The 121,896-nt window shown below is 44.2% G+C and overlaps 2 protein-coding genes across 4 annotated transcripts in view; one reads left to right on the top strand and one right to left on the bottom strand.

Annotated features, from left to right (window-relative positions):
- The first annotated feature begins 227 nt into the window (after positions 1–227).
- Positions 228–107,797, top strand: LOC137350616 (sorting nexin-27-like). 2 transcript variants are annotated; one of them, XM_068015356.1, is made up of 13 exons: positions 228–529; positions 48,737–48,968; positions 50,173–50,365; positions 83,956–84,020; positions 89,274–89,378; positions 91,855–91,933; positions 92,903–93,066; positions 94,989–95,078; positions 96,154–96,303; positions 98,887–99,015; positions 100,086–100,145; positions 102,306–102,356; positions 104,689–107,797. In XM_068015356.1, the coding sequence occupies exons 1-13, from the start codon at positions 258–260 to the stop codon at positions 104,737–104,739; spliced, it is 1,641 nt and encodes a 546-aa protein (XP_067871457.1). In that variant the 5' UTR covers positions 228–257; the 3' UTR covers positions 104,740–107,797. The 2 variants fall into 2 exon arrangements, with proteins under 2 accessions (XP_067871457.1, XP_067871458.1); XM_068015357.1 differs by having other exon boundaries at positions 102,306–102,406.
- A 6,633-nt stretch (positions 107,798–114,430) lies between these two features.
- man2c1 (mannosidase, alpha, class 2C, member 1) overlaps positions 114,431–121,896 on the bottom strand; it is an 83,489-nt gene continuing 76,023 nt past the window's right edge. Inside the window, exons 20-24 of one of the 2 annotated variants that reach the window (XM_068015354.1) lie at positions 121,562–121,671; positions 119,261–119,340; positions 117,276–117,427; positions 116,726–116,829; positions 114,431–115,625 (exon numbers count right to left, since the gene is read on the bottom strand). In XM_068015354.1, coding sequence (XP_067871455.1) covers positions 115,514–115,625; positions 116,726–116,829; positions 117,276–117,427; positions 119,261–119,340; positions 121,562–121,671 — 558 coding nt within the window. In that variant the 3' untranslated portion in view covers positions 114,431–115,513. Of the gene's footprint in view, positions 115,626–116,725; positions 116,830–117,275; positions 117,428–119,260; positions 119,341–121,561; positions 121,672–121,896 lie in introns of those variants that run through there. The other variant, XM_068015355.1, reaches the window with a different exon arrangement.

Genomic DNA, 121,896 nt, shown 5'->3' with positions numbered 1-121,896 from the left:
CTACAATTTATTTCTCTTAACTGGTGAAAGTTCATCAGATCAGTCTGCCTTTGAGTTGCCTGGTTGCCTTAATCAAAGATGGCCGCCGACCCAGCATGGCAAAGGCAGGGTGTGAAGATTTGTGCGTCACAGCAAGGCGTCCGGCGGGAGCCGAGGCCTGTCTCTTGGGTTCCGCCGTTGGTGATTTTTTTTAAAAAAATAACCGTTCACGTGATGATGTGAGCGTGTGCAACAGTGTGTGATGTCCGTGCTGGAAGATGGCGGACGAGGTCGGCGGCAGGCAGCTGGGCTCCGGCTCCGACTCTGAGGCGCCGACGCCCACTAACCCGAGCCGGGGCCCGCGGCTGGTCAAGATCATCAAGTCGGAAACCGGTTACGGTTTCAACGTGCGGGGCCAGGTGAGCGAAGGCGGGCAGCTGAGGAGCATCAACGGCGAGCTGTACGCGCCGCTCCAGCACGTCAGCGCCGTCTTACCGGGCGGAGCGGCTGAGCGAGCCGGCGTCCGCAAAGGAGATCGTATTCTGGAAGTGTAAGTAACCCGGCGGCGGCCCCCGGCCCCGCTAACCGGCCTGGCAGCTAGGGGAAGGGGAAAAAACAGCAACCCCGTCCGGGAACGAAGCGGGCCACGGCCGGTTAACCGGCAAATATTAAAGTGGGGTCTGAGTGTAGCCTCTCCCCGGGGGGGGGGGCGGGGTGGTTTCTGTTTTTCTTTCTTCCACACCCCCTCCCCTGGAATGAGGAGATGGGGAGCTGGATTACGGCTCCAGGCTGGGGAGTATTTGTTTGAGGGAGCCGACATCTCACCCCAACCCTTCTCATACCTTCCCTACTCCTCACACGCCCCCTCACCACCACCTCTTCCCCTGGCACAACCCTGTATCATCTCTTTTTTTTTTCTCCCTCTCACACCTCCCCACATCCGTTCCTCACCACCCCATTCCCTCAGATAAACCCGTCCATTCCTTTTCCCTCACATACTTCCCCCATATCCCCTACCCCCCCCTCATGCCCTCTCTCCCAGCTTGCTCCTGTGTGCGCCCTGCCTGCTTGCCACTGCATGTGCCTGTCCCTGTGTGTGCCCCTCCCTGCACGCGTGCCCCTTCCTGCTTGCGCCCACACGTGCCCCTCCCTACTTGCCCCGTGCGTGCCCCGCCCCTCCCTTCCACTCCCCCCTTTTCCCAATCCCCCTCCACTCTGGGTCTTTCCCTTTTAATGGCTGCCCTCTTGCCCCAATTCTCTTTACCAGCTCCCTCACCCCTCTCTTACTGGCTCCCTTGGACCTGCCCCGACTGTCCTAATGAAGGGGCTTGATGGTGTGCGTCCTGTCTCAGCCATGTTACTTTCATGTAACAAACCTAATAATCAGACTATGAAGGCACTGTATAATTTTACATTGTTTCTGTAATCTGATACATGAGGTTCTCTCTGTATCGTGTTATGGAAACTTCCCCTCCGGGTATCCGTGCTTTACTCTCTCCCTCTTGTGGTTTGTTAATTGTGGGAACAAAATTGTCTGTTGGGAGCTTGTTCTCTAACATTGACTGCTGTTTTACTGATTTTAGCCACCAACTGTACGTTTGTATGATTTTAGAAGTTTTATTTGACATATTTCTCAGACCTTGACGTTTTTGTTTTGACTTAATTGTGATCTATTGCTGTAGCTTCCTGAACTGTGACTGCCCTGCTACTGGTGTACTGCCATTTACCTCTTACAGAAGCAGCATCCTTCTCTGTTGTAGGCAGGGTGGGGGCAGACGCGGGAGCCCCTTCCGGTACATTGTTTTCCCTCCTAGGCATGTCCAAGGCATTTGGATGTTTTGGAGGGAAATTGCAAGAAAAAAGGGATGAATACAGCAGTCAGTTCATTAAAAGCGGAAGCTGAACCTGGCTGGTAAAAGGAGTGGGGCATTTTTAAAAACTCAGATCTTGGTGTGTGGCTCCTCCTTTAATTGATTTAATTGATAAAATTAATATTGCCCAACTGAAATATACATTGATGGTTTGAGGTTTATAAGGAAATAACTTCTTTGAGGATCTCTAATTAAATGACCAGAACAGAGTTGAACAGGTTGCCATTGGAAACCAAATTAGTTGCAGTTTCACCTGCTTAGCCAGAGATATCATGTATAATAATTATACAGTTGGTTCTGAGACATCAAAGATTGGTTACATGAGAAGGCTGCAATATTAGGCTATTCTGCTGATCTTCACATTATCAATTTATGAAAAGCTATCATGAAATAATAGAACAGTGCAGTGCAGGAGGTGTCTGGTCAGTCACCTCTGAAAGAGCTCTCTGCTTGTTCATGCCCCTGCCCTTTCCTCTTCCGTTTACAGATTTTTTCTTTTTTTTTTGAGTTGTGGTCACTTCCCTTCTATAAGCTATTGTGGATAGTGCGTCTATCCTGGCAGGGCATTCCATACTTGAACAATCTTTGTACAAAAATAATTAGTTCTCCTAATTCCCTTGTTAGCTTGACACTCCCTAGTTACTGACTCATTCACCAGCGGGAAATAGTTTTTCACAATTTTCGTTATTAAAAATCCCTCATAATATCTCTTGGATCTTCTCTTGCCCTTCTCCGTTCGAGTATAGAGTTCCAGTTTCTCGCGTCTCGCTGTTACTATTTGATATTTGCTATTTTTTCTGCAGCAACAGCACCTTTAGCTAGCGCAACGCGCTTCACAGCACCAGCAAACAAAAATTGACATGCCACATAAGGGGGCTTTAGGACACATGACCAAAAGCTTGGTCAAATATGTGGGTTTTAAGGGGCATCTTGAAGGAGAGAGCGGTGGAGGGGTTTAGGGGAGGGAATTCCCGAGCTTGGATCTTGGGCAGTTGAAGGCACGGTCGCGAGTGCTGGGGAAAAGGAAATCAGGAATGCACAAGAAGCCAGAACTGGAGGAATGCATTATTCTCGGAGAGTTATAGGGTTGGCGGAGGTTACAGAGATAGTGAGGGATGAGGCCATGGAGGAATTTGATCGCAAGGGTGAGAAGTTAAATTGGCAATGTTGCTGGACTGGGAGACAATGCAGGTCAGTGAGCACTGGGTGGAACAGAACTTGGTGCCAGTTGGGATCTGAGTAGCAGAGTTTTGCATGAACTGAAGTTCATGGAGTCTTCTCAATCCAAAGTGTTCAAACTGCTGCCTTTTTGACTCGTGAGTCTGCATCATTTGTGTTCTGTTCGGATTTTGCAACTCAGGAGTGTTGGAGATCATTTAAGTCACTGCCTCATTGGAAGATGAATTGTAAATCAGAACACCAGTACCAGTCCATGTCAACATCTGAGATGTCTGCACATTAGTGACAGTGTAGCTTTGAACTTTGCATTAACTGCAGAGGCTCACTGACATGCACCTATGCAGCCTACAAAGACAAATAACTTGGATGCTCCTGCTCTGTTATAGTATGAATGGTTTAACCCATTTTGTAGTTGTGAAGTATAAGGGCGAGATCAATTGAATAATTCAAATTCCATCCCACGTGGGTGCCCCTCTTGTTTTAATACGTTTTTGGGATGGAAGTGATATGGAAGTTGGGCAGCTAAGTGTGATAGGCTATGGGGAAACTGAGTAGTAGCTTTAACTGGATAGCTCTTTGAAGGAGATAGCACAAGCCCAATGGGTCAAATGGCTGTCTCCTGTAGGATTCTGCAACTATTTACTTGTGTGGAGTGAAAACACTGATGGCGATCGGTTGGGTCAAATGACCTTTTTCGAGGGTTCTAAGCTCTTGTGTATACAGGTAGGGCAATGGGCAGTATGTTCCCCATTACTGCTGGTCCCTATTTCTCAGGCAGGATGTGCTAGTGACAGAAGCAAGCCAGTCCCTAAAGTGCTGAAGTGGTTTGGCCATTTGTTAACACACAACCATTAAAAAAAAAAGCCTTGGCATAGGGGCCTTTGGAAAAAGCGCACCAATTTAAAAGTTGTTTTGGGAACTATAGAAGTTCACAGTTTCAGTCCGCCACATTTGGTCGTCTTTTTCGCACAGGCCCTCATCCCGCTCCCTTGAGCTCGGCACACTGGGGTTAAGGTGGCCAATAACTTGCCCCACAGGCCTCTGCTCTTTGAAATTGGCCACTAGCAGTTGCCCAAGAGCCATTTGTTGTCCAGGGATTAATGCCCATCCCTTCCTGTGAGTAGCCCCTCCTTCATAGTGGTAACAGGGCTGAGATCAGGAATTCAGCTCTGTGGGTACTGCTCCCTGTCCCTGTGTCCATGCTCCATCAGTGGATTGGTCTCATGTGCCATCAGCCCATTAAAATAACAGCGCCGTCTTGTTTCGTTCGTGAGGCTTCAGCCTCATTCAGATCTGATAGATGGAAATAATTCTTGTGCTGGCACTGATTAAGGGGAAGGCTTGGTTCCAGTCTTCGACAACACTGCACTGTGTATAATTGGAAAATGAGGCAAGTCTGCCACTTGCCAGATTACTTTGCAGACTCTTCTTGCATTTATAACTTGTTTCTTAAAATGCCTGCCACCTTCTGGAATTGCATGTGTTGCAGAGAATACTGAAAGAAAGAAAGGTTGCATTTATTGAAGTGCCCTTGCTGGTTTCAGGGTGTTGGGGTCAGCTTGCTACATGTTCAGCAGTGATTTCCTTTCACCTTGTGAGTGCAGGAACCCCAGGTTCAGGAAGAGGCCTCTTTAAAAAGCCTTTCGTAACCAAGAAAGTACTTTTGAAGTGTGGTCTCTGTTGTAATGCAGGGAAATGCAGCAGTTAATTTGCACACAGCAAGCTCCCACAAACAGCAATGTGATAATTACCAGATTATCTGTCTGTTTCTGGTGGTTGAAGGATAAGTATAGGTCAGGACACCGAGGAGAACATCCCTCTCCTCCTTCGAAATAGTGCCATGGGATCTTTTAGAGATCTAAGACGGGACCTCAGTTTAACATTTCTTCCAAAAGGCTGCACTTTTGACAGCGTAGCACTCACTCAGCACTGCACTGGTGTCGGCCTAGATTGTATTCAAGTCTCTGAAGTGGGGCTTGAACCCATGACTTTGTGACTCATGAGATTGTGATCCGCATCTAAATCTCAAACCTTACTGATCGATAACGAGCTGATTCGTCCTTTCTGCTTCCTATGGAGAAGAGGCTGAGATTAGGATTTCAGTATCGTTTGGACCAGGCGGGACGGGGTAGCTAAGGTTGAAGAAGCAGTGCTGGGACCTCTGTTGACAGAAGCACAACTGCCCGATAGTGAAGTCCATGTGATTTGTTAAAAGGTGTTTCTTAAAAAAAAAAACAGCAGTGTTTAGTTGTGGTAGTGACCTACAAAATGTGTAGCTTGTGACCATAGGCACTGCAAACCCACAGTATCCTCCCCTGCAGCCTTCCTCCTTTCAGCTTTAGAGCTGCTGAGTACTTCAAGAACTAAACTAACTAAAGTGCACTAAAACTGTGCTCACCTGAACCCTGAAACCTGCCTGACGTAACTCCCTCATTCTTAACCTTCACATGTCCTCAGACTGACCTTTCAACCCTCTGAGTGCAAGTACTGAATCTATACATTTGTTTAAATTTTCCTACTTGTCACTGCTATTTTGAAGTTGAGCGTGGTGACAGTATCGAGGAAGGGTAGTGATCCTGCACCCATCGGTCCTGTTATGTCGACATGTCTGCACTATAGTTGCATTCGATACCCGTCAGGAGGCAGTCATACTGTATTGCACAGCTGTTTTTTTTATTTCATGGGATGTGGGTGTTGCTCACAAGGCTGGCATTTGTTGTCCATCCCTAATTGCCTTTGAGAAGATTAGCAGCAAGGATCAAAGTAGAAAAATAATTTGGAATAATCAATGGCATTCCCTGCATGTTAATGCATATTTAAACCTGAGCTGTAATTTGAAGGTGATGGTTTTGTTTTTGGAAAGGAGAATAATCCTTCCCCTATTTTTCTGTGGAATAAAGTGAATGTTCTCCGATTGGCAGGATATGATCAGTGGGTATTCCTGTACCTGGGGCTCAGCTTTCCACTATATCTGCAACAATGATTTGGATGAAGGAATAGAGAGCAATACAGTAGTGAGGCACAGTAAGCCATGTAGATTGGCACTGCAAGTTTAAAAAGGGGCAGAGACCAAGTGAGTGAGCAGAATTACAGCAGGTGGAGCCCAATAAGTATAAGAACATCCACTTTGGATTTGAGAAAGACAAATTGGAGTATTTTCTTAATGAGACACGTAACCACTGTTACTGGGGGTAGCATTTTTTAAAAAATTCATTCATGGGATGTGGGTGACGCTGGCCAGGCCAGCATTTATTGCCCATCCCTAATTGCCCTTGAGAAGGTGGTGGTGAGCTGCCTTCCTGAACTGCTGCAGTCCATTTGGGGTAGGTACACCCATAGTGCTGTTAGGAAGGGAGTTCCAGGATTTTGACCCAGTGACAGTGAAGGTACGGCGATATAGTTCCAAGTCAGGATGGTGTGTGACTTGGAGGGCAATTTGCAGGTGGTGGTGTTCCTATGTATTTGCTGCCCTTGTCCTTCTAGTTGGTAGAGGTCGCGGGCTTGGAAGGTGAAGGATTTGTCAAGGTGTTAGAAACGTGTGAAAATTTGCTGGGGGAGAAACTTGTATTTTGTGTGATCTCTCCACATCTACCTGCAGTGTCTCTGTTCCCACCTGAACCACTCAGTAAGAATGCCTGCCTTTCTCTGCCTGCACTGACCCTGATTCATTCTTCAGGAATGAGAACACGCTTATTCGGGGAAGGTTGGTTTGGCTGTAATATGTACTCTTGTGACCAGGGTTATTTATCACCATGGTCTGTGACTAGTCTACAGGTGAAATGTATTTACAGTTAGTACATGTTCATGTACAGCACTTGAGGTTATGATGTTACTCTTGTATTTTTCCTTCACGCTGTACAGTTCATCCAACCTTGGCAGTGTGAACTTGTTTTCCACTTCTGTGCCTGCGATTACAAATGTTACCTATCTAAATCCGAGCAACAGGGATATAGACTTGACACAATCCCTCTACAAAGAGCCAGCATGGACTTGATGGGCTGAATGGCCTCCTGTGCCATAATGACTCCATGACTCTAAAACGCTTCCCAATTCAATATTTAGAATTGTCAGGATCCAGTCACCTGCTGAGAGCAGGGGTTAAAGGTGATGAGATCCAGATTTCTCCAAGCCAGCCTGATTGTTGACTGCTGAGTGGTTATTTGGTTGCCTGTTGTCCTGGCAACAGGTTCAAACCATTTCATGGTGCAGGGGATCCTCAAGCTGATCGAAGAACTCAACTCAGCCAGTGTTTTTTTAAAAAGCACCCTTGCCTTTGGGTCAGGAACATTCATTACCTCCATATCTGTCTGATTAAACCAGAAGTGTATTTAATTGCAGCGGTGCAGATATATTTCTGCAATCTTAAATAGAATGAACTCAAAGGGACTGGCATTGGTGTATTGTGTAGGTTTGGGAGGAAGGGTTGTGCTCAGTGGAAGGATTGACCGGGCTGTGCTGTGTGAAGTGATCAAGACGTCACAAACTGTACGTGGCCTTCCTTTGGGTGATGCAGGCAGTTCTACTTGCACCTAGCACTGCCTCTGAGAAATCTTCAGTAGAGCTGGAAAAAAAAATCCTCATTTGCCTAAAACATCAGCATTTCGGAGTTTGTCTGTGTTTCTAACTCTACTTTTGCCATTTAAGAGAAGAGAGTTGCACTTTCAGTGCTTGAGTGAACTTTTGCCTTTTTAGTAAATTGTTCATGAAGATAAGTAAATGACACCACTGCTGTTTTGTATGCATTAAATTAACTACAGCCATATTGAATAATCTGTAATTATCCAGTTTGAATTTGAAAAACAAAGTAGACTACAGGAAATCTATGACAATTGGTGCCTTGATGCCGCAGGAGATAGCAGATCATGGACTAAATTATCATCTTGGAATTGAGTTGAGATGAAGTATCTTGTGAATTTAGCTGGAAGGATATGTTCTCTATCAGTTTGGTCTGGTCCGCTTGGCACTTGCCATCTCAATGTGATCTCATGTGGTAAAATACCTTTCTACATGTAGTACATTGACAGTGTATGTACATCTGGTCTACAAAACCATACTTCCTGTTATATTTTTGCCACATTTTGTGTTATCCTATTTGCATTTATAATGGAAAATATCCATGTAAACTCAATCCTCAATCTTCATTCTATTTTGGCTGCCATATCTGTTTGGCTCCAAATGAAAGCGTTACAGCTGAACTATCCCCACCGTCGTTCTTTAGTGCCTACTGTTTATGCGCCTCTTTAAAAATACAGTATCACCCGCAGTTTCAGTAATTCCAGTCAAACAAATGCATTTTCCAGTCAAATTCCAGTTGTGCACAAAAGTGCTTTTGTACAATTCTAATTCAATTGCTTAATTAAAATTCTTGCATAATTCAATTTTTTTGTTGACAAAGTGCCTTTGAATTATCGGAAGTGGACTGTGTCTTCAAATGATTTTATTGTTTCAGGTCATGAGGTTTTTCTTTTAATTAACTGTTTGAACTGTGATCTGTCATAGGCAATTCGGCCCTTCAAGCCTGCACCACCATTCAATACAATCACGGCTGCTCTTCCAAACTCAGTACCGTGTTCCTGCTTTCTCCCCGTATCCCTTGATTCGTTTAGCCCTAAGAACTATATCTAACTCTTTCTTGAATGTATTTATTTAACTGCTTTCTGTGGTAGAGAATTCCAAAGGTTCACCACTCTCTGTGTGAAGAAATCCCTCCTCATCTCTCCTAAATGGCTTACCCCTTATCCTTAGATTGTGACCCCTGGTCCTGGACTCCCTGCCATCGGGAACATCCTTCCTGCATCTAGTCTGTCCAGTCCTGTTAGAATTTTGTAGGTTTCTATGAGATCCCTTCTCATTCTTCTAAACTCTAGTGAATACAAGCCTAATCGACCCAGTCTCTCTCCATACGTCAGTCCTGTCATCCTAGGAATCGGTCTGGTGAACCTTTGCTGCACTCCCTCCATAGCAAGAACATCCTTCCTCAGATAAGGAGACCAAAACTGCACACCATACTCCAGATGTGGTCGCACCAAGGCCTTGTATAATTGCAGCTAGATATCCTTGCTCCTGTACTCAAATCCTCTCGCAATGAAGGCCAACATACCATTTGCCTTCTTAACTGCCTGCTGCACCTGCATGCTTACTTTCAGCCACTGGTTCACAAGGACACCCAGGTCTTAGTGCACTTCCCAATCTATCACCGTTCAGATAATCTGCCTTTCTGTTTTTGCCGCCAAAGTGGATAACCTCACATTTTTCCACATTATACTGCATCTGCCATGTATATGCCCACTCACTCAGCCTGTCCAAATCACACTGGAGTCTATTTGCATCCTCCTCACAGCTCTCACTTCCACCCAGCTTTGTGTAATCTGCAAACTTGGATATATTACATTTAATTACCTCATCTGTATTAATATATATTGTGAATAGCTGGGGTCCTAGCACTGATCCCTGCAGTACCCCACTAGTCACTGCCTGCAGTTGGTCCTTGTATATATCACAGCAGATTGACTAGTACATTATGATGTATATTTCATATGTGCCACCTCCTGAGCAGTAGTTCTGTGTACTTTGAATATTCTCTTTAGATCATTTAGATGTCAGTCATTTACGGCACAGAAGGAGACCATTGGGCCCATGGAGTCGATGCTGGCTGTCCAAGGAGCTATCCAGTTAGTCCCACTCCCCCGCTTGATTCTCCTAGTCCTGCAAATTTATTTCCTTCAAGTGGCCATCCAATTTCCTTTTGAAGTCATTGTCTCCGCTTCCACCACCCTTGTGGGCAACGAGTTTCAGGTCATTACCATTTGCTGCGTAAAAATGTTTTTCCTCACAATCCCTTGCATCTCTTGCCCAAAATCTTCAATCTGTGTCCCCTAGTCCTTGTACCATAAGTCAATGGGAACAGTTTTTCCTTGTTTAACTTAGCTAACTAAGCCTGTCATAATCTTGTATACTTCTATTAAATTTCTCCTCAATCTCCTTTGCTCCAAGGAGAGCATCCCAGCTTTTCTCACCTAACCCTGTAACTAAAATCCCCCCATCCCTGGAATCATTCTAGTAAATCTCCTCTGAACCGCCTCAAGGACCCTTGTATCCTTCCTAAAGTGTGGTGATGCAATACTCTAGTTGTGGCCTAAACAGAGCTTTATAAAGGTTCAGCATATCAATAGCCAGATCTTTCCAAATTTGTACATGAAACGCCTCTATTGAAAGGATATACTTGCCTACGAGGTGGTGCAACGAAGGTTCATTAGACTGTTCCTGGGATGAGAGTAGAGATTGGGCGTATACTCTCTCGAGTTTAGAATGAAAAGTGATCTCATTGAAATATATTTTGAGGGTTTGACAGGTTGGATGCTGATTGTCCAGAGCTAGGTCTCAATCAGTATTCTCAAGGGTGCGACCGATCGATTTTTGGACTCTAGGGGATGGATCGGTCGGGGAAGTGGAGTTGAGGTTGAAGATCAGCCATGGTCTTGAATGGTGAATCAGTTTTGCAGGGCCGCATGGCCTACTCCCATTCCTTACGGTCATATGTAATTGGATTTTCTTTTCTAAAAATTAAATTTCTGTGTATGACTATGACTTTTAGTTTTCACTGGGTAAAAAAGGAAAAGAAACCTTAGTTCATAGAATCCTTCAGCACGGAAGGAGGCCATTTGGCCTATCACGCCTGTATAAGACCTATCTAAATAGTCCCACTCCCTGCTCTTTCCCCATAACTCTGCAAACTTCCCCTTTTTAAGTGCATATATCCATTTCCCTTTTTGAAATCACTGTTGGAACTGCTTTCACTAACCTTTCAAACAGTGCATTCTAGATTACCATGAATGTGTGTCCTCTGGTTACCAACCCTCTTGACATTGAGTAAAGAAGAAATTGTTTCCAATCAAAACTCCTCAAAAAATTTGATCATGTTTTGATGGTTAAATGTTTCAAAAGATGTGCATCAGAGTGTGACCAGGAAGTTACTTGGGCAATTGATGGGTGTCAGATTTCTTGAGTTCATCCTGCTTCAATCCAGTTTGTGCCATTTTGGTTAAATAAGACTTATTTCTAACCAAGTGCACTAGCTTGGAGTACATAATGGTTGTGGTGGCTCAGATTGCTGCTGTTAGACCTAAGTATTTGGTTTTACATTCAGCTTAGACTGATGGGATGAGTGCCATCTCTGTTGTAAGGGTCCTGCAGTAAAATTGTTTTGATTGGTCTCTTAATTGGCACAGATCTATCTGTGAATAGTGATGCCACTATTCCTGACCACAATGGAGATATTTGGGTAATTTCCCCCTGTCAATCACTGCTGTAAGTGATTTGGTTTTATGCACATAACTTGTATGTAACTTGCCTTCACTCAGCATTTTGCTGAAAAATAATCCGTTTGTTATTATATAACTGTCCTCCACTAACAGCATTTTGTTTTAGAAATTGCTCTGCTTTTAGATGTTGCTGCAGTTTTGGGCATGAGTTCTGTTTACTACAGTTCACAAGAGGCTCTTAATAGATTCTGAAGACGGTTTCCTGTAGCGGGTTGTTTAAACACACCCTATTTGCTGATTAACTTGACCTTTCTGTCAAGTACACTGCTGCAAGTCTGCTTAAGGCCTGCCTCCAACTCATTGGCTGGCATAGTAGTACTGATAGATACTATATGAAGCTACAGCACAAAGCTGCCCATAACTTGGCAGTGACTTAACGTTGAGAGAGGCCACAAGAAGGGACTTTGAGGAAACGAACTTCCCTCCTGTAACCTGCGATGGGGTAGTGCAGGGGGAAGCTCCTTACTTTGTATCTACACCTGATCTTGATGCTGCCACAGGCTGCAAGGACTTCCCTCAGCTTGACATCGCAAAATATTCCCGGTGGTTGAATGTTTCAGTGCCTTTCCAGTGAATTTTATTTGGATGAGAATTTACACGTGTCGGGATAATCCCACAACAGGGTGGCGCAGTGGTTAGCACCGCAGCCTCACAGCTCCAGCGACTCGGGTTCAATTCCGGGTAGTGCCTGTGCGGAGTTTGCAAGTTCTCCCTGTGTCTGCGTGGGTTTTCTCCGGGTGCTCCGGTTTCCTCCCACCACCAAAGACTTGCAGGTTGATAGGTTAATTGGCCATTATAAATTGCCCCTAGTATAGGTAGGTGGTATGGGAATATCGGGACAGGTGGGGATATGGTAGGAATATGGGATTAGTGTAGGATTAGTATAAATGGGTGGTTGATGGTTGGCACAGACTCGGTAGGCTGAAGGGCCAGTTTCAGTGCTGTATCTAAATAAAAAAAAAAATTTTTTAATTGTAAATATTTGAAGGATTTTATAGTGCATCAAAGAGCCCCATACTATGCTAGACAGCAAATAAATTGTTTTGTAAAATGCAGATTATTTTACTTCAAATGTGTTTTTGAAGAAAATCTGAAAAATTGATAGATTTTGGTGTCGAAGTTACTTGTATAAGAAGCTGTGGAACACAATAAAGTCCAAGGGTCGTCTTGGCCAGCTGCCTGACACAATCTTGTGTCATGATATAACTGCAAGAAAAACTTTCATTCTTACAGCTCCTTTTGTGATCTCAGGACGTCCCAAAGTGCTTTACAGCCAATCAAGTGCTTTTGAAGTGACCTTTGTAATGTAGGAAACGTGACAGCCAATTTGCAGATAGCGAGCTCCCACAAAACGCAATGTGCTAATTGTCCAGGATGTTGGGGATCACTCCCCTGCTCTTCTTTGAGTACCATGTGATCTTTTATGTCCATCTGCGAGTTTGGACAAGACCATGTTTTAACTGCGTCTGCATCTCCGACAGTGCTGCACTCCCTCAGTACTGCGCTAGGAGTGTCAGTCTGGAGTGGGACTTGAACCCACAACCTTCTATCTCAGAGGCGAGAGTGTTATCAACTGAGCCACGGCTGACAGTTTTATTCTGCCTTTTTGCATCTCTAATATTCCAGGGTTTTTTGCGTACGTTGAATTACTGTGTGCAAATTATGTAGGAAAGCACAGTGGCCAGTTTGCGCACAGATTCCACAAACTGAAACTACCAGTTCTTCTGTTTTAAGAACCGGAGATCATGAGCAACAACTGAAGAAGCCAGAAGGTTAACCTAACTGGGAGTATAGCTCCCTAATATTGGAAATAATTGAGCTCAGTTTAATGCTGGGTTCAGCAATGAAAATTCTTGTCGTGAGAATTTGTTTACTGAAGTCTGGCTTAAAGTCAAGCTTTTCTATTTGCAAATCTGAAGCTTGTATTTATTAAAACTGTACTTTACTTTATTCTTAAAGAAAATGACTGGAGGTTCAGGTCTGCATATTGCTGACGTACAGTAAAGCTGAGTTCTGTTGCCACACTGAAGGTACGAGGAGTCCTTCATTGGTTGCTCTGGTAAGTTACAAGTGTGTTGTGATGGGAAAATTAGGACTACGCGGAGAGATGGGCAATCTTCAGTTTTTTCCCTTTCTGGCGTGCTCTTGCTCTCACTCATCCACACCGTCTGGACCCAGACCTCTCCTGCTGTCAGGGCCACCAAATTTAAGGAGTAACATGTGGGAGCAGGCTGCTGTCTGGAACAATGTAAGATTTTCGATGTTCTGTGGATTGCTGTTGTAATTACTTATGGCTACCAAGGGGCGTTTAGTGAGAAACCATCAGGTGGAATGCACTGATAAAATAACGCATTTTTCTCTAGCTATCCTTTGGTCAGGAATTCCAGATCAGTAAATGCGAAGTTCCTGGTTTGTGGGATGAAATGAAAGTGAATGGGATGTGGTTTGGAAAGTCAGAATTCAGAGATTTTTAATCTATCTTCATTGTGCTGCTTTAAGAAAGGAGAGAATGACTGACTTGCATTTAAACAGTGCCTTTCACAATCTCAGGCCCCAACCTCTACAGCCAATGCAGTACTTTTGATGTGTAGTCACTGTTGTGATGAGGAAACGTGGCAGCTGATTTGTGCACAGCAAGTTTCCGCAAACAGCAATGTGATAATCACCAGATAATGGTTTTTTTAGTGACTTTGGTTGAAGAATAAATATTAGCCAGGATGCTGCTGCTTTTCTTTGCCCCGGGATCTTTTATGTCCACCTGAGAGGGTAGCTGGGGCCTAGATTTAGTGTCTCATCTGAAATATGGCACCTCAGTGCTACACTGCCTCAGTGTTGCGTTATGTTGTCCTGAGATTAACTAAAGTTGTTCCGTTTGAATTTGGTGACGAACTGCATTAGACACTGACCACTGGGATCTTGGCCCAAATTAGCCCTGATATTTGGGGAGTGAAGTTTCTCCCATCTGCTGGGCATTCTCCATGTAGTCGTTCGATTCTCCTATCCCTACACACTTGTAAGTTACCAGAGCAATCGGTGAAGAAAGGATTCCTCGTAACTTCAATCTGGCAACAGAACTCCGTTTTACTGTAGGTCAGCAATATGCAGATCTGAACCTCCAGTCGTTTTCTTTCCTAAGGATCCAGTCCTCGGGCACAAACCTGCCCCTTATTGGGTGCAAAATTGATGAAACTGTAAGGAAGTTGCGGGATTTATAAAATGTTGCACTAGTACAATATGGTGGTCCCTGAGTCTCGTCGTGCTAGCAGACCTGAGGGGTGTGTGTTGTTAGTGTTATGGTTATTGCATTGGCCTAAGCAGTCCAGATGTTGAGAGTTCAAATCTCGCCATGACAAGTTGTCAAGTTGAGTTTGTGAAATTGGGTGATTGTGGGCTGACCAGGGAAAAATAACCATATAAGTATTGTCATAAGAACCCACCCAGCTCATGCATGTCTTTCAAGGAAGGGAACCTGGCTCTTTGACCTGCATGCGACCACACTATATGGTTGACTCTTTGCCTTTAGGGCAATGAAGGATGAGCAGCCTTGCCAGTGACGTACATACATGCACCCACGCCCTTCCCCTCTCTGAAATATAAGTAGAATATCGCAAATAATATAAAAAAGACTTTGAAGGAGCTTTACTCCAGAGAAAACCTGAGTTTGGCTGCACTTGGGAGTGTTCGATGGGGCAGAGTAGAGGAAATGTTTCATCATTTAATGCTGGTCCTAATCTGGGAGTGCTTAAACATTATTTCCTCTTCACCCATGTCCCTTGCCCTGATGAGCACAACAACTGCGCATGTAGGAGATGTAATACATGCCAGGCTTTCGAACTTTACACCTATTACAAGCTAAACTGTACCCTGTGCCAGAGACTAAAGTTACCCAAGAAAAATGATTCAGATAGAAGAATATTGAAGTAATATCTGTCTGTATTAGTAAACAAGTTGGTCCTTAAAGGGACTGTGCTGATGCACATCAATCACTTGAGGCTGCAGAGTAATTTTTCCAGTTTTTGTCTCAGCCCCTCCCCCTGGCCTCTGCTACCTTTTCGGTCCTGGGTTTTTGTCTCGCAGGAGGTTACGTGGCTGCGCGTGGAGGGGAAAGTGAGTGGTGGGGAGTTGGGTAAGATGTGTCTAATCACAATGCTTCTGACATTGTGTGGGACAGGCTTGGTGATATTTTCCTGCCCGTCATTTTGATATGTTGATGATTAACTTTCAACGTCCGGAAACATAGGAAATTGTAGAAACAAGAAAGGGCCATTTGAGCTAGCAAACCTGTCCCCTTTTAATCTCAATCCTCCTTCCTAGCCTTCGACTCTTAACACCTCCAATGGATCCATCTTATCCTGAATTAAATCTTTCTTGCCTGTCACCCCTGCCCTTTCCCACCACTGGCTCCCTGCTCCCCACAATGCATTGAAGCCAGTAGCTCATCTTTGTTTGCAAGTCCCTATTCTGTTTCCCCCTTGTGTGATTCCATGTGCGAGAACTTGCAGCAACATTTGCTAGCTGTGGTTGGTGCAACAAAGATTCTGCCCCTAGTGATATCCAAGCCTCACCAGCTTGTTCTGAGCCTTTAGGATGCTCAATTAAGCTGCAACTTAAACATTTTCAAAGATTCACAGGCACCTCATATCAGTCTGTGTTTTGTCTAACTGTGCGCAGCTGGGAATGTGGTGTCAGTTGAATTTTAGCTTAGGTTGACACACACTACTGATAAAGAAGTCACTTCCCTGTCATCAGTAAAACACAGAATGTGCCTCATGCATTTGTGGATTGAGTTGTGACGCTCCCAGAAATCTAACTCTTGACGCGAGTTGATTTTGACACTATATTGGCAGCTGTAGAGTTATGGGGAGGATTGAACCTTCAATAAGAGCTGGCATTTCTAGAGCAGTACTATGGGCTTGTTGGAACGCACTGAAAAAGGACCAGTGAAGACCAGCTAGTTCATATACCCTGCTAGCATAGGACAGAATGAATGTTCAGCATAGTATAATCCCAATCTTGTTGCATCTCTCCCTAGCCATGCACACAGTCTCTTGGATTAGGTGCAGAAACGTGTTGGGGTGGAAGAAAAGTTGGGCCAATTTAGGGCTAAAACTGGGGAGATAGTTCACTGACCTCTGAAGGTGATCGAACAAGCTCCAGGAGACCATGGCCATTGCGTGTCGCATTGCCCCTACCTACCTTCCATACGAGGTTATGTTGGTCGTTCACAGGAACTTGTCTAGCTCACTCAGTCTCGTGTCCTCTCATAAACCTTTTCCAGTGTATCTACAAGACCCACCATGTGAGGGGACCAGAATGGACACTGTAGTCTAGATGTGACCTGAGAAAGGCCTTGTATAGAGGAAGGATAATATTTCCAAGTAATAAAAACAGGAAATGTTATAAATACTCAGGTCTGGCAGCATCTATGGAGAGAGAAACTGAGTTTGAAAGCTCATTGATGTGAAACTTTAACTGTTTCTCTCCACAGATGCTGCCTGAGCTGCTGAGTATTTCCAGCACTTTGTTATTTTAGATTTCCAGCATCCGCAATATTTTGCTTTTGTTATATTTCCAAGGGTAGCTCTGAGTCAGAAGCCAAGTCCCACTCCAGAGATTTGAGCACAAAATCTAGGCTGACACTCCAATGCAGCGCTGAGGGAGTGCAGCGCTGTCTGAGGTGCCGTCTTTCAGATGAGATGCTAAACTGAGGCGCTGTCTGCTGTCTTGGGTGAATGTGAAAAATCCCATGGCATTATTTCTAGGAACAGGAGTGTTCTTCCTGGTAATCTGCCTAATATTTATCCCTCAGTCAACGCAGCCTGCCAACACGAGAATGACCCATTTATTCCTTATCTCTGCTTTCTGCCTGTTAACCAATCCTTAATCCATGTCACAATATTGCCTCCTATTCCATCTGCTTTAATTTTGCTAACCATCCTCCTGTGGGGATCTTTATCAATAGCCTTCTGAAAATCCAAGTATAATATGTCCACCAACTCCCCATTATCAATTCTGTTAGTAACATCCTCAAAAAAAAACTGCAACAGGTTCGTCACGCATGATTTCCCATTCATAAATCCATGTTGACTATGCCCAATCAGATCATTATTATTGAAGTGTTCATTTATCATAACCTTTAGAATAGATTCTAACATTTTCACTACTATTGATGTAAGGCTGACAGGTCTGTAGTTTTCTGTTTTTCTCTCTCCCTTCCTTCTTAAATAGTGGGGTGTCATTTGCTACCTTCTGCAGGAACTGTTCCAGAATCTATAGAATTTTGGAAGATGAGCTTGTGCGAGCAGTGAGCCCACATCCATGGAAGGAAAAGCTAGTAAAATGTATCTTTTTCTCAGTGACATCTGTTTTTGTGAAATAGTTCTGACAGCAGACAGTTTAGTTCACTAGAGACCTACTTATTTCCTCACATCCTAAGATACACTCATTAGAATTCATACTCTTGGAGACGGAGCAGAGAATGATTGAATTACCTGTGATCCTATAACAGCTGGTAAACCAGCAAGGTGAGATAAAGTATACATATTTATTGCATTATCCAACAAATTGACTTTTCCCAGCTTGTCAATATGTAGTTCATGTGAAATGTGCATTGTGCTGCTCAGCAACAGTCGAAAGATAGAGTCAGAGTTATGCAGCACAGAAACAAGCCATGTGTGCTGTGTGCCATGAGGTACTTGCTGTGTTCTTGTTCAGCTGCTGGGTAGCATTAACTTGCCGATCCATTTTTGGCAATCAAATCCTTCCATGCCCTCTTTCTCCCCCTCTCCTCCCTTTGTGTGAAGGATTTTTCAATAGCTGTGCTTTCCTTGTAAGTTTCTTGCTTCCCATGTTATTTAGGTACTGCTTGTCTCTCCTGAATAGCTCCTTCTGTCCTGAAAATGGTCTTGGCACTTGCCGAAGTGACATTGTTATTTTTACACCAGTTCAACAGCCATTTATTTATATGCTTGGTTTCCATGGTAAGCTCCTTTCCCAAGTGCCAAATGTACTTGTATTTAGCTTCCTGTTGTTGAGATTTGAGACAATTTTCAATTGCGTGTCTCAAGCCCCTCTGGGACTGCTCCACATGGCCTATCCACTATAGGGTCATTGCCAGTGGCTCTATTTCTGTTCCCTTCTGTAGCTCTTCCAATCTCTGCTCAATACGTGCAGCTACAGCTCTAAATACCTAGCCATGTATGCATGTTGCCCATGTCACATGGCTATCTTGTATATTGCAATCTGCTTCCATGTGTTGAGTTTATTTAGAATGTTGTACCCCTTTTGTGGGGTATTAGATATGATTGGATAGCCCTATTACCCTTACATTGTGGCATTATAGGATATTGCTAAACATCCTTTACCCCTAATGCAAGTTTAAGGACTAGGAAGCATTGAAGCTCTGGTTAATAGTCTTTATCTCATAGGCTTGATTTAATACTAAAACAGAACCCTTTGCATGCTGTGTCTGAGGAATAGGTATCCATTACAACATTACAACTCACATTCCAAGGACTCCTTCAGGAACATTGGAACAGGAGGAGGCCCTTCAGTCCTTCCAGCCTGTTCTGGCATTCAGTTAGATTGTAGCTGATGTGTATCTTAACCCCATTTACCCACCTTGGTTCTGTAACCCTAAATACCCTTGCTTATCAATAATCTATCTCCTTTTTGAAATCTTCAATTGAGCCCAGCCTCAGCAGTTTTTGAGTTGTTTGAAAGCTTGTTGTCTTGGCTACTTACACTACCCTCAGCAAGACGAGATCAAAGCATCCCAGGGAGCTCCTATGTCTATATCTGTTTAATTACATCCTCCTAACATGCCATTATGTCAGTGTATTCTAACTATGTCTGGTTAACCCCTCTCCAACGCTTCTGCCCAATAACATCTGTTATTAAATCTGACTCTTGTGCCTAAACATCTGAAAGCCATGGGTTCTGGTGATCTCCAAGGTTTTATCGGTAGGGATTCAGTGATAATGGGGTCATTGAAGATCGTGGGGAGATGGCTGAGTTTTGTCTTGTTCAAAATGATCATGACCTGACAATTATTTTGCACAATTACTAGGATGGAATTGTGCAGCTCAGAAGTAAGCCATTCAGCCCATAATGCCTGTGCTGGTTCTTTGAAGCAGCTCTCAAATTAGTCATACCCCCAAGTGCACTTTGCCCACAGTACAGCAACAATATAAGTAAATTGAGTGTTCCCATTAACAAATGGTGCAAGGACTAGAGGACACAGATTGAAAGTTTTGGGCAAAAGATGCAGGGGGTGTACACAGTGGGTGGTAATGACCTGGAACTCGCTGCCCACAAGGGTGGTGGAAGCAGAGACAATCAATGACGTCAAGAGGAAGTTGGATGGCCACCTGAGAAACTTGGAGGACTACGTGGATCGAACTGGGGAGTGGGACTGACGGTGTGGCTTTGTGGAGAGCTGGCATGGATTTGATGGGCTGAATGGCCTCCTTCTGTGCCATAAATGACTCTGACTCTATACACTGCCAGTTGGAGTGCAAGTTGAGGATGCTGTACTGAAACCTCTATCCTGTTGTCTGACTATACCTTGCTTCTAAATACATTGTTACTCATTGAGACACAAGTGATAAGTTCAATTCCTGAAGGTGATGTAGAGGATTGTTATGTATGAAAGAGTAGTTACTTGCTCTCTGCTGCCCTAAATGGATCTGTTTGAAAACCTCAAAGGGGATTGGGTGCACTAATTCAAGATAATCCATGACAAGGTGACAAAAAGGCCCAGGTTCATGCAGTTGAAAGAGAGGCTTAGGACTGACTGAGTCCTTCACACCCAGGCAGTTGTGTTCTATTTCCAATTTGACTGTTGTTTTTGTGAACCTGGAGGTTTGGAAAGGACCTTTCTTAGCATTGTTGCCTTGTTGCCTTGTTGGTGTATAACTCCTAAATCAGAACATCAGCATCTCGGTATCAAAAGTTTGAGATAAAACTCAATGAGATATTGCATTAATCTTTGAGGTCTCCAGGGTTCCATGTTTTTCATCTAAACTGCCTACAACAGTAAAATGCTTGATACCCTCATTGTATACAGAGGGGCTAGGTTGGGCTGAATGGCTGCCTATATTTATCTTTTAATCATTGGATAAGCTAAACTGTGTGGGATTATTTCAGAATCAAATGCATGTCCCATGAGATTTGTTACGGGATTACATCAGCTGTTAATTTTTATTGTATGTGTGGATTGTCATTGGCTGTCAGTGACTGGTATGATCAGATTCACACCCTAGGGTTGTCATTCAACTCTGCTGATGCTAGATTATCAGTCTTTAAGGTATTTAGCTGTCATGATGTATAAATAAATGAGTTGTCTGACAAGAGTAGTTCCCAAAAAGATTAATTACCCTTTGCTTGCATCAGTTCAGGCATAATTCTATTCTTTATGTCAAAGCTGTCTTGGCAAAGATGCCATGTATGGAAAATACGCAACAGGCCATGAGCATAAAGCTGTTGATATGTTGAGTAATGCATGTCTTGGGAATGTCTCATTACAAATTGATGGCAGCTGTTGTCCTAAATTAGGTCTACTGTACACTGAGACCCTTGTGTTTGATCACTAATGCACTGACACCCTGGAAAAATATATTCTTGGCATTGTGAAAGTTGCTTTCCCCTCAGATCCTACATTATTCAAATAGTTACACAACGGCCTTGTGCTGAGCTGGCAGGAGGTGACTCATCAGAAACCCCACTAACACGAGGTTCGCAATCCATGGAATACTTCTCCTTTCTAATTTCGAGCACCATTGTACATCCCTGGGTTAGGTGCAAGATGAAGCTTCCACCAACAATATGCTGTATTCCCAACTACCAACAGTGTCCTGTTAGTAATACTGTGACAGCATGATTTCTCATTGCCATCATTCTTGGGACTTCTGAGGGAGACCTGAGTTCAGTTTGAGCTAAATTGTAGAGAGTTTTGTGAGGTGTTTAAAGTAGAATTTTTGGGGGGCATTCATCAACCCCTCTGCCTTTTCCTAACCTTTGACCCCAGCCTTTGCTGATTTTATTCTTTTGTCTGTTCGTGTTAGATTGTCTCAGTGATTAACATTTAACATTCTTGCGCAAGGTCCTATTCACTTTAGTTAGCACAGACTAAACTAAGGAAGGACATTAATGTCCAGGGAGTAAATAGTTATGGAACATGAATGTAAAAAGATGGTTAAAAATAAAGTGAGCGGAGTTGCTATTAAAAATGGATTAAACTGCACAGTACACAAAGCGTCTAATAAAATGGGAACTGGAGGTAATACATTATGAGGAACCATCTGGCTGCAAGACAAAGTAAAAAGTAGGAATAAAGGGTAGCAATTCAGAGTGGAAGTAGGGATCAATACTGGAACCACTTTAAAAGTCATATAAATGGTTTAGTTGTTGGAATCGAACACAATTTCTAATGGCACTAAATTGTGGGCGGAAAATAATACTGAGGATGACTGCAACAAATTACAAGACAAATTGACCAATGAACTTCAACACATAAGTGTGAGATATTTTATTTGGGTTTAAAAAAAAGTCACATCTTACTTGGAAAACAGGAATCTAAACAGGAAGAAAGGAATCGAGGAGTATAAATACACAAATTGCTAAATGTAGTGACACAGATTAATAAACAAAACAAACAAAAGCAAGCCAAACACGCGTGTTTATTTCTGCAGGGATGGAATTGAAAAGTAGCGAAGTTGTACAAAATTTGTATCAAACCTTGGTTAGATAACATTTGGAGTACTGTGTACAGTTCTGGTTGCAATATTATAAACCGAGGCACTGGAGAGGGTGCAAATAAAAATTGAAAGGATGGTCCCAGAAATGTGAGGTTATACCCACTAGGAAAGGATGAAGAGACTGGGTCTTTTTTCTCTTGAAAAGAGTAAGCTGAGGAATGACCTAATACAGGTTTTTAAAATTATGAAGGGTTTTGATAGAGTAGATGAAGAGAATGTTTTCACTTGTGGGGAGGAGCATGACTAGAGGCCATCAATATAAAATAATCACCAAGAAATCCAATAGGGAATTCAGAAGAAACTTTTTTTTACCCAGAGAGTGATGAGCATGTGAAACTTGCTACCACAGGGAGTGTTTGAGGCAAATGTCCTTTTAGGGGAGGAAATCTGCTGTCCTTACCTGGTCTGGCATACATGTAACCCACAGCAATGTGGTTGACTCTTACCTGCCGTCTGAAAAAGCCTAGCAGGCCACTCAGATGTCCAGGGCAGTTGGGGATAGGCAACGAATGCTGTCCTTGCCAGTGATGCCCACATCCCATGAAAGAATCTTAAGAAAATAGTTTGCATTTAGATACACATAGATGCATTTAAGGCGAATGTAGATAAACATGCGGGAGAAGGGAATAGAAGGTTACATGGTTATATGAGGAAGGATGGGAGGAGACCGAGTGGAACATAAACACCGGCATGGACTGGTGAGCCGAATGGCCTATTACTGTGATGTAAATTCTATCTAATTCAATTTGGCACAAATGTTCGAAAGCTCGTCGTTTCTTTCTGTCTGACTCATTGAGACATCAGTTACAAGACTTTCCAAATCGACCTGCTGAGAAATCCATGCAAGTAATGTTTGTTTGCCTGATGTGGAGTGTGCACATGCTTCCTGTAGAGAACTAAATGAAATTCAGGGAGAAAATAAGCAAAAGGCAAGGCTTGGGGGCCCCCAAACACGGGCAGAGGTACTACTGGAGTTTAATCAGCTACAACCACGCAGCCTACAAAGACAGCATTGATGAGTTACCACTGCTGGTCCAGCTGGGACCATCTAATCTGTTAGGGCATTAGCTTTCATGATCATCTGGGGCTGAGTCGGCAGATTCCCAGCCTTAATCAACTGTTCGGTCCCTCGGATGCACTATTAAATCTGGCTGGTCTGCCTGGCTCAAATATTGTCAGATCTACCCCGGGAACTTTGCTAATGTTAGGTAAATAAGCATATAGATTTTGATGAAATAGTTCATAATCTGATTAACACCATTGGGGCAAGTCATTGGACAATGATGACTGTTTGCCCCCCCCCCCCCCACTTTAAACATCTCCTCCATTTCATAACTTCTTCAGTCTCCTCTCTTCATCCCCCTACCCCTTTTTTTTCAACACCTTGAGATTCTTGATCTATCTTGTCACCCATTCTAATCTCTCTTCCTAACTGTCTTGTTTGCCTTGTATACTTGTGAACTGCCTTGTTATTTTTCTTTACATAAAAGGCACAGTATAAATGCAAATTATTGATGTGACTTGCTGCACAATGCAACCTAGAGGTGAGAAAATTAGCGTTAACCAATGATTTAATAATCGATGTGAGTTCAGATGCTGCTTCTTCGTAATTAGCGTGCATCATAACTGGTAAGTAGAAAGTATTATAGGATGCAACTATTTCCAGCTTTCTTGCATGCTGTTAATTTCCCTTCCGCTCTCAGCTCTTTGTGCTATGGACATGGGCCACATGCCACAGCTTGTCATTATCTTTGGTTTTTCATGTGACGTTCTTATAATCTAGTTAAGAAATCTGACCATTTGTGGGATTGAGCTTTCTCTACCGTTGTGCCTCAGTTACTCACTTTACTCCCACCATTGTTCTTGCATTGCAGCCAACACAATGTAAATTGGCGACGTATATTGGCAGTCTAAACCACTTCAACTGTAGATTTGCACCAGTTGATCCAGCCTCCACCTTGTGGTGTTTTTACCTGGTGCTGCCATTGCCTTTTATACAGACAGAGCACTTAACAATCATTTGTAGATTCAACTGAAAATCAATAGCCATCTGCTTGTTAGGTAATTTGACTGTCAACCCTGGAGAAGGCATTCAGAGGCTATTTGGGCGACTGCAGGTAAATCTGCTCCTTTGGAGCTGAAACAAATAGACTACTAACTGTTAACACAGCATTGCCTCAACAGTTGGGACAAAGCAGGTAGAGGTTGCTTTGTGATTTGAAGTAGGTTAGGTGCGATGGAATTGATTGCACCATTCACTTGGGAGGCAGCAGTCTTGCAGAGTAGGTTTATTTATATCAATGCTTGTCTTTAACAGGTCAGGATGTATTTTAATGTGTGCAGTAACTGAGATTAGTCAGGTTGCTGTGCGCTGACGAGCATCACAGTTGGGGCAGTTTCCCTTTGGAATTTTTTGAAAAGTTCCTGGTCCCACAACTTAGATTGCTGATGACAAGCTTATAATTAGTAATCTATTCTGTAATTACAGTGAGTACTGTCAAAGGTTTTGTGTACTTTGTATTGTCCAACTTGCAGTACTGTCCCGGTTTTTCAGTGAATTGATTGAGATGGGTTGAAATCGTATTTGGTGACCTTTATGTGTATTTTAAGAGTCATTGTCGGGTGGGACTGTTGTAATCTTGAGTAAATTTAGGGTAGGTTTATTTAGAAGTTTTGATCACTGGTTTCAATCCAAGGAATTGCATTCTTCTGTACCTCAAGGGGCAGCACAGTGGCGCAATAGTTAGCACCGCAGCCTCACAGCTCCAGCGACCCGGGTTCGATTCTGGGTGCTGCCTGTGTGGAGTTTGCAAGTTCTCCCTGTGACCACGTGGGTTTCTGCCGAATGCTCTAGCTTCCTCCCACAGCCAATAACTTGCAGGTTGATAGGTAAATTGGCCGTTGTAAATTGCCCCCAGTGTAGGTAGGTGGTAGGAGAATTGGGGGAAGGTGGGAATGTTTTTTTTTATTGATTCATGGGATGTGGGTGTCACTGGCATTTAGTCCATGTGAGGTAGGTACACCCACAGTGCTGTTGGGAAGGGAGTTCCAGGATTTTGACCCAGCGACACTGAAGGAACGGCAGTATAGTTCCAAGTCAGGATGATGTGTGACTTGGAGGGGAACTTGCAGGTGGTGATATTCCCATGCATCTGCTGCTCTTGTCCTTCGAGGTGGTAGAGGTCGCAGGTTTAGGAGGTGCTGTCGAAGGAGCCTTGGTGCGTTGCTGCAGTGCATCTTGTGGTACACACTGCTGCCACTGTGTGTCGGCGGTGGAGGGAGTGAATGGCACCCCATCTACAAACAATCAAGCAGGCTGCTTTGTTCTGGATGGTTGAGCTTCTTGAGTGTTGTAGGAGTTGCACCCATCCAGGCAAGTGGAGAGTATTCCATCACACTCCTGACTTGTGCCTTGCAGATGGTGGACAGGCTTTGGGGAGTCAGGAAGTAAGTTACTCGCCACAGGATTCCTAGCCTCTGACCTGCTTTTGTAGCCATGGTATGTATATGGCTACTCCAGTTCAGTTTCTGGTCAATGGTAGCCCCTAGGATGTTGATAGTGGGGGATTCAGCGATGGTAATGCCAGTGAATGTCATGGGGAGATGGTTAGATTCTCTCTTGTTGGAGATGGTCATTGCCTGGCACTTCTGTGGCGCGAATGTTACTTGCCGCTTATCAGCCCAAGCCTGGATATTGTCCAGGTCTTGCTGCATTTCTACACATACTGCTTCAGTATTTGTGGAGTTGTGAATGGTGTGGAACACTGTGCAATCATCAGCGAACATCCCCACTTCTGACTTTATGATTGAAGGAAGGTCATTGATGAAGCAGCTGAAGATGGTTGGGCCTAGGACACTACCCTGAGGAACTCCTGCAGTGATGTCCTGGAGCTCAGATGATTGACCTCCAACAACCACAACCATCTTCCTTTGCACTAGGTATGACTCCAACCAGCAGAGAGTTTTCCCCCTGATTCCCATTGACCTCAGTTTTGCTAGGGCTCCTTGATGTCAAGGGCAGTCACTGTCACCTCACCTCGAGTTCAGCTCTTTTGTCCATGTTTGAACCAAGGCTGTAATGAGGTCAGGAGCTGAGTGGCCCTGGCGGAACCCAAACTGAGCATCACTGAGCAGGTTATTGCGAAGCAAGTGCTGCTTGATGGCACTGTTGATAACACCTTCATGACTTTACTGATGGTTGAGAGTAGACTGATGGGGTGGTAATTGGCCAGGTTGGACTTGTCCTGTTTTTTGTGTACAGGACATACCTGGGCAATTTTCCACATTGCAGGGTAGATGCCAGTGTTGTAGCTGTACTGGAACAGCTTGGCTAGGGGTGCGGCTGGTTCTGGAGCACAAGTCTTCAGTACTATTGCTGCAATATTGTCAGGACCCATATCTTCTCTTCTCTTTGGCCTCCTTATCTTGAGAGACAATGGGTAAGTGCCTGGAGGTGGTCAGTGATTTGTGAAGCAGCACCTGGAGTAGCTATAAAGGCCAATTCTAGAGTGACAGGCTCTTCCACAAGTGCTGCAGAGAAATTTGTTTGTCGGGGCTGTTGCACAGTTGGCTCTCCCCTTGCGTCTCTGTCTTTCTCCCTGCCAACTACTAAGTCTCTTCGACTTGCCACATTTTAGCCCCGTCTTTATGGCTGCCCGCCAGCTCTGGCGAACGCTGGCAACTGACTCCCATAACTTGTGATCAATGTCACAGGATTTCATGTCGCGTTTGCAGACGTCTTTAAAGCGGAGACATGGGCGGCCGGTGGGTCTGATACCAGTGGCGAGCTCGCTGTACAATGTGTCTTTGGAGATCCTGCCATCTTCCGTGCGGCTCACATGGCCAAGCCATCTCAAGCGCCGCTGACTCAGTAGTGTGTACAAGCTGGGGATGTTGGCCGCCTCGAGGACTTCTGTGTTGGAGATACGGTCCTGTCACCTGATGCCAAGTATTCTCCGGAGGCAGCGAAGATGGAATGAATTGACACGTCGCTCTTGGCTGACATAGGTTGTCCAGGCCTCGCTGCCATAGAGCAAGGTACTGAGGACACAGGCCTGATACACTCGGACTTTTGTGTTCTGTGTCAGTGCGCCATTTTCCCACACTCTCTTGGCCAGTCTGGACATAGCAGTGGAAGCCTTTCCCATGCGCTTGTTTAATTCTGCATCTAGAGACAGGTTACTGGTGATAGTTGAGCCTAGGTAGGTGAACTCTTGAACCACTTCCAGAGCGTGGTCGCCAGTATTGATGGATGGAGCATTTCTGACGTCCTGCCCCATGATGTTCGTTTTCTTGAGGCTAATGGTTAGGCCAAATTCATTGCAGGCAGCTGCAAACCTGTCGATGAGACTCTGCAGGCACTCTTCAGTGTGCGATGTTAAAGCAGCATCATCAGCAAAGAGCAGTTCCCTGATGAGGACTTTCCGTACTTTGGACTTCGCTCTTAGACGGGCAAGGTTAAACAACCTGCCCCCTGATCTTGTGTGGAGGAAAATTCCTTCTTCAGAGGACTTGAACGCATGTGAAAGCAGCAGGGAGAAGAAAATCCCAAAAAGTGTGGGTGCGAGAACACAGCCCTGTTTCACACCACTCAGGATAGGAAAGGGCTCTGATGAGGAGCCACCATGTTGAATTGTGCCTTTCATATTGTCATGGAATGAGGTGATGATACTTAGTAGCTTTGGTGGACATCCGATCTTTTCTAGTAGTCTGAAGAGACCACATCTGCTGACGAGGTCAAAGGCTTTGGTGAGATCAATGAAAACAATGTAGAGGGGCATCTGTTGTTCACAGCATTTCTCCTGTATCTGATGAAGGGTGAACAGCATGTCAACGGTCGATCTCTCTGCACAAAAGCCACACTGCCTCAGGGTAGACTCGCTCGGCCAGCTTCTGGAGCCTGTTCAGAGCGACTCGAGCAAAGACTTTCCCCACTATGCTGAGCAGGGAGATTCCACGGTAGTTGTTGCAGTCACCGCGGTCACCTTTGTTTTTATAGAGGGTGATGATATTGGCATCGCGCATGTCCTGGGGTACTGCTCCCTCGTCCCAGTACAGGCATAGCAGTTCATGTAGTGCTGAGAGTATAGCAGGCTTGGCACTCTTGATTATTTCAGGGGTAATGCTGTCCTTCCCAGGGGCTTTTCAGCTGGCTAGAGAATCAATGGTCTCACTGTGTTCCGATTTGGTTGGCTGTATGTCCAGCTCATCTATGACTGGTAGAGGCTGGGCTGCATTGAGGGCAGTCTCAGTGACAGCATTCTCCCTGGAGTACAGTTCTAGGTAGTGCTCAATCCAGCAGTCTATTTGTTTGCGTTGGTCAGTGATTATGTCCCCTGATTTAGATTTGAGGGGGGCGATCTTCTTGACGGTTGGCCCAAGAGCTCTCTTCATGCCATCATACATTCCTCTGATGTTTCCGGTGTCTGAGGCCAGCTGAATATGACTGCATAGGTGTTGCCAGTAGTCGTTTGGGCAGCGCCTGGCTGTTCTTTGTGCAGTGCTTCTGGCTGCTTTAAGTTAAGACCCATAGCCTTTGCAGTATCCAGTGCCTTCAGTTGTTTCTTGATATCACGCGGAGTGAATCGAATTGGCTGAAGTCTGGCATCTGTAATGCTGGGGACTTCAGGAAGGAGCAGAGATGGATCATCAATTCGGCACTTCTGGCTGAAGATTGTTGCAAATGCTTCAGCCTTATCTTTCGCACTGATGTTCTGGGCTTCCCCATCATTGAGGATGGGGATATTTGTGGAGCCACCTCCTCCAGTTAGTTGTTTAATTGTCCACCACCATTCACGACTGGATGTGGCAGGACTGCAGAGCTTAGATCTGATCTGTTGCTTATGGGATCGCTTAGCTCTGTCTATTGCTTGCTGCTTATGCAGTTTGGCATGCAAGTAATCCTGGGTTGTAGATTCACCAGGTTGACACCTCATTTTGAAGTATGCCTGGTGCTGCTCCTGGCATGCCCTCTGCACTCTTCATTGAACCAGGGTTGGTCTCCTAGCTTGATGATAATGGTAGAGTGGGGGATATGATAAGCCATGAGGATACAGATTGTGGTTGAGTACAATTCTGCTGCTGCTGATGGCCCACAGCGTCTCATGAATGCTCAGTTTTGCATTGCTAGATCTGTTCGAAATCTATCCCATTTAGCACGGTGATAATTTACTTCAGTTTAGTTTAGCGATACAGCACTGAAACAGGCCCTTCGGCCCACCGAGTCTGTGCGGACCATCAACCACCCATTTTATATGAATCCTGCACGAATTCCATATTCCTAACACATCCCCACCTGTCCCTATATTTCCCTACCACCTACCTATACTAGGGGCAATTTATAATGGCCAATTTACCTATCAACCTGCAAGTCTTTTGGCTGTGGGAGGAAACCGGAGCACCCGGAGGAAACCCACACAGACACAGGGAGAACTTGCAAACTCCACACAGGCAGTACCCAGAATTGAACTCGGGTCGCTGGAGCTGTGAGGCTGCAGTGCTAATCACTGCGCTGCACAACACGATGGACGGTATCCTCAATGTGAAGGCAGGACTTCGTCTCCACAAGGACTGTGCGGTGGTCACTCCTACCAATGCAGTCATGGACAGAAGCATCTGTGGCAGGCAGATTGGTGAGGTCAAGGTCAAGTATGTTTTGCCCTTGTGTTGGTTCCCCCCACCTGCCACAGACCCAGTCTAGCAGCTATTTCCTTGAGTGCTCGGTCAGTAGTGGTGCTACTGAGCCACTCTTGGTGATGGACATTGAAGTCCCCAACCCAGAGTACATTTTGTGCCCTTGCCACCCTCCGTGCTTCCTCCATGGTGTTCAACATGGAGTACTGACTCATCAGCTGAGGAGGGCAGTAAGTGGTAATCAGTAGGAAGTTACCTTGCCCATGTTTGATCTGATGCCATGAGACTTCATGGGGTCCAGAGTCAATGTTGGCGACTCCCAGGGCAACTCACTCCCAACTGTAGACCACCATCCTGCCACCTCTGCTGGGTCTGTCCTGCCAGTGGGACAGGACATACCCAGGGATAGTGATTACAGCGTCTGGGACCTTGTCTGTAAGGTATGATTCCATGAGTATGACTGTCAGGCTGTTGCTTGACTAGTCTGTGGGACAGCTCTCCTAACTTTGGCACAAGCCCCCAGATGTTCGTAAGGAGGACTTTGCAGGGTCCACCAGGCTGGGTTTGCCATTGTCGTTTCCGGTGCCTAGGTCGATGCCGGATGGTCTCTGGTTTCATTTTGTATTGACTTTGTAGAGCTTAGGTACAACTGAGTGGCTTGCTAGGCCATTTCAGAGGGCATGCAAGAGTTAACCACATTGCTGTGGGTCTGGAGTCACATGTAGGCCAGACCAGGTAAGGACAGCAGATTTCCTTCCCTAAAGGACATTAGTGAACCAGATGGGGTTTTACAACAATCGACAATGGTTTCATGGCCATCATTAGACTAGCTTTTAATTCCAGATTTATTAATTAAATTCAACTTCCACCTTCTGCTGTGGTGGGATTTGAACCCATGTCTCCAGATCAATACCCTGGGTCTCTGGGTTACCCGTCCAGCGATGATACCACTACGCCACCGCCTCCCCTGTTGTAGGGAATATGGGATTAATGTAGAATTAATATAAATGGGTGGTTGATGGTCAGCGCAGACTCGGTGGGCCGAAGGGCCTGTTTCAGTGCTGTATCTCTGACTCTGTGATTCAATACAGGGAAACACATGCTTTTACCTTGGGCAATCTATAGTAGGACTTCAGGATCTTGAATATTGTATCCCTGATCCATTAATTTCCTTGTGTCTCAGTATCAGAAACTTGTCTGATCATGATCAATTGTGGCTCAGAAGGTTGTGGGTTCAAGTCTCACTTCAAAGACTCGAGCACAAAAATCTAGGCTGGCACTCCAGTGTGGTACAGAGGGAGTGCTGCACTGTAGCACGCTGCCGTCTTTAAGTTGAGATGTTAAGCGAAGGTCCTGTCGGAAATTATAGGTGGATGCAAACCGTCCCACAGCTCTATTCAACGAAGAGCAGGGGAGTTGTCCTGGTCAATATTTGTCCCTCAACCATTCCTAAAACAGATTATCTGGTAATTATCTCATTGCTCTTTATGGGAATTTGCTATGTGCAAATTTCATGGCTGGCCTGTTTCCTGCATTACAACAGTTGACTATGCAACAAAAACACTTAATTGGTTGTGAAGTGCTTTGGAATATCAGGTCGTGAAAAGCGTGATATAAATGCAAATTTGTTCATTCTTTCTGATTTTAGATTCATCTACCAATGAAGCAACAGTGTGAAGAACAGCTCCCTCCCATATCTCCAGGCTTACAAATCTCTCAGAACGAACCTCTGAATAAAATATACAAATGTCTTTAGATATGATTAGCCTAAGGGCTGTATTGCCTGGACTGAGGGGTCACAGTCTGGGTCCCCTGCATTAGTTGAGGCTATTTGACTGAACAGGTTGGTACTGGACTCCACGGCTTTGTCCCAGTGATCTGCTGCAGCCTTGCATTACTTCTCTTTAATACTGAAATACTCCCAGCCCTCAGCTACATCATTGGTAGTCACTCACTCGCCGTATATTCCTGTCCTGTGGAACTGCTGACCCACTACCCTCCCATCTATAAATTAATTGGCTTTGTTGTTTTTGAAAATCTGAACTGTAAAAATGATGTATTGCAAAATTATTTCAACACTTGACTGGATGTGACGCAAAACTGAAATAAGTGATTTGGTTTCATACTAAATTTGTAACTTTGGTTTGTGGTCTGCTTAACATTTTGCTGCACATTATACTGTTTAAAAGAGATGTGATAGCAAGAGAGCATATCCGTATAAAGTTTTGTAACTATAAATAGTGAGTTTTTTGCACCGGGAGCTTAACGTGTTTGCAGAGCTGCATGTCCACTTTTCGACGAATTTTCTAGATTCAAAGAATTGTGAACTCTAATATTTTGAGGTCTTGGGTAGAAGTATTTTTTAATGTGGTGAATACACCCATACTTAATATTACCTACCAAATATTTACGGCATTTAAAATCGCACGATGCTGCCTTGACTCAGTGTTCACAGTCTCGCCTGAGTCGGAAAGTCAAAAGTTCAAGTCCCATTCCAGAGACCTGAGCCTGTGAACCAGGCTGATACTCCATTGTCGTACTGAGGGAGTGCTGCACTATCAAAGGTACTGTCTTTTCGATGAGATGTTAAAGATGCTGTGACAGTATTTCCAAGACGAGTTGGGGTTTTCTGTATCCTGGACAATATTTATCATACTATCAACATCACTAAAAAAGGTTATTTGATCATTTATCTCATTGTTGTTTGTGGGACGAAGGTGTGCACAAGTTCGATGCTTTGTTTCCTACATTTTAACAGTGACAACACTTCAAAAATAAATTGCTTTGTGGCATACTGATGTCATGGAAAGCACTATATAAATGTAAGTTATTTCTATCTAAATGTTTTGTACAAACCAACCCAAAGTATTGAGTACTGTTGGAGAAGGAAACATAACTAAGACAATACTAGAATGGAGAGGAGGCTTGGGTTTGGACAGGACTCAAAACTTAATATTCCAATTTATAATCTGAGTTATAGGGAGAAAAGAAAGGAGGTGGGCAGTATTAATAACGGATTCTATCACTGTCCTGGAGCATAAGGATGTTCTTGGGGATTGCGTTAATACATCTATGTAGATGGAGTTAAGGAATGGAAAGGTAAATGGTACAATTCTTGGTCTGCATTACTACCCACTGAACAGTGACGATGAGATAAAGGGGAAATTTTTAGACTGTTCCGAGAGGCAATAATACCGGGTGATTTTTAATGATCCCAAGTTAGAATGGGGGAAAGGTAATATATGTGGTGGAAGTGGACAATCCATTTTTGAATGCATCGAAGATTGCTTCCTAGCTCAGTGTGTTTATAGTCCAACAAGGTAAGAAGTTTTCTTTTATCCAGCTTCAGGAAATTGAAGTGAGGCAAATGGCTGTAGAGCAAAACAGAAACAGTGACCTACAGCATAATTAAGTTAGTTGTGAAAATAAAGAAGGGTGGTGGAAGAGAGCGTGACCAGATAAAGGCCAAGTTCATTGAACTAAGAGGAATATAACTTGAATTAACTGGGCAGAAAAAGTATCAAAGCAAGTTGACAGATAAGTCAGGGGCAGCCTTAATATGAAATGCATGAAGTACAGAATAGACATATAATGAAGCAAAAAAGGATTGCATTAAAGCATGAAACTCTTCAAATAAATGAAAACTTAGCTAATATAAGGAAGGCAGGTGATAACCCTGGGATTAACAACAGAAAATCATGAGGAATAAAGTGCGTATTGGGGAGGTGAAAGGGAGATTAGAATAAGACGACTAACGGGTACTTGGAAAGAATTGGGATAGAATGGCTTAGGGAAATAAGATGTAATAAATATTTTGTGTTTTAACTTTTACAATTGCTGGAGATGAGTATTAATTTACTAGAGGAAGATGGAAAACAATTGTTAGAGATAGCTGTAGGAAGGGAAATGGTCTTGACAGCGCCAGAGGCTGTTGAAAGAAATTGGAGGGGAGTCAACAGAGGCTGTGGCCTTTATTTTTTAATCAACCTTGGGTCGTAGAACTGGAGAGCTCAATGCAAAATGCTTGCTGAGGAAGGGAGGGAAGGTTAGCTGTTAACTACAATTAGTTCGACTAATGTCAGCTGTAGGCAGACACTTAAACCATAATTTCAACATCCAATTTAATAAGTATTTAGGAGTACAATGGTTAATTGGGGACAGCCAGCATGGAATAAGTGCAAAAGTAATTTTGAGATATGCTTAAATCTCATTTAAAATAATTTATTGTGACAGTAATTTTTAATTGAGGTTGCTATAATGTACCAGGATGAGTGAAAATGTTTAACATCAGTAGAGGTAATAAAACAGAAGAATTAATATTGTGTAGCAGCACATTGCACAGCATTATCTGCTAATGCATGAGGAAGGGAGATTATAGTTAAAAGAGACAATTAGTGTTTGCAGTTCTTTTGAATTATTGTGATGGATTTTTCTGTGGAAATAAGGATAAGACTAATGGCGCTCAGTTATGTGCAAATCAGAAAGCAGTTTTTTACTTTTGTTTGTTTCAAGTCTGAATACAATCTATCTTTTTCCCCCCTGTCTGCACCTCATATGACATTGAGTTCAGATTGTAACTTGCACTTCTTAGTTCAGACTGTACTGCTCATTAACAATTCTTCAATCTGTTTAAGGAGATGCAGTTGTTTGTCCTGTTCACACAGGTCCCAGATACCCTGTAGAGGGTGCTGACAGCAACTTGCCCTACAAAAACTCATAGAAAGTTTACAGACAAGTACCACTCACAACAAAATCTGGCCCAATGTGTATAAAATCTTAGAGTCAAATTAATTGGTTTGTAAATTATTTTTTTGAAATTTGAATTAATTTCTAGAAATGGCTGATGTATTTTTGCTTAGCCGTTTTGTGTGAGCTGTACTGAATGCAGGTTTACAAGTTTGTGGTCGAGCTGCACGGAATACGTACGTACAGGTGTTTTGGCTGCACTGAGATTTGTGACTTCTGGTGTAGTTTAGTCAGATTTTTGTGTCCGAAACTCAAATACTATGGTTGAAAGGTCACAGTCCTGAAACGTTGACTGTGTCTCCACAGATGCTGCCAGACCTGCTGAGTATTTCCAGCATTTTCTTGTTTTATTTCAGATTTTACGTGTTTTATAAGACTAGGATTACTTATACCATCTGATATGGCATAGTTTTGAGTTTGTAGTTCTGTCCGACAGAGGCCACAGAGTCTCATTGTTAAGTGCGCGGACGCTCAGGTGATTCACGGTTTAAATGTCTGGTCGGGAAATGTAGGAAATTGAATCTGGAGCTTGTGGTTGATGAGGGATCAGTGAATCAGAATAGCCTGCATATGTGACTATAGCAGAGAAGCACACATTGTTGCACTCTTTTCTATTTTTGAAGTGTGATGAGTGTGCATGTAGAAATGCAGTTTTTAATACTTTATCGTAATGTTAAAGCAGGAGCGTTCTTCCCCAATGTTCTGGTGAATATTTATCCCTCAACCTGATCATTACCCCATTACTGTTTGTGGGAGTTTGCTGCACGCAAATTAGCTGCCACATTTCCCACACAACACCAGTGACAGCACTTCAAAAAGTAATTTATTGGCTGTAAAGTGATTTGGATGTCCTGAGATTGTGAAAGGTGCAATATCAAGGAAAGTTTGTTTCCCACTTCAAGATTTAGGGTGATGTTGTTCTGCGGTAAAAGAAAGAAGGTTTTGCATTTATATAGCACTTTTCACAACCTTGGCTTGTCCCAAAGTGGTTTGTAACTGAAATGTCGATTTAGATTACATGAAGTCTCTATCATGGGATTTAAGGACTTTAAACGTGCTGCAGGAACAACTAGCTGGCATCTTCAGTGCAGTGCTGCATTGTCGGAAAGCTATTACTGAGGGAGTGCTGCAATGTTGGAATGTCTTTGTTCAGATGAACAGAAAAGATCCCACAGCACTATTTGTACACTGTTGAGTCTTCCTGTGTCCAGGCCAACACTTCTCCCTCAGCCCCTGCCATTGCTATCAGTGAGACCCTAAAGTGTGAAAATTGGCATTTGCCCAGTAACGTTGATTGTACCTCAAAAGTAGTTCATTGGATGAGAGCTTTGAGACATCCTGAGGATGATACAGGATTTATATAAATGAAACATTCTTCCCTTTAAATATAGATAATGCACAGCAATGGTTATAGACGTGCCTATGTTGTAAATCGTGAGGTCTGATGCTCCTCGTTGCTGAATTTTGTCGTCAGAATATTTGATTGGAGATGTCATCATGAAGGCAAAATGTATTAAGCTGCTTTCCTTAAAATATCTCAAATGAATTGTCAATAATAGTCGATTAACTAACTGAATTAGATTTGAACTGGATATTTCCTAAAGTAGCAAAACACAAAAATTAATGTTTTTTTTCCACGTCAGTAAGCGTCTAATTCTACTTGTACACTCAGTTCATCGACTGCACTATACTACAAATCCAGTTTCTATGGCATCCACAATGGCAAAAGGTGGCAGTCTGTTTTTCTCAATTCCATTCTTAAGTCAGCCACAGCATGTGGGGTAACAAACCCGAGTTGATTATCCGCTAGTTTTTCTTCCTTTGGAGTAATGTCTAGTCTTTACGCTGGATACCTACCTCACTGGATGGGTCAGTTCAGAAAGCGGACATGCAGTGTTGTTGGCATAACAGTATTTTACCCCATCAGGGCTGATCTATATGGCAGGTGGTCCAAGAGCCCCTTTGACTTGGTCCTTGGAGCTCTTTTTTAAACTTCCCAGGTCTGGAAAAAGCAGTTTTCTCTTGATGGATTTTGATCAGGTAGCAGCCTTTACCAATTTCCCAGGCCTGGGAACTTGAAAGGCTTAAAAGGGAGGAGCAGAATGATTGATTGCAATGGAGAGGTTCTTGCTTTTTTTTTGTGCATCTAATTTTAGTGTGTACATCCTTTCTGAGGATGACTGATGATCGTGTACTGTCCACTTGCATGTTTTGACGTGTATCTGACCCTTGCCTCTAAAAGGTTGGATGTCCCTGCCGTATTGTTACCCTACTCGTTCTAACTTCTGATGGTTTTGCGGGATTAGCGCTAGTTCTGTTGTAGTCACTGATTGAACTGGGTCAGTTATCCCTGTGGGCATTATCTGCTTGAACCCTTTAGAGTCCCAGATATTCCTTTATAACTTGATGTAAACAAAGAATTGTAAAGGAGTTGAGCTGTATGTAATTATTTTGAAGAAGTATTTTTATAGCTGTTGGAAGTTAGGTCTGTAATGTCATTTTTAATCCCTTGTTCTGAGAGATGCAGTGGGAATTGCTTTTAGGACCAGGTTGGCTGCTTGCCAAGTCTACAGCATCAATAACAAAGAATTTTAGACTTACTTCAGCTTTTCATTTTTCCTTTTCCAGTACAGTGGTCCTAATGAATTTGTGGACCAGTCCTGTGCTCATGACAGAAGGCCAGATTTACGTAACAAAATATTAACAGGCACGTTGCTTTGCTTTGAACAGTGCTTCCGATACAGCAGCAGTCTCATCGTTAATTCAGTATGCTGTACTGAGGTAGTGTTGCACCGTCTGAAATGTTGTCTTTTGGATGAGACGTTGGCTAAGGTTCCCATCTGCCCTTTCAGGTGGTTGTAAAAAATGCCATGGTACTATTTCAAAGAACAGCAGGGGAAGTTCTCTCTGGTGCCCTGGCCAATATTTCTCAACTAATATCACTAAAACAGATTATTTGGTCATTATTTTATTTGTGGAGTTTGCTGTGCGTAAATTGGCTGCTGTGTTTCTTGCATTACAACTGTGACTAAACTTCAAAAGTACTTCATTGGCTGTAAAGCATTTTGGGACATTGAGATTGTGCAAGGTGCTATATAAATGCAAATCTGAGCAATCTCAAATAGTTATTCCAAGAGATGGGAGATTTGCCAGGAGTGAGTGTTTACCACTTCAAACTTACAAGCTGAAGAGTTCCCGAGTCCTTTCTGGAATCCTGGATAAGTAATGAGATGTAGGACTTTCTGGGCAGATATGCCCTGCATACAGTGTGGATTGTGGAAATACTGAGGCGGTAAAATGAAGCCGGGAGTGGGACTGAAGGGATAGCATGATATTAATGGGCCGAATGGCCACCTTCAGTGCCATAAGTGGCTCTGATTCTGTGACTAGTGTTTCTTTTTTGTCTCTTTTTTTTCTCCTCTTTTCTTTCTCTCCTCTCTGTGGCCTGTGTTGCCCTGCCAGTTTCTGCCTTAACTGTGTGAGAAGGTGACTGTAAATCTGTGCTAAGCCTTTGTATTTTAGCTTTTTGGTGAGCTGTGAATAAGAGAGTTTGTCACTCCTGGTTTGTGTGTAATATCCAGCCATTTAACGAAAGTTTGGAAACCCATTTTGAGTCTACATTAAGGGCTGAAAGTATGTTTCTATGAGTAGAGTATCGTCAATCCTTAGGTTTGCTCCTGTGTTACGAACAGTGTATAAAAAAGGAACAGCTTTCAGAACATAACGGACATCAGTTGCTGTCAGATTATTGGGGAAGTGGAATGTTGTTTATAAACATTGACATGATCTTGGCCATTTTCCGATGCACAATCTTTTGGTCCCATTAAAAATGCTCAACAAAACGCCTGCCATAAAATAACCTTGGCAGGTGAAGAAAGAAAGACTTGCATTTATATAGCACCTTTCACCGCCATCAGCCGTTTCTAAGCGTTTAAAGCCAATGAAGTACTTTTTGAAGTGTAGTCACTGTTGTATTGCAGGTAATTTACTTCCCTTAAGGTCTCGCGTCTAAACAATGCCCATCGGTAACTCTGCCCTGCCACTACTGTTGGTGAAATTTGCAGGGTACACCATGATACCTCATCCAGAGGGATATCCTTCACAATGTATGCTAATTAGATCCAATTGCCAACTTTAAGCTGCTTTTGTACAGTTGGATTTTGGGGAAACTGGTGTCCACAAGCTTGCTGCCAGTGTTAGCCTTGCAAAATACTATGGCTGATTCATATCTGTGATAAACTAGTGGTACCAGTCTTCCACTAAGAGTAAGGAGCTGGATTTAACCCAACCATTGGTGGACATGCCATCAACCACCTAGTCTCAACGCTTTGGAATTCCCATCCTAAAGCCTCTCCTTTTAAGAACCTTTTTAAAGCCAACCTTTTGGACCGACCTTTCTGTCACTCAACTTAATATCTCCTCCTTTGGCTCAGCATAACCTGATTATGCTCCTGTGGAGTGCCTTGGCTCAGTGGTTGCACTGTTCCCTCTGAGTCAGAAGGTGGTAGATTCAAAGCCTTTTGCAGATACTTGAGCACAAAAATCTAGGTTGACCCTCCAGTTCAGAACTGAGGTATTGCTGCAGCGCAAGTGGTGCAGTCTTTCGGATAAGTAGTTAAACTGAGGCCCTATTTGCCCCTTGTGTGGATGTAAATACCCTTGGGCAGTAATTCGAAGAACAGAGAAGTTTTCCCCAGTATCCTGGATATTTTTACCCCTCAACCAACATCAATAAAACATTATCTGGTCATTATGGCATTGCTGTTTGTGGGCAAATTGGCTGTTGCATTTCCTACATTACAACGGTAACTATATTTGAAAAAAATAGTTCATTGACTGTAAAGCGCTTTGGGCTATCCAGAAGCAGAACTTGAACCCACATCCTTCTGACTCATGAGTGAGTGACCACAGCTCTCGTGAGTATGCTTCACCAGTTCCCTGTCCTGCAACTAAGTGATATTTCCAGACCTCTCTGCTCCCCCCACTACCCTGGCCAATTGGTCCTCACCACCCCGCTTTCTCGACGCTCGCTTCCTGCTTCCCTACCCCCAGCTCCATGCCGCGCCGCTTCCCTCTCCTCGGCCGCTCGCTCCTATGTAGCCCCGTCTCCCCTCGTGGCCCTTGCTTCTTCAGGCGACGGACGGAGAACGATCAAATGTGGGAGCGAGTGGCTGAGAGGAGGGAAGTGGCACGGCCTACAGCTGCGGGAAGTGGTGGTGGGGGAGGGGGTGGAGAGTGGGGAACCATCAGCCAGGGGTGTGGGGGGAGCAGCAACGTCTGGATTTGCCCGATTTTCTTCTCTATCGATCAGGGTGGCAATTCACTATCTGCCAAAAGTATCAGGACATGGAAATTCAGTCATAAAATACCTTTTGTATTTAATAGGATTGCTGGAATATTAAATGGATCTGAGGATTACAGTTAGTATCCTATACTACATACTAGTGTATTACTGGGCTTCCATCCAACTTAATGTAAGGCGAGTTTGCTGGAACAAACTAGCCATAAGCATTTCTTGTGATAAATTGAGCAGTGCCATCTTTAATTCTGATAGTGACGTTTCAGTGGAAGAGGCTGCATTTGCGCAAGTGCTCATACTGCACCACCTAGTGTTTGCATTGTCAGCAAATTCAGCCATTCATTAAATGCTTTGCTGAAGTACTTTGTGTCTTAACAGTGTCCCTCTTGTACTCTTGAAGAATTTTTACCCCTCCCCTATTGGCAAGAATCTTGGAGGTACACAAAACACTTGAACAAACAAAACGGTGTGCGCTTTGAAAGCGCTTCAGTGTCCCATACATGTACAGAATGACTGCTGCCCAGGCAACTATTATACTGCCCTCTCTCTAGCTACCCTGCTAACCATTATTATCTCATCTAGGCACAAAGAGCATCCCCAGTTACAATGCTACTGTTGCTGTAGTTGCATAGATAACCAAGACGGACATCTTTGAATACAAGCTCTTTCTGCAGAGAGATGGGGAGAGGGCTATTTGGTGATTAATTTCCTAAGTGTCAGATCATTAACCCCACAAGTATTTCTCTAGATTGAGGTGTCCAAGCTTTGTGCTAATTAACTTTAGGGGGCCTTAGATAAAGTTTAAAGCCCTCAGCCCATTAATCTTTCAGAACCTCAAGTTGCTGACACTAACTGATCTTGGTTTAGGATTTATCTGCCGATGAGGGAACAAAATGAAGAGCAGTCCTTTACAAACCTCTCAGGCCCACAAGTTCAAATAGGACAAATAAGAAAAAAACAAATATAGGAGAGTATCACTTGGACTTCAAGGGCTGGATTAGTGGGGCTGCGAGTGGTTGACTGTCCGGAGACCCTTGTTCTATATTTTTTGTCTTACAATCCCCATGCAGATGCTTTTGGCAAATTTCAGCCACCAGAAGGTTTACATTTTTTTGATTAGCTTCAAACCCTAAACTATGCTTTAATCTGATCTCTCAGTAACATGGTAGCAGGAGAAAACTTTACCATTGCGAGTCATTGTTTCAGCACGTCACGCACATACTGCATGACTAATTATGCAGAGACCAAACTGGCTGGAAGAAGGGTGTTTTCCATGAGCTTATCCCCATTGCATGAATGGGAGGAAAAGCACTCGCTTATCTCCATGGAGGTGGGAGTCTTTTTAAACTCATTGTTTGGTATTGGCAAGGCCGACATTTTTTAACCCGTAAATAAAGCAAAATGCTGCGGATGCTGGAAATCTGGAATATAAACAAGAAGTGCTGGAACCACTCAGCAGGTCTGGCTTCTCTTTCCACAGATGCTGCCAGACCTGCTGAGTGGTTCCAGCATTTCTTGTTTTTATTTTTTAACCCGTCCCTAGTTGCCATTAAGGACGTGGTGGACTTCTTGAACCGCTATAGTCTACGTGGTGAAGGTGCTTCCCCAGTGTTAGGGCGGGAGTTCCAGGAATTTGATCCAGTGACATTCTAGGCAAGGCGATCTATACCCACATCAGGAAGCTGAGCGACTTGGAGGGGATGGTGTTCCATGCACCTGCTGCCCTTTTCCTTCTAGGTGGCAGAGGTCATGGGTTTGGGAGGCGCTGCCGAAGAAACCTTAACATGCTGTAGTGCGTGTTGTGGATGGTATTAGTGCAGCTGCGGTGCACCAGTGGTGAAGGGAGTTGATATTTAAGCTGGTGGATGGGTTGCAAGTAGATGCTTCCTAATTAAATGCGCAGTTGAAGTGCAAATATTCCAATCCCCTGAATTCATGTTTTCACAGCTCAGCGTACTATGTGTTGCTCTGTTGTTTAATCCCCACCAAATACAACACATCCTTTTATATGGAATGCAGCCCTGATTTGCGTGAGGTTTTTGTTAATGTTGGTTCAGTAATATTCTTCTGGGTTTCTGTTCAGGGTTGAAGTTGGCTGTGGCTCCCACCGAGCTGTTGAACTGGGCGATAGTACAAGTGTGGTAAATTGGGCATCTGTTCTCAGCAGCATAAAGAACTCCTGACCCAAGCAGAATATCTCTTGGCAAGCAAGTGCAGCGTTTGCTAGGACTGAAGTGAAGCAGCCAATCCGTTGAAAGCCTGGCGTTCAGAAAGAACTCATGATGTTTTTAACCCTTTCTCAATGGAGCGCTTGTGAAGAAACGTCTTGCAGTTCGGGACAATGAAATTCACATGAAATTAGGACACTGTCCTTTCACCGCTCGGATCCGGGTTTGAATTCAGTGCAGGATAAGTCTCTGGCTCTGGTTGTAACAACGAATATGTGTGAGAATTTTGTGAAGCCTCATCTCACTTTGTAACAGGTTTGGGTACACAGCATAGTCTAATTGCCGATCACACATCTCACAAGTGGCTTGCACTGGAAACTGAAATTTACACTGGTATAATGGAAAATATTAGTGAGAAATATTCTCGCGATCGGAGCGAGGGCACATTAGGGCCGTGAAGGGTGAGCTTTGCATTGCATTTAATCTGTATCGCTAAGGCTTCTTGTTGAGGCAATGTGGTCCAGACCATTATTCATCCAATCTCTACTGTATCTGATGTAGAAAGGCTTATTACTGACACATAGGAACAGAGGTGGCCATTCAGCCCGTCCAGCCTGTTCTGCCATTCACAAGTTTTGGCTGATCTGTTTCTTAGTCATTTAGTAAATTCTTCTGGAAAACTGGATTCTTGAACCTGGAAAATATCCAGGCATTCCTCACTTTGAGCATGAAAATTAAAGAACAGGAGCACAGTCTTGTATTTCTATAGAGCCTTTCACAACCTGAGGACATCCCAAAGTGCTTTTCAGCCAGTCAAGTACTTTTTTGAAGTCAGTCTTGTGATATAGGAAATGCAGCAGCCTATTTGCACACAGCAAGCTCCCACAAACAGCAATGTAATGGTGACCAGATAATCTCTTTTTTTAGTGATTTTGATTGAGGGATAAATATTGACGCCATCAGAGATAACTTCCCTGCTGCTCTTTGAATTGTGCTTTGGGATTTGTTGCATCCACCTGAGAGGGCGGATGGGGCCTCGGATTAACGTCCGTTCAAAAGAAGGCATCTCTGGTGCGGCACTCCTTCAGTACTGCACAGGAGTGCCAGCCTAGATTTTTGTGCTTGGGTTTCTGGCATGGGACTTGAACCCATAACCTAGTTATTCAGAGGCAAGAATGCTATCAAACAACAGAAACAAATTCCCTCTAAGTGGACAGAATTATTCTTATAGATAGCAACTAGAACCATTCTAGGTGCATTACAGAGGCCACAGTGAGTCTGGTAGGTGGGGAGGGAAAAAACAAACAAACGTGAGCATATAATCCAAGCTGACATCTCTGCAGCACTGAGTTATTCAGGGTCATATGTGCTGTCCTTTGGTTGAGATTTTAAACTGAGGCCATTTATTCCCTGTTCAGGTGGATGTGAAAGATCCCATGGAGCTGTTTGAAGAAGAGTAAAGGAGCTCTCCAGGTATCCTGGCCTTCATTTATCCCTCTGAACAACAGGACAATCATATTAACTGGTTTTATATCATTATTGTTTCTCTGACCTTGCTGAGCACAAATTAATTGTGGGCTTGGCCTACAAATGAGTTACTACATTTCAGACGTACATCATTGGCTGTGAAACTCTTGGGAGTCCTGAGGACTGGAGAAGCATTAACAAAAAGCAGTTTTGCTCCTGCATTCGTCCGAAGCTAGTGAAATAATATCGGCCAAGTTATTGGCGATCACAACAGAGCAATGCACCTTATCTGACTGAGAATTGTGTTAATAGTATATTGCACAGTTGATGGGCTTTACGTGAGATTTTCTTTGTGCTGGTGACATGCTGGATTAAGGGTACCGATGCACTGTGCCTGAATCGTAAGGCGCTGTTTTTTGCCACACCGTCCTTTCCCCATGCACAGGGATCCTGAATTTGGAGGTATTTGCTTAGATCGGCGAGGCCAAGATAATTACCCGAAAGAAAAGACCAGGGTGAGTTTCAGGTCGCTGCCCAAATAAAAGATCCTACCAGACTGTTTGAGCAGCTGATAACAGCCTGAGAGCAGTTCTCATTCCATGCGTTATGTTGCTACGTCACCTGTCATGGTGCTGAGACCGAAAGAGGGGCAGAAATGGGGCTGGCTTTTTTTTTTCATTACTTTTCTTCCCACCCCCCCCCCCCCCCCATTTTTGATGCTGCTCTGAAAATGTTTCTATTTAGTCAATCTCAATTCTTAACATTCTAACTGACCCGTTGCTGCAAGTATTAGAGAAATTGCTGAAAATAGAGCCATATTGTCGAAGCTTTTAGTCTTGCACTCATCAGGACAATCGCAAGAATAACCTATGTAAAGGAAAACAACAATTTATACTGCATGAGAAGAGAGTGCTGATTGGTTGACGAGAACTCTGATTGGTAGAGGCGTTGCCATAGCGAATGCACCAGTTTACGGTGACTGACAGTTAACTGCCAAGCTTTGTTTGAAATTTAAACCAGGCAGCTTGACTCTGGTCAAGGCATTGCCCTGAGGAATGAACCAGCAAATGGCTGTCACTTGTTCAGCTGAAACAGGCATAATGTTTGTACATATTCTTTCTGTCTGTAAAGAACAGGGCCCTGTGTATTAATATATACAGCTTCCATGCGCAAATGTGCCACACAGCGAGCCCTACTGACTATCTTAAATTGGTTGTCAGCGTAATTCTTAGCACACTGTGGATTATTTAACAAATGTTGTCCAATCACGAATCACATCTAATGTTGGACACTGTTGTGAATTTCGCAAGCACGGGCTGGTTGGGTACGTCCCCTACCTTGCCCATTGCGAACAGCGGAAGGGACATTTTGTTTGATATAAACATTGCGCTTGTTCCTCAGGGCAATGCATTAACCAATCAGAGTCAAGCTGCCTGGTTTAAATTTTAAACAAAGCTTGGGAGTTAACTGTCAGTCACCGTAAACTGGTGCATTCTCCATGCAGAATCCGAGAGCACTTGCCAACCAATCAGCACTTTTCTCGTGCAGTATAAATTATTGTTTTCCCTTGCATTGGTTGTTATTGCGATTGTCCTGATGAGTGCAAGACAAAATTCAGTTTGGGCAGTCTCAGCAAAGCCTCAGAGCTTGGCATGTGGTTGTAGGATGATTGTTGCATTGAAAGTATGTAATTGTTTAGAGAATCCCATGCCACAAGTCACAAATAGAGCTTCTGTTGAGAAAATGTCACCATCTTTTCTGTAGGAGTCTTTGCTTTGAGTTCATTTGATAGTTTTATGGTCTTGCCTCACCTCTCTATCTCTGCAACCTCTTCGAGCCCTCCACAATCTCTGCTTTCTTCCAATTCAGGCCTCTTGTGCATTCCCATGCCCTTACTCAACTCCACCATCAGCTACTGAGGCCCTAAGCCCTAGAATTCCCTCCTTTAACCCCTATACCTCTCTTTCCTCCTTTTCAGACACTCCTTAAAATCTACCTCTTTGATCAAGCTTTTGGTCACTTGTGCTAATATCTCTTCCTTTGGCTTGGTGTCGGTCTTTGTCTGAGAACGTTCCTGTGAAGCATCCTGAGACGTTTTACTCTGTTAAAGTTATGGTTGTTGCTGTGTGACTTCTAATTAGAAAGATCAGCAAATGGCTCTGACCATAAACTCCCTTCAGTCCTGCCTGCTTTTCCAGTGATGGGTTTTAGCACTTCCCTAAATGGCATCTTTGGCCACAAGTTGTTGCAGTTGCCTCTCCATCAAGAAGAGGCGTAACTATGCATGATAACATAAGGTGTAAGTGCTGTGAAACTATTTATGTAGAGGGATATCTGGTAACCATACCTATGTCGTGGACCTACCCCAAAAATGGCCATCAAACCTCAGCAATGGAAAATGGGGCCAGTGCATTTCTGTTACTTGTCATGATTAGAAGTCTAATGGGTAAGGTATACATTTTTTTTTTGAGTCAAGGGAGTGCTGTGCTTCACTGGCAGCTGACTGTGTCTGCAGTGTGTGAGCTTGGCATACTAAGGCATTTTTAAAAAGAAAACTGAAATAAATTAAAACACTGACAAATAAGCAGTCAGTTCTTCAGTAAGATCTCCTGTGGGATGAGGCCCCTTCATCTCCTGTAAACTCTGAGCTGTGCAAATATTGGCTACAGATCTTGGGGCTGTTGGGAAGTTTAAAGTATGAACTTTAAGGTACGCTTTGCATTTCTTTGACTTGGGGGAGGTGCCTCCCTTGGGATTGGCTCTAACACTGAAGTATAGGAGGTTCAGTTTCAGACCCCCAACTTTGACTCCTAATTTGTAGTGTTTATAGTCAAGGGAGTGGAGACCTCGTTGGACTTGCCCATCAGTTCTATTAGCTTGTGATGAGTCCAGAATTAGAGGCCATGAACATGATCGTCACCAATAAATCCAAGGAATTCAGGCCAAACTTCGTTACTGAGTGGTTACAATGTACAACTCCTTACCACGTGAAGTGGTTGAGGTGAATATTTGATGCCTTTAAGTGGAAGCTATATAAATATGATGAAGAAAGGAATAGAAGGATATGTTAGTGAGATGAAATAGAGTGAGAGGAGACTCGTGTGGAGCATAAACGCCAGTATAAATGGGTTGGGCCACATGGGCTGCTTCAGTGCTGTAATATTCTATAAGTAACAAGTCGGTCAATGTGTGTTGTTAAATCCAAGGCCCATTGATTTACAGACATGCAATGACAGACTGGAAATGACCCTTTGGTCCATCCAGTCTTTCACACGTAATTACATTGCCTTTTGGCTCACAGTATAAATAACTCCACACACCACCTGAAAGCCATGTGGTGTTCTGGGAAAGGCTAAAAAACAGATTTTATGCTGCAGGCTCTGATTTAATAATGAAGGGAAAGTGACGTGTTGCACAGTCTGTTGTCCGGATCACACCTGAACCCATTCACGATGTGTATTTCTGGCTTGGACTCCAATCCTACAAGCCTCTTCAAAATGGGTGCAGTGAACTGGTATGGTTTCTACAGTTAATAACTGCAAACACTTTAACACAGCGAGAAGTTGTCCAGAGTTTCACAACAAGGGGCTGCAGACATGAAGCTCGAAGGAGCAAGAAATAACCTAGTTTCTCCTCTTCATATGTTTACCTACATGGTAGGTGATGCACTCGATTCTCAGCCCGACAAGTGTGTGCCTTGGGACATGTTTGAACCCTTCAGTTCTGTCTGCACCTCAACTGAAAAGCTAAAGCTGGAATAATAGTGTGTGCAGTTTTCATTTTTTAAGCTTTTTCTTTGTTCTAAGAGGGCAAAGGAAGGATTGGGTAGCATAGTTCACCTTCATTTGCCTTTCCTGTTGGCTGCGAATTGGGTAGCAGTCACGACCTGGGTGCCCTGGTCCCCTGCTGAGGGGAGTACTGTGGGTGACTGACTGCAGTGGAGAAGAAATTAAGAATAAAATAACTGAAGCACAGTGTTATCTTTTTCCTTTTTTTTGTGCATTCAACAGTAATGAGGGCGATGCTAAAATAAGTGGAGGTCACTGATTTCTTTCACAAGCTTTCACAGTAGTTTAAGCTATTTTGCAGATCTGGTAACTGTAGAGGGGATTCTGGTGAATAGACGAATCCAGAACTTCCCAAATTTGTGCTTTAAAATTGGGACAATTTTGCAGTTCGCTGCAAGGTGAATGTCACATCCCAGCTACACGTGCCTCATGTTACCATTCTTCTAAAGTGATGAACGGTATTTAAAATATCTGATCATGCGGAGATTTCCTGAAGCACTTTTTTTTTCGCAGACTGGAGAATTTCTGCCATCTGTCTTGATACAAAAGGTGTTAATTTTAGAGCATGAGCTTGCTTTTTATGGAATGCTATTGGGCTGGTAAATTCTGAAAGCTGGGTTTCAACCCATCACAATTGAGGGCTGTGTGCTTAGCATAACCCCCCTAGACTGGATATTTTCCCGCAATTAAACCTATCAGTAGAACCCGTAGACAGCAAGATGACATATTGAACAGCCAGATAATGTCTTGTTGTTTTCCAAGAGCATCTGTAATACATCATCCAACATCCAGAAGAGTTTGACGACTGATCTGGTTCTGGGTTTTATTGCGGTGTTCAATTTGTGCAGACTGGAGCTGCTATTTGTTTTCATGTTAATTGTCGAGTAAACCTGTTTGTGGTACCAGATCACTTAAACACAAGATTCATTGGAAGAAGGCCAACAAGCATTTTTCTATAATTAAAAAAACAGCCAACTGGGTTCAAAATATTTGCTGTTTACTAGACTGATAAAGACTGGCAGACAACTGATATCAAACTTGTATGAATTAAGTCCTACAGAAAGAAAAGAGAAGACCTGCATTTATGTAGCGCATTACACACTATATCAAAACACTTCACAGCCACTTAATTACTTTTGTTGTAGTCGTTTTTATAGGTAAGTGCAACAGCAAGTTTCAAAAAACCAAAATCCATGAACAACAAATGGTTCTGTTTTTAATAGCGTTACTTGAGGGATGTGTGTTGGTTACGACACCAGGTGAATTCCCAAACGCTTTGTTGAATGGTGCAGTGGAATCTCTTGCAGCTACCTAAGTAGGCCTGGATTTAGCATCTCGTACAGAAGATATCGCCTATGATAATGCGGCACTCCTTCTGTACTCCACTGTTGTATATGCTGAAAACCTGATTGTAACCTTGAATCCACAACCTTCTGACAGTTGCCTGCATGCCCACAATGTATTGCAATTCCTCAGTGCTTTTTAAAAAAAAAAAAAATTTCTGATAACGCTGTTCGTTGTTTCTCCAGGAATGGCGTTAATGTCGAGGGAGCAACGCATAAACAGGTTGTGGACCTGATTCGAGCAGGAGATCGGGAGTTGATTCTGACGGTGCTGTCGGTTCCACAGCAAGAAGCTGATCGGCTTGATCCTGGTGATGACTCCTCTGGGAACATCTACTATGACTACAGTGAGAAACGGGCAGTGCCGATCTCGATCCCTGGCTACAAACATGTTGAGAGGAATGGGGAGAAGTTTGTGGTGAGTAATTGATTGTTACACCTGGTTTGCCATTCCTTGTTGAAAAGCCCAGCACTAGATCTACATATTTGGTCTCCGTGTACATTAAACACAGGATGCGAGCCGGGCATTTGATACTTGATGGGATATTTGTACAGCCAATAATTTTTGCAGTGTAATTTTGCAATGTAGTAGGAAACATTTACTGCCAATTTGTGTACAAGAAACTTCCACTATTGTGTGGCAACCCAGCAGCTTTCACAGTCGTTTTATTCTGGTCTTTTTTACTTGATTTATTATGTTCAGTTTTGCAACTCATGACGGAAGTTGAAGTCATGACATTAGTTGTTAACCTGCAGCTTCAAGAATGTTGTCTTAGCAACCGTGTGCTGAGTGAGCTTTTGTGGGTTATTATTCATCAGCACCCAGCTGCCTGGTGTTTGTTGAACACGTACTGCCCGATAGACTTGTATTTCTATCCTGCTCGTGTGCAGAGAGATACCTTAGTCACTACACAGAATGGAAGAAAAATTGGCAGCAGAAGCATAACCGGGAAAGAGCAGGGTTTTCGGGAGCCTTTTAAAAGTGGGAAGGGATTTTTGCTAAGCGTACAAGAGTTTGGGAGAACTTGCTGAACTAATTGAGTTTCCTTATGACTGGGGGGAAAAAAAAGTACTTTCATGTAGTGACTTTCATGATTGCCTGAGGTGCTTCACAATACAATGAAGTACTTTTGAAGTGTAGTCACTGTTGTAATGTAGGAAAATGTGGCAGTCATTTTGCACACTGCAAGGTCCTAGGTCCTACAAACAGCAATTAAATATTTTACCAGACAATCCATTTTTTTTTTCATGATGCTTGAGGAATAAACAGGAGAGATTCCCTGCCCCACCTTGAATTGCGTCATGGGATCTTTTGCAAGAGGGCAGACATGGCCTCGGTTTAGTGTCTCTAAGACTGTACCTCCAACTGTGCAGCACTCCTCCAGTACTGCACTGGAGTGTCAGCTTGGATTATGTAATCAAGTGACTAGAGTAGAATTTGAACCCATGACCTTCTGACTTAGAGGCAAGTGTGCTACTCTCTGAGCCATATTTAAAATAAATATACATTAAAATAATAGAAATATTGATATTTAAAAATTGTTGACTATTCTTTAAAAAAAAAAAATCTACTTTTGAACTGTTGCAGTAATCTCTGACTTGCTCTGCTGCTTTTGTTTTAGGTATTCAACATTTACATGGCTGGGCGCCAGCTCTGCTCTCGACGCTTCCGCGAGTTTACTATCCTTCACCAGAATCTGAAGAGGGAATTTTCCGACTTCCATTTCCCGAAACTCCCGAGGAAATGGCCGTTTACACTCTCTGAGCAGCAGTTGGACGCCAGGCGGCGAGGCCTGGAAGAGTATCTCGAGAAAGGTGAGCTTGGCACTCTATGCCTATTACAGCTACTCCTGGCATTTATATAGCACCTTTAATGTAGTAATACATGCCATGGAGCTGCAGAACTCACAAGGACCGTACAGCAGGGGTTGTAATTGGAAAAGGTGAGTGCATACATGGCCGAGGCAAGCGGAATGGTGGTAGATGTGTAAATCAGGTAATTGTGTGGGAGGAGATGCACCACAGGTGAAGAGGGAATAGCATTCTGCTTATAGTACAGGCGTGATGAAAAGCAAAATCTTCACTCCTTACGGGAGTAACTCTGTCATCTGTTTCTTTATTCATCTCAGTGCTGCCTGCTATCACTTGCCAGATTCTGGAACAAACCAGCACCGTTATAGTTAGTAAAAGCAAAAAACTGCGGATGCTCGAAATCTGAAACAAAAACAAGAAATGCTGGAATCACTCAGCAGGTTTGGCAGCATCTGTGGAAAGAGAAGCAGAGTTAACGTTTCGGGTCAGTGACCCTTCATCGGAACTGTTCTGAAGCCCCACTCCAGATACTTGAGGACAAAATCTAGGCTGACACTTGATTGTAGTACTGAGGGAGTGCTGCACTGACTCCTGGCTAATACCTGTCTCTTAACCAACAACACTAAAAACAGATTATCCAGTCATTGTTTGTGGGCCCTTGCTATGTGCAAATTGCATTACAATAATAACTACACTTCAAAAAGTACTTTGCTGTAAAACACTTTGGGATGTCCTGAGGTTATCAAAGGCACGATTTAAATGCAGTCTTCCTTTATTTTCACAGATGTTACAGTGAGGTAAGTGATATGCAACACACTTCACTCCAATTAGTAATTCAAGTCTTGCTCTGCTAAGAATGTTCATGCAATGTTGATAATTTGACTACTTGGGCTGATAATTTTGAAAGCTGATGATTTTAGTGATTGTGTGCTAATGGGTGTTAGACTAGCAGCTGGACCTCACAGTCTCTCTCCTTGGCTTTCTCGTTGACACCAATGATTACACTTTTACCTGATAGTTAAATTCTTAAATATTTATTAGTGGAGCCTGCCCACTGCTTCAGTTTTTAATAACCCAGCAAAGGGCTATTACTTTATCCATGCCATTAGACAAGAGTGCCAAGCCTGCTATACTCTCAGCACTCCATGAACTGCTTTGTCTGTGCTGGGATGAGGGAGCAGTACCACAGGACATGCGTGATGTCAATATCACCACCCTTTATAAGAACAAGGGTGACCGCGGTGACTGCAACAACTACCGTGGAATCTCCCTGCTCAGCATAGTGGGGAAAGTCTTCGCTCGAGTCCGTTCTAAACAGACTCCAGAGGCTGGCTGAGTTTTTCTACCCTGAGGTACAGTGCGGCTTTCGAGCAGAGAGATCCACCATTGACATGCTGTTCTCCCTTCGTCAGCTACAGGAGAAAGGCTGCAAACAACAGATGCCCCTCTACGTTGCTTTCATAGATCTCACCAAAGCCTTTGACCTCGTCAGCAGATGTGGTCTCTTCAGACTACTAGCAAAGATCGGATGTCCACCAAAGCTATTAAGTATCATCACCTCATTCCATGACCATATGAAAGGCACAATTCAGCATAGTGGTGCCTCATCAGACCCCTTTCCCATCCTGAGTGGCTTGAAACAGGGCTGTGTTCTCGCACCTACACTGTTTGGGATCATCATCTCATTGCTGCTCTCACATGCGTTTAAGTCTTAAGAAGGAATTTTCCTGCACACAAGATCGATGGCAGGTTGTTCAGTCTTGCCTGTCTTAGAGCGAAGACCAAAGTATGGAAAGTCCTCCTCGGGGAACTCCTCTTTGCTGACGATGCTGCATTAACATCCCACACTGAAGAGTGTCTGCAGAGACTCTTCGACAGGATTGCGGCTGCCTGCAACGAATTTGGCCTAACCATCAGCCTCAAGAAAACTAACATCATGGACAGGACGTCAGAAATGCTCCATCGGTCGATATCGGCGACCACGCTCTGGAAGTAGTTCAAGAGTTCACCTACTTAGGCTCAACTATCACCAGTAACCTGTCTCTTGATGCAGAAATCAACAAGCTTATGGGAAAGGCGTCCGCTGCTATGTCCAGACTGGCCAAGAGGGTGTGGGAAAATGGCGCACTGACACGGAACACAGAAGTCCAGTTGTTTCAAGCCTGTGTCCTCAGTACCTTGCTCTACGGCAGCGAGGCCTGGACAACATATGTCAGCCAGGACCGACGTCTCAACTCATTCCATCTTCGTGCCTCCGGAAAATGCTTGGCATCAGGTGGCAGGTCCGTATCTCCAACGCAGAAGTGCTTGAGGCGGCCAACATCCCCAGCATATACACCCTACTGAGCCAGTGGCACTTGAGATGGCTTGGCCATGTGAGCCGCATGGAAGATGGCAGGATCCCCAAGGACACATTGTACAACGAGTTCGTCACTGGTATCAGACCCACCGGCAGTCCGTATCTCCGCTTTAAAGACGTCTGCAAACGCGACATGAAGCCCTGTGACATTGACCACAAGTCGTGGGAGTCAGTTGCCAGTGACCGCCAGAGCTGGCGGACAGCCATAAAGGCGGGGCTAAAGAGTGGCGAGTCGAAGAGACTTCGCAGTTGGCAGAAAAAAAGACAGAAGTGGAAGGAGCGAGCCACCTGTGTAACAGCCCCGACAACCAATTTTATCTGCAGCACCGGTGGAAGAGTCTGTCACTCTAGAATTGGCCTTTATAACCACTCCAGGCGCTGCTTCACAAACCACTGACCACCTCTAGGCGCTTACCCATTGTCTTGCAAGACAAGGAGGCCAAAGAAGAAAGAAGAGACATCTGCCTTGACGGAGCCTTCATTTGATAAAGTAACTTGCTAAGTCTGTGGTGTGCCTCTCAAAGTGCTGCTGTTTGAGTTTTAACATCTGTAGCGCTGATTGAAAAATATTTGAATAAAGCAGACAAGCTTGTGTATGTGTAGCTTTTCTAACAGGTGGTGTATATTTTTGGGATTAATTATACCCTTTTGAAAGATCTTTTTCCTGTAAAGACTATTTACGGATGGTTCATGCTTCCTTTCACTTCTCCACTCTCAAATACTCTGCCTTCCCAATTCCCTACTCCGACCCTTCAGTACTCCTCTACCTTCCTGCTGTTCTGTCCGTGGCTTGACTCCGGATCCCATGAAGTCTCATGGCATCAGGTCAAACATGGGCAAGGTAACCACCTGATTTCCACCTACCGTCCCCCGCCTCGGCTGATGAATCAGTCGTTCTCCATGTTGAACACCACTTGGAAGAAGCACTGAGGTTAGCAAGGGCACTCTGGGTGCGTGACTTCATCACCATGAGTGGCTCGGTAACACCACTACTGGCAGAGCTGGCCGAGTCCTAAAGGACATAGCTGCTTGATTGGGCCTGCGGCAGGTGGTGAGGGAACCAACTAGACGGAAAAACCTACTTGACCTCGTCTTCACCAATCTACCAGTTGCAGAGGCATCTGTCCATGACAGTTTTTGGTGGAGTGACCACCTCACAGTCCTTGAGGAGACGACGTCCCGTCTTCACATTGGGGATACTCACCATTGTGTTGTATGGCTCTACCACAGTGCTAAATGGGATAGATTTTGCACAGATCTAGCAACTCAAAACTAAGCATCCATGAGGCGGTGTGGGCAATCAGCAGTGGCAGAATTGTATTCAACCAGCATCTGTACCCTCATGGCCTGGCATATCCCGTACTCTACCATTGCCATCAAGCCGGGGAACCAACCCTGGTTCAATGGAATGTGTAGGAGGGCATGCCAGGAGCAGCCTCAGACATTCCTAAAAATTAGGTGACAGCCTGGTGAAGCTGCATCAGAGGACTACTTGCATGCCAAACAGCGTAAGCAGCATCATAAAGTGATCCCACAACCAATGGATCAGATCTAAGCTCTACAGTCATGCCATATCCAGTCGCGCATGGACAATTAAACAACTAACAGGAGGAGGAGGCTCCACGAATATCCCCATTCTCAATGATGGGGGAGCCCAGCACGTCAGTGCAAAAGACGAGGCTGAAGCATCTGCATCCATCTTCAGCCAAAAGTGCCAAGTGGGTGAGCCATCTCAGCCTCCTCCTGAGGTCCCAGCATCACACATGCCATTTTTCAGCCAATTCGATTCCCTTCAGGTGATATCAGGAAACTGCTGTAAGCACCAGATACTGCAAAGGCTATGGGCCTGACAATATTCCAGCAATTGTATTGAAAACTTGTGCTCCAGAACTAGCTGCGCTCCTAGCCAAGCTGTTCCAGTGCAACTACAACACTGGCAATGTGGAAAATTGCCCCGATATGTCCTGTACACAAAGTAGGACAAATCCAACGCAGCCAGTTACTGCCCTAGACTGCCGTCTACTCTTGATCATCAGCAAAGTGATAGCACTGTCGACGATACCTTCTACCAAGTGGCACTTGCTCAGCAATAACCTGCTGAGTGATGCTCAGCTTGGGTTCTGCCAGGGTTATTCTGCTCCTGACTTCATTACAGCTTTGGTCCAAAGATGGATAAAAAAGCTGAACTCCAGAGGTGAGAGTGATTGCCCTTGACATCAAGGCAGCATTTGACCGCGTTTGGCCACAAATAGCCTGAGCAAAATTGGAATCATTGGGAATCGGAGAAAACTCTGCTGGTTGGAGTCATACCTACCACAAAGGAAGATGGTTGTGGGTGTTGGAAGTCACTCTCAGTCCCAGGACATGACTGTATGAGTTCCTCAGGGCAGTGTACTGGACCCAACCATCTTCAGCTGCTTCATCAATGACCTTCCCTCCATCATAAGGTCAGAAGTGGGGATGTTGGCTGATTGTGCAATGTTCACCATTCGTGACTCTTCAGATACTGAAGCAGCCCACATCCAGATGCAGCAAGACCTGGACAACATCCAGGCTTGAGCTGTTGTGAGGCGTGGATGTTACTTGCCACTTAATGGCAATGACCATCTCCAACAAGAGTGAATCTAACCATCATTCAGTGGCATTACCATCACTGAATCCCCCACGATCAACATCCTGGGGGGGATCACCATTGACAAGAAACTGAACGGGAACAGCCGCATAAATGCTGTGGCTACAAGAGCAGGTCAGAGGCTGGGAATCCTGTGGCAAGTAACTCACTTCCTGACTCCCCAAAGCCTGTCCTCCATCTACAAGGCACAAGTCAGGAGTGTGATGGAATACTCTCCACTTGCCTGGATGGGTGCAGCTCCAACAACACTCAAGAAGCTCGACACCATCCAGGACAAAGCAGCCCGCTTTATTGATATCCCATCCGCTCCCTTCACCACTCATGCACTATGGCGGTAGTGTGTACCATATACAAGATGCACTGCAGCAATTCACCAAGGCTCCTTCGACAGCACCTTCCAAACCCACGACTTTTACTAACTAAAAGGACAAGGGCAGCAGACGCATGGAAACACCACCACTGCAATTTCCCCTCCAAGCCACACACCATCCTGATTTGGAACTATATCGCCGTTTCTTCACTGTCGCTGGGTCAAAATCCTGGAACTCCCTTCTAACAGCACTGTAGATGTACCTACACCCCAAGGACTGCAGTGATTCAAGGCGGCAGCTCACCACCACCTTCTCGAGGGCAATTAGGGATGGGCAATAAATGCTGGCCTAGCCAGAGACCCCCACATCCCATGAACAAATATTTAAAAGCTGCCTGTTAGACAAACCTACAACTTCCCTCTGTCCCTATTTCAAACGGCTTATCGAGGCACTTAGCGCTGGCTCATTATAAGCAACAACCTCAATTGCCCCATCCTGCCCAGTGTGCCCAATGGTGGCTAATCTTGGCAATTTGCATGTCCAACTTGCCCTCCCAGTACTGACACTGGACTCTGCCAACGGATCAACTCTCGCTTCCCCTCTACTCATCTCCCTCCCAGAATGTCTGTCTCTCTGTTGTGGACAAGGCCCTTACCATCGGTGAACTTATTGTGGATGATTTCATCGACATCATGGCCTTCACGGAAACCTGGCTGAGGGGTGCCTGGCTACGTTTTCCGCCACTTGCCTTGTCAAGACCATCATGATGTTGGTATGGCGCTTATAACCAGGTTACACCTTGGCCTGACCCGTTACTTGTCTGGCATTTTCTCCTCTGAGCATTTTACCTTGTTTCAACCCCTCACCTGTCTTTCAAAATCACCATTCTCTAATGCTTTCCCAAGTACGATACATTTTCTCTCCGAGATATCTTCACTGTTTTCCTCCCTTAGCCTCTACACTGATTTCAACCGCCATCTCAACTCCTATTCTGTCTCCTCTGAATTCACTGACCTCTTGTCCTCCCTAAGTCTCTCCCTGTGGGTAAACTTTTCATCCCATATTCATGACCACCTATGCTTGACTAATATAATTGAATTTTTTGATGAAGTAACAGAGAAGGTTGATAAAGGGAATTCGGTGGATCTTTATATGGATTTTAAGAAGGTATTTGATAAAGTACCACATAAAAGGCTGGCTAACAAAATTGAGGGTCATGGACTATGAGGGTCAGTGTCCAGTTGGATAAAACATTGGCTGAGGGGAGTAAACAGCTTGACATGATAACTGGTTGTTTTTCCGACTGGAGGATAGTAGACAGTGGTGTTCCCCAAGGATCAGTGCTGGGACCACTGCTTTTTTTGCTATATATAAATGACTTGGATCTTGGAATACAGAGTAGAATTTCAAAATTTGCTGATGACTCCAAACTTGGAGGTGTGGCAAACAGTGAGGATGATCTGAATGGCCTACAACAGGACATAGGCTAGCAGAATGGGCAGACAAGTGGCAGATGGAATTTAATGCAGACAAGTGTGAGGTGATGCATTTTGGCAGAAGGCATAGGGAGAGGCAATAAATACTTCATGGCACAGTTCTAAAGAGTGTTCAGGGACTTGAGGGTGCACGTGCCTCAATCTTTGAAGGTGGCAGGACATATTGAGAGAGTGATTAGCAAAGAATATGGAAGCATAGAGTATAAAAGCAGGGAAGTTGTGCTGAGCCTTTGTCAAACTCTGGTTAGGCCACAACTGGATTATTGTGTCCAGTTCTGGTCACCACACTTAGAAACAATGTGAAGGTTCTTGAGAGGGTGCAGAGGAGATTTATCAGAATGATTTCAGGGATGGGGGATTTTAGTTACAAGGTTAGGTTGGAAAAGCTATGTTTGTTCTGAGTAAAGGAGAGAGAGAGGAGAATTAATAGTATACAAGATTATGACAGGCCCAGATAAGTTAGACATTAACTAATGGTACAAGGACTAGAAGACACATTGAAGGTTTTGGGTAAAAGATGCAGGTGTCGGTACATCCACAATGCTGCAAGGAAGGGAATTCCAGGCTTTGGGTGACAGTGAAGGAATGACTGTGTAGTTCCAAGTCGAGGTGGTGTGTGGCTTAGGGAACTTGCAGGTGGTGATACCATGTGCCTGCTGCCCTCCTTCTAAGCGGTAGAGGTTGTGGGTTTGGAAGGTGCTGTCGAAGGAACCTTGGCGAGTTCCTGCAGTGCATCTTTTAGATATGGTGTGCCTCTTGTGAATGCGGTACCAATCAAGTGGCCTGCTTTGTCCTGGATGGTGTTGAGCTTGAGTATTGTTAGAGCTGCACTCATCCAGGCAAGTGGAGAATATTCCATCGCACTCCTGACTTGTGCCTTGTAGATGGTGAAAAGTGTTGAAACAGAAGAGCTGAGGGGAGCCTGAAACCAGTGCAGTCGGACAGTGATGTATTGAACAGTGTGCCACAGCTTAACCAAGAAAGAGGATTAAAAGAGGGGTTAAAAAGTGAAAGGGAAATGAGCAGAAAGACAGTTGCTGTGAGAATTTTTTTTGTATTTTCCCAAACTCCTTAGGACGACATCTGTGTTCTCCATTGTTAGCAGATAATGCATTCCTCAGTGAATAGTGCCACAGGATATTACTGGGATGTTACTGTAACAGTTCTGTAAAAATGCAATGAGAGATCTTTTGGCCTCTGACACCTTCTGTTAAGTTGCTAACCGGCTGACCCTGGTGTTGCTGGGGAAATGACCATTAAAAAGCCTCTTTATACCAACTGTGGTGCTGTGCCAAAGAGAGCATGTGAAAGTCCTGTGATCGGTATTCGTTGTGAAATATATAGGTTTCCTTGCAGTTAATGTGTGTGTGTGTGTGTGTGTGAGAGAGCTTGTGTCGATTGTTATCAGGGTATACAAGGAGTGCTGTTGTTATTGGGGTACTGGTTGGGAGGGAAGGCAAAGATAAATTGTGATGAGATTTGAGTGAAGTAACTATATTCATCGCTAATGATTGTACATAATCATTCCTCGACTTCCTTAAGAATATACCCTAATTTATAAAGTGCTCTATTTTATGTTGTAATACAAAGTGCATCGTGCAGTGTGCTTGGATCTAATAATAATTTCTTATCAATTTAGCATTGATGAAGCTGTTCTTTATCAGAGTTTCCTCTTAGTGAGGTTTGAGCTCCTCCGCTGATTATAACAAACCTTCAGCCAGGGCTAGTGTATTTAAAGGATTTGTGATAAGCTTGTTATAATGCGGTCTGTCTTTCCGGTTTTAGTTTTCCTCTTGATTTTGGGTCATTTCATGCCGCATGTTGTAGGTATACTCTCCAAGCTGCTGGAGTTGCTTTCAAACTAGAGTCATTGTCCTTGCGGCACAGAAGGAAGCCATTCGGCCCATCATGTTCGTGCTGGCTCCCTGTTGTGTAGTCCCATTCCCCTGCTCGAGCTCCATAGCCCTGAAAATTTCTCTTCCTCGTGTCCATCCAAATTCCTTTTGAAGTTGTTGATCATCTCAGTTTCCACACCCTCCTAGACAGACTTCCAGGTTATTACCACTTGCTGTGTTTTAAAAAAAAAAAAAATTGTTCTTCACAACCCCTTGCACCTCTGGCCCAAAATCTTAAATCTGTGTCCTCCATCTGTGTGTACCATCAGCTACTGGGAGAAACTTTTCTTTGTCTACATTACCTAAACCTGTGATGATTTTGTACACCTTTATCAAATCTCCCCTCTATCTCTTTTGCTCCAGAGCAAACAACCCCAGCTTCTCCTCCAACCTAACCTTGTGACTAAAATCCCTCATCCCTGGAACCATTCTGATAAATCTCCTCTGCACCTTCTCGAGGACTTTCATATCCTTCCTAAAGTGTGGTAAACAGACCTGGATGCAATACTCCAGTTGTGGCTTAACCAGAGCTTTATAAAGGTTCAGCATTACTTCCCTGCTTTAGTGCTGATACCTCTATTTTTGAAGCCCAAGATCCAATATGCTTTGCTAACTACTCTCAATATATTCTGCCACCTTCAAAGATTGATGTGCATTCACCCCCAAGACCCTCTGTTCCTGCACATTCTTTAGAACTGTGCCATCAAGTCTATATTGCTTCTCCCTATCCCTTCTGCCAAAATAAGTCACCTCACACTTGTCAGTATTGAATTCCATCTGCCACTTGTCTGTCCATTCTGCTAGCCTATCTATGTCCAATCTGATTATTTTTTTCCCCTGTTTTGCTGTGCAGAAAACTGGCTGCCTGGAGAGTGAGGCCTGAAACTTAACATTCTGTGGCAGAGTGCGCAAAGCCAATGTTGCAGATTTATCTGCAAAGAAAGTTCAGAATACCTGGACACGCTGCAACAGCAGTGAGTCATCCCACCCATGTCTAAGTCTGAGGTGGGGGACAGAAGTGGGGAAGCAGCTGCAGGGAGGATGGGCTCCAGCCAGTTCCATCCTGTCATTGTGAATCATGGAGGGGGAGCTGACTTTATAGCAGGTCTTTGTCTAAACCCATTATGTGAGGATTTGGATTAAGCAAAGAGTGACTTGGTATGTGGCAGTTCAACATCCAAGATCAAGTTGTCTCTGACACTATGCAGGCTACCTTGTTTCAGTTGCTTTACCATCTCGAGGCAGTTATCCATTGTGCAACTAATAAGAAAACTCTGGGGCTTGGTACTACAGCTCCTGGACAGTGTTAGCTGGAATCCAGGTATAATTTTTTGCATTCATGTATCCACGGCTTAAGTGATTGGGATGAGCAGAGTCAAACCAAAAAGCCCTGTAACTACAATGTTTAGGAAATTAATACTTTTAACAAAGAAAAATAGTCTAATCTGCTGAAAATAACCTTAATTGATCACTTAGGATCTTTCAAAACTGAACTGGGAGAATGCACTACAGACCAGACTCTCAATGTGTAGATGATCAAAAAGGAACCAAACACATAGGGTTAACAAACCTGTCTGTGCCTTGCCAGACCTCGAGGATTGGGAACGTGCAACACTTGGGGGCCATGGTCATCATATCAACCAGGGACCAAAAGTGACAGGATGTCAGAACGAGCCACCGTTTGCTTTGAGTGAGTGTGGATTGGAGCTGAAGCTGTCCTTTCGCAGCACATCAAGAACTTGGGTTCCATGGAATGTTGCTGCAGGGCACTGTCCTGTTTCACACTAGTAAACTTTTGTACAAATATCCAGGCCATTAGTCTAGCTAATTATTAGCAGAGAAAGCTTGAAAAACAAGTGCCATGTTGCTGCTGCCTGGGGCCAAACACAGTGGTTTGTTTTTTTGCAATCCTGTTCTTGTTGAATTGAGGTATTTCCATTCTGTGCAAGTGAACACTACTTTTACTTCCTGTACCCAGTGTATCAGTCACTGCCAGAACATATCTTGCCACGTGGGGGCTTGTCCATCATAAATATAAACATAAGTTCATACAGAGCATCTTATTATTCATTCTTGGTAAGGTCAACATTTATTGCCCATACCCACTTGGCCTGGAAGGTCACTTTGGAGAGAAAAAGTGGTGTGGGATTGTTACATTTCCAAAATATACTTTATTCATAAAAATCTGTAAAAATTACATTCCCAAACAGTTTAAAATAGCATCAAGTCAAAAAATACAAACAGTGCAAAGATGATCAGTTTCCTTCAATACAATCATGAGTTGCCTCACAACCCTTCCATTTCATTGTCATGCCATATACATTTTTACATTTACAGCACACAAAATTTTCCCGATACAGTTCGAGGGGTTTCCCATGGATCCAGCCCCTCAGTTCAGCTTGGTGGGGGGACCTTACACTGTGGTCTTTCCCCATTGAGCCTTTGCTGCGGCTGCCCCAAGCTTTAGTGCGTCCCTCAGCACATAGTCCTGGACCTTGGAATGTGCCAGTCTGCAACATTCGGTGGTGGACAACTCTTTGCGCTGGAAGACCAGCAAGTTTCAGGCAGACCAAAGGGCGTCTTTCACCGAATTGATAGCCCTCCAGCATCAGTTGATGTTTGTCTCAGTGTGTGTCCCTGGGAACAGCCCGTAGAGCACAGACTCCTGTGTTACAGAGCTGCTTGGGATGAACCTCGACAAAAACGACTGCATCTCTTTCCACACCTGCTTTGCGAAGACACATTCCAGGAGGAGGTGGGCAACCGCAGCCACCGTGGGGGCATTGTGCGGAGGGGGCGAGACTTCGGGTGTGCATGAAGGATCTGACTGGGAGGGCCCTTCTCACCACCAGCCAAGCTACGTCTTGGTGCTTGTTTGAAAGTTCTGGTGATGAGGCATTCCGCCAAATGACTTTGACGGTCTGCTCGGGGAACCATCCGCCAGGATCCACCATCTCCTTTTCCCATAGGGCCTTGAGGACATTCCGTGCAGACCACTGCCTGATGGACCGGTGGTCAAAGGTGTTTTCCCGCAGAAACTGCTCCACGAATGATAGGTGGTACGGCACGGCCCAACTGCATGGAGTGTTCCACGGCAATGTGACAACGCCCATCCTTCGCAACACCGGGGACAGATAGGACCTCAGCACGTAGTGACACTTGGAGTTTGCGTACTGGAGGTCTACACACAGCTTGATGCAGCCGCACACGAAGGTGGTCATCAGGATGTGGGCCACGTTGGGTGCATTTTTCCTGCCCTTGTCCAGAGATTTGAACATTGTGTCCCTCCGGACCCGGTCCATTTTAGATCCCCAGATGAAGCGGAAAATGGCTCGGGTGACCGCCACATCGAAGGAGTGGGGTATGGGCCAGACCTGCGCCATGTACAGCAACAACGTGAGCACCTCGCACCTGATGACCAGATTCTTACCCACAATGGAGAGAGATCGCTGTCCCCACATGCTCAACTTTTGTTGTACGTTGGCTACTCGCTCCTCCCAGGTTTTGGTGCAAGCCCTGGCCCTTCCGAACCATATCCCCAGCACCTTCAGGTAGTCTGACCTGACTGTGAAGGGTTCAAAGGATCGGTCAGCCCAGTTCCCAAAGAACATGGCCTCGCTCTTGCCGTGGTTAACTTTGGCTCCCGAGGCCAGTTCGAACTGGTCGCAGATGCTGATCAGTCTGCGCATGGACAGCGGATCCGAGCAGAAGACGGCGACGTCATCCATGTACAGGGAGGTTTTAACCTGAGTGCCTCCGCTGCCTGGGATTGTCACCCCTCTTATGCTCGCATCCTTCCTAATAGACTCAGCAAAGGGTTCAATACAGCAAACAAACAAGACCGGGGAGAGAGGACAGCCCTGTCTGACTCCAGATTTGATCGGGAAACTTTCCGATTCCCACCCGTTGATTGAGACTGTGCTACTGATATTTGTGTGGAGCAGTTGGATCCAATTGCAGATTCCCTCCCCAAACCCCATTTTGGAAAGCACGTCCGTCATGTAGGTGTGCGATATCCTGTCAAAAGCCTTCTCCTGGTCCAGGCTGATGAGGCAGGTGTCCACCCTCCTGTCCCGTACGTAGGCGATAGTCTCGCGCTACTCAGGGATACGATCAGAGATCTTCCTGCCGGGTACAGTACAGATCTGATCGGGGTGGATCACCAACTCCAGAGCAGACTTGACTTGACTGGCTATGACTTTGGACAGAATCTTGTAGTCAACATTAAGCAATGAGATGGGCTGCCAATTTCTGATTTCTGCCCTTTCCCCCTTCCACTTGAAAATGAGGGTGATGATGCCTTTCCTCATGGAGTCTGACATGCTGCCGGCCAGGCGCATGCTCTCTTATACTTCCAGCAGGTCTGGGCTGACCCAGTCCCACAGGGCCGTGTACAACTCGACCGGTAAGCTTTCGCTTCCGGGAGTTTTACTCATCTCGAAGGACTCGACGGCCTTTGTCAGCTCGTCCAGAGTTAGCGGCTTGTCCAGTCTCTCCCTCCTGCTGTCATCTAAGACCTCTGATAGATGACAGGAAGGACTGGGAGGCTCTGCTGTCTGTGTGCTTCGCGTCATACAGCCCAGCATAAAAGGATTTGCTGATCCTTAGTATGTTGGACTGCGAAGACATTACCGAGCCATCTTCTTCCTTCAGGCTGCTGATCACAGAGCTCTCTCTGTGTACCTTTTGGAAGAAGTAACGCGAACACGTCTCATCCCGCTCGATGGAGCGGACTCTGGACCGGAAGATGATCTTGGAGGCCTCCTTGGCAAAGAGCGAGGCCTGCTGGCTCTTCGCTTCTTGGAGGTCCTCCTTGACCTCGACCCCCATTGACTGCAACTGGAGCAGATTTTGCATACTTTTCTGGAGTCGGGACATTTCCCTCTGTCTCTCTCTCGCCCTCTGAACACCTTTGTGGATGAAGAACCTCTTGATCTCCTTAATCGCTTCCCACCAGTGAACTGGAGACTCAGAGGGGTTTCACGGTTTTCCAACCTTTTGTAATCCCTTTTGAGTTCCTCAACGTTTTCTGGGGTCAGCAGTGTAGCATTGAGCTTCCACGTCCCTCTGCCAACCCGCTGGTCGTCCTGTAAGTGACAGTCGGCCAGTAAGAGGCAGTGGTCGGAGAAGAACACCGGCTTGACGTCGGTGGATCCGACCGGGACGGGACACAAACAGGAAGTCAATCCTGGAATGAGCAGACCCGTCCAATCTTGACCATGTGTATCTGCGCTGCGCTCCGTCTGCAGGTTTGCTGAAGACGTCGTGCAGTTTGGCATCTTTAACTGTTTCTATTAGGAATCTGGACGTAGCGTCCAGTTTGCTGTCGTCACTGCCGGATCGTCCAGCCGCATCGATGATGCAGTTGAAGTCACTGCCTAGGATGACCGGCCTGGACGTCGCCAGCAGCAGTGGGAGCTGCTGGAAGACGGTCAGCCGCTCGCTGCGTTGTACCGGGGCGTACACGTTGATCAACCGGAGCGGAGCGTCGTTGTACATTATGTCTGCTACGAGGAGGCGACCGCCCACCACCTCCTTAACTTCGGAGATGGTGAAGTTACCTCCCCGCAGCAGAATACCCAGGCCGGAGGAATGGCAATCATTACCCCCCGACCAGATCGATGGCCCGTGGGACCACCATCGCGACCACTGCCTGTAGGTGCTGAGGTGTGGTATTCCACACTCCTGCAGAAACAGTAGGTCGGCTTTGACCTTGGCGAGGTAATCCAAGGTTGAAACACATCGCATAGTAGATTTAATGTCAATCTCAGATTTAAAATTGACAATTGACCTCACATCAATTACGTTTGAGGAAGAGAGTTTCAAAATTCTACCATCCTTTGTGTGTAGTAGTGTTTTCTAATTTCGCTCCTGAAAGGTCTGACTTTAATTTTTAGACTATGCCCCCATGTTCCTAGATTCCCCAATCAATGGAAATAGTTTCTCTCTGTCTTCTCTATCAGCTGCCCCCTTGAAAACTTTGATCAGGTTGGTAGGTAAATTGGCCATTATAAATTGCCCCTAGTATAGGTATGTGGTAGGGAAATATAGGGACAGATGGGAATGTGGTAGGAATATGGGATTAGTGTAGGATTAGTATAAATGGGTGGTTGATGGTCGGCACAGACTCGGTGGGCCGAAGGGCCTGTTTCAGTGCTGTATCTCTAAACTAAACTAATGCTACGCACATTAATGGAAGCAATCTTTACACCCTTTTTTTTAAAGTTAGTTGTTGCTTCCCATACCATTTGTCCTTGCTAGTCCCAGTCCTTCGGGATGTTCCTGCATACCCATCGTGTGAGCAAGCTGTTTCACAATAGTTAGGCTCAGAAACCCCTCCTGGTTTTTCATGCAGTGGTTGTTCCGCTGGGGTGACATCGGTGGGGGGGGGGGGGGGGGGTCTTGTAGGCAGCAAAGATTGGGTTATCCTCTGCTGATTCCATCTGTTCCTCCTCGAAAACATCACTGCCCGCGGCTTTCCGGAGCTGAGCTGTGCCAGACGTGTCTTTGCTCTCGGTGTCCCGGAGCTGAGATGCGTTGGCCACGTTGTTACGTGTGGCGCTTTGGGGTTGGGGCACGCCGGGCCCATCACAGCTTCCAGTGCCCGGGGGCTGGGATGCTTCATCTTCCATCTCCTTGGAGATCTGCTGCCTCTTTTGAAGGGGCTGTCGTTCCAGCATTCCCCCGTCCAGTGAAGAGGAGCTGTTGCAGTCTGATTCAGAAGGTAGCCTCCTCTTGCCACTGGTTTGGGTGGTGGCCTGTACCGCTTTTGGATGTTTTTGCTTTGTGGTTTTCCTCTGGACCGACTGTGTCACATAGACCAGACCAGGTAAGGAAGGCAGGCTTCATCCCCTGAAGGACACTAATGAGCTGGTTGGGTTTTTATGACAATCCTACAGCTTCATGGTCACTTTTACTGATCTTTTTATTTCCAATTGGTATTTGAATTTTGCTCAAGTAGTGCTGAATTCCACCCCCCAACTCTGAGTACCCCCTGTTTTTAATCCTTTCACCAGAGGGACGCCTTACTCTATGTTATGGGTTTAAGCTCAATACAAACAGGATGCGACTGCTCCCAGCTTCATCCACTTCAGGTACCCTGCAGCTGTTGGACACCATGCCTTTGCTTCCATCAATCTGGGCTGAATTTGAGTTGAAAATAATAATTCCATGCTTATAATTAATTAGCTCTTAGGTAGATGTTAGAACATGGGAAGAGTTTCTCGTCCACTAGTTCCTATATTGGTGTTCATTTTCCACACATGCAGCAGTCCTAGTTGCATATTACCCAGGTCTCTCTTTTTGCTCTTCAACCACCCATCCAGCATATTCTTAAAAGTTGAAATGGACTCTGCTTCAATCCCCTAACTCTGGTCCTGCATCTACAGCCTCACCACCCTCTGTTTTTAAAGGAAAAACCAGGCTTTCTCCTGCTGGAGGAATAATGGGGTTGCTACCCTTTTCATTCCTAATCCAAGACTTAAACTCTGAACTCCTTTTGTGGGACTTGAATTTTTTTCTTTCCTATGTTGTCAGCTGCCACGTGCCCATGATGAGTTGCTGCTGTCCCTCCCCTTCCATAATCTCTTCCACCCTTTTTGAAATGACCCCTCGTGCCTGTGAAGCAACAGATCATCAGAATTTTTGATCTAGACTGCAAAAGATAATAGTCACTCCCTAACTTTCAAGTCTCCTATTACTCCTGCATTCGAAATGAAATGCTAATCCCTTCCCCTCCCTCCCTCCCTGAGCCATCTCCTGTTTCTTGGTGCCATTATAATCCTGTGAATTTTCTTGATCTGAGTCCTTACCACCTTTTTGCTCTACACATTCCTGCTTTAACCTGCCGCTCCTTGCTTTCCCTGACCTGTACATAGTCATCGCTGCTTCCTCCCCTTCTACCAAGTCCCAACTCTCTCTGGCGTGACTACCCTCTGAAAATCTTGCTCGAAGAATTCCTTTCTTCCCTTGGGGTTTCAAATTGTCTCCAATTCCTCCAAGTTTTGAGCTCAAATCATTTCATTGGAGACACTTTCCAATTCCCCTTTTTCTCTTGTTATCTCATCTTGGTGGCAATACTTGTGAACCTTTGTGAGCATCTCTGGGCTATTTAGTGGAAGATGTCACGGCCATTTTGGCCTTGTCTAACTTGTAGAAATGCCAGAGGTCGTTGGATAGCAGTCCAAGAGCAAGGACCCCCTCTGGTATTTATTTGTATTTGTTCCAGCCTCAGACCACATCAGCGTTCACTGCTGAATGATGTGTTAGATTTCAGAGGGGAGGGTGCACTAGCTTTCTGCTGCAGTCATGGGCTGCCTGAGTGCCGGGTCCCCAATATTCATCAGGCCCCGGTGCACAGTAAGCGGAAGTAGACCCCTGATCTGCAAATGGAGCCAGAGTATGAAGTGGGCCACGTCTGGAAGGGAGACTCTGCAGCCTGTAATTGCTGGAAAGTAGGGATTGATTAGAAGTTACTAGTTTGGGAGCAGAATAACGAAAAATGACCATAGTAGGAAATCTTGAGCTCCTGTTGCAGCTTATGATAGAGCTGAGCTGGGAGATCAGGGTAAGAGTACAACATGCAGCCTGATGCTGAGTTGTGGGAGAGAACTGAGTCATGTTACGTTGAGCCAGTGAGGTTGAGGAAGGAATGGAGTTTAAACTGATGCATCAGGGCAGCCACCCATTACAGGAAGGAAAGAAATGTTGAGTCGTCGTCATCTTATGGTCCCCACTCCCCCTCTCCCCAATAGGCCACATGATTCTCATTGACAAATCAAATAGCTGGATAAGTAATCGAACCACAGACCACTTGAAATTACAATACAGACTAATTGAGAGACTCTCGCACTTTAATAGCAATATTCTTTGGCGAAGATTGCATTCTGTAGGTACAAGAATTAGCAATCTTGGAATAGATTCCATAGGATTAGAGGGTAGTCAGTATAATTCAGTTATTAAAACTTAGTTCTGAAATGTCTGGAAACTGTTGACCAATAAATTATGACATTAGTTCAAGGAGTAATCTTCAAAATGGTTTTTGAAGGACCTGTTGGGTGAAGATTGTGTAGAGTGTAACTTGAAGAGTTGGCATACATTGATGTAGGGTCTATCAAACTTGTATTATAACAGTGATTGCACTCAAGGTGTTTCATTGGCTATAAAGCACTTTGCGATATCCTGAGGTGGTGAAAGTTGATGCATCAATCAGTTTTCTTTTACAATAATCCAGCAGTTTAGCTATGAAATATACTATCTTTAGTCATTTCTCTTTACCTCATTTTGTCTGTGTGGAGCTATATTTTGTATATATTCACTCTCCCGCATAATGTTATGAGCAAGTGTGTTCCTTGCACAGATTGTTTTGAGAAACAGCCTGCTTATAGTAACAGTAACTGAGCCAGCTGTTGCTCACATCTATCATGAGTTCTGTGCAGAGTTCTGGTCATTAAAGCATTAAAATGTTGTTGCGCTTGAGATGGTGTAGGAAACGGCGATCGGGAGTCAAGTTATAAGGAAATTGTTTTATGGTGACCTGATTTTAAAGACTTTGAGAGGAATTGACAAAATGAATCTAGGTTTGTATAGTTCAAATGAGTAGTCAGAAGTTTAAAAATTAGTATATTGGGAGTTTTAAAAAAGTCAGTCAGTTGGAACCGTAAGGAAATAATTATGTAGAATATTATAGAAAAATGGTTACTCTGGTTAAGATTATAAATGGGTTCAAGGGTTGAGATCTAAGAAATTAACTGTTTCCCCCTCATCCAGCCCAGTCCATTATTTGTCTTTTTTTTTAATGCAGTAAGCACTGGGATGTCATGGATCTATCTGCCGTAACAGATCATTGAACACATATTACTACTTCTGGACCAAATAACCTTTCCCCATTGGTGTGTCTCTAACTTGAATTCCCTGTTATTATCAGAATTCATCATCCATATTATAAATGATTTGTACTATTTGAATAGTAGCACTGGAAATGCTGAAGTCAAAAGCTCCCTATTTCAGACCAATGGTTTTTGTGCTGCCGTAACCCTATAATGAACAGGGAGGTTGCTGTTCTTCTTGTATCTTCAAGTGCTTCCCTTGGAGAATAGTGTGAATCAGTGTAAGGATTTGCAGGCTGATGGCCCACATTGAGTACTCCTTCGAAGCAGCGATCACGTTTTACCCACTATTAGGGTAATTAGTCATATACAGTGGGAGGGTTTTATGTGCTGCTGCAACCTATAAGTGGGGGGGAAGATGGGTGAAGGTGATGGGGTCACCCATACCAACTTTAAGGGTCTCGCTGGATGTCAAGCCAGAATTCAGAGCTGGAGCTCTCATCTCGCTGGGACTGCCTGGAGTGGGATTCAGACCTGCAACTCCTGATATAGAGGAGAGAATGCTGTCATTGAGCCAGGAGGGTGGGGAAAGTACCATTGTTTGGTTTACTTAATTTGAGATACTGCCACGGTAGATTGTCTACTCAATAGTCAGCGAGTCACTGAGCTTCACTTTTGTTTTTGCTGCTCCATAGTCCAGGCCAGAATGGACACGATTGGGTAATTCCCTCCACAGTTGCATCTGGAGACTGCACTGCTGAGTGATCGGGGTTGATTTTAGACATGTAATTTATATTCTGGAACTATGCTCCACTTGATGCATTATCGAGTACTGCTGCACTTGGGAGACTGCTGTATAGCTCATGAATTAAAGCCACACGTCCAACCCTACCTCCAATTAAATGGCTGACACAGCAGTGTCAATATGCACTCCAATTAAAGCTTCCATTCTTTGAATCTGGAATAGATGCTTTCGCAGATCAAGTTGTTTTTGTCAGGCGGTGCTGAAAGCAGCTTGGACACTGAGGTAGTCTATTTTGAGAGGAGATGAGACTGCTTTGCTGAAGTCTGGCCAATCCTTTGGTGAAGGCAGATTTTGTAGAGCTGAGGTAGATTCAGATCAAGGCAGATTTTATTTTGTTGACATTGCGCCTCTCCAGGGGTAATGAAACTTGAAAATTGCAGTTTGTACGCGATTCTCTGAGCAGAAGTGAAATGAATGCTTTCACTCTGCATAGAAAATCACCCATTCTGTACTAGCTCTGATTTGGAAATGCAATGTGACGGGGAACTGTGTGCATGAATACATCTGACATTATTGCACATCGTTACTATTTCCTGGAGCATGGCATCAAATCTCTCAGACTATCTGGCTAGTGCAGCAGATTAAATTAAGTGTACCATTTGAAATTAGCAGAAATGTGTATTGAGGAAGGAAAATTCACCCCATATAAGGGCACAGCAGAAAAGGCCTTTGAGCTCATCTTGCTCGCCTTATTTTGATTCCTGCACAAGGATTCTGCCTTTGTGTCACCAAGCCTGCACTCCACTACGCTCTGAATTTGAAATTGTCCGTTGTTTCAAACAAGCCAACATTCACATTAAATTTTCAGTTTGAATTGGTTGTTGCTTAAATTGCATTTAATATGTAGCTAAGAACACATACCATAGATTTAGAACCCATGAATCTCTCCACTTCTGTGTATGATCTATGCCAGCTTTTTCTTGATCCTACCCATTTATTCTCATCATGGAAACTTTCTAAAGTATTTTGACCCCCATTAAATGTCGAGTAAAACTTCAAAATATTCTTGCAGCCTGATATTATACATGTGTATATGTATCTGTATATGAAGAACCTGAGGTTTTTTTGCCCTTCTGCTGCTGTTCTTGCGTGAATGATCTTATCCAGTGTCATTCAGCCTTCTGACTTTTTTAGCTGCTGATTCCATTCTTTGCTCATCTACTTTTTAAATTTCCCTTGGTGCTTAAAACTTCCATGTATTTTATAGCGTGACTGCTTAACCATACAGCTTAACCTCCTCTCTGATCTTCAGGTGGGGGGAATGAAAATCCCATTGAAAGTGACTTCTTAGTGTCTTTCTCTAGTCTAAATCTCATCTGACTTATTGCTGATTTTGCCGTCGGCTTTTCTAAGTCTATCGGCGTTCTTGGCACTACCATTGTTCACTATTTTCCTTTTATTGTCAGATAAGTTGGTGAGTTAAAGTCTAAGCCAGAGCCTAGTGTAGCAATAACTATGTTCTGAAGTCACTGAAGATCACATGAGGGCATGTCGCAAAACTATTAAGCTGAAATGGAGTGAAGTAGATTTTCTTTGCTGGCATATTATAAAGCATGGGGAGTGTCAGCTTAGGGAGTGGTCTGAGGTGCTGAACCCAAAAATAGCTAACGTTAATCCCCCCGAAAAAACTAACGGAGTGGTTATGTCTATGAAGGGGGAAGCTAGAGCTTTTTGACTAGAGTTGAGCTTGAAGGGAAGAGCTGATCAAGGTCTTCAAATGTCAGGAAGATTGTTCCAGATTACATAGTGATGTGTGATGTTTCCACTGGTTAGTGAGATTTTAACTAGAACATAAATTAAGATGCTCCAGAGTTAGTGGTGTGAGGAAAACCATACCTGCCAAGAATGAGGCATATTAATTTCATCATGTGGAACATTAATTTTAAACTCTTACTGCACTGAAAACATGGCTGCACTTGCATTCTAAAAGGACAGTGGCTGGAAACATTCACATTCTAAAAGACAGTTGCCTGGAGAAGACAATGGAACTACCGCCTGATTCAATTAACGAAATGGATTTTGATCAAAAGACGTTGAATATGTGAAAATATTCCCTTACCGAGGATGTCTACTAAGATCGAAAGAATCCACAAAATTTTGCTGGGCAGGTTATTCCAAAAAAAAAAAGAGCTAATCACATGACTGGCCTGCTGGCCCAGGTTTGGTTTGAATTGTGTTCACAGAACAGTTTGAAAAGAGACCAACTGGATTTCAAGAAGACAGCATCTCCCTGTCTGTCTCCCTCTCACGCAAAGACAGGAACCTATGGAAGAAACTAAGCCTCAAGACAGAAAAGCATCGAAACAAGTTTGAGTGTGCGCACTGGGCCCCAACGAGATGGCAAGATTTAACTGAACTCAAAGACTTTACATCGAACTCAAAAGACAGTAAATGAACTCCAGCTGCTGCTTCAAACCTTTCCCCTTTTCTGTGTCTATCTGCGTGTGTGTTTATCGCGCATGCATGCTGGTATGGTCACGTTGTGTATTTTTAGTAGTTTTAACTGATTAAGAGTTTTAAGGTGGATAAACTTGTGCCTTTCTTGTTTAAATGTAAGAAAACCTGTCTGGTTGATTTCTTTGCCGTTACAATTGGAGAGCATTGAACAAGGATTCACTGAGGGGAAGCTAAAAACCCGGTGTTTTAAAAATTAAACCCTGTAATGGCCAAACCAGGAAAAGGCTGAGAGGGAACCCCTAGACCCCTTTCCCACCTAGTTGGAACAGTGGAGATTAGAAAAAAATGTATTTACAGTGAGGTTCGTTAGAATTTGGAGTTCTCCAGCACAAACTACTTTTAGGAGTCCATAAATTCATTTGAAAGGTAATTAGTTGTGTAAATGAGAAGAATGTTAAAGGCTTATAGGGAATGATCAGAAGAGTGGAATTAGACCAAGTGGTTGATGGAGGAAAAACTCCATCACGGATTTGATGGGCTGAATGGCCTGTTCCAGTGCAGTAACTCCAAGCACCCTCGAAGTCTTTCACTACTTTTGAATTGAAAATATTTTTTCAGTGACCCCCGCCCCCCCACCCAACCCACACGCGCCTCTTGGGTAATCTTAGAAGTTAACAGAAATGTGAATTGTCTTTTATGCACAGGACATTCAGATGCTTTCTCTCCAGTGTGGATTATCTGATGTAACAGGTGGCTTCAGTTTAAGAAATGATTATTCCAATCAAAAGCTTCTCGGCAGCATGAATTGCTGATACTTCTCTATACATGATGGATGTCTCAAACTCTTTCCACACGCAGAGGACCGATGTCTTGGCAAGCCATGAAGAACAGAAACCATTGGATTGGCCCTGGAATACTTGGGCACTACAACTTGCATGAGTCCATCACTGTCCAAAGTCCGTTTCCATGATTTCCCACTGAGTCAACAGGATGTTTGGACAGACCCCATTTGTTGCTGGAAATGTAGTGGGCTCTGCATCTCCTCAATTAAAGCTGGCAATTGTGAAGAGATGTGTACAGCACTATGTAACAGCCTCTTCAACTTTCTCTAAACAAGCTTCAGACATGGTTGTACTGTGTACAGAGCAGTGTTTAATACACAACTGCATAGTTTCTTAACTCCTCTTGTGTGTGTCTCCCTCATTTTCTCCCTGGCTCTGTTGCCCCGTATCCACCTTCCCCCAAGAAGATCTGACTTTTGCATTATTTTCTCCCTCCCTTGGTTGAGGTTGGGCAGTCACAACTCCAAATTTCCTCCAGCAACCCCAGCTCAGTGTGAAATGGAGAAATCATCTGACTTGTGTGTTCATGTGTCCTCGCATCCACAACCTCGATGGCCATTGACATGGTCGACGACATCGATACCTGTTTTGTCCCACTCCTTGGGGCTGCCCTCCGTTGGTTCCGCTCTTGTCCATCTCCTTATAGCTAAAGCATCTCTAGTAATGGCTTTTTGCCTCACCTCCAAAGATTTACCTCTGGTTTCCGCTCTCTTTTTCCCCCACACCCCCCACCTTCTGCATCTACATGCTGCCTCTTTTATGACATCAGCAGACACAGTCACTTTCCACATGTATGTTCATGACACCCAGCTCTCAACCCCAGTACCCCTCTCAACAACTCCACAGGATCTATGCTTTTATGTTGCTTGTCCAATGTCCATTCCTGGATTTTTCTCCAGGTAATCATTGAGAAGTCTACATCTGCCAATCTAGACTTCCACCTCAAACTGTGTAGCTATTCAACTCCATCCTTTTCTCTGTCTCCTGTCAGACTGTTTTCAGTCTTGCCATTCTGTTTGATCCCGAGCTGATCTTCCCAATCCATATATTCTCAATTGTAAAATCGCCTACTTGCACCTCAGCATCGCTTCCTTCTTCCCCTATGTCGGCTCACCTGATGCTGAAACCCTGGTAGATGAACTTTGTCCACTGCAGACTCAATTGTTCTGGTGTTTCGCTGGTTGACTGCATCCTCCACCCTCCATAAAGTTCAGCTCATTCAAAATTCTGCTTCCCTTATCCAATCCCGCACCACCACCTCTGCCATCGCCTCCTAATTGCTGACCTGCATTGGCTCCGGGTTTCTCCATCTGCTTCGACTATAAAGTCTGTAGAGGCGTCTAAATTCCTGATGCTCCCTTTCAGTTCTGTTTTCGGGATCATGTTTTTTAAAAAAAATGGGAATCTTGGTGCTGTTGAAGTTGAGAATGTTGGTACCTGAGACTTTGTACAAAGTTTTTTTTTTCTCCTTGCTAATTTTCTCCCCTCCCTCCACTCATCCCTCCCCAACTCTCCCTCTCTTCTTTCTCCCCCCCTCTCTTCTTTCTCTTCCCCCCCCCCCCTCCCTCTCTTCTTTCTCTCCCCCCCCCACTCCCTCTCTTCTTTCTCCCCCCCCTCCTCTTTCTCTTCTTTCTCCCCCCCTCCTCTTTCTCTTCTTTCTCCCCCCCTCCTCTTTCTCTTCTTTCTCCCCCCCTCCTCTTTCTCTTCTTTCTCCCCCCCTCCTCTTTCTCTTCTTTCTCCCCCCCTCCTCTTTCTCTTCTTTCTCCCCCCCTCCTCTTTCTCTTCTTTCTCCCCCCTCCTCTTTCTCTTCTTTCTCCCCCCCCTCTCTTCTTTCTCCCCCCCCCCTCTCTTCTTTCTCCCCCCACCTCTCTTCTTTCTCCCCCCCTCTCTTCTTTCTCCCCCCCCTCTCTTCTTTCTCCCCCCCTCTCTTCTTTCTCCCCCCCTCTCTTCTTTCTCCCCCCCTCTCTTCTTTCTCCCCCCCCTCTCTTCTTTCTCGCCCCCCTCTCTTCTTTCTCCCCCCCCTCTCTTCTTTCTCCCCCCCCTCTCTTCTTTCTCCCCCCCCTCTCTTCTTTCTCCCCCCCCCCCTCTCTTCTTTCTCCCCCCCCCCTCTCTTCTTTCTCCCCCCCCCCTCTCTTCTTTCTCCCCCCCCCCTCTCTTCTTTCTCCCCCCCTCTTCTTTCTCCCCCCCCTCTCTTCTTTCTCCCCCCCCTCTCTTCTTTCTCCCCCCCCTCTCTTCTTTCTCCCCCCCCTCTCTTCTTTCTCCCCCCCCTCTCTTCTTTCTCCCCCCCCTCTCTTCTTTCTCCCCCCCCTCTCTTCTATCTCCCTCCCCCTCTCTTCTATCTCTCCTTCCCTCTCTTCTATCTCTCCTCCCCCTCTCTTCTATCTCTCCTCCCCCTCTCTTCTATCTCTCCTCCCCCTCTCTTCTATCTCTCCTCCCCCTCTCTTCTTTCTCCCCCCCTCTCTTCTTTCTCCCCCCCCCTCTCTTCTTTCTCCCCCCCCCTCTCTTCTTTCTTCCCCCCCCCCTCTCTTCTTTCTCCCCCCCCTCTCTTCTTTCTCCCCCCCCTCTCTTCTTTCTCCCCCCCCTCTCTTCTTTCTCCCCCCCCTCTCTTCTTTCTCCCCCCCCTCTCTTCTTTCTCCCCCCCCTCTCTTCTTTCTCCCCCCCCTCTCTTCTTTCTCCCCCCCCTCTCTTCTTTCTCCCCCCCTCTCTTCTTTCTCCCCCCCCTCTCTTCTTTCTCCCCCCCCTCTCTTCTTTCTCCCCCCCCTCTCTTCTTTCTCCCCCCCCTCTCTTCTTTCTCCCCCCCCTCTCTTCTTTCTCCCCCCCCCTCTCTTCTTTCTCCCCCCCTCTCTTCTTTCTCCCCCCCCTCTCTTCTTTCTCCCCCCCCTCTCTTCTTTCTCCCCCCCCTCTCTTCTTTCTCCCCCCCTCTCTTCTTTCTCCCCCCCCTCTCTTCTTTCTCCCCCCCCTCTCTTCTTTCTCCCCCCCCTCTCTTCTTTCTCCCCCCCCTCTCTTCTTTCTCCCCCCCCTCTCTTCTTTCTCCCCCCCCCTCTTCTTTCTCCCCCCCTCTCTTCTTTCTCCCCCCCTCTCTTCTTTCTCCCCCCCTCTCTTCTTTCTCCCCCCCTCTCTTCTTTCTCCCCCCCTCTCTTCTTTCTCCCCCCCTCTCTTCTTTCTCTCCCCCCCTCTCTTCTTTCTCTCCCCCCCTCTCTTCTTTCTCTCCCCCCCCTCTCTTCTTTCTCTCCCCCCCCTCTCTTCTTTCTCCCCCCCCTCTCTTCTTTCTCCCCCCCCTCTCTTCTTTCTCCCCCCCCTCTCTTCTTTCTCCCCCCCCTCTCTTCTATCTCCCTCCCCCTCTCTTCTATCTCCCTCCCCCTCTCTTCTATCTCCCTCCCCCTCTCTTCTATCTCCCTCCCCCTCTCTTCTATCTCTCCTCCCCCTCTCTTCTATCTCTCCTCCCCCTCTCTTCTATCTCTCCTCCCCCTCTCTTCTATCTCTCCTCCCCCTCTCTTCTATCTCTCCTCCCCCTCTCTTCTATCTCTCCTCCCCCTCTCTTCTATCTCTCCTCCCCCTCTCTTCTATCTCTCCTCCCCCTCTCTTCTATCTCTCCTCCCCCTCTCTTCTATCTCTCCTCCCCCTCTCTTCTATCTCTCCTCCCCCTCTCTTCTATCTCTCCTCCCCCTCTCTTCTATCTCTCCTCCCCCTCTCTTCTATCTCTCCTCCCCCTCTCTTCTATCTCTCCTCCCCCTCTCTTCTATCTCTCCTCCCCCTCTCTTCTATCTCTCCTCCCCCTCTCTTCTATCTCTCCTCCCCCTCTCTTCTATCTCTCCTCCCCCTCCTCCCTCTTTCTTTCTCTCCTTCCCCCCCCCCCCCTCTCTCCCCGACCCACATGACCATGGTGGTGATGCATGTAAGCCGGCTGTTTGACTGCAGGGGCCATCTTGGCTAGTGTGGCACTGTCCTCATCCAAGGCACATACTATCTTGTTCTTTCTGTCCCACCTGCCATCCATCCCCTGCAGGCAATCATTCGTAGATATCTATACATGTCACTAAAAATGCATATGATTGGGCTGTTCCATTTAAAGGCTGGCTAGGGTCTGCAAATGAAAACTGACCCAGCCGGAGTCCTTTCATTTTTACCTGCCCCTGACCTGACCCGACCACTGGGATGTTCAGTTAACCTAGTTTCCGTTTTTCACTTTTTAAGCTTGTACAGATAAGCAACAAAAACTGTAACTGGACTTGAAAGGTTGTTTAAAAGGCACATTAAAATTGGAGCTACGTACCGAAGGTGATAGTGCGTGTCCAACCCGACCTGAGCCCGAATGCTGGACCCGGAAGAGCGACCTGACCCCGAGACACGTTGTCTGTGTCGGGTAGCCATGCTGTGGTTCCATTTGGCCGTATTCATGTGGTTTCATGTACCTTTATTCTGAAAAGTCAACGAAAGAGTGGTGGGAATTGGAAACATATAGAAATGCTCAACACGCAGAGCTTAAATGCTCAGCATTGAGGGTTTTGGCTGTGGCCTCGCCCGGCAATCTGTGGCTTGTTTCTGTAGCACGTTCGGCCGCTTATGGCAGGGCAAGAACTTTTGACACCAAAACTGATGCCAAGAGTGTCCAATCTCAGCAGGAATGTGGTGTCAATCAAACCCAACCAGGGTAGCCTATTGGTTGCAATAGTTCCTGACCAACCTGGTGTTTTTGAATAGCTTTTTATTGACTACTTTGCAGCAATTCAGCTTTGCTCACTTGATGTCCTCGTTCATCTTTTGTTCCATCAGTGAATTGCATAATTAACTGTTCACAGTTTGCTTTTCTTACAGGCTTTTCCAAATTATGTAAGACATGGTATGTTGAGTGGCCTTGATTTGTGTACCAGCAAGTACTCATCTTGTCAGTTTGTTGAGATCTGACTCCTCTAGAATATCTACCTCCATTGGAGTATTGTGTCCTATTCTGGTCACCACTTGAGGGAAAAGGTCAAGGCCTTAGAGAGGTTGCAGAGGAGATTTGCTAGAATGGTACTTGAGTTACGTGATGAGACTGGAGAAGCTGTGATTGGTCTTCAAGCAGAGCAGGTTAATGGAAGATTTAAGGCATTGAAGTGGATGATCAGCCATGATAATATTGAATGGCAGGGCAGGTTTGATAGGCTGATTGACCTACGTTCTCCAATGTTCTATTTTCCTATGTTATTAGAGCATTCAAAATGCGGAAGGACTTTGGTAGAATAAGTAAGGGGAAACTGTTGCCACTAGCGGGAGGGTCAGTAACGAGAGGAGACACATTTAAATTCATTGGCAAAACACTTAGGCAATTAGTTTTGTTTTTAAAGACAGCAGAAGGGTGGTAGTAGCAGATTCAGTAGTAATGTTGAAAAAAGAATTGGATAAACACTTGAAAAGAAAAAAACAATGGCAGGGCTATGCGGAAGGAGCAGAGGATTGGGACTATTTGGACAGCTTTCAAAGAGGCGACACAGACATGATGGGCTGCGTGGTCGCCTATGGGATGTAAGTTGGGGAGAGAAGGAACAAACACATTGGCTGTAGAGGACTTATTTTTCTGACTGTGCTGGAAGATGCTGTCTTTTCCCTCAGTTACTTACTCAAAAGGAACAGCTGAGATTGGCAAACCTTCCCCACCCCCACCCCCCTCACCCCCACCCCTCAGATAGAATGACCGAGTGCAATCTGTGCCACATTGCGCATCCAATAGACATCACAACGACCCTTTCACCCTTGCCGTCCCATTGTGAAAATCCGATACCTGCAAAGAATTAGTGAACCATTTTGTCAATGCTGAGTGCTGGTGGCCTTGAGGGTGGGGGGACCTGCGGAGTGGGTGGGGGAACATGTTGCTTATCCTGCATGCTCATGGCATAGAAAGACAATATGACCATCCCCAGTGACTATGAACACAGTCTGACCCGGTGGTTAATTCAGCTCCCTTGTGCTGTTATATTGACAGGACCACTGAAGTAGTCTAAGTTAATTATTATGTCGCTACTGCTGCTTATAATCTTCCATCAGACTCTGCAACTTCTTGAAGTCACTTACTCTTCCTTTGTTGAGTGCTATCGCCAATCAAAAAGACAATTTGAATAACTCTGTAGAAAGAGATGGCTTGCCCACTTTTCAACTGTCCATTTGAACACATCAGGATGATGGTAAAAGTGCATTTTTGGCAGATCAAATTTTAAGATTACTGCATGAATTTATTTCTCTTTATTTGTCATGGTTTATTGGAAGAAAATATTACTTTTGTTCTTCACATGCCGTCCGTTCTTGGTGCATGTTCGAATGTCTGCGTGCCGGAATGTATTTGTCCTCCTGTCAGGTTTTGGCCCTGAGTGGTGGCCCCAAGCTCTGGAATTCCCTCCCTCAACCTTCCACTACCTCAACTCTAAATGTCACTCCTTAAAAACCTACTTCTGACCAACCTTTTGGTCACCTGTCCTGATATCTCTATGTGGCTCTGTGTTGAACTCTGTCTGATGATGCTTCTGTGAAGTGCCTTGGAATGTTTTATTATGTTAAAGGCGATATACAAGTGGAAGTTGCTGTTAGCCTCCAGACTGAAATAAAGCCAGGATCGATGTGTCAAACTTTCTGTAGTCCAGTAACGCTGCTGATGCTGGCCAGCTTTTAATGACCGATGCTATTTGAGAGAAATCAAGTCAAAGGGGGTTATCCATTCGGTCTGTGGCCTACAATCAAGAAAGTATCATGTCAATCTGAGGTGGTGTCTGTGTTGCACTGCCTCGTGTTGGATGATCCACTATTTGTGATGGTGAGGGGAAAATCTCAATGAATTGGAACTTGACCATAATATGAAATTTTTAGTTGTTGATGAAAGGACCTCACTCTTTACTTTGAGCTGATCTGATTTCCTCATCAATAGTCATTCCTTGAATAGTAAAGCATTAAAATTGCTCCTAGCCTTTTCTAGGCTCAATTTCTAGATTGCAGTAAAAATGATGGCTGCAAAGTTGATGCTTAATAGGGTCACTGCATAAGTGAATGCGTTCAGTGGTCCTCTTAATGATGTACTGGCCAATATTTATTTCTCATCCAACGTCATTTAAAAAGCAAATTATCTGTTAATCTATCACATTGCTGCTCGTGGGACCTTGCTATGCTCAAATTGGCTGCCGCATTTCCTACATTATAACAGTGACTGCACATTATCTGAATGCAATTCTATTATGGGTAGCTGAAGTACTTATTGTGTTGATGCCTGATATAAGAATACAGTAGAGGTTGTTAGGAATGCATCATTGCTGCTATATTCATGAGGTATTTTAGTGTCTCACACTGGGATTAATGGCATTAATTACCAAAGACGATGGGGCACTGATGAATTGTGCATTACATTGTGTTGTGGTAGTTTAGAGTTTAGTTTAGAGATACAGCACTGAAACAGGCCCTTCGGCCCACCGAGTCTGTGTCGACCATCAACCACCCATTTATACTAATCCCATATTCCTACCACATCCCCACCTGTCCCTATATTTCCCTACCACCTACCTACACTAGGGGCAATTGCTAATGGCCAATTTACCTATCAACCTGCAAGTCTTTGGCATGTGGGAGGAAACCGGAGCACCCGGAGGAAACTCACGCAAACACAGGGAGAACTTGCAAACTCCACACAGGCAGTACCCAGAATTGAACCCGGGTCACTGGAGCTGTGAGGCTGCGGTGCTAACCACTGCGCCACTGTGCCGCCCTGCATCTCTCACCATTCATCAAAATAATATCTGGGTAAGCTGCTTTAATTGTTTGTGATGCTTTCTTTGGGAGTGGGTGGTCTAATTGACATTTTCTTCTCTTTGGCGGCTGGGGTGGAATCATAACGAGTTAATGAAAGTCTAAGCTTGTGCAGTACAAATGAGCGAATGGTGAGAAGTCAGGAGAGAACGATAATTAGTCGGCCAAATTGTCTCTTCTACAGAGGGAAGGAATGCACAGAGGGTTATATCACTCCCAACAGTTTGTGAAACTGTACCACAGACAATTTAGCAGTTTCATTACTCAAAAGCAAAATCCAAACCTTAAATCAAAAACTGGCTGTCAACTCGGTGAGGGATGCACAGCCCCATAGTGTAAAAGGCAGTTTGATGTATTTATAAATTATACCAGCTGTTACAATAAATGTGAAATTAAGTATATGCCATTAGATTGTGCTGCTGGGAAGAAAGTTTCATATTCATTGAGATTTTTAGGAATGGATTAAGAATGTTTTCTGGTACTGGCTGTTGGAAGTTGAAGTATGAATACACGATTATCCTAATCTTCTATATCCTGACCAATATTTATCCCTTAACATCATACACATTTTCTGATCATTATCTCATTGCTGTTTGTGGGTGTTTGCTGTTTGCAATTTGGCTGCCGCATCTACTACATTGCAATAGTGACAACACTTCAGATGTACTTATTTGCTATAAAGTGCTTTGGGATGCCTGAGGTGATGAAAGGCGCTAGATAAATACAAGTCTTTAATCTGCGTTTTTCAGTCACTGAGTTTAAGCTGCCTTTATCTCCCACAGTCAACCATTAACATTAGGATACATGGTTTGGATTTTTTTTTTAAACGCTGTTGGTCTGCGACACCCATTTTGGGTTTTCCTGACTGCTTGTCAGGAACCAGTAAATTCACTCTTCCCACAGTGATCATGGTCTAAGGATAAGAATTGGCTATTTAGGACTGAGTTGAGAAATTTCTTCACTCTGGTTCCAAAGATTCACAGCCCACCTTGATTCCAGAGGGCTGTGGATGCTCAGTCGTTGAGTACGTTCAAGACTGAGATTGATAGATTCTTGGGCATTTCGGGAATCGAGGGATATGGGGATTGGGCAGGAAAGAGGAGTTGATGCACAAGTTCAGTCATGATCTTATTGAATGGTGGAACAAGCTTAAGGGGACTTATGGCCTTCTCCTCCAATTTCTTATGTTCTTGGTAGCGGTGCCCATTTAGAGGTGACTACCAGCATTACAATGCCCGAATGATATCACTGCACATTGGACAAAATGTCATGGCCAGTCTACATATGGGCAGTAAAGAACCCCATGGTGCAGCCAGTCTGGAGGCAGTCTAACCACACTGAATTGATAAAGCAGGAGTGCAGTTAGGTCAGTCTCCCGAGACCCAGCTCTGATGGGAAAGCAGCTTTAGCAGGCTTGTCCCTGTAGCGCACCAGAGGATTATTCTGCTTGACGCTGAGATACCTGCATTTTTATACATTATGATCTGCCGGCTGGTTTGCCTCTTGCATCTGCTCTCAGCTCTTGGGGTCTGCGTGATCTTATTCCTTAAAAGGACAGTGTTTAGTTTCTGAATAAAATGTTGCAACAATATATTGAGTCAACACCTCATAAAATAGATTGCAGAATGAGGCCATTCGGCCCATCATGTCTGTGCCGGCTCTTTGTGAAAGAGCTATCCAATTAGTCCCATTTCCTCATAGCGCTGCACATATTTCATTTTCAAGTATTTATCCAATTCCCTTTGAAAGTTACTGTCGAATCTGCTTCCACCACTCTTTCAGGCAGAGCATTCCAGATCATCATAACAGAGTGAAAAAAAATTCTCCTCATCTCTTTCCCCCACTCCAGCTTTTTTTGCCAATTATTTAAAAGGTGTGCTCCTGATTACTGACCCTCCAGCCAGTGGAAATATTTTCTCCCTATCTATCAAAGTCGCTCATGGCTTTGAACAGCTCCATTAAATGTCGAAAAGCTTAATTTGATTGCAATATATATATAAAAATGTATAGATGTGTGTTTATATGCATTTAATATGGGTATATTATATGCATAGTGCTGGAAGTAAACAGCAAATATTCCTATTGAAAAGTTTAATGGAATAAAATAAAAGCCTTCTATCCCAGGGTTGTTTCTTACAGACCCTGCACTTAGCTTTGAAGTGTCCGGGGAAGCACTCTCATCAAACAGGGAATCTGCACACCACTGGAATAATGGAGGTGAATGAGACCGAATGGAGCAGCAGTGATAGTGGCTGTTCCTGATCTGGCGAGTGCTGTAGTTAATTACAATTTGTGGCTCAGTTAGTAACACTTTCTTTTCACCCCCCACCTGAGCCAGAAGATCGTAGATTCAAGTCCCACTTAAGAGACCTGAGCACATATTCCAGGCTGGCATTTCAGTGTACTGTGACACTGTCGGAGGTGAGACGATGAACTGAGGTTATTTTTGTCCTCGTGCAAGAATGGATAAGATCCTGTGACACTATTTGAAGTTACGACTCCAGAGCAGGGACATTCTCCTTGGTGCCCTGGCCAATATTTATCTCTCAAACAACATCACTAAAACAGATTATCTTGTCATTATCACGTTGCTGTTTGTGGGGCCTTGCTGTGCCCAAATTTGCTACTGCATTTCCTATATTATAACAGTGACTACACTTGCAAAATATTTCAATGGATTTAAATTTACTTTGGGACATCCTGAGGTTATACAAGGTGCTACATAAATGCAAACCTTTTATTTTCTTCTCTACCTTGAGCCTGGTCAGGATGGGGACCTGCTGCGGAGTGCTTTGAAGTAAGCAGCTGAAAGTGAGTACTTATCTCCCTGGAGAGGTTCCCAATGCAGGTTAGGTCCCTGTTCAGTTTAGCCCTGAATTAATAGCACATATAGCCTGATTGAATTGACTTCTTTCTCTTGGTCTCAGCATAGAAAGATGGGCTTAAAAACTCCTTTGCCCCCTTCTTCCCAAATAATGCCAACCCAAGCACCCAATCAATGACATCAGAAGCCTTAATGTCCTCATGTGTTGAGTATCCTGTCAGGACTATGAAAGAGAGGTCATACACCTGAAAATGAATGCTCGGGGAAGAAGGAAAAAATGTCAGCGTCTTTGAATGCCTTCTGCCAGAGGCTTGGGGCCAGGGTGCCTGACAAGAGTCATTAAGGAATGGAGTGTGGGCAATTTCCAACTGTGCCTGGAGGGAGCAGCACTGAGTGGCTGAGCTGTGGTTATAATGCCCTGTTTTGTGCTTTGTTTTGCAGTGTGTTCGGTCAGTGTCCTTGGAGAGAGCGACGTGATGCAGGAGTTCCTGGCTGATTCCAGCGAGGTAAGGCTGCGCAAAGGGAAGACTCGCTTAACAAGGTCCAGTTTTATTCAGAATTCAAAGATGGATATTTAACATGGGAACAGCAGTTGGCCATTCAGCCCCTCAAAGGGTGTTCCACCATTCAATTAGATCATGGCTGGTATGTATCGTAACACTCTTTTACCATTTGCTGTCGTTCCATATCCTTTAATAATACCCTTAACTAGCCAAAAAAAACTGAGTTGTTTACAATTGACCTCCCCTGCCCCTCCCCCAGCTTCAGTTTTTTGTAAGGGTTCCAGATTTCCACTACCCTTTGTGAAGAAGTGCTTCCTGACATCACCCTTGAACAACCTAGCTTAAATTTTAAGGTTCTGCTGCCTTGTTCTGGACTCTCCCACCAGAGGAAATAGTTTCTCTCTATTTATACTGTCAAATCCTTTAATCATCTCAAACACCTCAATTACATAAGTATGGAATTATTGCATTGCCACTTCCTTGAAAAGTGAGATGTGACAATTATTCCTAAACATGATACTGAAGTATTAAGCATTTTTCATAAATATGAAGCTGGGACTGAACATACATATGAATTGGGAGCAGAAGTAGGTCATTCCGCCCCTTTTAGTCTGCTCCGCCATTCAATAAGATCATGGCTGATCTGTTTACGTCTCGAATTCCACATTCCCATCTACCCTCGATAATAAATTCTTTTTAGGCAAGGGAATCAACTTACCTCCGTCTTAAAAAATATTCAATGACCCCGCTTCCACCACCTTCTGAGGCAGAGTTCCAAAGTCGCACAACCCTCAGAAAATATTCCAGGAGACCCAGTGGGCCGAATGGCCGTCTTCTGTGCTGTAAATGACTCTGACTCTAACTGCTGGTACAATTATGCAACAGACATTTGATCTCCAGATAAAGAAGGACCTGCAGCTTGTTTCCAATTCCCTGTTTTATTGATGTGTGGTCAAGTACTTTTGTCAAAGCTACTTAGCTGTGTCTGGTATAGTATAGGCATGATGTAGGCTAATGCATTGTTGGCACAACATAGAATCCGCCATAATCCTGCCGTGAGATGTGTCTCATTCACAGACTAATGCATCACAAAATGAGGCCATTCGGTCCACTGTGCTCTTTGAAAGAGCTATCCAATTAGTCTCACTCCCCTCCTCTTTCCCCTTAGCCCTGCAAATGTTTGACCTTTTAAGTATTTATTCAATTCCCTTTTTGAAAGTTCTTTAATCTGTTTCCACCACTCTTTCAGTCAGTGCATTCCAGATCATAACTTGCTGCATAAATGTTCCTCTCCTCAAGGTTCAAAGAACAAAGAACAGTACAGCACAGGAACAGGCCATTCGGCCCTCCAAGCCTGCGCCGATCTTGATGCCTGCCTAAACTAAAACCTTCTGCACTTCCGGGGTCCGTATCCCTCTATTCCCATCCTATTCATGTATTTGTCAAGATGCCTCTTAAACGTCTCTATGGTACCTGCTTCCACCACCTCCCCCGGCAACAAGTTCCAGGCACTCACCACCCTCTGTGTAAAGAACATGCCTCGCACATCCCCTCTAAACTTTGCCCCCCTCACCTTAAACCTATGTCCCCTAGTAACTGACTCTTCCACCTTGGGGAAAAAGCTTCTGACTATCCACTTTGTCCATGCCGCTTATAACTTTGTAAACCTCTATCATGTCGCCCTTTGCCACTAATTAGAAATCTGTGTCCTCTAGTTACTGATCTTCCTGCCAGTGAAAACACTAGTTACTCTATCAAAACACTTAGATTTTAAGGAATACAGAATGGCAGGTTGTTACATTCTTGGAGTATACAGACATTAATCCAATGCCCGAATGTGTGTCTAAAGGTGCTGCCTTCAGCATAAGGTAGTCATGTTTCGCTCAGACTGATCACACGTGCACAGAATGGAATGCAATGGTACTTTCAGTAGTTTCCTGATAACATCTGAGCAGTGCTCCTGTGCTTTACCTAATTGGTCTATTGGATTAGCTTATGGAGGCCATTGGGTCCAACCAGCACCTCCACAAAGATTTTACATGTTCCTGATGTCTGTGGAATGTATCAGAGTATATGTGAAGGATAAACTGCATTCAAAAGATGGAGATAACTATACCCAGGGAATGTGACTTTTCTTTTAAAGAAAGACTTGCCTTTATATAGCACCTTTCACAACTTAGGACATCCCAAAACACATTACAACCAATAAAGTACTTTTGAGTATAGTCACTGTTGTAATGTTGGAAACATGGCAGTCAATTTGTGAACGTCAAGGTCCCACAAACTGCAAAGTGATGACCAGGTTATCTGTTTAATGGCCAGGACACTGGGGAGGACTCCCTTGCTCTTCCATGAGATCTTTTATGTCCACTTGACATGTCTACTAAAGACTCATGCGAAAGGTGACACCTCTGTCAGTGCAGCACTCCTGCAGTACTGCCCTGGAGTGAGCCACGGCTGAAAGATTGGGCCACCACTGACACTGCACTTGAACTTCCTTGGATCATTTGCCCTGTATGGTGCACAAAGCATTAAAATCTTTGGTCCCTGTGTAATGCAGCAAGTGTGTGTGGCTGATGTACTTTATCTGGGATACTAGATAACTGCACAACTTCCCCTCCTTCAGCATGAATTGGTTCCACTGCTTCATGACTTTCCCTTCTGTACTGGGTATCGGCATGCACTAGCTGATAGTGAGACATGTGTACAAGCTTTACAGTACAGGGGGCTGTGAATAATTGATTTCTACCAAGTGTGTGATACTGAAGATCTTTCAGGTTAATTAACCTTCTGCCTTAGGGCTGTACTGATCAGTGTCTGGCACTGTTTAGTTCAATAAAGATCACCATATGTTTGGAGTTCTCAGTTTGGAGATGGAGGAGAGACACAGTGGGGAACCTATTTTCAGATTGCAGGAATCCTTTTTGCCACCATGAACTGTTCATGTAGTGCCTTTTGAAGAACAGAGGAAGCTGAAAATCTCTAGTTGAAGTTGGATTGAGCACTCTGATGTGATGTCCTGCCTCTTAAACGTCAATCTAATATCGGTACTGTGTTCAGCTACCATCAGTTTGTCTTTGCCCCATGATCTGAGGTCGGGGCACAGGTATCTCTTGGTGTCAAGCTGCAATTACTATCAAAGTCGATCCAAGTCATGTACAACCTGCTCCAGCAAACACTTGCACTGATACTACTGACTCCTTGAATCATATGTGCAACCAATCACAACATATTGACTGGCACTCAACATATGCAGATATGTGTGGAGTCTGTGTACTTGGGGTTAGAAGCTCGAAGATCATCTTATTGGCTGAGTAATGCATTGCTCTGTATGGTGAGAGGCTTATTTAAGGTTGTAAGGGCAAGAACCGAGGCAGAGGGAAAGGGAATGGCACAAGAAGGGAGACAGAAGTGAGCTGAGGGCGTTAAATCTGGAGACTGTGGGGAAGGCAGAGAAGCTAAATTGAATAGTAACAAAGGAGATAGATAAGCATCGATGGACTTCGAAGAGGAGCGAGAGATGGGAGCCAAGAGGCAAAGCGCACCAAGAAACTTGAGACCAGGTGGTAGGGGAGGATGTAAGGAGAGATGATCAGGAGAGGAGGAGAAATATTTGGGGTCAAAGATATGGGACAGAGGCGGGGTGAGTAGTGGTTGAGAAATAAGGAGGATAAGAACATGTTTATGTAATACTAAAAGTCAAAGCTCACATGGTCACAGTATGTAAGACTGTGGTGGAATATACCTTATCAAATTGCACTTTAACCATTGAGGTATGTTATGCTTAATACTCACAAGCTGACCTGCCATACAGCACTGTTGATCAGTGCTGTACATCTACCTGATTAAGAATAGTCCCACCAAAGGTCGGCCCTGGACGAGGGTGGATTAATTTTAAAAGTGTTCGGGAAATGCTGCGAATCTCGGATATTCAATAAAAACTTGGAGGATGCCCCTTGCGTATGGATGCTGATCTGAGCCTTGTTCTACTGAGTGGGAGCCAGGATGAAGAATACGCATCATTCCCAGCTACGCTTGTTTATATCCTCATGGCTGGTGTTGAGGGAGGCCTGGGATCAGGTGGCCTAATCTCTTGCATTCCATCTGTGGCACAAGTAGAGCAGGGCAGTGATTAAGAAAAGTAGAGTTATTTGTTCACTTACAAAGACCTACAGCAAGTCTGGTGGCCTTCCATTAGTTTATCTTGAGATCCTTAAATTGATGGCTTCAGCATTCATAATGCAAATCTCAACAAAGAACAGTACAGCACTGTTGAGTTTGTTTGCTTGAGATACATAATGGGTCCAATTTTCCAGTCAGCTGTAAATATTTCAGTCATCCTTTTGTCAGGAGCGATTGTTGCCAGCACAAAAACTGACAAACCAAGTAAATCCCCAAATTAAACTTGAGATGGTGTGTAGTGATTTCAGGGCTGTCTCAAAGGTATTTTGAGTCTTGTGGCTGTTGGTTCAGTGCAGGTGAATTGAACAGTCATAGTTATACAGCACAGAAACAGGCCCTTAGGCCCATCGTGTCTGTGCCGGCCATCAAGCACCTATCTATTCTAATCCCATTTTCCAGCACTTGGCCTGTAGCCTTGTATGCTATGGCATTTCAAGTGCTCATCTAAATACATCCTAAATGTTGAGGGTTCCTGCCTCTACTAGCCCGTCGGCTGGTGTGTTCCAGATTCCAACCACCCTCTGGGTGAAAAAACCTTTCCTCAAATCCCCTCTAAACCTCCTGCCCCTTACCTTAAATCTCTGCTCCCTGGTTATTGATCCCTCCGCTAAGGGAAATAGTTTCTTCCTATCTATCCTATCAATGCCCCTCATAATTTTGTATACCTCAATCAGGTCTCCCTCAGCCTTCTCTGCTCTAAGGGAAACAATCCTATCCTATCCAGTCTCTCTTCATAGCTGAAATGCTGCAGCCCAGGTAGAAAGATCCTTGAATGTATCAGAGAATGATATCTATGATGCCCTTAGCTGACCTGATGTGTGAAAAGCTGTCACCCTCAGGACAAATGCCACCTGCCGTGGCCAAGGTTGCTCACGTGTATAAGGGAAACTCAACAGTTGGTGTCCGAGATGGGGACTTGGATCTTTATTGGGAGTTCAGTGCCTGTAATATTTGATGTAGCTGCTGAAATAATATTCCATTCCCACCAATCTTCCTCAGATTAGGGAACTACGCAAGGTGTTTTCAGTAAGTGAATGTTCTAACAGCTGCATGTTTATCGTTGCATTCTTCCAGAGTACAAATGGGCTGTCAGATGTGGACCTGAGGATAGCCTTGCCTGACAGGAGCATTATCACAGTCACTGTGAAAAAGAACAGCACCGCAGAAGAAGTCTACAGGGTGAGTGAGTCATGGGTCAACATTCTGGCCAATCTCAATAAGAATGAAACTGACTGCAAAGCTCATGGGTTTTAGTTGGAGATGTTGGGCGACCATCGATGAATGCATTTAGCTTTTGTCTGGATAAACAGGAATCTCTAAAGCCATGAGAAGGAGCTCCAGTGGGGACAGACTGTAGTCAGCAGGGTTAGCATGACCAGTTTGATCAAACCTTTTGGATAAAGCCTCTGGAGGGAGGCGGGAGTGATGTGTTAACGTTCCCTCAATTGAAGATGGTGTCGTCTAGTAAATTTCCCATATTTGCAATTCAGTTTTTTAGAAAAATAATTTGGCTGGCTCGTTGTTGTCAATGCATCTCTCAACTAATTATCAGATCAAATCATTATAACGCAAACGGTATGAGGTTGGTCGTTAGTGTGTTGCAGGTCGTCTTTGCCAGGGGTATATACGTACTTTTAGAAACTAGATTGTAATCGAGTCATAAATAAAACTGTCCCGAAAATGATGGAAAAGCTCATCGGGTCATTCAAGAACTGCAGGCACAATAGGTGAATTCATGTTTTAGGCATGGGCCCTTTTTCACAATACAGATTAAAAGTATTATGTTCAGGTGGAATAATGGGGTGAAAACCAGAATTATGTGATACATATGTATTGTTCCTTCAAAGGTTAAGGACTGTGTACCTTAGCTCAGATACTAAGCAGAACTGATTGTTGATGTATTTAGAAAACTATTAGTGATCAGTATTTTGCGAGTTCACACTATCTCCAGACGTTTGAAGTAGCTTCTTCACCAAGCTTTTTGTTTTTTAAGTTCAGCATCATTCTCAAGAAATTATATTGTAAAATCATGAGATGCCTGGAACCATGGTTTTTTGTGCGCCAAGAAAAAACCTGATGAGATTTAATTTCATTTTTGGAATGTGGGTGTCACTGGCAAGGCTAGCATTTGTTGCCATGCCTTGTTGCCCTGAGAGGAGTTGGTGGTAGGTCTTTAAACCTTTTCATACAGCTGAGTGGCTTGCTAAGCCATTTCAGAGGACAGTTCCAAGTCAACCACATTGGTGAGGGACTGGAGTCACACACAGGCCAGAGCTGGTAAGAACAGTAGGTTTCCTTTCCTAAAGGATATTGGTGAACCAGTGTTTTTTTTTTAATGTGATGTGGAAATCACCATGACCATCTGAGCACTTTATAGTCACTTTTACCAATACTAGCTTTTTTTATTCCAAGGTTTTAAAATTGAATTCAAATTCCTAAACTGTCATGGCTCAATTGGTAGCAAGCTTCCAGGTTCAAGTCTCACTCCAGGGCTTGGGCACAAAAATCAAGGCTGACACTCCAGTGCAGTACTGAGGGAGTGCTGCACCAGCAGGGGTGTCGTCTGCTGGATGAGGTGTTAAACTGAGATCCCATCTGCTTGTTCTGGTGGATCAAGATCCCATTGCATTATTGCAAAGAGCAGCAGGGGAATTGGCCCCGGTGTCATGGCCAATATTTATCCCTCAATCAACATCACAAAAAGAGATTATTTGATCATTAACACATTGCTGTTTTTGGGAATTTGCTGTGTGCAAATTGGCTGCCACATTTCCTACTTCAAAAGTACTCCATTGGCTGTGAAATACTTTGAGACATCTGGTCGTGAAAAGCTCTATATAAATGCAAGACTTTTTTCTTTTTGTGGTGGAGTTTGAACTTGCATTCTCTAGATTGCTATTTCAGTAACATTCCTAAGTTATCGTACCCTTAAACTTGAGCACTATCATCGAGTTTAAGAATTGTTAAACTGAGACCGGTGCACACAGTTAACTCCTGCAGCTCATTAATTGTTAGGAGAACTCTGCTATTACATTGCAAATTGAAGTCTGATTTTTGTTCATCGAGTTGGCTGCACTCGGGGTGGAATATTCTCTATCCCATTGAAGATGACATCAAAAACTCCCAGATTAATTTTTCTGAAGCCATTTTGGTACATTGCTGCCCCCACAGCTAAACAAAAACCTGACCATGCATGTTAGTTCCTGTGTCAGAAGCCCATTTCTATTTTGTTGGTCTTCAGAAGTATTCCTTTGGTTGTATGGACTTTGACACGTTATGAAGACATCAGGTGCTGTATAAAAACAGGCTCTCTTGGCCTTTTTCAGTTGATGTGAAATTACTCAACATCAAGGTTATGAGTTGGTAAGCGACACAATTTGGCGCAAGTTTCGCTTTGGTCTGGAGGATTTCTTTAACCTAGTTAGGTATATGAAATGTGAAAGAGCAGTGTTGATTATACACTTGACCAAGCAATCTCCCCTTGGAGATTGGCAACACTTGTCCCCTGTGGTCTAAATTTGAATCCATGTTCAAAAAAATCCAAGTTCCAAGTTGACATTGACATAGGTGAAGCTGATTTCCATGTTCTGACTGATGCTGTGTAGGGTGTTCATCGTTTGATTCCAGTGTCACTCTGCTGTTTTAATCCCTGAAGGCTGTACAAGAGCACCTACGAATGGATAGCATCACAGCAAGTTTCTTTACACTGTTTGAAGTAGTGGACCACTTCTTTGGTAAGGGCGATTTATTTGTTTTGTAATTATTGAGGGAATAAATAATGGTTCTGGAGCATGTTAAAGGCTTGTGATAATGAATGAATTTATAAACCAACTAAACTCGTTGAAGGGTTCAGATGGCAGAATAGGGGTGGTTAGGAAGTTTCTCGTCACGATGCTTGAGCTCTCATGGTTTGTGTGGGGCAGGCTTAATGGACTAGCTAGTGTTTTTCTGCCTGTCAGTTTTGAATGTTGGTATTCCCAAATCTAATGCACAGGATCCCTTCATTTTTACAAAACAGCTTGTATGATATCTCTTCTCCCCCTCCCAGAAGAATCCATTGATCTTCCATTGCATCACTTGAAAATTAATTGATAAATTTACTATTCTTTCTTTTTGGATGTTTTTCCAATGATTAAAAGTTGTGCATGATCCACAAATTATTTTCTTCTTTAACTTAGTATTGTAATCTCACTGAACTTGTCCTCTGTAGGTCTCTCTCATCAGGAGCTTCTACTTGACCTTGAGATGGGTGGACAGTTGACAGTTTGGTCAAAGAGATAGATTTTAAAGAAGGGCATGAAGGAGGAGAGATTTAGGAAAGGAATTCCAGAGCTCAGCGCATAGACAGCAGAAGACACCGAAATGGTGGGTCAAAGGAAATCGGGAATACTCGAGGCAAAAGTTGGAGAAATGCATAGTTCTCGGAGGGTTAAAAGGTTAGAGTTTACAGAGATAGGGAGGGGTGAGGGCATGGAGGGATCTGAAGATCAGGATGTGATGAGTCAACATTCGACCAATGAGGGCACTGATTCATGCACTATACAATGGTTATGACCTCACCTGTACTGTTGCTTTGCCAGAGATGTTTCATTGTTGTCCACCAGTAAGGGAAGTTCTTTACCTTTTTCTGCTTTGGAAGTGATGGTCAATTTGAACCATTGCTTGTACTTCAGTGATGCGGATAGTAATTTATGCATTTGCAGAGCGGAAGCTGGTCCCCAATGAGTTTCCACACAAGCTGTATGTACAGAACTACACATCGGCAGCAGCCGGGACCTGTCTGGTCATCAGGAAGTGGCTCTTCACCATGGCCCAAGAAGAACTTCTGAATGACAATGATCTCGCAGTCACCTACTTCTTCCATCAGGTACATGAGCAGTTCACTATGCAGAGTGCACCGTTTGGGAGCGTGTGTGTGTTTAATTTTATACGAATGACTTGCAGCACAGAGTACATTCAAGGATGTCTGGCACTCAATTTTGTTTTGTATGTTTGGGACTTATCTCCTGTATACGTGTCCAAGTGCCTCAGCATTAGAATGTAGTCGGCCACAATGTGGGCTTAAAGAAAATCCTGAAATTCTAAGTAATATAATTACTTAATTGGTTATCTTGAGGATTCTGCTTTATTTTCGTAATTATAATGTATTTTAACCCTATTCCAATTCCTTGGCAGAGTCCTTACAGTGACTGAGACAGCAGCTAGCTTACCTGATTCTGCTCTTTGCTGTATAACTACCCATTAGGAGGGGTGCGTGGGGGACCGGCCCTGATACTTTCCATTCCTATTGGGAAGCATCTCACACTTGCTTATATTCCACCCCCTTCCCTCTGGAACTTAACTTGGCCATGGACTTGTGGGAGCTCATTCCCACAAACCTGCTGTCACTTTCTCCATGGTGTAAACTTGGCATTAGTGTAGGCATGTATGTGTAACTATGTGCTTGCCCACTCTAAATAAGTAAAAAGCAATTGCTTCAATGATCTTTGCTTCACCTTGTTCAGTACAGCTGCAGTCTGTTAACTGGGACATTCTGCTAGAAGCGAAATGTGATCCCATTTGTCACTGTGCAAATCAGTAATAAAAATAGGAAGCACAGTAAATACGCAGGTCAGTCAGCATGTGAGGTAGAGGAAGGTTAATGTTTCACATGGGCCCTTCCATTGGAACTCTTCAGACTAAGACTCATCCCAGCCGCCTTGGTATCTCTGTGGCTTTGAAGCAGGAATGTTAACTGTGGTACCTACAGATTTAACTGAAAAGACCAGTCCTGCTGTCACTCTGTTTAATTTGGACAGTGTAAAATTGTGGAAGAGTTTCAGTTGGCATAGATTAGTGACAATCACCTTGCAAAAGAATTTTCGGACAAAAACTGCAGAAGTAACAGGAAACTCTATTTTTGAATGGAGCTACAATAAGTTGGTCACAATGCTTGATACAAAGATTAAATTTTGATCTTGTGATCATGGCAGGGCAGCATTTATTGGCTTTCATTGCCCTGAGGGTATTGAGTCAAGCATATACTGTGGGACTAGAGTCACATGGAGGCCACAGTGAGTAGAACTGGCAGATTTGCACTCTGAAGGCCATTCATTAACCATTGGGGTTTTATCTCAATTTTCTGATGCCAGATACAAATGACCAGATTTATTGAATTCAATTTTAACTTTCCGTGGTTGGGTTTGAACTTGAGCCTCTGGGGTACTGGTCCAGAACCACTACACTACTATATCCATGGTAGCAGCATGACTTGCTCTTCGTGTCACTATCATACATTAGTAATTTAACAGTAATCAGCAATAGGCTTTTACAGAGCAGAACAGAACAAGCCAGAAAACACAAGCTACTTCCTTTCAAAATGTGCCATCTTTTACATCCACCTGAAAGGGCAGATGGGGCCTCAGTTTAATCTTTCATCGGAAGGATAGCATCTCTGACAGTGCAGCACTCCCTCAGTACTGCACTGGGGAGTCAGCCTAGATTTCGTGCTAGAGTCCTGGAGTGGGTTTTGAACCCATGACCTTGTGATTCGTACGTTTCTATGTATTACAAGCTTTTGATTCCAGAGCTTGGGGCGTTGGCAGCTGAAGGCACAGCTAAACTGTGGAGTGCTTTAACATCGGGGATGCTCAAGAGGCCAGGTTTGGAGGAGCGCAGATCTGAGGGCTGGAGTGATCCCACAACAGTGCAGAGACTTCCAAAACGTCGGGTGGTAGTATCTTTTTTTTTGTAATAACCGCAGGTTTGTGTATTGCTGTCCCAAGTCACCCCGCTGTGTTGTCATTGCAGGCCGTGGAGGATGTGAAAAAAGGGCGGATTAGAGTTGGGGATAAGTCGTACCAGCTTCAGAAACTGTCGGAGCAGCACAAGAAAGTCATGGTAGGATTTTGCTATCTGTTTGATTGTGTGCCCACAGAATGGGGAAATCTGCTTTACAAGCTGCAGCTTAGGGCTCATGCTGAGATTACTAGTTACCAGAAATTGTACAAGAATAATACTTGATTCTGTCTGACCTTTAACCTCACCTTCCGAAAGCAGAGAATGTAACCAATTCTTCCAATGATGGCAACTGCTTGAATTTTTATAGCGTACGGAAGGGACGATAATTCTCAATAGGTTTTTCACAGATTAAAATGGATGCGGTGCAGTGGTAGAGTTAGAGGAAGGTGACTGAAGGCCTGGTCAAAAAGATAGGTATTTAAAAGGGAAAGAAATTGCATTTCATTAGCACCTTGAACTACATCGGGCAGTCCCAAAACACAGCCAATGAAATGATTCTGAAGTGTAGTCACTGTAATTTAGGAGTTGCAGCAGCCAGTTTATGTGTAGTAAGTTTACACAGTTATGAGATAAATGACCAGATAATCTGTTTTTAGTGATGTTGGTTTGAGGAGGGGAATGAGGTAGCAAGCTGGAGTGTTTCAGGGAGAACGGTCCAGAGTGTGGGGCTGCGATTGAAGGTGGAGTGACAGGGATAGCATTCCAGAGTTTTGCTGGAGTGGAGCTGGGAAGAGGGAGTCGATGGAGAAACTTGTAGACTTTAATGCCTCTGAGATTGGCAAGGATTAATGTGAGGGGACAGCGAGTGTAGGATAAAGAGTGCGTGACATTGCATTTATATAGCTCCTTTCACAGCTGAAGGCTGTTGCAAAGCATTTCGGAACCGATGTCGCTAAAGCGTATCACTGTTGTTTGTGGGAGATTGCTGTGTGCAAATTCGCTGCTGGATTTCCTACATTACACAGTGACTACATTTCAAAAGAACTTAATTGGCTGTAAGATGCTTTGGGTTGTCCTGAGGTTGTGAAAGGCGCTATATAAATGACAGAACAGTGCCTAGTTCTGGTGATGAGTTTCAGTAAGTGATGTGACGGGGGTGGGTGGAGGTGGGATCTCTAGGCTGCTCACAGGCTGTTAATTAGTCTTGACACTAAATGCCTGTCCATTATTGTAGTACCTGAACATGATTCGGACTTGTGAAGGCTACAATCAGATAGTTTTCCCACACTGTCGGTGTGACTCTCGAAGGAAGGGACACGTGATGGCAGCCATTAGCATTCAGCACTTTAAACTCCACGCTTGCACAGAGGACGGGCAGTTGGAGGTATGTGTGATTGAGGACTGTCGGGCTGGGGCGTGTGTGTGGTCGAGGAGGGTCGGGCGGAGGCGTGTGTGATCAGCTGGGAGTCCTATGGGCTGCTGTTTCAGTCTTTCTTAATGTAGTGATCTGCTGTTCCCAATCACAGCATCAAATCTTCCAATAGTGAGCAGGATTCAGGTTGTGATCTCACACCTTTGTAGAATGATGTAGCACAGAAGGAGGCCATTCAGCCCGTTATGCCTGTGCTAGTTCTTCAGAAGAGCAATCCAATTAGTCCCGCTCCCCTGTTCTTTCCCCCTCGGACCTGCGAATGTTGCCATTACAAATATTATCCAGTTCTCTTAAGTTACTTTTGAATCTGCTTGCACTGCCCTTTCAGGCAGTGTATTCCAGATCACAATAACTCTCCTTATCTCCCCATTGTTCTTCAATTATCTTAAATCTGCATCCTTGGATTACTGACCATCCTGCCAGTAGAAACCATTTCTCATTTACTTTATCAAAGCCAAATTTTGAACGCCTCTGTTAAATCTTGGTTTGAGTTAAAAGATTTCTTGGTCTCTGGTTTCTTCTTCTTTGGCCTCCTTATCTCGAGAGACAATGGGTAAGCACCTGGAGGTGGTCAGTGGTGTGTGGAGCAGCGCCTGGAGTGGCAGGCTCTTCCACAGGTGCTGCAGAGAAATGTGTTTGTCGGGGCTGTTACACAGTTGATTTACTGTCACGACATGATGAGTGGCAGACTCTAGCTTCTCCAGTCCAGCGTGGCACTTCTTCCCTGTGTTCATGTATATCCCAGCAGCTGCTAATCATCTGACCTGAGTTGTGAGAGCAAGTCTCTTTTCCCCTCCCCATGACTTCTCAGCAGTTGGGATTTGGTTACACAGCTGTAATATGTCAGGAAGATGTGTCATTGTCAAACAATGCAATCTTTTGGGTTTATCTGCCTTCCTGTCCTGCTAGTTGTCTCCACTCCTAAATGTATTAACTTCTTGCTTGGGTGCAGTGTCTCAAGTTACCAGATCGTTCAGTTGTCTGACCTCTTCCTTTGAGTGTGCAGGCAATGAATTTCCACCAGTGGAGCGCCTGAGCTGATGCATGTATTCTGGAGGGGGTTCAAGCATGCATTTCAAAAACAAAGGAACTAATTCTTAATGAGTTCATGCGCTAACTGCACGGATAGCTTTCTCCTATCCCTACAGTTTCTAAGAATGTAGTATCATTAAAAACAGGAGCTCAACCCCTTGGGCTGTTGTGCCATTTAATTAGATTATGACTGATCTGCACCTCAACCCCATTTACTTTCTTTTTCTCCAAATCCATACACCTGCCCAGCAAAAACTGTCACTCTGTCTCTCAAGTTTCAATTGTTGCAGCATCCACGGCCTTTTGAGGGACAGAATTCCAGATATCTACTGCCCCTTATGTGGAAAAAGTGTTTGATTAGATTAGAGATACAGCACTGAAACAGGCCCTTCGGCCCACCGAGTCTGTGCCGAACATCAACCACCCATTTATACTAATCCTACACTAATCCCATATTCCTACCACATCCCCACCTGTCTCTATATTTCCCTACCACCTACCTATACTAGTGACAATTTATAATGGCCAATTTACCTATCAACCTGCAAGTCTTTTGGCTTGTGGGAGGAAACCGGAGCACCCGGAGAAAACCCACACAGACACAGGGAGAACTTGCAAACTCCACACAGGCAGTACCCGGAATCGAACCCGGGTCCCTGGAGCTGTGAGGCTGCGGTGCTAACCACTGCGCCACTGTGCCGCCCTTGTTCCGATTAAGCTGGTTAAGAGATGTGCACGAATAGTTGAGTGAGAATTAGTAGCACAATATTTCCTTCCTTCCTTATTACCGGCGACATTTAGCCTCTATTCTGGATCTCCCAGTGCAGTCAGGCTAAAATTGGGAGCGTGACGGAGTGAGAGCTTGAACCCTGCTCCCTGGCGCTGTGCACTGGGTCCCATTTATAGATTAATTGTGGCATACTAGTTTCCGTGTGCAACTGGCGAACCCAAACAGCCAGGGGAAGAATTCAGTGTCAACCAGCATGGAAATTGTACAGCACAAAATAATTGATTCAGCCATGACGTCTGCACAAATGCTTCTCTCCACCAGGGCCACCAAGTCTAATCCCTCTCTCCTTGCTCCCCATATCCTTTCAAGCAACTATTTCATTTCATTTTAAAAATTATTCAAAGTCTGTGTTCCAACACCAGTTTGTTGCACAAAATTCAATGTTCTAATCACCCTCAGAGCAAACAGCTTTTTTTTTTTCAGCCTCTTTTCGGATACTTTTTGTGATGGTCTTAAATTTGCGCTGTCTCGTGAAAGAACTGTAAAATAACATTGTTGGCCATTAACTGACCTCCATCAGGTCACCCCCTCACCTGCTGTCTGTGGGCTGGGAGACTAATTTTCATTTTACCAATAATCAGCTGGATATTTGGGTTGTGAAGAGATGGTTCGAATCCTTCCTGATAGACTCGAGGGGAAGCAGTTCAGCCTTTCTCAAGTTGTGTTTTTCTTTTGTGAAAAAGTTGCTGAAGTATTTTCTTTTTAAAAAAAAGAACCAGGTGATTGTGTTTGAGTGGGACGAGATGCACCAGTGGGACACAGATGAAGAGGGAATGGCGTTCTGCTTTGAGTATATCCGTGGTGAAAAGAAACCACGCTGGGTGAAAATCTTCACTCCTTACGTGAGTAACTGTCGTGCATTTCTAAACTACTTTTGTGCTTCCTGCTGCCGATTGCTAGCTGCTGGGACAGACCAGCACCGTTACCATTAGTGACACATAAAGTCTTTTCTTCACCTGGGCAGTTCAGGTGGTGTCCGGCATGGCTCGGCAGATAAAACTGCAGTCTGAGTCAGAAGATCATGAGTTCTAGCCCCAATTCAGAGGCTTGAGCACAAAATCAAGGCCGCAGTGCAGTCATGAGGGAGTGCTGCACTGTCAGAGGTGCTGTCTTTTGGATGAGATGTAAAAGCAAGGCCCAGTCAGCCCTCCGGTAAATGTTCAGAGAGGAGCAAGAGAGTTCTCCTGGGTGTCCTGGCCAGTATTTATCCCTCACTAACATGACTTTTTTTTTAAAAAGTTACTCGGTCGTTAATGCTTCATTGGCTGTAAAACGCCTTGCGAGATCTTGAGGTTGTGAAAGGTGCTATAATCAATGCAAGTTTGTTCATTCCTTAGAATTATACAGCACAGAAGAGGCCATTCGACCCATCGTGCCTTTGGTTGGGCTATCCAACTAGTCCCACTCCCCTGCCCTTTCCCCATAGCCCTGCAAAATTTCTCCTTTTCCAGTATATGTCCAGTTCTCTTTGAAAGTTAGTATTGAATAGTATCTGCTGTTCTTTTGTCTGACTTACTGACATGTTCCGCATTCCTCCAAGATATTGGCTGATGCAGTGCTGCTGGTTTGCTGAATCAATACAGGGAGTCAAGTGGGAGTTCTTGGGCGTGCAGTCTAGGTGCTGAACTGTTGGGGCACCGAGGTGTTTAAGGTCATATATGCTCATTGTTTGTAGTGCACCTCAGGCAGTTACCAGGGGAGGCTCGAGACTGGGCTGGGATGTGGTTGCCTGACCCACTGTCTCTTCTACTCCTTATTGTCCCATTGAGGACATAGCAAGGGGGAGGGTGGGACGTGCTGCCACCTTTAAATACATTAACAGCGACTGTACTTTTGGAAAGTAATTCATTGCTGGTTGAGTGCTTTGGGGGCTCCTGTTCTTCTGACTTGGTGTTTCCATTTCCTTTTGCAGTTTAACTACATGCACGAATGTTTTGAGCGCGTTCTGTGTGAACTGAGGTGGAGGAAAGAGGTAAGAGAGATCGGGATTTTCGTGGGTCTGAACAGGTTGTGGTTTTGATTTTTCCTCAGCTCCCGGGATTTGTCTGATCATACAGTCAGAGTGCACGGAGTAATCTTCAGCCTTGTGGAAAGCGGTTGGCTGCAGACAACTGTAAGACTGAGATCCTTATCTCCGGTCAGCAGGCCAGAGGGACTCTGGTTCAGGCTGAGAAGTCCAGAGAAACGATATTATTTCTGCTCTGATTGCATGTCTGATATTCCTTGTTCACACGAAACATTTTTTTCTGCCCTGTTGAGCCACCCCTTGATGATGATAATAGAGGTTTTTGGAAGTGGTTTCTAGCTGTCAGCACTAACATCACCAATGAAAAGAAAGCTTAATCTTCTCTGATCCTAACTGGAGTTGCCAGATGGTGATTAAATGCTGCTTAACATGTCTGCAACTCCTCAGGACAGCTAGCTTAACTTTCTGAAAAATAATTCACATGTTCATTAATCAGTGCCTCCCTCCCTTCCCCTCTGCCTTCCCGCCCTCCTAGTATTATAGAATAGTACAGCACAGGAGGCCATTCAGTCCATCAAGTCTGTGCCAGCTGTTTGGAAGAACAATCCAATTGGTCCCACTTGCCCGTTCTTTCCCCAGATTCCAGCAATTTTTTTTCCTAGTATTTATCCAGTTCCCTTTTGAAGGCTACAGTTGAATCCGTTTCCATTGCCGTATAAGGCAGAGCATTCCAAATCCTACCCACTCTGTTAGGATTTTATCCCGTGGGCTTCTTGTCTTGTTGCCTCTGGTTCTTTTGCCAGTTGCCTTAAACTTGTGTCCTCTGGTTATTGACTCTTCAGTCATTGAAGACAGTTTCTCTCTATTTACTCCATCTAAACCCTTCATGATTTTAAACACCTCTCATCACCTCTAAGACTAACGCCAGTTCCTTCAGTCTATTCACATGCACTAATCTCTCATTCCTGCATCCATTCCAGTAAATCCCTCTGTACCTTCTCCAAAGCCTTCATGTCCTTCAGAAATGTGGTGTCTAGAAATGAACACAATACTCGCTGGGGTTGAGCTGCTGTTCTACTTGGCTTTTTTTTTTACTCTGTCTCTATTCATAAAGCCCAGGATTCCATATACTTTATTATCTGCTTTGTTAATGTGTCCCATTCACTTTCACAGATTTTGTGCACAAACACCCCCAAGTGTGTCTGTTCTCACACTCCCTTTTAAAATTGTACCATTTGGCTTGTATTTGCTTTCCTCATTCTTCCCAACAAAATGTATCACTTCACACTTTTGTGCATTGAATTTCATCTGCCATGTTTCTGCCCATTCCACCAGCCTGTGTTCTCTTGAAGTCTATTACTATCTCCCTCACTGTTTACTACGCTTCCAAGTTTCATGTCAGCATCACATTTTGAAATTACACCATGTCCCCAAATCCAAGTCATTAATGTATATTAAAAACAGCAGTATTCCAAGTACTGAACCCTGGGGAACAGCACTGTATACCTCCCTCCAGTCTGAAAAAACCTCTTGCTCTTGACCCTTTTATCCCATGGGCTTCAATTTTGTTAACAAACTGGTTCCGTAGTACTTTATCAAACACCTTTTGAAAGTCCATGTACACAACAACAATTGCAGTGCCCTCATCCACACTCTGTTACCTCATCAAAAAACTCAGTCAGGTTAGTCAAACATGATTTTCCCTGAACAGATTCAGGCTGGCTCCCCTTTATTAGTCTGTGTTTGTCCAAGTGACTGTTAATTTTCTCCCATTTTATTGTTTCTAAAATCTTTTTCACCATTGACGTTAAACTGACCGGGTCTGTAAGGGCCAGGTTTATCCTCTTGCACTTTGTGGACAAAGTGTGCAAACCCCTCGCTGTTTATCTGTGTCTGTCTCTGCCCCTCTCCCCCTCACCATTTTTTTCTCTTCCCCCACCTCTTCCCCCCCCCCCCCCCCCGCCCCAAACCAACCTTTCCCCGGTTCTCTTCCTTCCCCATCCACCTTTCCTGGTTCACCCCCGACTTCCCCTCCAGTTTCCACCACCTTTTCCAGTTCCCATCTCTCCCCGTACCCCACCTCTCTCTCTTCCCCAACACCCCACTTCTCCCCCCCCAACCACCATTCCCCATTACTGTCTCACTTTGTCTCTGTCTCTCCCACAGATGGAGGAAGCAGGCGATGATGAGGATAACAGGAATAGCACCAGCCACATGGTACGAACATGGGGGAAGGAGGAACACGTAGGAATGCTTTGATGTCGCTGGTGAGGCTGGCATGAAGCTGTGTTCCAGAGATGTCCAATTACAAATTGCCCCTCAACAGGAATGGCTGTCTCTCTCCGAAAGAGCAAACATCAATATTGGTATCAACTAATTCAGCCACTCCTTCCAACCAGTTGCCAATAGTAACGTCAGCAATTTAATCAGTAACCTGTTCACAGGATATTTATGGTGATGCCCTTTCAAACTATCTGACAGAAAGTTTCTCAGTTGGTCTCTTGCTGTGATTCTGATGAGACCCTTTTCTGCCATTTGAAATCACTGATTTAATTGTGGGGGATTGAGGGGTGATTGATTGAAGTGCTTAATGTTGAAAGGATTTGTGAGGTTAGCAACGGAGGAACTATTTCCTCAGGTGGAGGAATCGAGGGCAAGGGGGCTTGATCTTAAAATTAGAGCCAGTTCATTCAGGAGGGAAATCAGGAAGCACTTTTCCACAAAGGGTAGGAGAAATCTGGAACTTTCTCCCCAAAAAGCTGTGGATCCTGGGGATCAGTTGGAACTTTCAAGACTGAGATCAATAGCTTTTTATTGCTAAAGATATCCTGAATGTTCCCTCAACTCACTCTCTGTTGTGCACGGCCTGTTGTCTGCACTGTGCGGTACGTTCTGGATCACTGCACATCTGGTATTGAGGGAGATGGAGTAACGGAGATGAAGTTGAGCTCCAGATCAGCCATGATCTAATTAAATGGTGGAACAGGCTTGAGGGGCTGAATGGCCACCACCTGTTCATAATGTTTCTAAATCTGGCTTTGGAACATTTCACAATTGTCCAGTGTCTGACGACTTCAAACTTTTCAAGGTAATTCCCAGAGCCCTGTCATGTATTTGCAGCAATGATACATTTTGATTGCATATTGCTATTGGGAGGAGTACATTGATGTGTGAGGACTCGAGATGTGGTTGTGTTTGTCCTGAGAGCCATTGGGTTGGAGCGGTCAGCTTGTTCCAATTCCCCAGGTTCGTGAGTCGGGGGAATGTGTTTGCTATGTGTTAACGCTGTTATGTCTGTGCTGTCCTTGCCTGTCTCTATCTGCCTCCCCGCTGCCTCATTGCTCCCCACGCTTCTAACTTTTCCGGTATCTATCTAAATGGTGTTTTACATTTCTGGTGGAGTCAAAACTGTTTAAACAGCAAGAGGCTGTAGTATTACTGGAGGGTCAGCATCACAGGAAGCTTCATTCCATCTCCATCAGATGGTCAAATGCTCAATTCTGCCCAATATCTAATAATCCTGTTTGTGTCCAGCAGTATCAGATGAATTTGCCCCTTTTGGAGAGTGGATTGGATGGAATTTACTTTTAGGTCTCAGGATTGTGAGCTGCTAAATTAACCCATTTTCTGACAGTGTCGCACAGTCCAGTTGAAACTGTATTGACAGTTAAATAAATCTCATTGGAGCTGCAGAACCAGACAGTGAAGTGTAATTAACTCCTTCCTTGCCAGGGTAGTTCTGGATGCAGTTGGTGACACATACACATTGGCTGACACTTCTGAAAGGGTCAGGTTGGTTCTCTCCATCCACACTAATCCCACTGCAGTACCAGGGCTGTGATGAACACTCATTGGCCCACTTTGTATCAAAGTGGGGCAAGTGAACTACAACAGTGTGAAATTCCAAGTAAGCTGCATCTCCCATCAGACTGACATCTGTCAATTTGACTTGGTTGTTCTCCTCTTGCACTTGTCATTAGTGAGTGTCATTTACATAGTCATTTCCCTGTTTTGTGCACTGGGCCCTATCTGTGAATGATGCTATCAGCTCCCAGAATTAATCTGTTAATTCTCTCTGACTTTTGCATATGATATGATTGTTTAGCTGCAGTGATCTGATTATATACATTGACTGTAATCTACTTGAGCACTACAGGTGTTAATAGATGTTTCTTGATATGAACAAGTTTCTTGAGAGAAATTGGGCTGTATAAAAATACTGATGTCTTATAGTTTCCCCAATTGATGCAAATCTTTGAAATGAGCTTGTAAGACTGCACAGCACAGTTCCCACTGCCCATTGAATTGCCCCCAGATTAAGTTTGACACCTCTGGGTGTGGGGAGAGTTGAGCAGTCAGGGTGTTGGGTTTAAGATCCCAGTGTGTTAGTTTTGAGTCGTGCTGTGCGAGTCCTTGATTGTTGGTTTCGTCATTGAAAACCCATACCATTCAGCATCAAACACCTCAATGTTGGGCATCAGAGTTTCTGATGCATGTTTGCTGTGGCTGAGCCCATTAATGTATATCTTCCTTTCTTTTCCTCTTTCAGAATATTTTTCATGCGGCAGCAGCAAGAGGCACTCGAGGCACGCTGTCCTGAGGGGAGACCTCATTTCTCTGTAGCATCTCAGCACCTTAGCATGAAAACTGAAGCAATTGGACCTTTGACATTGGGGGAGGCAAAGCAACAGCCAAACCTTTCCTCAGTGTAGCTGTGACATCAAAACAGTCTTCAAGTAGTCCATTCCTCATTTCATCACATCTTTCACTGTTAAGTTACCACTCGTAGCTGCCTCTGAGAATGATCAAGGAGTAATGTGTTGTTGGACAGTGCAGGACGCTGGGATATAATCTTCCTAACCAGAGGGAGCGACTATAGCATGCGGCCAATAGAGTACAAGAGGCTAGCACTTGCAGTCCTGAATTGTTAGCCTGGAACCAGTGGGTGAAGGGGCAAGCACTATATCTTGGCAATATCTCCATCTCCAACCTAATGACTAGACCAACCGTGTAAGCTACTCGTTAATTTGAGTATTAAAGAGACAGGATACCTGTTCGATTATTCAGGAAGCTTCAGTCTCCAAACCGGCAGTATATTGCATGGAACACACCTTCGCTGCTGAATCCAAGTAGCAGTCATTTTGACTGTTTATCAACACCTGAAAATCAAGTTTCCAAGTGGATATTCTCCCTTTGTCCAAATCTGACTGGGGTAGTCGAGAGCCTATTGCTAGATGATATCCTGCATGTACAGTATTGCATTTGATATACAATGCAGATCTAGGAGGGCAAGTGTAGGAATCTGGGGTGGGGTGGGAGGGGGGACCTTTTTCCTTGAGACTATACAAAAAAATAAATTCTGTTTTATATTGAAAACCAGAAAGAGATGTTTTGTATTAAGAGCTATCACGCTCTGTTATGACAGGGAGTGAACACAAATTCAGAAGTATATGAGGCTTTTGCATTTTCAATGTTTTTTTAAGCAGGGCTAAGTATTGTGCCATTGCTACTGATCTGTCCAAACTGCCAATAGGAAATATCCACTTTTGACACTTGGTGTGTTGTGACAGTGAAATGAATTGACAAGGAATGGGAAAATGGAGAAACCTTCAGTGTTTAATCGGAAGCCAGACTTGTAATTAACCTTTTTTGTGTCCATAATATTTTCGTCCCATTCTTTGGGAAGGAATAAGGCTGGTTCAGGCCAGTCACTTGAACACTCATACTGAAAATGGTCGATACACTATTTAGGAAAATATTTCCAGTATCTTTTATGTTGTGTATTTGTGAAGCGAGCAGTTACACAACCTCGACATACTGCTTAACTACTCAGCTATTCAAGCTGTGTTATAGGTTAGCCACCAGTCGTCCGTGTTGGACGTGGTGGAGTTTGTATTACTCGCTGGCATTGTTGATGATCGGCACAGAGTTCACCTTGTACTTTGGGAATTTAGTCGAGAGCAAGGAATCATTGGGTGCAAGAGCCTTAGGAATAGTTTATACCAGTTCCCTGGCTACCTTTTTGTATTTGGCTTCCTTAAAGTTCACCAGCGAGTCCAGCTAGGTGAAGAGTGTGGAAGACAAAATGGGCTAGTGTGAATGAAGCAGAAGGGACTGATTCTGTGACATTTCAAAGTTTTCAGTCAACATGTCCTTTACACAGGGCAGCCTTTGCAACATTTTGAGGACTGATGGATCCGTTTTAAAGTTCAACACCAACAAGCTTTGAGCAAGGACCTCGTAACGAGGTCTGACAACAGATGTTGCACTAAGATCCGAAAGTCCTTTTACAGGTGACTGGGAGACTGTGTGTATTGTGTTCAGTATGGGCCAAGATACAGACAAAAGAATAAGGACACACTACTGCTTGCCAGAGGCTGACAGTGGAGGGGAAGCAACTGTTTTTGTAAAAAGAAATCCTAGTTTTCTCAAAATTACCATGTAATTTCTTGAAAGCATCAGTGTTAAAGCTGCAATGTAATTATTTATAGATCCGTAATTAAAGGTGGCGACTGGTTTGTGTAACCCGCTGTCATTGTCTTTGAGTCAATTTACTTCAGATGAGTGTATTGAAGTCACTGTTGTCCTGTTTGGGAGGTGGGGGATCATGTTGGGGGTGCAATAAGAGCTCATTTGAGTTATAATATACAATGGGGATCTAGGATGAAAAGTGTAGGAGCCTGGGGGAGGGGGAGATTTTTCTTTAAGACTTTACAAAAGAAAAATAATTTTGTTCTACATTGAAAACCAGAAGTAAACTAGAGGTGACATTTCCAAAACAGCCAGTTACCAACTAGTGACAATCTATCTTTGGTGGGGAGGATTGAGGGAAGGGATGTAAGCAGTGATCGTTTCGGGGGCTGCATTAGTACTGAGATACCCTGCTCGACAATGGGAATTTGCTTCTCAGTTACTGTTTCTGTGATGGGATAACTGGGTCAGACAGGTCTACAGTATTCCAGCACTGTTGATTGACCAGCTGGAATAGTTCATTGATGGGACCTTGAGGGTAGACTTGGATTGCTTTCGATTTGCCTTCAAACAAGCAGTGCAAGACAATATCCCATCAGACTGGGTGATCATAGATGCACCAGAAGTGGGAAGGTAACAGCTGTCAACAACTATACAGAGACAGGTTAATATTGCAGATTTACACCTTTATTTCTGCCATTTAACCATTTTATTTCAGATGTCCAGTTTTTCATTTAAACAGAAGCGCTGCCTGTCTGGATTCCTTAGTAATTTGGGTTGAAGACTCGAGCCTGGTGATGGATTTGTGTGTGGGTCAGATACTCGGCTCAGTGAAAACTAAAGTGCACCAAACTAATGAAAATAATTGTAAATGCATTTAAAAACCCAAAGGACGATAATCAGTTTTTTGGATCACTTGCAAACTTTGTTGAGCAATTCCTGGACTACACCAGTACCAGCTGGAAGCCAATAAAAGGGTGTGCCTGTCTTTTGTGGTCAATGCATTGTAACTTTGGACTGTCCATTCCATCATTGTGTCGGTCAGTTCATTGAACTGGTCACTTTCTAATCATTGCCATTTCTCATTCTAATCAATAAGCAGCCTGGAGGAGTAGTTTCTGTCATTTGCAGTGATGTAATGTCTAATGTACCATATTCTTCGAAATAAATGAAAACGTGTGCATTTCTGCCACTCTCCCTTATCACTTCTCAACCAAAAATAATTCCCCAGTGTAGCTGTGGCACAGTGGTTGCTAGCTGATGGTTTGGTGAAGCAATTTCAATTTGAAAAAGGCGCAGGTGAAATAGAAAGTGGGCTGTTTAATATGAAATTGAGAAAAGGAGATGAGTCAGCCCTTGGTATTAACACACCCTCAAAGTTCTCAAGTTATGTTTTGGGAGGTGTGAGGGGGAGGTAACTTATCGTACTTGCTAAAGATGCTTGTCATTAGTATTGAGTTAAACACCAAGATAGTTTGGGCCATTTCAGTAGTACTATCGAGTTCCCTCCTACATTTAATATCCTGTTTCCAGTCAAGTTGTGACTTTGTAATGCCATGCACACACATTTTTATAGTGGTATAACCATTCATTACACCTCACCTGGAATGGTCAGTAATGTCACACCACCGCAACTGTCTTCTGCTCTCATCAGTTGGCAAGTCTTGATAAATATATGAATAGGAAGGGAATAGAGGGATATGGGCCCCGGAAGTGCAGAAGGTGTTAGTTTAGGCAGGCATCAAGATCGGTGCACGCTTGGAGGGCCGAATGGCCTGTTCCTGTGCTGTATTGTTCTTTGTTGTCATTCAATAGCTCTTGGGGTGATGGTGTAAAGTGATGTGAACTTAGAGGTATAATCCCCTCCATGCCTGAAAAATAGCACTGCCATAGGAGCAAGTCCTGTCTAGTTAAAGGAATGCTGTGGACTGGGTGGCAGGGTTTAGGGTCAAAAGTTAACTAGGACAATATTTGGCCGAATGAGCTTGTTCATTGCTAGCCTCATCACCTCCCTTGAAACCTTCCCAGAAATGTAGAAGCTGACGCTCCTGCTTTTGCTCATTTTAAGGCTGCTCAAATTCTGAGGTGATTTGCATATTAGATTGAATAAAAACAAGAAATGATGGATTTACTCAGCAGGTCTGGCAGCATCTGTGGAAAGAGAAGCAGAGTTAACGTTTCGGGTCAGTGACCCTTCTTCGGATTGAATAAGTTCAGGTGAAGAAGTGCCGTTGTCCCAGAATAACTAACTTGCCATCTTTCCATTGCCATGTTGCCCTCCACCTGAAAGGGAGCCAGGATTTTTCTTCATCTCAGACAAAGGATAGCACTGGAACGTTGTCCTGAAATGTTGGCTGAAAGTCTTGTGTGCTACTTAATCCACAATCCTCTGCTCTGTGTGCTACAAATCGAGTCAAACTGTCAGTCATAACTTGTTGAGGTGGTTATTCTGAAGCTGCAATGTGAAATGTAAATATTTTAATTTGGACCAGATCTGGACTTAAGTGTGTTTAAAAATAAAGGAAAGATTTCAAAGCAGCTGCACAGAAATGGCTTGCAGAAGAGTTTTGTCTGGGAACGGAGGGTATTGGAGGCACTGCAGGGGATGTACTGCAAACTCTCCTACCTGGGCATGGCGTGACTGCAATGTGGCAACTGACCTGCAAGGACCATCGAAATAATGATTCCCCCATGGCCTTCAACTCCACCACAGTGGGTAGCAATAATCAGCCAATTTGTTTTCTCTCTTTAAAACTGAAAGATACAGTAAAAGTAAATCACTTTTAAATATTGAAGTACTTGAGTTTGTGTTATTGGTGTATTTACCTAATGTAACTTTTTACATTGCTTTATCATTGGCAGCTGTGCCTTCAGCTGTCTAGGCTCTGAGCCTCTGGAATTTTCTCTCTAAACCTCTCTGCCATGCCTCGTTTAAGATGCACATTAAAAAAAAAAACTACTTCTGACCAAGCTATTGATCGCCCAACCCAGTCTCCTCTTTTTCACTCGTGTCAATTTGACTAACCTTCCTATGCAGTGCCTTGGGGTATTTTATACATTGAAGGCAGTCTAAAAATTCCAGTTGAGGCTTGTCCCTTCTCCCGATGAGTGTGTGTGCACTAGGAGAATCTTAGCACTGTCAGAGCACTTAGTTTTTAATGCAGAGCTGTTTGATGGCATAGGACAGCCATTGACATGAATATCAACCAGCTGTTCCACATCTACAATTTATGGAGAGCATCTTTCACCTTGACAGTGGGCATCTGAGGCCTTGGAATGCTGTGTGCAATTTTGTCTTTTAGCTTTCTGCAAGGCAGGTTGAACTGCCCATTTTACTTTTGTCAGGACATGGTCATCACTGGCAAGGTCAGCCTTTATTGCCCATCTCTGGTTACCCTCCAAGTTGGAGTGACTGCTGTGAACCACTGCAGGCCATGTGATTAAGGTATTACCCTTCTTCCCCCGCCCCCAAGTGCTGTTAGGTGATGCATGTCGAAATCTGGCTGGTCTGTGACATGGAAGGAACCTTGGAGGGAATGGTGCCCCCCCCTATGCATCTGCTTGTTCTTGCTTTTCCAGATGGTAAAGGTTGTAGGTTTGGGAGGCATCTTGGTTACTCGCATTGTGTAGATAGGACACAAGGCAGCTCCAGTGTGCAGCTGGTGGATGGGGGTGGGCTTTGGCGGCAACTTTGTGTTTGAAGCCCAAAGCAGTTGGATCACGGCGCTGTGCACTAGCAGCTCCATTGCCACTGGTAGCCTGCAGTAACTGTAGTGTTGGTATTTGCTGGCCCCTCACCAACCCCCACCCCCCAATATTCGACCTGATCTGCCCTTTGCCTTGATTGTATATCTATTGGTGACTGCATTCAGTTTCTACTGGTGGTACAACAGTGATGATTGTGTGTATTCTGATCTTGGTGTACAATCTCCATTGTTCACAGATGCACTGCAAAGTATATTCGCACACTTATCCAATTATATAATAACAATCACTGTGCATGGACAGGGTGCTATCATATCCCCTCCAAGGGGCTAAGCCTACAGCGTGTATCTTGCACACCTTTTTCATTCCATTAATTGGGGTGGGGGGGTGCCTGATATCTTGCTGGGGTGGGATGACGTTGAATAGGAGGCAGCTTGTCTGGCGCATAAGCACAAGCATAGAACTGTTCAGCCAAATTACTTATTTCTGTGCTGCCAATCTACCACCGCCCCACCACTGCCCTTCAACCCTCCCCCAATACATATACCTGAATAATAGGGAACATATCACTCGTTCAGCACTTAACCAATCCTACAGTTTACTAACCTTGTTCACCCATTGAATAGAGTTTCAACAGCTGGCTCTCAGCGTCGACATTGGTTTTATAGTGTTGGTATTTGGTCAACTTACACGCTCCAGATACAAGACTTTTGTCTCTAACCATTGCCACTTAAACTATGGTGAACTGGCACATGGAACGTGCTTCTTACTGTAAATTCTCTTTCACTATTCTCACTTCTAATACCTTGCTGCATTTTTAAATATCTCACTCTTATGATGTGAGTGTGTTATCTTTTGCAAATATGATTTATTTTGTGCCGAATGGTTATACCTTATTCTGCCGCTGCTTCCGCATTACCTTCTAGCTCTGCCTGATGGCTGCCAGATAGGTGACCGTCGTAACTTTACCCTTGTGTTCACTTGGGGGTCTTCTGCCCCCCACTAAACTTTGGGCACGTTTGGTATTCAATGTTTTTATGCTGTTAGCTGCTGGGCTTTCATTTATGTGGCTCATTCAGTATTCTCATTATAAGTGAGTGGCTGTTTTGTTTCATTACCTTAAAGAAATGGCATATTTCCAAAATGTCCCTTCCTCTGGCTTCATTTGAGGTTTTGCAAATTAATGAATGGTTTGAAAACTGAACAATGTCAGTATACTGTTGTTCTTCAGTCCAATGATAATGGCCTGAATGACTTTCCCAGTAATTCATTCCTCAAATTCCTTACTGCATGTAGAAAATGTGCCCCCGACTTCCTCTGAAGTGGATCAGTGCTCATGTTAGTACAGATGTTAGTCACTTCAGCAGTTACCAAGATGTGCTAGCACTTCACTGTTGATTAGGTTTATGCATTTGTGTGCACATGTCTAAATCTACTGCTTAAAGTTTCTGGTAACCAATGTGAACAGTCCATTTTATCCTCTCTTCAGGATAAAAATGATCATTTTAAACGCAAAAACAATCTGAAATTATCCGTGGGTTGGGGGTTGGGACTTGGGACCTCTCGCAGCTTAGTGCTGTCTTTAAAAACTCAGTCTGCTTTCTTTGCAGCGTCTGCACTGCGAAGTGGAAACTACAACTGTTTTCAGCTGGGAAATTGGAGTGTCACCACACTGGCAGCCATCCAGTGTGTCCATAACATTGCACTGTGTATTGCTAAGAAGCGAGTTGCATGGAGCAGTTTCAAATCTCCAACAGACGAGGAGGAATTAGTTTGTAAAACCCCACTGCTTTTTTTTTATTCATTCAGAGGATGTGGGCGTTGCTGGCCAGGCCAGCTTTTATTGCCCATCCCTAATTGCCCTCGAGAAGATGGTGAACTGCTGCCTTGAACTGCTGCAGTCCATGTGGGGTAGGTACACCCACAGTGCTGTTAGGAAGGGAGTGGTGGAGCGAGTGAATGGCACCCCCATCTACAACCAATCAAGTGGGCTGCTTGTCCTGGATGGTGTCACGCTTCTTGAGTGTTGGAGCTGCACCCATTCAGGCAAGTGGAGAGTACTCCATCACATTCCTGATTTGTGCCTTGTAGATGGTGGACAGGGAGGTGAGTTACTCGCTACAGGATTCCTAGCTTCTGACTTGCTCTTGTAGCCACGGTATTTATATTATATACTCCAATTTAGTTTCTGGTCAATGGTAACCCCCTAGGATGTTGCTAGTAGTGGATTTAGTGATTTGTAATGCCATTGAATGTCAAGGGGAGATTCTCTCTTGTTGGAGATGGTCATTGCCTGGCACTTAAGTGGCAAGTCACATACATGCCACACATCAGCCCAAACCTGGATATTGTCCAGGTCTTGCTGCATTTCTACACGACTCTTCAAATACTGACACAGTCCGTGAATGGTGCTGAAGATTGTACAATCATCAGTGAACATCCCCACTTCTGATTGAAGGAAGGTCATTGATGAAGCAGCTGAAGAGGATTGGGCCAAGGACACTACGCTGAGGAACTCCTACAGTAATATCCTGCAGCTGAAATGATTGACCTCCAACAACCACACCCATCTTCCTTTGCATTAGGTATGATTCCAACCAGCGGAGAGTATTACCCCTAATTCCCATTGACTTCAGTTTTGTTAGGGCTCCTTGATGTCAAGGGCAGTCACTCTCACCTTACCACTTGAGTTCAGCTCTTTTTTCCATGTTTGAACTAAGGCTGTAATGAGGTCAGGAGCTGCGTGGCCCTGTCGGAACCCAAATTGAGCATCACTGAGCAGGTTATTGCTGAGCAAATGCTGCTTGATAGCACTGTCGATGACACCTTCCATCGCAGTAATTGGCCGTATTGGACTTGTCCAATACCAGGGCAATTGTCCACAGTGCCAGGTAGATGCCAGTGTTGTAGCTGTACTGGAACAGCTTGGCTCAAGGTGCAGCAAGTTCTGCAGCAGAGGTCTTCAGTACAATTGCTGGAGTATTGTCAGGGCCCATAGCTTTTGCAGTATCCAGTGCCTTCAGTTGTTTCCTGATGTCACGTGGAGTGAATCGAATTGACTGAAGTCTGGCATCTGTGATGCTGGAAACTTCAGGAGGAGGCCGAGCTGGATCAACAACTCTGCACTTCTGGCTGAAGATTGTTGCAAATGCTTCTGCCTTACCTTTCACACTCATGTGCTGGGCTTCTTCATCAGTGAGGGTGAGGATATCTGTGGAGCTACCCCCATGACTCCAACTAGGAGAGAGTTTTCCCCCCGATTCCTATTGACTTCAGTTTTGCTTGATGTCAAATACCCTGGGTCAGTAGTCGAGTGACACTATCACGACACTACCACCTTTAATGAAAAACAATTGGAGGAAAAAATGTGCAGGAAAGGACCAGCAGATCTGTGATTTTTGACTATCCCACAGCAGCACTCTCCATTGATGATGAGCATAGGTTCTGCTGTTCTAACCTTGCGTTCCTGCATTGATTTCCATATTTCTGGCTGGTTGCAGCACTGAATACACAAGTTAAATGTAAATGAGGAAAAGCTGTTCCAGCAGTTAATTTTATTTCTTTTATGTAAACGTAGAGCAGGGAGCTTTTTTCCCTCTTTGACATATTGGAAGCATATTAAATTAGGAAGCTTAATTTCAGACAAAGTGACTTGAGCTAAATGGCTTCAACTCAGATATTGCTTTTGTGGTGGAGACTGGTGCATGACAAAAAGAGGGGCTTGTTAAAAAAAAATCTGCTTTCCGATATATTTGATTTTTTTTTCTGTTTTGGTGAATTTATCTTCCTTCCCCCACCTCTTGTGCACAGGCTCTGTAACTGTTCAGGCATCTACCTCTAATTGCAAAAGCAGCTAAAATGATAGCCTTTTTTTTCTCCTCGTTGGAGGGAAGTGCTCGATCAGTGCACACTGCCTCCTTGCAAAGGCATGTTTGAGACAGAGAATGTGTTGCAGTGAATCACAATTACATACCCACATCCATAGCCTGAAGTGTCCCAGCCAAAGTACCATGATCGGGCCACCATAACTTTTGCTTTGGAATCGGGGAAACTATTCCATTGTTTTCTCCACACTTCTTGCCAGAAATCAAGACTGCATTTATTTAGTCACTGTACACCTTGCAAAAAAAAAAGTTTAATTCCATTTGTCATTCTGAACAGTGTTTGAATTTAATGACTTAAAAAAAAAATGCTTCAAAAGTACAATTTACCATGTGTAAGTTTTAAAGAGCAGGAGGGGAAGTCTACAGGTTTGAGTGCACACATTTTTTCCTGGCTGGAGAATTGTAATAGCAGCTAGGGCCAGTACCTGTAGCATGAATGTTTCCTAAAGGAAAGGGCTGATTGAGATGTAGTGTGTGCCAGAGTTAAGAAACAGTACAAGGTTTGGTGTGTTCTGCAACATCACTCGTCTGCACCCCTACCTCAGCCCATCTGCTGCCGAAATCACTCATCCCTGATTTTGTTAGCTCCAGACTGGAGTCTTGCAACATTCTCCTGGCCAGCCTCCTATCTTCTATCCTCCATAAACATGTACAAAATTCTGCTATTATCCTAACTCACATCATGTCCCAATTATCCATCACCCCTGTGCTTGCAGAACTGCATTGGCCCCTGGTCTCACAAAAGGCTACATTTTAAAATTTTCTTCCTAGTGTTCAAATCCCTCCCTTGTCTCACACCTCTCTATCTCTGTAACCTTTTAAAACCCCCCGAGAACTCTGCGCTTCTCCAATTCTGGTCTCCTGTGAATCCCTTCGCCCTTCCATTGGCAGCTATGTTGGCCCTAAGCTCTGCCATTCACTTAAACTTCTCTGTCTCTCTCCATTAAGACACTCCTTAAAACCTACCTCTGAACAAACCTTTAGTCACCTTTCCTAGTCTCTCACTGATGAGTGTTATTCTTGACTGCTTACACTCCCATGAAGCAGCTTGGGCTGTTTTACTTTGGTCCAGCTGTTGTTGCTGCTGAGCCCTGAATGTCAGCCACACATGAAAACTTGCAAATAACACTCTGGGTGCAATCAGTCGGGATCTGTAGGAGTAAAGACACTAGTGTTCTGTGTTATTAATTTCATTAAATAATGCTGCTCATTTGCTGCACAGTATGCTTGATTCTGCTATATTAAGGAACTATTTCGTTGATACTGTAAAAAGAAACTTATGAATGTTGATTGAGTGCTTTCTATGGCAACAGCTCAGAAAATGAGCAGTAGGGAACGGATCTGGAATGGAGTGAAGGAAAGCTGGATTTGAAAGTCAGTGATGAGGAGAGGCTTGGCTGCCACAGGTTGTTCCAGAAGATCACACCTGCAGAGAGCAGAAATAAGCTTCAGTTGTCATGCAGCAAGAGAAGCCCAGGGGAAGCAGTATTGGTTAAAGAACATTGTTTTATTCATTAAAAATGACAAGAGATAGTTACAGAGCTGGAATTAAACTGCAGAACCAAATGCATAATCTGCATCAGTTCAGCAGCAAAGCTGAGATTCCTGAACTCTCATTATTTCCATTTACCACATCAACTTGCACTGGCTGTGGTTTTGTGCATCGACTGAAAGGAAGAATGTCAATTTGCAACACATCCCTGTTTAATCTGGATGACCAATAATCTTGACATAGTAGGAGTAAAACCATTCTGCTGCTGAGCTGAAAAATGCAACAGTTGCAGTCAGTGGATTGTTTTCCCCCCAGAGCCACCCAACATTCACAGCTCAGATGTTCACTGAAGTGGGACTAACAAGCTCTGTACTAACACCTTCACTCCAATAACATGTTCTCTCTGACTTCTGCAATACATTTTCAGACTGTGATCAAGTATCAGTTTTGTAGGATGGCCAGTCTCTCTCATGATCACTAGAGCTGCTGTGACTGATGGTATCTCAACAAGAGCAGGGCCTTTGCACAAGGTCATTTGATAGCAAGCCTGTCTCCAAGTCAGGAGGTTGTGGGTTCAAGTCCCACTCCAACAACTTGAGCACAAAATTTAGGCTGACAGTCCAGTGCAATACTGAGGGAAGGTGCCGTCTTTTGGATGAGACGTGGAACCGAGGCTCTGTTAATCCTCTCAGGTGGATGAAAAAAATCCCACGGCACCATTTTAAACAAAAACAGGGGAGCTGTCCTGCCCAATATTTATCACCTATTCAACACTTGAAAAACATCGCATTGTTGTTTGTAGGAGCTTGCTGTGTAAAAATTGGTTTCTGCAGTTCCTATGTTACAACAGTGACTGCACTTCCAAAGTATTTCATTGGCTGTAAAGCACTTTGGGATGTCCTGAAACTGTGAAAGGTGCTATATAAATGCAAGTTCTTTGAAGAACTGGTAGCTGCACCAGTTGTACATGGCAGGAGCAGCAACATTTTAAGCAATTTACTGGACTGTGCCTATTACTAGTGACAGCCACTTACCAGATTGCTTGTTTAACAGGAAGTGAAGTATGCAACCATGTGACCACAGTGCTGCCATGTGACTCATACAGCCTAATTACCAGGGCATTTTTCTTGTCTTCAGCCTATTGGGCAGAAACATCCATGTATCAGTTTACAAAATATTTGCCCCCCTCGCCAGTTCAAAGCCTCTATCACAATAGGAGTGCAGCTCAATTATTTTATTGAGAAATGCACACTGTATTCCACCTGGAGATTTCCTCACCGCCCAGCACTCTCCAACTTTTTAAACAACCTACTTAACTCTCCAAAGTATGCTACTACCACAGAGCAACATTGACAGCATCCATGAAGTTTACTGCTCAAAACACAATCATCCTACTGGCTAAAAGAGGAAAATGTTAGGCTGATTGATTTGAAGAGTCAAAGAAACTGACAGGGTTACTGCCTGAACCTGTGACACCATCTAGAAAATTTTACTTTACAATAAATTATAGCAATATTACTGTATTAAAAATTGAATGGATTTTAAAAATGTGATCAACGTGTACCAGTCTTTTCCAATAGTTACCTGTTTAATAGTTTCCAGAATGACAGCAGGAGACTGGATCGAGAAAGCACTCCAGGAACTGGAAGTACTGACACTGGGTTCAGCAGGTACAATATGCAAGGGGTAGTTAATGTTGTATGCAAACTGAATCACATTGGCCTCTTGGAAAGAACCTGTAGGGGAAAGAGCACAGGACAAAGACTACAATTAAAATATTCTTTGGGTATGACCAGGAAAAATAGGTACTGTCATGTTCTGATTTGGTTTAAAAATCACATCAGGCATGCATGCAACTCAAATCAGTATCGCAAGACCGGGCATATAAACTCATGGTCAGTATAGGACTGGTGATTGCAAATAGTCACAAGTAGAGGAGTTCTATGACAACATGAAACTACTTGCAGGTCCATATACCATGTCACTGAATCACATCCATGCACCAGAGCCAGTGTGCTACCCCTCGCTGTACTATTTCTGCACCAGCTCTGGTATCCATATATGTCACTTGCCTACACCAGAACAGATCTGATGCACCTCTATAGAGTGCGATTTACACTGATACATGTCTGATAACCCTTCATTGTGTGTCTGCACAGATACGGATTCACGTACCCATCAGTACAGATTACTGCACAGATATAGGACTACGTACCCGTCCGTGTAGCTTGTCTGCACAGATAACAGGTCAATATACCTTACAGGCTGGTTGCACATATACAGATTTAGGTGCAGTGACATAATGTGTGCCTGCACTGCTAAAGCCTGGGTGCCCCTACACCCGTTATGGCCTTGGGGCATTTTACCAAGTCACTATATAAATGCAAACTTGTTAACAGATTCCTGACAAATTGATTTAAATATTCATGCAAAGTGACATCTGCAATGAAGCTCCCTGCCTTTTGCTCTTTCCATTTGGTACTCATGCTGCATCAGTACTGATCTCTAGTATTATTGATTCACACCTAGTTGGGAGTGATGGAAAAATCCAACAGCTGCACTGGTAGCACGAATGATAACAGACCTGTCCTTCCCAGCATCATCCTCCATATATATTATATAATATATATAACCCAAAAGTTTTGACAGAAGAGTACCAAATGGAAAGAATAGCAGAAGGCAGGGAGTTTCAATGCAGATGTCACTTCGCATGACTATTTTAATTATATGAACATTTAAATCAATTTGTCAGGAATCTATAACAACAACTTGCATTTATATAGCAACTTAGTGAAATGCCCCAAGTGACTTTAACAAATGTTTAAACTGAGCCACATATGATGATGTTAGGGCAGATGACCAAAAGCTTGGTCAAACTGGTTGGTTTTTAAAGGAGCATCTTAGAGTAGAAAGAGAGGCAGAGACAGTAGGGAGGGAATTCCAGGACTTGAGGCTAAATGGCTGAAGGCACGGCTGCCAATGGTGCAGCGATTAAAATAAGGGACGTGTAAGTGTCCAGAATTGGAGGAACCCTCATATCTCGGAGGGTTGTGGGGCTGGAAGAGGTTACAGAGATGGGGAGAGGAAAGACCATGGAGGAATTTGAAAACAAGATGAAAATTTTAAAATTGAGCTTTTGCTTAACAGGAGAGCCAGTGTAAATCAGTGAGCACAGGAGTGAAGGGAAAATGGGATGTGGTGTGAGTTACAATGCAGGCAGCAGAGTTTTGGATGAGCTCAAATTTATGGCGTGTGGAAGATGGGAGGCTGGCCAGGGGAGTGTCTTCTCTAATGAGTGTCTATTTGGTTCAGATCAACTGATCAATTGTCTCATTGCTGTTTGTATGACCTTGCTCAGTACACAAAGCTGCTGTATTTACCTACATAACAGTCACTACAATTCACAATAATTTAATGTGAAACATTTTGAAGTTTCCGAGAGCTGTTAAGATCCCAAGCATCAGCAAGTCTTTCTCTCTCAGCATCCATTGTGGAACTGGAAATACGGAAGGGATTTATTTTCTGTATATTCATCAGTAAAACAGGTAAGCTCACTTCAACCTATTTACCTGCATGGGGCATGATAGCATAAGTGAAATGATGATGGCCCATATCAGCAGTGGCATCTGGTGTTTTTGGAGCTCGCAAACTGCAAATAAAGACAAAATCATTAAGATTAGTCGGTGGGTTGGGGTTTTGACTGGAAGCTGTCGACATTTAACTGCAAAGGCGGGCGCATGTTCCTTTCAGGATGTCCTTTATATTTGATACCTGCAGTCTACTGTCGACAACTCTCTGAAAACAGACAGGTAACCAACCTGTACAGACACGGGGCAGATACCATCACCTAGTACTGATACTCTGTCATGTTGAACCCTCTGACAGTGCTTCAAAAGTAATTCATTGTGTGAATCATAGTGCCAGGGAATCCTGACTCACTGGATACACTACTAGTACCCTGCTTCAGTTCTTTATATATATTTATGTGGAAAAATGGTTGCTCAGTGCCCCAGTGATGGCTCCTGATGCCATCCAGCCACTTAGTGATCAATGCATACCAGACTGCCCATGTTCTATTTGACTTTCCAACAAAACATATGACTTCTAATGGGCAAGTGTTGTGATCTGTCAAACCACTGAACCCATCCCCCTGTGTCAGTATATTTCCTGTTGGGCAAGCACAGCCCATGATTGGCAACAGCCATGGAGGAGACAACGGCAGAGAGTGTCCCACCCGAAATACCAAGACTGTAAGCAGATGCCAGTGAAGGCAACATGGAGACAACATTTATTTATTGTTTCTTTGGATAAGACCAATGAAAAAGAAAAAAAAAAAAACACTGATTCGAGTTAAGGCACTGTGGAACATGATACTGAAGTGACCCACCGGACCTGGACTTCAGCTCTGATTTTACTGATCACTGAGCTGAGACCCCTTTAATGGGTGATCCAATAGCTTTGGAAAAGGTTCAAAGGAAAGCTACGACAATGATTCCTAGCTTAAGGACTTGGTTATTCAGACGGCGTTGGATCTTTTTACTTTAGAGCAGATGGGACATGGAGGTGGTCAAATAAAACTTTATAATTAATGAAAGGGCTGGATAGAGCTCCTATTAATAGATTATTCCAGTTTGATAGATTGGGGTAAACCATGCACATGCATTTAAATTACTCAGACTGGATGTTGTTCCTTTCCCAATGAGTGGTGAGCCTCTGGAATGTGTTACCAGCTGGTGTGGTGAGTGCTGAGTCTCTGCATCGCCTGCAAGAGGGAGCTGGACCAGTCCCTGAATGGAGCAAAGATCACATCAAATAAAAATGCAGTGGTTTTACAGATAACACTTGGCCCATATGATTTCCTGGAGTAGTTTTGATCACCACTGGCAGTTGGAGAGGATTTTCTTTTCCCCTTATTGTCCTTAGGTTTTGTCTGGTTTTTTTCCTCCTTTCCCAGGAGATTACATGGCTGCGGTGATGGTGGGGGGAAGGGTGGTGGCTGTTGTTTAGTCATGATGCTCCAACCATCATGAGTGTGAGCTTGATGGAGCAGCAGGTCTTTTCCTGTCTGTTATTTATATACGTACACAGTGTTGTTAAACTACACAGGAGGAAGCTTAAATCTTCTGACTTTCTAATTGTTCACCCAAGTTCTGATTCCACCATTCCTGCAACAATGAGCTGCTCTTTGATAATTTCAGGGCCGTTTTGCCCAGAATCTGAGAGATCTGTGGGTTTCCAACAGTCCAGCAAACCCATTGTCTCAGTCCCTCACTAAAATACAAGTCTTTCATTCTGATCCGCTTTCTGCACTGGCCAGTCTGAAGGAGTACAAAGATCTTGTGATCATCAGAAAATTAGACTAAATTTAAAGATTGGCATAGATCACACAGTCAGCCCCTCAATCCTTTCAGATCCCAACCCATTCCCTCCCAATCTGGCTTGACTGTTCAGTGGCTATACTGTGAACAGTGAATGGAGCTGCTGTACAATCATATATATGTATATAAATATATATTACACACTAAATAACAGCCTGTGACTTATATTAACTGTTGCATGGGACAGCGAAGTGTGGCTATTATAGAAGGGTGACCACTTTTTAAATATAACTAAAGACAGGTTCCACTAGGTGTTTGAACAATGTAAACCATCCTATCAACCCTCTGATATTTCCTTTCGTGTAGGTAGGAATTAAACCCAGGCCCAAGTTATGAGAGTTTTTGGACTCACTATCACCTTGTGCTGCAGGAGCATTTTTATCAGATTCCCATTCAGTTAACAAGGAACATTTACTCACAGACATACTTACAGATCTTAATACTGCCATTTCCTTGATAGCAATAAATCTCTGATTTTTATCGAGTACTTACAGGGAAAGTGTCATTATGTTTTGATGCACTGAGTATCCATACTTGCAGTCATTGAGCAATGCTACACCAAAGCCGTGCTCTGACAGATCGGCCCACTTGTGCCCCCAGACCTAGGGAATAAAAGCAAGTCATTTTCTACTGCGCTTCAGCTAAAGTGAAGCATCTCTCTTTCAGAATTGGAATATTTAACACAACTTTATTTTAAAATGACTTGAACCTCTCTGAATCAGGAAGAATTTACTGCGCCCGTTCTACAGTTCAAAGTGCAAGTGGAGGACTTCCTGCAAGGCCTCACTCGATTCTGCCACCAGTTGACCACTAGAAAGATGATCTTA

Source organism: Heterodontus francisci, chromosome 35 (genome assembly GCF_036365525.1).
Source record: "Heterodontus francisci isolate sHetFra1 chromosome 35, sHetFra1.hap1, whole genome shotgun sequence".
Lineage (NCBI taxonomy): Eukaryota > Metazoa > Chordata > Chondrichthyes > Heterodontiformes > Heterodontidae > Heterodontus > Heterodontus francisci.
This window is presented reverse-complemented; position numbering and strand designations above follow the sequence as displayed.

What these genes read in the sequence shown, in the direction of transcription:
- LOC137350616 (XM_068015356.1), top strand. Translation starts at nt 258, where the DNA reads ATGGCGGACGAGGTCGGCGGCAGGCAGCTGGGCTCCGGCTCCGACTCT. An exon ending in GGAATGGGGAGAAGTTTGTG is followed by an intron (nt 48,969 to 50,172) that starts GTGAGTAATTGA and finishes CTTTTGTTTTAG; the next exon opens with GTATTCAACATTTACATGGC. An exon ending in TCCTGGCTGATTCCAGCGAG is followed by an intron (nt 84,021 to 89,273) that starts GTAAGGCTGCGC and finishes GCATTCTTCCAG; the next exon opens with AGTACAAATGGGCTGTCAGA.